Genomic DNA, 144179 nt, shown 5'->3' with positions numbered 1-144179 from the left:
TCCTAACACATACTGGATCTTTGTATGCAGCATGTGTTGGGAGTGTAATGCTATATGGTAGTGAGACCTGGGCAGTAAAGGAAGGGGATATTCACAGGCTCAAACATACAGAAATGGCAATGATTAGTCGGATGTGCAATGCGTCCTTGAGTGCGAGGCCTGGGGGAGCTAAGTTTACAACAGAAGAGTTAAGAGATAGGATGGTACTGGAATGTATTGATACTGTGATGAGGCGGGGTAGATTGAGGTGGTTTGGGCATGTGGAGAGGATGGGGGATGACAATTGGGTGCAGAAAGTGAGAATTAATAGTGTTAGGGGTAGGGTTGCAAGAGGCTGACCAAAAAAGACCTAGGATGAGGTCACTCACAGTGATCTCAGGGATAAGGGACTGGATAGGGAGGCTGCTAATGATCAAGCAGAATGGAGAGCCACCATTAGGTGACCAAGGCCTTTAAAAACAAAAAACAAAACAATTTCATATCAAAAGACTTCAACATGCTTGCATGCATCTACCTTGGTCACCTAATGGCAGCTATGCTGCTCGATCTCTAGCAGCCTCTCTATTCCGCAGCTGGAATAAATAAAAGGTAGAGACAGACTACAGGCCCTGCCAGCACAGCCCCTAGCCCAGACATGGAGTATTGGAACAGCCCCATCCCTGCCAAAAGCTGCGCTGAGGAAGCCTGCCCAACACCTCCCCTTATGTTTCAATAACACCATGGTTTGCATCAATAACATACATGAAGCAATGTGCAGAATAAATCACTAATAAAGAGATGCTACGAAATCTCCATAGCCACTTAGGGTACAACCCTCAGTCTTATCCAATTTCCAGTATGAGGTACAAGGAGCTTAAAACGGTTAAATCAAAGTTTGATGGATTGTTTATTATTTACAAAAGTGAACAAATATAAAAGAAAGAATTTTTTGGCGATGGATTCAGATGCTGCACAAATATTGCTTTCATCAGCAACAAAACTAGTTGCTAAGTCAACCAACCACTGTTTGAGAAATGCAGTCTGTCTTTCTCCATAAGATATATCCAGGAAAAAAAAAAAAAAATTATTCTACTGTCCATGAGGCAATTGAAATGCATTATGCAGTAGATGAAATATTGGAAATCGATAAAAAATTGTCTATTATAATATACAATATTTTACAATCTTATACTTCATAGCAGTACAGTAATTTAATATAGTAGTTTAGCCTCAACAAAAATAAGCTATAGTAATAATAAATAAATGACTAAAAAATAATAAACAATAATAATTATAAATAAATAATATAATGCAATAACATCAACACAGTAAGACTCCTTTATTCTGACACCAGTATTTCTGAATTCCATTACATCAGTCCTTCTAACCACAACCAATACCTGGTCATTACAAGTCATGTCCTGACTGCAGAGTCCTACCAATTCAGCCATCACCATCTTGACACTATTTCCCACTGTCACATGGGGGGGGTTGGGATATCCAACCCACATCTCTGATCTCACTAAGGACATGAATAAGAAGTTCAGAGAAACCCCACATACACCTTCTAATCTCTTCTCATTCCTGTCCCCCCCCCTCCCCATATAAAGTACACTGAAAAAAGGCATTGGTATACATTCCTCGCAAAGCCATCCAACATCACAAATGGCGGGTAGTGCAAAATGCTATGCTCTCGGACCTGCCCTCATGATGATGCAAAATACTGCTTGTTAATGACACTTTCTTGATTGTTAATGATACTTTCTATACACTTTCTTGCTTGCTAATGACACTTTCTACCTTATGCATAGTAAATATTATAACACTATACACACTCACATGAGAATCCATGAACCTGCCTTACACAACATGAGCTATACTGATCATTCAGGATATCAGCGTACCTCTCTGGCATGATACTTTTTTAAACTTGTCTACATGGCTGCCTGCATTGTAAAAGCTGAGAAGCGTGGTCAGAGTCACTACACACCAATACCCATATAATAAAGGAGTCTTACTATTAATAAACCGAGGAACTATGGAAGAGCGTACACTCCTGTCAAACACCTTAAAAAATTACCAAGTGAAAGATGGCATAAGGGACCAAATACCTTAATCACCGTCAGCTGGTACCAGTAGTCAAAATTCCAAGTTAAATCACTGAGGTGGCCACATTCATAAAGGATTCAACCCTGTTTCTGTGATGAAAAAGTTTCTATAACACTAATTACCCGGAATAATTTAGTCTTTTATTACTCTCTTTGATATTTACAAAGGAACTGAAGTGTTTGTTAGGTCAGAAGTGCGAGCAAATCAATCTCATACAGAACTTGAGTTGTAATGTTTATGAATGCAACCTCAGCTGTTAATGCAAATGACTACTATACCTCAGATCTGAAGTTCGGGTGGTTGCCACAAAATGAAGCATCTCCTTCTTTCTCAAACCTCAAGTTATTGGAGCCTTAATAAATGGACGAACAATCATAAACGAACATGTGATGGAACTTCCACCGGGTTTCTCTTTCCACTCCACAAAATATAATATAAAATCAAATAAAATATTCTAAATAAATTCAATATTAGTCTATATAAAAACCAATAATTAAAAAATAATATATAAAATCTCTTACTTTAACCTCATGAAAACCCTTAAAGGTAGCCTGTAGCATTATGCACAATGGCAATAAATGAAGAGAATTACTGTACAAATGATTGGTATCGCAGGTAGGTTACAGACAACTAACTGTTGCAAAGTACAAGGTGGCATATATCGCACAACTCAATTTCTGTATGTTGTAGAGATGGCTTAATCTGCTTTCCCAGTACAGTATCTACCTTGCATCATTTTCTACTTCCAATAACTTCTTCTGTACTTTATAGTATCTTCATTTTTTCTTTTCACTTTTTTTTTTTATCTCTTCCTTTTCTGTATTCATTGGGTGCATGGCTGACTAGTAATTTCATGAAACAGTCAAAATGCCTTCACTCCACACAAAAGCAGGCTGAACCATCCACATAACACACAAGGTTTGGGGGTGCAATATACAGACCACCCTTCATATCTACAGAGGAAAGCATTTACACGTCTTACAACAGTTCCTCAGACTCAGTACCGGGTACCTGGCATATAATTTTGAGCTAAGACTTAGTAAGGTCATGCTATAATTGTACTATCACATAAAAATACATCTGACATTGTGATATTGTACAGTATACATTATTTACAACTGGCACTAAGTTAGGATATATCCTGATTGTGTTGACAGCCTGAATAATTACTGTTTATGTACAGATTCTACACTCCTGAACACTGCAACAGGTTTCTTGGCGCCTCAGCTAAGACAATCCCGTTCTCGTAGATTGACCAGAGCGGCACAGACACGGATGATGCGGTACACACAGTCGAGCTGGTGCTCCTCATCAGTCCTCTCCTGTCCCAACTGCACTGATTTGACTGGAAGCACACCGGTCAGGATCCCAAACCGCTTCTTCATCAGACCCACCACTCCCTCCACTGGTGCCTGGGAGGCACAGGTCTCAGGGGAGTCCTCACACTCCTCAGCAGTGGTACCATCATCCTTGGCCCCTGCATGGTGAATAAGCTCAGCACTGCACTTCACAACAAAGTCCTCCTGCAGTGTACAGCCCTTGGCCACAATTATCTGGTCCCCTTGCTGAAAATGGTCTAATGCCACAAAATTATATTTGCCTTCCTGATTACCACTACTTTCAGGCATATTACAGCTCCATGGACGAGAGACAAAGTTTACAGAACCTAGGGGTGAGCATGCAATGAACACCTTGGCCTTTGAAGGTTTCTGATCACTTAAACTGTCTTTCTCAGTTTCATCAAAATTTCTTGGCTGCTCAATCAATAGGTCATAACAATCAATCATGGATTTAAGTCGGGGGTACTTCTGTCGAAACACTGGTGGTAAATTCTCTGTGAGCGCTTCCCTGTCTGGCCACCGGATCAAGCTTCCATAATGAGAGTAGGACACATCTACCCACTTCCAGAAGTAAGTTCTAACAGTTTGCTCATCACATTCTGTCAAGCTGGCAATCACTTGGAAACTCAAGTCCTGACAAAGTTTAACTAAAGTGATAAAATACTGATTGATTGATGGCATAGTGTCCTTGCCTCGGCCATCAGCATGGGTAACAAGGTACATGAATGAGGTCAGAAACTTGTTCCAATCTGGCAAACCCGTGTAGAACTGTGTCAACGCATCATCATTCATGATCAGCGACACATTTAGCCTCACTATATTCAGCTTTACTTTTTTATCATTGTATTTCCTGTGTCCCAGCTTATCCCTCCCATCCCTGAGATTACAGGTGTCTGCCAGAGCCATTTTCTGCAACCCACTACTCCCATTTTCTCTAGCAAAATCATCTGAATGTGCATATTCAGCCGGACTGCCAGGGTCCTCCTTGATCTCCACACTAAGGAAGCTTGAGGGGTCCACATCCTCCTCTTCGCAGTGTGGGGAAGATGAATTTATATGAGATATGTAATGGCAACTTCCCTGAGCTGCATCAGGAAAGTCACTAACATTAGAAACATCGTGCTCATTCTCTATATGTGACGTATCATAATCACTGAGTAAGCCAGACACATTGTGATACTCATTTTCAAAAGATGTATCATAATAGTCAGTTTCATGCGACTCATTAACATAATCATCGTAAGACTCATCATGATCGGTATTCATGTAAGATGCATCATCATACTCGCTGACCTGAAATATACCATGGAAGTTGTGTTCCTGAGAAGTATCGTGGTAGTTACTGACGTGCGAGTTCTTGGGGTAGTAGGTTCTAATCTGTGGTGGCTCCTCCCCCACCTTCAGCTCCCCCTCCAGCCGTATCCTCTTGGCCCTCAGTTCCTCCTCCTGGTTGAACTTCTTAAGTTTCTCCATGGCCTCTTTCATGCTGTTGGGTCGGTCTGGGAAGATGGACGGCACATAGTCTGGGTGCCGATAGTTGATCTTCACTGGTTTTCCTGCAATTCAACACACTACAGTATAGTAATTTCCCATTTAACATAGTAGATTTGTTCCTAAAAATTACCATGTTCACAAAAAAAAAAAAAAAAAAAAAATCACATCATGCAAGGGTTATGTTCCTTCAAGAAATATTATCTTCTCAAAATATACAATAATCACAGTCAAAGCTGCAACTAAATATCAAAGTTATCTGATGTCTTTGGGTGCATGTGTGCATTAAATGTTATTATGTAAGTAATTTAATAAAACGGCTAAGGGGCATACTGAGATACTGCCAGTTTGAGTTGTATCAACTCTGACCCTTCAGTGCACATTTTGACTACCGGTACTTAATAATGAACAATAGTGTATTATGTAAACTACTCTAACTTAGTCTACCTTAATCCAACCTAAATTAACCATAGTCCAAATGATATTATTTTTGCTATGGAAAGACTTCTTGTGCTGAAGGGGTTTACTGCGGCTATACCTAACCCCTCCAATTCAAAGACTGTCTCCTAAGCTGAAAAAAAATCACCTGGAGAAAGCAAGAATAAAATTTAAAAGATCCCCGGACTCAATGGGTTAATCTATGGATTCTATGTACACCAGAACAACTTGACAATGGATGAGTTTTGAGGGCTGGTTTGACTTGTTACCTTCAATCAAGCCTCACCGGTGACAAAATGGTCGGAGCAGATGGTAGCGCTCCTGACGGGACTCCAGCGCGAGCCGTCCCTGTTGCTGCGGTTGATGGCGCGCAGCCAGGCATCACGTCGCTCGGGGCTGCGGTGGCGTTTGGGTAGCTGGAAGAAGGAGCGCTTCCCCGGCAACATATTGTGCACCTTGCAACTGGTCACAGCACAGTTCTTGGGCATCTTGGTAGTGTGGTAAGGCTTCACTAAGGGCAACTAACCGGCTGCACACAACACTCACTTGTGTTTAACTTCTCCCTCTAGTATTTTCCCATAACTTAAACTGAGAAGACAGTCTTTCCTTCAATGCAAACATATTGTATCAAGGTACCATACTGATCATAAGTCTGTTATCCATGACCGTTCTATAGCACTGTACAAGCTTCAGACCTTTCTTCATGGAAGTTTCAGTGGCTAGCAAGTTGAAGCTATCTCAGTTTCAGCTGTTTCACCATACGTCACCTACCATAGCAACTGCAGACAATGGATAAGTCCCCTGAACGTCCAACTTGATCAGCAGATTTCACTATAAATCAGCCAGCAACTACTGACAATGGGTAGTGAAAAGTTTCCTTGTATTGCTCACCCTGTCCTGCCTAAATCTTCCAAACCACCAATGTTCAGGGAATATATTCTAGTTAATATGATATGCACTCACAAATACAAAGAACAAAGGTAGTAAGGAATATTCTCACCGGCAGTGTGTTTGCTCTCCTCACTTTTACATGACAACAGAGAGAAAATCGAGTCCTGATGAAGGATGCTGTTAGTTGTCTTTCTTCAACGCCCCTCCCTCTTCTCTCGAAAAACGCACTCTTTTCTACCTTTACATTTCTCTTGTATGGCCACCCACTGATATCCTCTCAGCTGCTCTGTAACACACCTTCCTCTCATATGTCTGTCACTGCTTTATCTTCTACCTTTGTCTTGTCAATCTTAATGTGTTTCTTGAAGGTAACTTACAGACTGAAGTGTCAAGCCTCAGACGACAACAAACCTCACCCTCGTTCTATGTCCTTTATCCCTTAATTTTCCAATTCATTTAGCAATCCACATGTTCTAGAAAGGTCACGTATATTTACACTGCATTTGACAAGTATAACTGTGGTCCTAAGGTAAATAATTGTTAAAAATCCCAGGGAGGCGTGAGAAATGGCTGTGTTATGCTAGTTAGGATTTCACGATCGCGCTGCGCTTTTTCAGTTTTGCAGATCCAGTGTTATATATGTATTTTTTGCAATTCACTTTCATGATAAATTACCTGGAAATGTGTGTAATTACTGATGTAGTCATCTTTACTAGGAAAGAGCCCCTTACCTTTGTGATTTACAAAATAAAAACAAAACTCGAATGCAAGGAGTAACGCTAACTTCGTATTGTTTTTTAGTTTGTACCATTTTGTCATGTAGCCTATTCCGAAAAATCATGAATATTTACTACAAAAATAAATAGAGGTAATACTTACCAATTTATACCAAGAGTAATAGCTTGGCGCCAACCCTACAACCCATGTTGGCGCAGCGCCTTTTAGGAATACCAGAAAGATTGTTTATCCTCGTAAATAATACTACTGCAGACAAGATAAAAAAAAAAAAAAAAAAAAAAAAAGAGAGAGAGAGAGGAAGAAGAAAGTTTGGCGCGGAATCATTCAGGTCAATTCTCGACCCACTTCATCTTTTTATATATATTCAGCTGCCTTCCTTCATATTCGTATAAAAAGTCTGTTGTCCTCGTCTCAACCGATAGGTTTAGTTAAGGCTTGAACTAATGAAGAAGTTAGGTTTAGTTAAGGCTTGAACTAATGAAGTAGCTAGGTTTAGGCTTGAACTGGTGAAGGAGCTAGGTTTAGGCCTGAACTAATGAAGGAGTTAGGGTAAGGCTTGAACTAATGAAGGAGTTAGGGTAAGGCTTGAACTAATGAAAGAGCTAAGTTTAGTTAAGGCTTGAACTAATGAAGGAGCTAACAATGCACAGCTCCACAAAGTAATAGTCGCTTCAAATAGTTTTTAAAGCCTAATTTTGGTTAATGAACGAAGCTACTGTGCGAGCTAACATATGATCCCAACATCAAGGATAATTATACTCTTATTAACTTTAACTAGGCGTAATATTGCCGCCTTTCCCATGGAATAAGGTAGTAATCACGAAGTTCTATGGAAAGGATGCTGAGCCAGGTACTGTATATCTTGCCACAGATCTAGGGGTAATAAGTTGCACTAAGGACGAAAATCTCCGCCTGATTAAATGAACTATGATAATTCTAGTTGTTGTTTTCTTATGCAAGGAAGAAGGAACCAAAGGCCAAAAGCCCGCAAGATTGTTCCCTCCAAGAAATAAGAAACAAGTTACCTGCCACTGTGTTACCACTCCTTTTAAAGCGGAATATATTATCCCTCACCACATAAAGGAATACCTTGCACTTGATATCGCATTTCCACACCACCCAATGAGGTAGCGACACAGGCGCGTTATGTCTCCATTTTTATCTCGGCGAGACATTCCCCAGTAGGCCTATTTAGCCGGAGACAGAGTGCACTTAACGCTGTGTAAGACAAATCAGACAACGAAGTAAGTCAAAACAGTCCTTAATAAAACAAAAATTCCTTATAACAAAAAGTAAAGCAGCTCCATAAGTCATACAAGAAGACAATCAAGTAAAAATAAAAAGTCCTTAATAGAACACAAAATCCTTATAACAAAAAGTAAAGCAGATCCGTAAGTCATACAAGATGAAAACTTTTAAAAAGGTCCTTAGTAAAACAAAAATTCCTTATAAGAAAAGGCAAAATAGTTCAGTGAATCACACAGAAATCAAATGTGCAATCATGTCGCTCAGATCGTAAGAATGGCGTTGGCGACCCTAGTGACGGCTTGTGTAAAGGGTGGGTTGGCGGTGAGGTGGTGGGTCAGGAACAAACACATCATTACCGCCACCATTTTGCCGCCAAACAAGCAGTACACCGCCACCCAATTGTCGGGCGTGGCGTACCAAAAGGCCCGGGACTCCATAGCGCCAAAATACTCGAGCGGGAGCGACACCTCTGCATAAAACTTGGCGCACAGGGCCAGACCCCAGGCCACCTGGCCCACACCAACGGCCAGAGTAATCAAAAGCATCGCCAGATGAAACCAGTAATTTTTGATAACCGTAAAACTTATCCCAGTTAGCAGTGACAAAACCTCGTATACAATGATATAACTAACACCATTAGTAAGCTGGTATTTCAGTTTAGCTAAATTGTTAACACCACTGATCTCAGCAAACGGTTTACTAAAAACTGTATTGAGATCCGGACTCCCGGGCAAATTTTTAAAGGTTTTTCTTAATGCCGAGAAAATTTGTTCCACCGTTTGTCCAGTGGGTTTGAATCCCAAAACATCCTGTGGAGGGACGTGGCCCTCATGGATGGCGTCAATGATGCCGTCGACAGGGTTGTTCGGAATATCGTGAGGAATGAGAGTGATTTGAAGAAACAGTGAGCAGATTAGGCTCATTAGCATACACGGGTAAATCACACAGCAAAATGCCAGAATGATACGTTTTTTGCAGTTGTTACATCTTGGCGCAGCGCTGGGGCACCGCACCCCCTTTTCAAGGTCAACAACCGGGTCCATTGCCACCCCGGATGGCCTTTGACCTACCCTGCCTTACAAATTAAAAGTTAACCAATAAACCACAAGAAAGAATACACGAGTCCAAGATTAACGAAGAGATCGAGAATAAACTTTTAAACTGAGTCGAATAGATTAACACTCTCAGAGCAAGAGAATTATACCACAGAGGATTGCGAAATTGATACAAGATTAATCCCTTATGTATTACTTATTCCCCTCCCCATTCCTCTCTTCTTTCCCCTTCCCTTTATTCCCTTCTTTTCCAAGCTCCCTACACCCGTTTATCCTTCTCACCCCACACATCACGCTTCCTTCCCACTCCCCCCTTTTTGTTGTCCTCCCTTCCCTTCTTCCTTCTCATCCCTTTAATATACTCTCCTCTCCCTCTTTTTTTCCCCTGTCGTCCCTTTTTTCTTCGATTTCTTTCATTTCTCCCCTTTTCACTCACTCCTATTTCTCTTCTCCCTTCTTCAGTTCATCATATTATCGTCTGGTCCATCCTGCATTGCCTCTCCCTCTTATTTCACATCACGTCCCCACCCCCTAACTCACTCCCTTGCAGAATTAATGTACCATGTGCAGTCAGAAACTTGAGCAACATCAAAATCGACTTAGATCACATCTCAGGAACGGAATTCTGACGTAACCCGGGACTTTACTGTATGTATATATATATATATATATATATATATATGGAAAATAACCACGGGAGAAATGAAAGGAGCGACAGTGAGTACTTTCGTATATTACATCTTCAGACAGAGTGAGACAGAAACGTAAAGGGTTGAGGTCTTTTATGCACTCCCGCAGCATGGAGGTGTAGTGTGGCATTCAGGCGTCGCTTTTATGCTGCGAGGCGTGAAGGCACCACCTGTCTGGAAAAAAACTGAGAGAGCAGAACACTTCAAACCTAAGTACTGCAGTTGTGGAGTGGAACACAATGCCCACTCGTCCTTGTCCCCTAAACCACGGACGACCCCGGCACCATAGGACACTGCAGCCCAAGTGGCACAACCACCACCGCCGGCACCGACCAATGTCTGGGAGGCGGAGAGGCCCATCTCAAGGCCTCGAATTTCTCACAGCTGGGGAAGACAACTACTGCTGCACCTGTGCACAGGCAGCCACCAGTACGAGCCGCTGAATCCTCAGCAAGTCAGCCTCCAGATGGCGATTCCAGCCAGCACGATATCAGTCTACAGTATGTCATTAGGGATTTCCACTCGGCAGTGCAGGACCTATCCCGGCGACTGTAGCGAGTCAAGCAGAGTTTGCAGCAACAGGAGGACTAGTTTGTCAAGTCTAACAGAAAGCGGGGATTCTGCGGCTACCTCCAACGCGTCTGAGGCTTCCGGTCATCCAGGTCATGGCAGCGAAGAGGAGCCTGAGGGTGGACAGCAGAACACAAGGGGAAGGGGGGGGGGGCTCGTGCAAGAGGAAAAAAAGGCAACTCCCCTTGCCCAGGCTGAAAAGCCTGTTCAAGAGAGGTGCGATGACATGCGCAAAGACCTGTGGTAGGAATGACAAAGAATTAAGCTGGATCAGTTAATGAAGAAATGAAGTCCAATGGTTGACTCCACTTCTACCTTTCTGACGTGGAATGTAAATGGCTTACGGACTCTACTGACATACTACTACGTTACAGTACATAGCCAGACTCGGTCGCCCTTTCAGGAGGTAGGCCGTCATGTGCCCTACCTGAGAGGTTAGTGTTCTGTAACTTATTACGCTGACTGAGCAACTCTCATGGTTAATCAATGAAAATCTGTGGCTTTCCATTCTCCGTAAACATCCTGAATTTGTAATGAAGTTCCAGAAAGCACTACACTTATTAGCTCAATGTAGAATTACACATACAAATAGTTGCTAGTCTTCAATCTCTTACATTTCTCGGCAACATTCACTGTTACTCAATACTTTACATATTTTGCTTGTATCTTCACATCATAGTCTCACAACCTACGTCTTCAAGTGTTTTTTTGTTAGCCATAGACGCTAACAAATAACCACTGAAGCCTATGTAAAAAGAAAACTAGTGTGTACCAATGAAGGACTTGTGTAATAAACAAATAACTAAAAGATGTGGAGCGAGAGAGAGAGAGAGAGAGAGAGAGAGAGAGAGAGAGAGAGAGAGAGAGGACTCACTGACCCCATACGACCCATTGACAAGGCTGTGCGATGTCATCTTAGGCTGTAGCAAATGCTGCCATGATGTATATTCTTCTATACTGCTTTGATATCCTACGAGGTCATTACCTTTCAGGCCGTATACTTTAGAAAATATTTGCTAAAGGGCGTGTCGCTACACTCATGAATTTATAACCACTATCTATTAAACTGTACTTCCTAAAGGTGTGTGGCAAGACCCACCACCTTTTATTGTATAAGTATTCTGTATACTTTTACAATAATAAATGTTCAATCAGTGACATTCCAGCGTCCCCTGACAGCATGCCCCGCCAAGCCACCTCACGTTATTTGATGGTCTATCTCCCCTGACAGCTGCCCCACCAAGCCGCCTCACGTTATTTTACAGGCTATCGTCCCCTACAGCATGCCCCGCCAAGCCGCCTCACGTTATTTGACGCCGTGGCCTTGAGACACAGAGTTACCAAATCAGCGTTGTTCTGCTAGAAACAGGGGTGCTTACTTCCATTCAGCGACAACTAACATCTGGCAACAAGAAACCTAAAGGTGTTTTAGTTCAACAAGACTAGTCACTAGTCAGTATTCAGTCGCCTCTGGGCCACTGTATGAATAGGGTGGTTGCGTCGACACTTCTAGCTGACGCATTGTCATCCAGCGACCTCTTAGCAGGTAACCATCCATCCATCGTCCAGTCTTATGTCAACCCATAAGGAGCATAGGAACCTGGGGCTAGGCAACTTAACACTCATCTTAAATGTCAGGACCAACTTGCCTAGCCCCGGAATCCTACACTCCTCATGAGGCAACGTAAGATTGGATGATGGATGATGAACACTCATACTGATATGTGTTCGAACTTGTAGACTGACATGCAGCGTACATCAATACAATATTTCAATCTTATTAGGCCTATTGGACGGTATAAGGCAGCGCGGCATAAGGATCATCTTACCCAAGGTCCAGTGCCTTGGTGCGTCATTTGTCACGAGACTGGAGGTACAATCTCTTCACTCCCATGACTGCCCTAAACTTACCATTTCTCTTTCTTGAACGCAGAGTTGTAACAGTGGATTAACACTAAAATATGATGCTAGTCATGAAGAAGTGCTATGGAAAGAATGTAGAGCCGTAGTATTCTCTTATTCTGCCACTCCGCTACGTGAAATAAACTGCAAAAGGACGAATATCTGGGCCAAGTTATGGTGAAAGAACTATAGTTATTATGAAACTATGGGTGAAAATGGCCTCCCTCGTCATATTCACACACACGGACACTGGTAACTGTAGCTCCATAACGGCTGGGAATTACATGAAATTCTGCATTGGCCATTATTCAGTAAACACACACACACGTTAGGTCAGCAAGATAATTTATTGGCCAAAAATCATTTGCTGTTGGATAAGTTTAAGTCAGCAGAAAATAATAGCCAAGTTCTCGTACATCCATCCTAACTCGGCGAGGTGTTTGTATTTCTCGTAGCTCTGAGGCAAGAAGAGACAATGCTACCGTTCTGCCCAATGAACTCTCCATAGCACATCTTTGTGGCTAGGATAATTTAGTGTTAATCTGTTCTTACAACTCAGCATTCAAGGTGGAGAGATGGGAATTTGTGGCCATGTTGGAGGGAAGGAGAAGTAAAACACCAGCTGACACACTCTATTATATCGTCAATGGAAAGCATTCAAGACTGAGGTGGCACTTTTACGTCGCTATGTTTTCCTCTGTCAAACTGGACCACTGCAACTTGAATGGAACTAGTGGCAGCATGAAATTTGAGACAAATCAATGAGGTAAGACTTGGTTGCTAGTCCAATCAACCCTCCACTCTGGCTGCAAATGACAATCAACTGAACTGAATGGGATTGGGGATCATGGAATCAGAGCTTAGTAATGAGGTGTCTCCTTGGTTGCATATCAAATCAACGCCCCATTCCGACTACACGACATCAACTGAGCTGGAAGAGGTTGGGATCTTTATCAGAATAAACATGCCAAACTGAACTGTGTATTAAAGTTCACCATACGATATAAGACAGGAGTATGAATAAGGAGGAGTAGAGCACCAACTGAGATAGGATTGGGATGTGCCCACAACCTGAACTAATATAGGAGCTTAAGAATCCCTCCCCCATCCGTGTTTACTATGTTAGACTGGCTGGTTAGCTCCCACAATTTGAAGTTGTGGTTACATAATTCGTTAAGCCATCGTCAGGAGATCGGAATGAGTCGCCTTGGTTACTAGTCAAATCGATCCCAGCCTAAATTTTGTCAAAGCACGGTGCTGTCCTGCTAAACGATGAAATCCGGATGAAAATCTTACCCCTCCCAATCGGGCCAACTCATGGAAAAGACATCCCCCCCTGCCTTCCCATTGTCAAAATACATAGAAAGTAATAAAAATAAGAGACCTACCTCGCACTGAAGTGAATATTGAAACAGTAATGAAATTTGTGTTGTTAGACTAACCCAGTTCGAAAAGCATCTCAGTTTGCGAAAACCAATGTTTGGGCCTTGCGATACCCAGAAAAGATGGTGTAAATTTCTAGATCCAGCCCATACTCAGATTCATTATTTCTACTTCTAACCCATATTCGGATCGATTATACTGCAGGCTGCAACTTGACGTATACTAGAGACTGGCGAGTTCTTACGTGATAATTGCCGACCCTCAAGAACACTGACACATCTCAGACCACGAGTCAGCGGACACTGAACTTCTGAAGTGGCAAGGGGGGGGGGGTCTTCGGCCAGGGCAGGATCACAAATTTGAAATTCACAAAATTAACTAAACTTCCATTCAGAAGACGCTTGAGTATCACTAAATACCAAAGGAACAACAATATTTGTTATGAATGTGACTAAAATCATTTGCATGTCATAAAAACTTCATAAAAGTTTTTGATATATAGCTATATTTCCTTTTGTCAGAAGTATATGGCAACTATAGGACAGGGAGGAAGAATGGTGAAGGGCATTTACTGAGAATGAAATGAAGTATCAGTGGCTCTTGGAAATAATCTTGGAAATAATCCCTTCCCCCCGTGGACTTTACCAGTACTTTTCAATTTTTTTCTGCAGTTGCCAGGCGAATTTACTTTCTTTTGCCCTTTCAGCTTTATCTTGCATATGGATGGAACAAGTGGTAACTGTGGTTGTAGGTTATAGTGGGTTTGTTTTCACCTGAGAGAACTGGGCCACACCTAACTTTGAATACCGAGCTGTGGCTACATACACTTCGATGAGCTTTAATTATAAGGTAGGAATGAGTCGCCGCCGCCATTGTAATATCTCGGCATTCAAGATGGAGATGGTAATTTTCGAGAAAGAGAGAGCGATAGATTTTGTTCGTTTTTCCTTCGGCGAGGGCCAGTGTTCCATAGCACTTTCTTCGTGACTTGTATCATTACAGCTCGGCATTCAGGACGGAGGAAGATAGTTTTAGACCAGGCTAGAGTACAAACAATAGTGTATAGTGTTCGTTTTTCCCTCTACAGGTGTGAAAAAAATGAACATAGAGAAGTTCAGGAACAGGGATCTGGAAGAGTATGTTAAGCAGCACTCAGTCAGGTGGGTGAGGGTGTATACGGTATGTCAGTTTATCTATTTGTCTATGTATCTATCGCCATGTATATGTAACGTATGCATTTGTTTGTGTGTATGTGTCCTGCCATCTCTGTCTGTCCATTCCTCTGTCTATCTATCTATCCAGCCAGACAGACACATATCTATCTGTCTGTTAGTGTACCTATGTTCGTCTATAAATCTGTCTGTCTGTCAGTCCATTCATGTCTGCTTACTGCACCTTAATCTCGGAAGGGGTGGTCATAAACGAGTCGACTCCATTCACCCTGTCTTCCACCATCAGGCTGCCCTTCCTCCAACTAATACCTCTTCCTCATGCCTCTGCACCGCATCCCTCCATCTCATCCTCGTTCTTGCCCTCCCCCTCCCCAGTGGCGGCTTACAATAAAATAAAATGGAGGGTTGCAAATTTCACAGTAAGGTACACAATCTGACTTATCTTAGAATGGCTGGATGCCCACGGATATCCACTATCGTAGGTGAGATGGGGGTATCCGAGACGGTGGGGATGGTAGAGATACAGGTGGCCTAGCCTATATGGGCTTGAAAATAAAATCCATACGTCAACTCTTCCAAAAATATTAATATGGATACAGTTTCCATTGGCAGGCAATTAAATAATACCATGCCATATAATGCAATAATCCAGAAAGGAAGAACTACTAGTCAGCCTCCAGAGCTATAGAGACTGCCTCTCCTAGAATCAGTGGGAAGGTTGTAAAACTATTGGTAAGGTTATTGAGATCGTTGGTTGGACTCTACAGTTATACAGCCCTACAGGGCGGGCCATAAGTAGCACTCCACTAGAAATTCGCTTGATGTTATTACATGTTGCAAGGATGGCTCAGTCTGTTGGTGTGGGCTTGAATGCGGCAGAGATAAAGAAATGAATAAATGATACATTAGACATTGATATTATTGTCTGAACCTCCCCCACAACACACGAGCATCTGGCGAGGTGAAGAGAAGCGTTATATTGTACAAGGGCCATCCTGTATTTGATTAAAATACTGTACACTGTCTGAAACTTCTAGAATGTACTAATCTTTGGTGGACAAGTTCAAAGTTTAATCGTACTTTCAGCACTTTACAAGACTTGACAAGAACTATGCAGTTTTTACTCTAACTTGGCCAAAAACTGCCATCTCTCCATCTTGATGGAAACGCTGCCACAATAGATTAATTCTCGAATGTGGTGCGGAGGGCACGGTGGATCAGTGATAAAAGCGCCTGACTCGAGACCAAAGGGGTCGAGAGTTCACATCCTGCCTAGGTAGCTGCCCTCCTGGGAGAGGTAGCGCTCTCCCGTCCTCTAACAGGGCTACATGATCCATCAGGGTCTAGCTCGGGGAATTCATTTCCCCATATAAAAAAATAAATAGGGTGTGGTGCTAGTTCCGAAAAAGTGCTACATAAAAGATGTAGAGCCATGGCATTGTCTTTTTCTGTCACTGACTTTCTTGAAATCAGCTAAAAAACAATGACAATTAGGGCCAAGTCAAAGTAAAAATGGTATACACAAAGTCTTGCAACCGCTTAAACTTCTGTTCTCCGTATGTCGTCTTGGCCGTTCCCATCCTATTTGCCATCACTAACTGTCAGAACTGTTGCAATTTGGTATGACCTTGTATATCATGCCCCAGTAATCTTTCTCATCATCGCCGTTGGTTAAAAAAAAGTCAGCTGCTCTATCTGGGGACCCAATGACAGAAGTGTGAAATACCTGTAGTCACATTGAACTAGTTGGCAACGTTTCTCTCTCTCTCTCTCTCTCTCTCTCTCTCTCTCTCTCTCTCTCTCTCTGAACGTGCAGTAGCCTACATGTGCCTGACGTACAAGGATTGGCAGTATCGCTCAAGGCTGATACAACCTGCTTCTCTCTCCAACAGACAGACAGAGGTGCAGAAAAAATTGATGGCCGAGACACTAAAGCACCCTGAAAGCAAAATGATGGCCGACCCAGTACAATACCAGCTCATGGCCAACCTCATCCAGGTCATCAATGCTAAGAAGGTCAGGGTAACATTGGTGGCAGCTTGTGAAAATTTAGGAACACACACACACACACACACACACACACACACACACACACACACACACACACACGGGCGCAGCCAGGAATATAATTGGGGGGGGGTGCACAATGACTAACCATGAGAAATATAAAAACACAGTGCATCATCCCCCATCCTCTCCACATGCCCAAACCATCTCAGTCTACCCCTCCTCATCACAACACCAATGCACTCCAATCCCGTCCTACCTCACAACTCTTCCATCATATACCTAGCTCCCCCCCCCCATGCCTCGCACTTAAAGACGCACTTCACTATACATATTCCGTAGTTAAGAGTTCCACTAAGTTGCCTGTAGCTGTTTATGCTGAAAAATTTCACTGAGAAATATGCTTTTTATAATCATGAAAGGCTTTGTCCACCTCTTGAATCGTAAAAGGTACAGTTCCTGCTAATAAGACTGGTCCACCAATGATATACTGCCGAAAATCATCATCAGTATACAGTATATCACCACAAACTGGCCAGTTGCATTTCTCAGTTCCTCTCCTTTCCAAAAATTTCGTTGTACAACTCTTTTCCCCTACTTTTAACACTATACCAATATATGCCTTTTTTGCCATAATTCACATCACAGTATTTTATCTTTTTAGGGCATGCATGGATACTGAAAATGAGAAATGTCTACTTGTTTACAACCAAAACCACCATAAATACAGCAAACTATACAACATAGTAGTACATAATACATGAAAAGTAGGCTTTCCTCGCGAAACTCACAAATAAAATCGTTGTCCCAACTCACCTTGGGTAAAAAGAAAAAAAAAATGGTAGGCAAGTCAGGACAATTGTCTATTAATCCTTCAGCACTGCTCTGTTGTAAAAATGTATTTTCTGGATAAATCACAGAACACTATAACAATTGAAGATTTTACCCGCCAAAAAGTAGACCTTTACCTCTAAAACTGACTGTGGGAGAGGAAAATTGGCAAAATATGTGTATCTTCAAAAATGAAGTTCTACAAAGGTCAAAATGCTACCCTTTCACATTTGCACATTTTTCATGCATTATTCGTGGTTCTATAGAAAACAAGTATGAACAACATTTGTAAAGTTGGGTCAGGGCTATTGAATGGGCACTACAAAATGGAAATGTCTTGGCATTTGGTACTGCAGTGCCCACTGTTTCAGCTCACCGTGTTCCGCACTGTCCCAGCTCACCACACTCAACGCCAGGGATGGATCCAGGGGGGGCGGGGGGATGCATCCCGCCCCACCGGCCATGCATCATTGAATAAAGAGGCAATTTCAACATTGAAATATCAGTATGTCGCGTCAAGTCTTTGGTTGAATCAGTGAATCAGACCCTCCCACCGAAAATTCCTGGATCCACCCCTGCTCAACGCTAATGTCAATGGAAATCCATCATCTGTTGAATACTTCACTTAGTTCAATGCTGATTAGTTTCCTTCAGTGATGGTTGCCACACAGGGCACAGGTAGCTAAAGCCTGAAATATATCACAAGGAGAATCTTAAGCAATCATTGCTTCATTGACTTCCATTTTCTGCCTGCACCTACAGTTATGTGGAGCTCATGGCATGACGTTATCATTTGTAAATGTAAAGTAAGTCTTAAAAAGTATATGTGTATACAAGACTTTTTACTCAGAATTGCATATTTTTTTAGTACTCCAAATATGTGACATAGCGATTATTACACCCTGGATGAAACAAGTATTCGACATTTAACATTCGCAATCTATTCTTGAACACACGTAGAAATTTCGGGGGTGGGGGCCTGGGCCCCCGTGCCCCCCCCCTGGCTGCGCCACTGTACACACACACACACACACACACACACACACACACACACAAATGAATTTTAACAAGCTTCTTCACTGTAATTACATCTTTTTCTTTATATTCTATCCCCAGACATATTAAATTAAGGCCAGCACTTGGTCACTCTCATCATAAAAGCATGCACCTAGCATCCTTTCCCCAGGCGTCTGTGCTCTTGACGGGACAAAAAGTAAACAATAAATAATAAAATCTATCTCTTTGGAAATAGTACGGGTGAGAAATGTACCCAGGGCTTCCTTCTTCCAATGCATTGTCCCCAAAGAGCCATTTTCTGTATTACTCCAACCCACCCAAGCAGGCAGTTATAGTAATGATGATACTTATGATGTGTGTTGGGGTTCAGGTGCTGGACGTGGGAGTCTTCACTGGTGCATCGGCCTTGTCTGCAGCACTGGCACTGCCTGAGGATGGCATCGTTCATGCCCTTGACATTAGTGAAGAGTACACAAACATTGGTAATAAAAGCTTTTTTCTCATGCGAATAACATTCTATACTGTGCTGTATGTTGATGGATACTGTGTTTTATACTGTGGTAGTAGCAGTACAATAGTAGTAGTAGTAGTAGTAGTAGCAGTTGAAACCCCATGTCTCATCTGAAACCTGAAGACAATGAACTGCAAGTTGAAGTTGTCTTCTTCCTGCAGTCCAACATCCTACTTTTAGGTGAATGGGAGGAAGCTGAGAGGCATTAGTATAACCAGACAGCTTCACTGCCCAGTTACATCTGTCTATAACACCCCTGGAAGGTGCCCCTTTTCTGCTCTGTTTGCTGGCAGTATTGTATATACCTTAAAATGAATCTGACGTTACTATAGCACATCCTCTTTTTTCTCCTTTACAGCAAAGAAGTTATGGTCTGAGGCAGCAGTAAACCACAAGATCACCCTACACCTAGCCCATGCAGAGGATACTCTCCAAAAGTTCATTGACAGTGGTGAGGCTGGGACATTTGACTTTGCCTTTATTGACGCAGACAAGGAGGGTTATGACCGCTACTATGAGCTGTGTCTGGTGCTCGTGCGACGTGGTGGCATCATCGCCTTTGATGACACCCTGTGGGATGGCAGAGTTATAGACCCAAGCAACCAGATGCCCTCCACTGTAGCCATCAGAAAGCTGAATGAGAAGCTGCGAGATGACCAGCGCATCAACCTCTCCCTCCTGAACATTGGTGATGGACTGAGCCTCTGTTTCATCAAGTAATAGTCCCTCAAGGAGATGACCTGAGGTTGATATGGACTTCTTTGCTGTCTCATGGCCTCTTGTGAACCCCATAACCTTCTGTGACCCCTCATAATCTCCAGTGACCCACCATGGTTTGTAACTGCTCATGGCTTCCTGTGACCCCTCTTGACCTCCTGTGATCCTCATTTCCTCTAACTTCTGACATTCAGTGACCCCACTTGACCTGTGACCTCTTTACAATGAATGATGGGTACTTAAAAAAAAAAAATGTGCATCTCAATAGCTCTACCTCCTCAAGTCATTGATGCATTCTTTAGTTTATTCTTACTATCGCCAAATGCTTTTAATGAACTTGTAAAGGACCTATAGTAGTGTTGTTATCTGTGAAGCTTACATTTAACCTTTCCAGTTTGAAAAGTCTCACCTAAGATGAATAAAATCATCTGGTGGCTGCAATAACTGAATGTGAAAGGATTCCTCTGCAAGGTCAGTCCTTTCCTGCCTCACTGCCTCTGCAGGAAGGATTCAACTGCATAGTACATGAAAGACTATAAGAACTAGGTATTACTATATTTGCTTCTGTCTCAAAGATATATATAAATATACAGTACATGGTATAGAGGGAATGAAGGAGTCCGATTGATTACGTGCTCGTAGAGAAATCGATGCTGGGAAGTGTTGCTGATACGAGGGCAGTGAGAGGACGATGTGGAGGTTTGTTAGATCATATGATTGTGGTATGCAAGATCAAGCTGAGAGGAGTGAGGTGGACCAACAGTGAGAGGAGCAGTCAGGGAGAGAGACTGAAAGTCGAGAAGCTGAGGATCAGAGAAATGGCAGATGAATTCAGGGCCAAAGTAGGGGAGGAGTAATAATCTGAATTGGAATGAAATGGATCTCGATGGCTTGTGGAATGCATATTGGGATTGCTTGGTCAGGAATGCTAGTGTGTGGTGTGGCAGAGTAACAAGAAGAAAGGTACAGCATGGTGAGATTAAGAGGTTAAGAGAACAGTGAAGGAAAAGAGGAAGAAGTGGCTAGAATGGATGTACTGTAGGATAGAGGTTCATTTGAAATAACTGAATATATTGAGAGCAAAAAGCACATAAAAAGACTGGTGAAGAGGAAAAAGATGGAGGTAAATGATGATCTAAGAAGAAAAATGAATGCGAATTACTCTGAAAATAGAAAGCTATTCTGGAGAGGTGTGGAAATGTAGAACTGACAGTGGAAAGAAATGTGAAAGTGTGAAGGATGTAAATGGTAGATTATTAACCCATGGGGATGAGGTAAGGACCAGGTGGAAAGAACATTTTGAAAGTCTGATGAATGGGTTAAGAGAGACCAAAGCAACTGTTAATATGATTGGTTTGGGGGATATACAGAAACGGAATGCAGTGAAGGGGAAATGTGGCACTCGCAGAGGTGAAGAATGCTGTGAAGTGGCTGAAAAATGGGAAAGCAGCTGGTGTTAATGAGGTGTATGCAGAGATGATTAAGTGACGTTGAGAGAGGAGAATGAAATGAAAAGGTAGCACCAGGTAACAAAGACCATATGGCACTAAGTCGCATCACAGAGTGAAAATATGGTAAAGGAGGAAAATAAGGGAAAACGGAAGATAAAATTAAATATACAAAATCCCTAAATGAGTTAAAAAGGACATTAAACGGGTAATAGAAAAATACCGAGACTCACTTAAAACATCGCTTAAATCTGGAGGTCGGCAAAGTGAGGATAAATACGGGACTAGTCGAAGGCGAACTACTGCATGTCGAGGGCAGGCAATGAGAATGTGGTTTACTGACAGGGGAACATTGCAAGCAGGGCAGAAAGGCGGCGAATCGCCAGACATCAAATACCCATGAGTAAGACGAGTATGGCCAATCTGTAAGCGAGCGAGGGCAGTCTCCCAACGGCGGTTACGATGACAAGGATTGGACCACGGAGAAACAGAAGATTTAACAGTCCGGAGTGTATTACCAGTCAACAAGGACCAGCAAGACTGCCACCGCTGTCGGAAGAACGTTCGGAGGACAGGAAAAAAATCAGAAACTGAAACAGATCGAAAGGGCACACAAGGGGACTGGAGGGCTTCGCGAGCCAAGGCATCCAGTTTCGTTACCAGGACTGCCGACATGACCTGGCACCCAGCAGAAAGACACTGATTCTTTCTTGACAGACAGACGAAACAGCCACTCTTGAATCTCTAAGATGAGAGGATGGAAGCGCGAAGTTGACTGCAACAGAAGGAGTGCACTAAGAGAGTCAGAGAATAGAACGAAGGACGATGAAGGATGGTTGTAACGTTTACGGGCCGCAAGTAATAAAGCATGAAGTTCAGCCGTCATAACAAGCTACTGAAGGAAGGCTGTACTGATATGAATGATCAGGGAACTGAACTGCAAACCCAGTACCGTGTGCCATTTTTGATCCATCTGTGTAGACATGGACTGCAGAAGTATGTTCGACAATATGTGCGTGAAAGGAAGATCTAAGAACTATAGAAGAGGTAGACGACTTTGAGGATGGCAATATGGAAGAACAAACAAAGGGACGTGGCAGCAGCCAAGGTGGAAACCGCCCAGGGCGAAATAAGAGAACTTTGTCAATGGAAACTGGGAAGGACTAAACACGGAGCATGAAAGGGGGTCGACGACGGGGATGGGTTAAATAATAACATACAACAGAGGACTGTATTCTGAGCACCGAAGAAAACTGAAACTGATGTTGTCTCAAGAAATAGCGAAGAGGAAATAATGCACGACGTCTATAAAGCGAAAGATAACCTGACTCTGCATAAAGTCTCTCTACTGGAGAGGAGCGGAAAGCACCAAGCGCTACACGAAGACCAAAATGGTGTACCGAATCAAGTTTTCGTAGCCTATGAGAGGGAGCAGAAGAGTAAACTTGGGACCCATAGTCTAATTTTGATAAAGTAAGGGCTCGATGAAGTAGGCATGTACGGGCAGCACCCCAAGACACATGGGATAAAATTTGCAGGAGACGTAGACATTGTAAAGTCGACACCTTCAAAGACGAAATATGAGCGCCCCATGTCAACTTAGAATCACAGATCAGACCCAAGTATCTAGTAGACGCCCGATAGGCTACTGGAGAGGATAATGATATAGAGGTGGGTGAAGTGACTGACGACTTCGAGAAAAGGTCATTGCACACGACTTACAAATGGAGAAACGAAAACCATGAGCAGTAGGTCTAACTCAAGTAGAAGCATTCGTTATAGCAGACTGAAGAAGACTCTGTAACGCTACGGAATTAGAGCCTGCAGCATAGACAGCGAAGTCGTCAACATACTGTATAAAGAAGAATGTACACCTACTGGGAGAGACGCAACAATATCATTAATTGCAATAAGGATATGTGTTGTGCTAAGAACCCCGCCCTGAGGAACTCCTTCGTATTGTGGGTAGGAATCAAACTATTGCAGACGCGAACAGAAAAAAAGACCTATTTGTCAAATAATTTTGAAAAACTCCCATATTGCCAACAATACCAAGTAATTGGACTGTACGGAAATATGATACTTCCATGCTGCATCATATGCCTTCTCAAGATCAAAAAATACAGCAAGGACTGATTCACTATTGGAAAACGCAGCCCTAACACACGTTTCTGACTTAATCAACGGGTCCAAAGTACTTCGCATCTTTCGGTAGCCGAACTGAGTTGGAGATAATAGACGGTTAGATTCTAACAACCACATTATCCTAGCATTAACCATACGTTCCAGGACTTTGCAAAGACAGCTTGTCAGAGCTATTGGACGATAGTCTTAAGGCAGATGGCCATCTTTAAAAGGCTTGAGGAAATGAATAATAAGCGCGATGTGCCAACTTGGGGGAAATTCGCCTGTGGTCCAAACACGATTATAAAGTGCTAATAAAAACCGATGCCCCGCCGATGAGAGGTGTTTAAGCATACTGTAATGAACACCATCTAAACCCTCACATGTATCTCTGCAAGAGCGAATGGCATCACGTAATTCCGCCGACGTAAAAGGAGCACACTGGGGTGATGGCGAACCACCATGACCCCAAACACTGGCCGAGATAATAGCTCAAGGGCACACCCAGTCATTCCTGTTACAACTTATGCGTGGTCAGTGATGAGAATTTTGATGAATGTGGAAAAGTCCACGCCATTTAAAGCCAAATGATAGCATAGAGAGACAGAAGGAAACGAAAGAAGAATTGATAGAAAAAGAAAAGTGCCTTGCAAAATTAGTTGAGGCAATGACTGGGGCCCAAGGAGGGGGAGGGGGGAGAGGGAAGAGCAGAATGGACTTGAAGGCCATCTTGCAACCAGGCCTCCACGTCTGTGGAGGGAATGAAGGTACCCTGCTAGAACTCCCCACACATCAAGCCCCAGTTGATGCCCCCAAAGCCCCCCACGATGGCAGCGAGCAAGGGAACGAGGGGAGAGGAGAATGAAGTACTGTACTTATTGAAGATATGGACAAAAATAAAGGTGAGCAAAGCGAGTGCAAGAATTATCATAGTATAAGTTCATATATGTGAAGCTACAAAATGTTGTGAAAGTTTTTTGGCATATCAGATAGAGCCAGGCAGGGGGTTTGAATGATGACTGAATGGAAGCATGGGCTATTGGATTGGGCAAGCTTGGGCTGTCTGGATGTTGCTACTCCTCACCCTGCCCTAAGGTGAGAAAGGAGGTCTGGATGATGATGATGATGAAGTTTATTGAGTGATGTAGGGAAGTTATATGGAAGAATTATTATACAAAAAGTAAGAGAAGCCCTAGTGAGTGGTGAATAGGGTGGCTTTAGGAGTGGAAAAGGATGTGTGGATCAAATATCTGCAGTGAGACACATAGTGGAGAAGGCTTGTGAGAAGGACTATAAGATGTTTATGGCATTTAAGGATCTGGAAATGGCATACGACAAAGTAGACAGAGAAGGATTGTGGAAGGTTTTGCACATGTACAGTGCCGTCAAGTTTTTACGATGGTAGTGAAGCATGTCCAAAGGTAAATGGGCATCTTAGTGAAAGGTTCACGATCAGTGTGGGCGTGCGACAAGGTTGTGTAAAGTCCCCATGGTTGTTCAATATCTATATGGATGGGGTGATGAGAGAAGTAAAAACACGAGTAATGGAGAGAGGGATGGAACTGGTAATGAATGGTGATGGATGGAATAGGTTAAATATGTTGTATGCTGATGATGCAGTGCCACTTACATATACCGGACAAGACCTTGGTAGACTAGTGCAGAGTTTTGTACATGTCTGTGAGCATCGTGCCTTGAGAGTAAATGTAGAAAAGAGTAATGTTATTGTTATTGAGAGAGATGGTGACTCCCAGTGTGATGTTACAGTGAATGGAGAGAGACTGGAACCGGTGAGAGAGTTCCGACACCTGGGTACGGCGATAGAAAAGAGAGGAAAATGTGCAAAAGTGGAAAGTAGAGAGACACAAGGAAGGAAAGTAACTGGTGCTATGAAGGCCTTGATAAGACACAGAGGCTTGAGTGCTGGAGCTGCACTAGGGTTACATGAAGGGGTGTTAATGCCTACTTTAACATAAGGATGTGAGACTATGGTGTGGCATGAAAATGAATAAGTCAAGAGTAAAAGCAGTGGAGATGGGACTGCTGAGGAAGGTATGTGCAGTGCAGACAGTGGACAGAAAATGGAATAATGTGGTTTGTGAAAGATGCGGAGTGAAGAAGACTGGACACCAGAATCGAAGAAAGTGTACTGGGATGGTATGGTAATGTGGAGAGAATGGATGACGATAGAGTGGTGGATAAGGTATATCTGAGCGAATTTGAAGGAAGGAGGAGGCAAGACAGTCCAAGAAGTAAGTGGAGGGATGTGGTGGATGAGTGTGTCAGGAAGGGAGGTATGGAAGTTCGTGAGGCTAAGAGACTGACAAGAGATCGAGCTGGCTGGATGAATTTTGTGCAAAGAAGTGCATGACCTGGGATCCAGCATCCCTTATTATTGTGACAGCATTTAGATTGGCTTTATCAGGTATATGTAAAGCTACCGAATTTGGTGAAAGTTTTTTGGCCCATCAGATGGAGCCAGGACTTCGAGGGCTTGAATGATGAGTGAATGGAAGTGTGACCTACTGAATAGGACAAACTTTGGCTGTATGGACATTGCTACCCCTCATCCTGCCCTAGGGTAGGAAAGGAGATCTGGATGATGATGATGATTCTGTCTCTTTTATCATCTGATATCAGTGCCCATTCAGGATGGAATTCAACTTTGGGAACAAAAAAAAAATAAGTCCATAGGGGCCAAATCCAGAGAGTAGGGTGCCTGGGGAACGATAGTTGTCTTGTGCTTCGCCAAAAAAGTCATGGATGAGTGACGCATGAGCAGGTGCACTGTCATGGTGCAGCATCCAGGTTTTGTTTGTCCATACCTCGGGTCACTTCCTTTGCGCCGCTCCCCTCAAATGCTTCATGGCTGTCTGACCATGAGAAACAAACATGATAAACAACGTCCTTCCAGTCAAATTTGACAATCAACATCACTTTCACAACTAAGCAATTCTGATGTGCTTTTTTCTTGGTCACAGAGACAATGTTGAAACCCACTGTGACAACTGCCTTTTTGTTTCAACATCACAGCTCTACATCACAAAAAAGTGTTACCCAATTTGAAACAGAATTTCATGCAAACATGTTGCTTTTCAAGATCCTTCATTGTTCAGCTTGCAACAAATCACCAAGTGCACTAAACACATGTTCACTCAAGCATGTGTGCCTCGGTGCATAAGTGACATGGCGTGATGGAGCTACACTGTGTTCCTATTGTGATCACGCTACGCCAGCTTGACGACAAGCCATTTAAAAAATTTTATTTCTTTTTGGGCAGACCTCTTACTGCATTATGGGGAGATTTTACAGTATTTTGCCAGTAGCTCAATATTAAACAACTATCATCACCCAGACCTCCTTTTCCACCCCATGGTGGGGTGAGATTGGGTCCAGAAAGCCAGAAAAAAACTGACAGTGACATACAGTACTAACCAAAGTTTGTCCAGTTGAAAGAACCACTCCCATATTCACTCACGATTCAAGCCCCAGAATACTGACTACCTCTATGGGTGATCTGCCATACAATAATGAATAACAGTTTGTAACAATACCTCAAGAATAACAAACTATCAGAGGTATAATTATAATGAAAGTAAGAGTTCAAAAATTACAATAACTGATAAAACGGTTCAGCTGTGATAACAATGCGAGTCCCACACTACGGTACGCAAAAGTAACCACATTCTTAGAGTACAAGGCTGATAAGTATTCCCCAAACTCCATAAAAGAGCTTGGTGATAGACTTAATAAAGAAACTCAGTAAGAGCTTGGTGACAGACTGAAAAAGTGATTACATAAAAACAACAGCCCTTTACTCAAATGTGACCTAAAACTGCCATCTTTCCATCTTGAATGTTGAGTTGTAATAATAAATTACATAACACTTGAATTTGATGTTAGTCATGAAGAAGAGCTATGGAAAGGACCTCAAACTGTAGTACAGTACAGTATTGTCATTTTCTGCTACTGAACTACATGAAGGAATCTGCAAAAGGAAAAAAATCTGGGCCAGTTTAAGGTGAAATTAATATAGCAAAGGGTAATCTAGTTTTGTACACAACTTAAACTCTCTTGATACTCAAAATTCAAATTATTATCTTTCAAAATATGACCATTAATTATATAAAAAACTTTATTCCAAAAAAGTTCAGTATGTTTACATTCTTCACTACATGCTTAAATTACAATTATCACTTCAGTACAAAATTAATGACCTTGGTATGACATTCTATATATTCCTCCTACTACTTCCAGATAATTTCATTCAACTTTGTAGAAACAAGAATTGGATGGTTTTAATATAACGTTTGAGAAACATGAATTTGACAGTTTTAATATAACTTTCAAGAAACATGAACTGAATGGTTTTAATATAGCTTGTATTGTCTATTCACAACATGGGGATCTGATAATGCCAAGTAAAGCTATCGGCACATAGCAAAAATTGTGAAAACAGATTAGCCCCTTCAGTCAAAGGGCATATTATAGTTCAAACTTCCAAATCTGAGAATTAAAATCTAAAAACCTCCACTTTCCACAATATTTTTCATGCATAAGGGGGGTCATGATATTCTCTCTCAAAATCAAAGCTTATTTGAAGACAATTTCCATTATGGACAACTACAGGAATATACAATAAATTACTAATATGAGCTACTTTTTAATTACAGTACACCCTCAATATAACAAACTAAATGATACCAGATCCATGATATTAAAGCCGAACACCATGCTGTTCCGTAATTCCCCAGACATCATGGCTTTTACTGAACAACGATCATTAAATGTAGAGTGTTGTTTGGTCGTACAGTTGTACACAATAACATACAGCTGGGTCTAAATGGCTCTTTTTCTCAATAAATGCTCTATTTATGGCTCCTCTCACTATGGTGGTCACCCAGACATTGATGCAGCAGTGTGTGTGTGTGTGTGTGTGTGTGTGTGTGTGTGTGTGTGTGTGTGTGTGTGTGTGTGTGTGTGTGTGTGTGTGTGTGTGTGTGTGTGTGTGTGTGTGTGTGTGTGTGTGTGTGTGTGTGTGTGTGTAGTGACACCATGCTGGTTGGTGTTTCCTGCACATCCCTTGTTATACTGAATAAAATTCATTAAATGAACATAATGTTTGGCCAGCTCAAGGTGGTCGTTACAATGGAAATTCATTAAAGGAGAGTTCGGTATATGGAGGGTTTACTGTACTGTTAATGATGCTGTTGACAATTTACTACATAATTTTTTTCATTAATGACCATTATGATTCTACTTCCCAAACCAATCCAGTTTCCATAAAGCCTTTGGACCAAAGCATTTTGGAGCTTGGAGGTTGTACTGTATTTGTATTAAACTGACCTAAGGATTCCTTGGGGTGAAAGAGTCAGAAACAATCTCCATTAAACCCTTCAGGCTGAGGACATATTTTATTCCAGCTATAGCACATGACAAAAATTTTCTTCAACTCAGGAGACATCCCTCAGGAAGGAGAGTTTAACAGGATCATGTCAGTCAACTCCCAAACTTCACTAAAGCCAACAGAACTTTGTTGCAGAAACGAAACTACTGTTTAACTCTTTGACCTGATGACGTTTTTTCATCTTATTTTTGTTACTCCAGAAAAGAAATGGACTAGGTCATGTCTGGCATGGAAAAAAGAAGACAAGATCTTGCATACACTAATGATGATAAAACAATGGAATACATGATAATTATTGGGGGGGGGGGGAAAAGACATAAAAAGACACAAAAAACAAAATTATAGTCTAATTTAAGTAAGTCTGCAGGTCCCTCAAGGCATCCAACAAAGATATTTACAGTCCAATATACTGATGCCCTTCACTGGAATGATATCAACTGTATTTTATTCTTGCTATTGTGAGATGATATTACAGTGTATATTCTCCCCGAAAAGACTCTCAAACTGAAGGTGGTTAAAGATTTTCTCTACCAAACCCTTTAAATAATGTTTATCTATCTCCAGCATCTACTGCCAGACAGTTTAATGCCGTGAGAGGTGGCCACAAACAAATCATCTCCACACTTCCCTGTCCTGTGCCACTTGCTGCCCTCTCTCCAACTCATACCCTCGTTTTTATTTTCATTTTTCAAGGCTCCAATATGCTTGCATGTGTTGACCTTGGTCACCTAATGGTAGCTCTCCATGCTGCTTAATCTCTGGCAGCTTCTCTATTTAGACTGACAAACGAGAAGTGAAGGAGCGTTGTGGTGTAGATGAGGATGTGACAGAACGCATTAGGAGAAATACATTGAGATGGTTTGGCCATATGGACAGGATGGAGTGAGAGACTAACGAGGAGAGTGTATCCAAGTGAGGTGGAGGCGGGGAGAGGGATAGGGAGGCTGAGGATGAGATGGAGAGATGGAGTGGAGAGGTATATGAGAGAGGGGTGTGTGACCTGGAAGCAGGGCAACGAAATGATATTGGACAGGGCGACATGGAGGCAATTTGTTAGTGGCCACCCCTTGCAGGATTGGGGGGTCTGGCAATAGATGGATAGATAGAACAAGCATGTCTTCCCAACAAACATGTGTCTCAGATTTGCAACTTATCTGGGAGGTAATATATTTACTAACATTCTGGAAGACATTTGCTTCCTAGACTGTGTACTAATTCAGCAACATATGAACATGGAAGCTTTAATTCTTATAAACAAGTAACAATTATTTCACTAAGATGACATTTTAAAATAAATTTTAGGTACCTTTGGACAATTATATTCAGCTTAGGAGATACTTTCTGGAGTTTGATACTGCCCTTATTAACTCCCTCACTACTGGAGATCATTCCTAAATTGAATATAATAATCTGATATCATCATCATCATCATTATCACCATCAGCATGAACTTTTTCCCACCTATGGATGGGGGTGAGATGAGGTCAAGAAATGATAAGAGAAAGTATGAAAGTGAGAGAACTACCAACAGTATGTCCAGTGAAATGGGCCACAAAGTTACATGCATCAGCCAATCCTCTGGAACCATGGGTCCACCTTACAAACAAATAAATAAACCATCATCAGTATTGTCATTCCCACCTAAGAATGGAGTGAAGTAAGATAATAAGAACAAAGAGAAAGCACAAAAGTTGAAAAATTATTAACAGCACTCAGGGATGAGTGAGGCTGGTCACTATCATTTTCAATGTCAGGACCAACTTGCCTAGCCCTGGGCTCCTACGCTCCTCATGGGGCAACGTAGGATTGGATGATGAATGAATGAATGAATGACAACCAATTAAATGGAATACCATACAAAACCATTCACACTGCATCTCAATCCATCCATCCATCATCTAATCCTACGTTGCCCCATGAGGAGCGTAGAAACCCGGGGCTATGAAAGTTGGTCCTGGCATTTAAGATGAGCAAACCCCAAAATTTCTCAGCTGCATCTCTTATGCTACACCACTTACAAAAATATAAATCACCATCACCATCATTCATTTACTCACAATTTTGGCTCCCTTAATTATCAGCTCCATCCCACAAGTTACATCTCCTGCAAAAACATAAATCATCCTCGTCCTCATCAACTCACTAAAACCATATTCCGCTCAAAACTGGGATATAAAAATATAAACATTATCTCCACTTGTCATCATGAATCCCTACAGAGGTGGGGTGAGCTAGGACACAGAAACAAAGAAAGAAAATGTATAAAAGTGGGAAAACTACCAACTGCACTCCCAGAGAAATAAGCCACACAGTCATTCACACATCGCTGACACCTTCAGAATCCTGGTTCCACCTTACAAAGATGAATATAAAAAGTGTAAATAATACAACTAAGCTGAGATGACTGTTTGTTCATGGACTGGCAATGCAGGTATGAGTGTGAGTTTAAGTGGTGGCAAAGAGGTAGAGGAGTCCCTTGGCGAACCCGATGATCTCCGAGCCCCCCAGTTTGCTCTCACCATACACTCGATCCACAAAACTGATGGGCACCTGGGGAAAGCACACTACAGTTAAGGACAAAGGCTGGCCCACTACTGTATGCCCCATTTACTCTGTTCATCATCGTCCCCATCACCCAATCCCAAACTGCCCCTTAGTATATGGAAATGTACCATTTTACTCTATCTTGGTCAAAAATTGTCATCTCTCCACCTATTATACTGAGTTACCACAAGAAATTAACACTAGAATACAGTGCTGCACTGCTAGTGATGAAGATGTGCTAAGGAGAGGATGTAGAGCCATGGTATTGTCTTCTGCCACTAAGTTACATGGAATAAGCTGCAAAAAAAAAAAAAAAAAGCAAAAATCCGGGGCAAGTCAAGGTAAACTGACTATAATCCACTGCATCTACTTCATATTTAAGGCATGTGCATCACCTTCCTCTCTAGTGCATCCTATCAAAGAAACATAATTTATATGTGGAGAAACATACCAAGTGTCTGCCACGTTAGGAATGCAGTACTTTAACCACTAGCAGAGGGAAGGGAGAAGCAGAACGAGTGAAATATTAGCTGACTGGTAATTATAAGTAAAATGATATATGCTAATTTCACATTAATCCCTTTGCGATGTGCTACTAAGGTATACATTTAAGGGTATATGAGCACTATGACAACATGAGGTACAGCATTACCTAGTGAATATTTCCCTCTCCAAAGAAAATAACAGATAAAAACAGCAACAGTCAATGCTACTGTATATGGTTCCCCCCTCAAGGTGTAAGGACTCGAGGATATGCTGCCACATCCCACCCTCCAACCTCACTAAACCTGGCCATCTTCTGAAGTGTAAAGGGTTACTGATCTCTGCTTGGCTGTCCTACAATAACAACTTACACTGACACTAACCTCACCAATGGTATATCCAAACTGTCGGGCCCGAATGATGATCTCCATCTGGAAGACATACCCCTTGCTAACACATGCCTCCACTATCTTCTGCAACACCTCCTTCCGGTAGAGTCTGCAAGCATGGGTATTCACCATTAAAGCCTTGAATCCAGAAGGTATGCTTTACTTTATTCTTTCTACCTTCAGGGAATGCTTATTCAAGTTATAATAATCACTCTTAGCGAGGAAACATACAGACATAAGTAAATGAGGTCAATGTCCAAACTTTGCAAATCTTATTACACACCTTAGATTTCTGTTTTCCCAACAGCTTCCAGCAACTGTTGGGATGTACCAGTGATTAGCTGGTTTTGGCACTTGGTTTAGCTTCCAGTCTACAGAAAACATCAGCTGTACCATAACCAACCCTAATACACAGATACCTTAAGAGAAAGCATGGCATCATTACATATATTACTAGCAGGGGTACCCGGCACTGCCAGGCCAAAAAGACGGACACTCTAATCCTATTTGTTCTAGTTCAATCTTTCTTTCTACTCCAGAAAGACCATATACCTCTTATGCTTCTGAAGAGGGATTATATGAGGTCCATGAACTTTCTATTTCATCTTTTGCAGACTAACGCACAGTATTTGTGTGCACTTGTTTACTATTACCAGTGACCTCAAATGACCTCAGAGGTCAACATCACAAAGCCTATATCCAAACTGGAGGTCATGTGAGTCTCCACGCCAAAAACTGGGCTGCTGGGTCCAGTCGTTTGAGCATGTGTTACCGTGACCTCAAATGTCCTCCGACCAGTGACCTCAAATGACCTCAGAATTAAGTCTATGTCCGAATTGGAGATCATGTGAACCTCCACGCCAAAAATTGGGCTACAAGGGTACCTGGCGATGCCCAGGCAAAAAAAGGAATCATTCTACCGGTGACCTCAGATGACCCAGATCTGAATTTTGACCTGCCTAAAAACCATCCTTGGGTCACCCTGATTCAGAATATATATGGGTCTGGGGGTCTCTGGCTCTTGGTTTGAATGTGACTGAAGGACAAACAAGCAAACAAACAAACAATGAGGCTCTTTTATATCTGTAGATGTTTGCATGTTTATGTGTAATTAAAAATCTCTCACATTAAAAGATTTAATGAAGGCTCTGTCTAGCCCTTCCAATGAGAAAAGTCTATCAAATTCTGGAAAAGAAAAAAACTGTCTGGAGATAGCAAGAATAAAATTTAAAAATGTAATACACCAATGGACTGAAAAGGCTAAAACTTTCTCAGTCACATCATCCTTTCCTGTTTATTCATGCTGCCCCAAGGAAACTTTTTCATATTCAGGGATGTGTCTATTTTTAGCTTACTTTTGTCACTGTCAAGCAACTTCATTGAATTTCATGACCACCTCTCACAATGAAGGGACATTATCTCCAGTAACTTCTTTAACATCAAGAAATTTTGCAATCAATATATATTTAACAGGCTCTTCTATTTTGGTGGCCTCCTCTTTTTCACCTGATTGTTTTCTACTGTGTTGGTTGCTTGATGCAGAGGGTTGTTAGAAAAATGTTTTTAGATATTTAACTAACTTTATGTAACCATACCAAGTGGGGATAGTAGCATATTCAGATGGTATTACTTTGCCATGCACAAACTCTTATCCTTTTCATTATGTGTTTTATGCAGGGACAGATGAGGCTAGATAATATCTTATGACATGTTTCTTAAAACATCAGTTGTAAATACAGTACATCCTCATTATCGACGGGGGTTAGGTACCTAAGATACCCGTCGATGCCTAAAACCGTCGATACCGATTTTCGTTTGGTCAGGTACCCTTTGTTTATATATTTTAGTATCCCTTCAATCACTCGTATGTAATATGCAGTTTAGTTTTAGTGTTTCTTAGAGATAAATTAGTTAAGCAATTGAAAAACTGAATATCATAATAAAACTACTTATATTAAGTAAAGAATTATGGAAAAAATAGCATAATCTCTGATGTTGATGCATAGTGGTCGTACACTGGACCTCAACTTGTAATGGCTGCTGTATCATCACTTCTCTCTCCACTTACACCTCACTCCATCTAAAAATAAAAGGCGAAACCAGCAGTTGTAGCCACCCATACGTTTACATAACCGAGTGTGTAAAAAAAAAAAAAAAAAAAAAAAAAAAAAAAACGAAAGCAGCAGTGGTGGTCATTCGTTTTCGTTTCGTTTTCGTTTTCGTTTTTAAAGGCTCCAACATGCTTGCATGTGTCGGCCTTGGTCACCTAATGGCGGCTCTCCACGCTGCATGATCCATTGCAGCCTCCCTGTTCAGTCCCTTAACCCTTAGGTCACACTTAATGACCTCGTCCCATGTCTTTCTCGGTCTACCCCTCATAACCCCACCCCCAATATTAACACTTCTCACCTTCCTCACCCAATTATCATCCCCCATCCTCTCCACATGTCCAAACCACCTCAATCTACCTCTCCTCATCACAACACCAATACACTCCAGTCCCATCCTAACTCTCAACTCTTCCATTGTAAACCCAGCCCCTCCAGGCCTTGGACGCAGGGACGCACTGCACATCCACCTAATCATTGTCATTTCTGTACGTCTGAGCCGGCGAATGTCTTCCTCCTTCACTGCCCAGGTCTCACTGCCATACAGCATTACACTCCTAACACACGCTGCATACAAAGACCCCTTAGCACGTAGTGAGTGCCCCCTCAATGTCAGGAGAGGCAAGAGCTCCCTGAACTTCTTCCAACCACTTCTCACCCTAGCCACAGAGCTAGCTCCAGCCCCACCTCCAGCACACAACATGTCTCCTAAATAACAAAACTCTTCCACACACTCAAGAGATTCACCAGCAAGTTCAATCCTTTCACGTCTGACGATCTCCACCTGCTCACCCCGGCACGCCGTACACATAAAATCAGCATTATCTCGCAGTCTACCTCTGATACCACTACATCTCTTATGCACCCATTTATCACACGCACCGCGCAAGATGGAATTACTTCCCACGCCCTTGTGGCAAACTGCACATGGCCACTCTCCCTCGTCTTTGACAGTACCGCCACCAACCCTAGATATCATCACTTTTGTTTTATCTGCATTTACCCTTAAACCCTTTTGCCCCATACCATCTCTCCACTTCCTAAACCTTTCCTCCGCCTCCTTTTCATTCTCTGCAATCAACACCAAATCATCAGCATACAACAACTCCCACGGGAGTCCGTTTCTAAAGTCACGTGAAAGGGCTTCAAGTACCATGATAAACAACATGGGACTCAAGACTGACCCCTGATGCACACCAACATTCACGGAAAACTCATCACTCAAATCTCCATTCACTCTCACCTGGGAGTGAGCACCCACATACATGGCCATAACCACCCTAACCAGCCACTCCTCCAAGCCAAGCTTTCTCATTGCCCACTTCACCACCTCTCTAGGGACTCTGTCAAAGGCCTTTTCCAAATCAACAAAAACGAAATAAAGATTCCTTCTCCTACCAATATATTTTTCCTGAAGCTGTCGAACAATGAATATGGCATCAGTGGTCCCCCCTACCTGGCATAAACCCAAACTGCATCTCATCAATATTCACTCTTTCTTTAATAATACCTTCTAAAACTCTCTCCATTACCTTCATTATCTGATCTAAAAGCTTTATATCTCTATACTTTCCTCTTTCCAGGGCATCACCCTTCCTTTTATACACATTTACAATTACACTCTTCAGCCAATCATCTGGGACAACACACTCATATATAATCCTATTTATCAGGTCAGTGACTAAACTCACCCTTATATCGCCTGAGGCCTTCAGCATTTCGGCAGTCAACCCAGACACACCTGCTGCCTTCCCCACCCTCATCCTGCCTATTGCTTCACTCACAGTAGCAGTATCAATCAAAGGCCAAGGGCCAGACACTGGATCTTCTGGCTCCAAACCTTCCCTGTACCAGTCAAACTCCTCATTCAACAACCTGTTATAATACTCTCTCCATGCATCTTTAATATCCTCACTGTTCACCACTACCCTTCCTTCATCATTCTTCACACACTGCTCACCTATGATATCCCGATTATCCCTCTTCACCTGACCTGCCACCCTAAATATATTTTTCCTTTCCCCATGATTTAGGTTATCAAGTAATTGTCTCTGTGACTCAGACTTTGCCCTGTATACCTCTCTCCTAGCCCTACGCTTGGCAGCCAAATATTCCTCTTTGCTACCACCCTTTTTCCATTCCCGGAAAAGCCTTCTTTTCTCCTTAATTGCGGCTTCTACACCCTCATCCCACCACCAAGTTACTTTATGTCTTGGTGGTCCTCTTGTCCAGCCGCATGTTACATCAGTAACTCTCAAGAAATTGTTCTTGAGGGCTCTGTACTGTTCATTAACGCCTCTGTCTACAGCTCCCTGTTCAGCCACCACTCTCCTCAACTCGCTATAGAAGGCATCCCTTACTACTTGGTTTTTCAGCTTCCATATTTTCCTCCTAGGTACATAAGTCCTCTTTTTCATCACTTGTTCTTTAAGCACCATATCACAAATCAATTGTTTGTGCTGCTGCACACACTCCTCACTTCCTATAACTTTAACATCCCTCACTAACCTCCTATCGGCCCTCCTAACCAGAAAATAATCTATCTGACTGCTATTTCCCCCAGACTCATACGTAATTAACCTACTGTCTCTTTTCCCAAAATATGTGTTGCACACAATCATGTCCGTTGCCTCCCCAAACTCGAGTATACTTTCCCCTTCTGCATTCCTTAGACCATATGCACATCCCCCATGCACTCCTTCATAACCTTGTGCTGCTTCACCTACATGACCATTTAAGTCCCCTCCCAAAATCACTATCTCATCATCCCGCATACCACCCGCTACACGTATTAAATCATCCCAAAATCTATCTTTCTCTGATTCATCCAATCCTGCCTGTGGAGCATATGCCGATATAATCACAGCTATCTTTCTTCCCAACAGAATTTTCACAACCAATTCATTCAATAACCAATTCATACGTTCTAATAACTGAGAATGTGAGGCAAGTGTTACGTTAGATCAGCTGTTCACACCGATCTTCACAACACATGCGTGGTGCTGCTAGCTCATACCAGAGAGACCACGCTCTCCTATTTACTTTCATTCTCAAGAGCTTCCTTTCATTCTTGATATTCCATTTCTCCCAGACCTAAATTTTCACGACTGTATGGCAGTTTATGCTATCAAAGATAAATCTTAGTCTAGCTTTCGCTAGGATCTTCTTTTAGGAAAATTCAACTCTCCTTATGCTCGTATATTTCATATTTAATCTCTGCTTAACTTTTGCAAGAAATATCCTTTACTGACAAAAAATCCAACTCGTCTTTAACATTATAACAAATGATACAGGAGCATGGGTTTTATCATATGTCCTGCTGCATTACCACACAACAGCACAGACACACGATCTTTTGCTGCTTTAAAGCCTGGCGCACTTTTCTCCTCCTTCAAAATGTACGTTCTTTTAGGCATTTTCTTCCACCACAGGCCTGTTTCGTCCGCATTAAACACTTGTTCAAGCCTGTACCCTTTCTCCCTTATAAGTTCAGCAAAGTCACGTGGGTACGATTCTCCTGCTATCTGATCTGCTGAAGCTGCTTCACCAGTCATCCTAATGTTATGTAGACCATACCTTTTCTTAAAATTCTCGAACCAGCCCTTGCTGGCTGCAAATTTCTTTTGCCTAGAAGCACCAACATTACTAGGCCTATCACCATTGTCATTACTTTCATCACCATCATCACTATTTTCACCTGCCTCACTTTCATCACCATTATCTTCACCAACACCACTGCTTTCACCAGCAAACCGAGCATAGAGTTGTTTTGCTTTGTTTCTGATGAACTGGGAGTCTAGCAGCACGTGTCGACAGTTTAAGTCCTCAATCCAAATATTCAGTGCCTTTTCCATTTTCACCAAGGCATCATCTCTCACATACATCGTTACTTTAGCCGATCCTGGTGTGCACGAAGCCAGAGCATCTTTAATGTCTTTTTCTCTCTGTTTTATGCCACGAACACTGGACTCATTCATGCCATACTCGCGACCAACCGCTGCATAGCTCATTCCACTTCTAAGTTTTTGTAATATTTCGTTCTTTACCTCCAAGGTAAGTATTTTCCTTGCTCTCTTAGCTGCCTTATTTCCAGTTGGAGTGTTACAAGGGCGCTTCGGAGCCATGATGATCGCGAAAGCACGATAGATGTGGCCGAACACGATATGAGAACAACAGACAAACGTGTACAGTAATCACTCCAATATCCGACGTAACAGAACCATAGGTAGGTCCGGATATTGGTTCTGTCCGGATATTGGGCCCCAGCTTATGGACTTGTACTTATGGACCCTAACTCAGAGAAACACCTATACAACTCCCTCTGGACATGCATAGCACCTATTTAAGACCCAAATCACACCAATAAGGCACATAAATGACTAAAATAAATGCAAAAGAAACATAAAATGAGGGTTTAGAAGTAGGTTCATACATTAATAAACATTCTGGTGACTGGCTCCTGGACTGGTACTTATGGACCCTAACCTAGCCTAACTCAAAAAACACCTTCCTACTGCACATGCATAGCTCCTAACACCCTATTCACACCAATAAAGGACATTAAAGAGTGAAATGAGGTAAGTATAGTATGGAAAAAAGTACAGTATGAAACATTCTTATGTCCGGATAGTGGGGATGTTCGGATATTGGGCGTCCGGATATTAGAGTGATTACTGTACTGATACTGTTGTTTGTTGGGTCGGCGGGAACATGCCGCGAGCAGCCAGAGACACCTGGCGGGATGGCGTGCAAACTTGCTAGGAGGTGCCAATACAATTCTTTATTTTTTTAATAATAATAATTTAACTCCCAGGAGAAAAAAACCCGTCGATAATCAAATCCGTCAATAAAAAAAACGTCGATAATGAGGGTGTACTGTAATCCCGAACAGGAAAAAAACAAGCTTGTGAGAATGACTGCTGAAAAAGAGGAGCCCATAAAATAAATACTGGCCATCATCAAAGCAAAAATGTTATTGGAAGATAAAAACCCTTGCTGACACAGGCCTCCAGTTTTTTCCACGTCACTGTTGCCTCATTCTCATCTGAATGTGAATCTTGTGGACAGCAGGCTGAAGCTGCCCTGTTCTTCTAGTCCACCATTCTCCATCTGGATGACAATGAGGGAGCTGAAAGGCATCTGGTCATACTAGAGTTCATTCACCTTAACTTGGCCCAGATTTCCATCCTCTTGCAACTTGTTTCATATATGCCTGTGGCAGAAATACACCATACTACGGCTCTAAATTCTCTCCATAACACTTCTTCACAACTGGCTCATATTCTAGTGTTAATGTGTTATTACTGCTCAGTAATGAAGATGGGAAGGTCACAATTTTAGGCCAAGTTAAAGTAAAAACACTGCATGAAAATGTCCCTCTCCAGCATCATATGGGCTTCGCAGTGCATCATGACATAATGGTAGACAAATAAGCACTAAAACACACCTTCAAGATGAACACAAAACCATAAAAACATCTGTTCACATTTCCAGTGTACAGGGACATGAGTGTCAAAGTGAAGACTGGAGGAAAAAATATAGATTTGAGGAAATATAAAGAAACTATGAAAATAAGCATGAACAAAAACAACTCTACCTAAATGATCCAGTCAAATCAGATGCCCCCGGCCGCAAGAAGATCTGTGTGATGTAGTTGGCTCCTCGACTGATGATCTTACGCCTAAGGTCCCAGCCGTACACACCTCCGTTCCCCCTGTACCGAGTGCCAGACACAACATCGTAGTTACCCTCACGCTGTTTCTTGATGAATTCTGGGATGAACTTGGGCTGTTGGGTGAGTTAGGAACAAGTCACAACATGGGATGTAAGGTAAGGTAAGGTAAGGAAAGGTGAGGTACGGTGAGTGTTGATATGGTTGAGATTGGTAATGTAAAGTCAGGGTCGGTTATGCTGGGTTAGGTTATGTTGGGTCAAGCTGGGCTAGGCTGGGGTAATAATTTTAGGATCAAGTTCAGTTATATTGGGTTTAATTAGCTTAGGGTTAGATGGAACAAATTAAGTCAGGGTTCGTTCATTCACTCACTTTTGAAGGCCCCAGCATGCTTGCATGTGTCGGCCTTGGTCACCTAGTGGCTGTTCGCCATGCGGCTCAGTCTTTGGCAGCTTCCCAATTCAGTCCTTTATCCCTGAGGTCACACTCAATGACCTCATCCCAAGTCTTTTTTGGTCTACCTCTTGAGGCCCTACCCCTGACAACAACACTTCTCACTTTCTGCACCCAATTATCATCCCCCATCCTCTACACATGCACAAACCAGGTCAATCTACCTCTCCTCATCACAAGACCAATACTCTACAGTACCATCCTACCCCTCAACTCTTCCATCGTAAACCTAGTCCCCCCAGGCCTCAAACTCAGGGATGCACAGCACATCCACCTAATCATCGCAATTTCTGTATGTTTGAGCCTGCAAACATCCTCTTTCTTTACTGCCCAGGTCTCACTAACATACAGCATTGCACTTTTAACATATGCTGCTTACAAAGATCCTTTAGCATGGAGGAAGAGACCTCTCAATGTCAGGAGAGGCAAGAGCTTCCTGAACTTTTTCCAACCACTCTCACTCCAGCCCCACCTCCAACACATAACATGTCTCCCAAATAAACAAACCCTTCCATACACTCAAGAGACTCACCAGCAAGTTCAATCCTTTCATGCCTGGCAATCTCCACCTGCTTTCCCTGACACACTGCATACATGAAATCAGCATTATTTTGCAGTCTATCTCTAATACCACTATATCCCTTATGCACCCACTTACCACAAACAATGAACAAGATGGGATTACTTTCTACACCCTTGTAGCAAATTGGACATGGCCACTCTCCCTCTTCTTTGACAGTACTGTCACCAGCACCAGATACCATCACTTTTGTTTCATCTGCATTTGCTCTTATGCCCTTGTGCCCCATACCATCTCTCCATTTCCTAAATCTTTACTCCATCTCCCTTTCATTCTCCGCAATCAACGTCATATCATCAGCATACAACATCTCCCATGGGAGTCCATTTCTGGAGTCATGTGAGAGAGTTTCAAGTACCATGATAAATGACAAGGGGGTCAAAACTGACCCCTGGTGCACACCAGCATTCTAGGAAAATCAACGCCAAATCATCAGCATACAACATCTCCCACGGGAGTCCATTTCTAGAATCATGTGAGAGAGCTTCTAGTACCATGATAAACAACAAGGGGGTCAAAACTGACCCCTGGTGCACACCAGCATTCTAGGAAAACTCATCACTCAAATCTCCACTCACCTTTACCTCAATGCATGAACCCAAATACATGGCCATAACCGCCATAACCAGCCACTCCTGATTCCAAGCTTTCCCATATCCCACTTCACCACCTCTCTAGGTACTCTGTCAAAGGCCTTCTTTCTTTCCTAAATATTTTTCCTGAAGCTGTCAAACAATGAATATGGCATCATGTTTTCTTTTTGATGTATTTTTCTTTCCTATATATTTTTCCTGAAGCTGTTGAACAATGAATATGGCATCCCTCTGCCAAGCATAAATCCAAATGGAATCTCATCAATACTCCCTCTTTCTCTAATCATACATTCTGGAACTCTCTCCATTACCCTTCATTATCTGGTCTAAAAGCTTTATGCCTCTATAATTCCTCTTTCCAGGTCATTACCCTTCCCCTTGTACACATTTACAATTATGCTCTTCAGCCAGTCATCTCAGACAACGCACTCATATATAATCGTGTCTATCAGGTCACCTGAGGCAGTCAACCCAGACTGCAGGAAGTCTGAATCAAGTTAGGCTATGTTAGGATGTTAGGCTGGTGTAAATTAGAATCAGGCTAGGACAGGTTGGGTTGGCTTGGGCTGGATTATGCAAGTTACCTCCAAACAATCATTTTTAACTTGGGAAATATCCCTCACATTCAAAGGGATAATGATGGCTATACAGTACATTATCTAATCCCTCCAGCTCAGAAAGTCTATAGTAACCAAAATGAAACTGTCTGGAAATGACAAAATATACCAATGAAATACATGATCTAAGTCAAGACTTAATAAGAACTGAACAAAATGGATAAAAAATGTAAATACTGAAGAACAGTACTGGCATGCAATAATCAGATGGTTCACATCTGTATCTTAGGCTAACCTCATCATTATGAAGGTACTTTTTAATTATGATTTTGCTATATCAGGGCAACTTTATTCAGCCCATGTAAGAAAACTGGAACTGAAGTTAGATACAACCTTCATTAAACCCTTCATAACTAGGTTGCTCTCCTATGCTGAATAAACTCATTTAACACTGGCAGCAACTAAAATAATAATCTGAGGATGGCAAGAACTGTAATCAAATCGATGTCCTCATGCTGAAGGTGTTACTGGGTGAAAACAAAACATATGAGACGCACATGATGGGAAAGGTCAGCATCCATGATGATAACAAAGTTGCCAGTGGCGTGTCTGATGCCGTGGATGTATGCTGTTCCCAGACCAAGCTTCTTTTCTCTAGGACGCAAAACCTACGGAGAAATAAATATACGGTACAGTATAGCTAGTAAATGGTCGATGCCAATTCTGTTTTGCTTACTTTGAGGAGAATGTAATAGATACATACAGTACAGTATATGGAAACAAGCTGGATGAAATATGTGCAGAAGAGCACAAGACGAGTTTGGCACCATATTGATAGTTGGCAAACTGAACCTATCTGGCAAGGGTTTCTAGTAAATGCTGAATAACAATTTTTTAAATTGTGGAGATAGTTAAGCTGGTGTGGTGGAGGCAGAATTTCAAAGTTGTGTGGCTCATATTATAATGTATGATGGCAATGGTTCAACCTTTAATGAAGAATGAGGCAATGGTCACTTAGTGCACAAATCATTTCATAGCAATGCCATAACAATGAAATGAAAGAACAACAATGTATATCCCACAGTACCGCATAAGGCTGGTTCTTTGAAAGCAATGATACGAAATAGGGAAGTGAGCATGGAAATTATGAAGGTGCTAAATGACAGTATTATGATACCAACTCTAATGCATGGGAAGGAAGCTTGGACTTTGTTGGAAGGACTCAAGTCAAGAGTGACAGCAATGGAAATGAGTTACGGTATCTGAGAGGAGCATGTGGAGTTACCTGGAGAGTAAGACTGACAAATAAGGAAGTGTGGGAGCATTGTGATGTGGATTTGAATGCGACAGAAAGCGTTACGACATACATTGTGGTGGTTTGGCCATGCGGAGATGATGGAGAGTGAGAGACTAATGAAGAGAGTTTATGTGAGTGAGGTGAAGGGGGGGAGGTGGAGTCCGAGGATGAGGTGGAGGGATGGAGTGGAGAGGTAAAAAGAGAGAGGGAGGTGTAAGCTAGTAGGGAGGACTGCGAAATGATGGAGGACAGGGTGATATGGAGGTGATTTGTTTGTGGCCACCCCTTACAGGATTAAGGCATCTGGCAACAGATACATAGATAGACAGACACTGCATAAGGCTGCAAATGCGTGGATGTTACCTTTGCATCTAGGGCTCATCAGAGGTGTATCTCAAAGTATAAATTTATTTGACATCACATTTTTCAAAGTAATACTGTAGTGCATAATATAGTTCGGCATAAAGTACAGTTAATAAAAGGTTAGTACAAGATCTGTCACACACACTTACAATGTGTTTGTCACCATAGATGTCCTGCAACTGCTTGGCCACTTCCAGTGTGCCATCTGGTGAGCCATCATCAATTACAATGATCTCATAGTCAATTTTGCTGTGAAACAAAGAAACTTAATATTACAAAACAGCAGGAATACACCTAATGGAAGCAAGATCTTTTTGTCATGGCAAATAAAGATAAATCTGGGATGAGGTATTTACCAACTGGCTTAGCTGAAGGAATTCTTCTTATGATCTACACGAATTAGACAATGACATAGACAATTGAATTCTGAAAGGACGACATACAGATAAACGAGAAAATATGTAAAAAGAAATAAACAGAAGCATATAACTTTAACCCTTTCAACCCCCTGATGTCTAGTATATTTCACTAAAAAAAATCTTGATAACATCAGACAACTATTTTTTGTGGTGAATGTTATAAACCAGCTCAACTAACATCCCCCATAAAAAAAATCTACAGCATATTCATGTTACCATCAATCATATTCAGCTTACAATAGATATCCTCTGGCAGAAGAAAATATGTTCAACCGATTACCTTTCATCGAAGTACTTGCAAAGCAGCCAGATAATTATGGGCAAGTTTTCCCTCTCATTGTAGGTCGGCAGCAACACTGAATATTTGTCTCTTGCCATATTTCCAAGTTACGAAATAAACAAAAGGTAATAATCACACAAAGGAAAAACTAACAGGTGGATGCTATTGTCCCTTCTTTATACAACTCTAATTCCTCTGAGAAAACATACAATAAGGATGCAACTCTTAATAACGTGATGAAAACTGTTAAGAAATTTGATGGGATTTCGGAAGCCTTATGTTCGCGTATCCAAAGCTGGCAGTTCCACGGTAGGTTGTCCTCACTGGGATCCACTTTGCATCTGTTCAAAAGCCGGGCCACCTGACTCCTGAGCCACGTAAAAAAGTCACAGGTGTTGAGAGCGTGGCTGTGTTGATTGGACCCCCTTCTGTCACGACCCCACGGCCACTGTTGTGTTGTGTTGTCATTTGACGTCACCTGGCTAAGGGATCATTAGACTTTCATCAGAGAAATAAGTATTTTGCTTATATTATTGTAAGCACTGTAATATTTCATTAATTATAATATGATCAATTAACTTTATCTCAATGTAGATGAATTTTTTATAGCTTATCTTAAGATGATCAATGTTATAATTTATTACCGGAGAAAAATTGAAATATGTATTAATAGGATATGGTATACTGCAAAATATAAAAGATCAGCAGAAGCGTTTAATAGAGCATATGTAGCACTTTGATTGCATGTTACTCAAGTAGCGCGATTTCGCTTCATGATGTGGTAACGCATTTAAAAGGTAAATATATTCTGGTGGTAGGTATTTCAAGCAACAAGCAATCGTCAAACATCCATCGGGTTTAAGCATAAACTGAGCAAAGTTATCTTTTAGATTATTATGACACGACAAGAGTTTCATGGTAGATCACACACGGACTCCGCAGCGCATGCCGTAGCGCATCATAGATGTATTAAATGTGCACGGGCCTGACACTTCTAGATTCTAAAAATATTGCAAAAATTGAATTTAATGATGTTTTGAAATGCAGTACAGATGGAATGAGTTATCCTATTTCCACACATTATAGCATTGATTTTTTTTTTTTTCACCCTAAAACTAAATGCATGGGGGAAGGAAAGAAAAATCATCCCCTCTGTCTCACATGTAAAACATCAGTTTGACATTATGTGAAAACAACTTTAATAACAGCCAACATAATTTTCAATAAGAAATCATAATTATATTATGTATGATCAGACACTACTTGTTTTTTCCCTTAAGTCTGACACAAAAAGTTCTGAAATTCGTGGTGTAGCGGAACCCTGACAATGATGGCGGAGGCTGAGAAGACGTAAAAGATTTCTGTGTGTTCACGTTATTTATAACATTTTTCTTGGAATCCTTTATTAAAAAATATTGGTAAGAATCCTGAGACACTGGTTAGTATCGTAGGTATCGTTTGGTGGTAAATAGTACTAAGATTTGTGGGATTTCCGTGAAAATCGGGCGAAGCAAACGGGCTGGATTTCCTGCGACTCTACTGTAGACCATATTTTCCACTTTATGTATTATCTGAGTTATATATTTCATTCAGTGATTATGGTACGAGTTTTAGCGAGACGTAGTTCATCAAAGACAATAAATTTTTCGAGCAGTGGGGTTAATCTGATGTAATCGTGGACTAATTTTAAGTAGTAACATTGTCACCTCGCATCGTTTCGATCAAGCAATAACAAAATTTATCCGTTCCCAGACGTCTTAATCCCCTAAGGGGTGGCCTCAACCAATTTGTGAAACGTCTTAGATCCCAATTGGTAATACTGTATATTCATTTTCAGTTTTTCTTTATTTTCACATGGGAATTTTATAAGGGAAAGTCTTGGAATGTTGAGCCAAGAAAGTTGTAGAACATCTTAAAATAATGATGGGGAATTTGTGTACAGGCAAAACCATTAACTTTGGTATATATCCTTCGGTCCAGTAACCTTGGCTAAAAAGAAATTAAGTACCGGTATTTGAATAAAAATTATGTGGATTTGATGGTTAGGTTAAGTTGGGAGTATTGTTTCGGAGTTACTCCCATCTAATGGAAATTGAATTAATATTACCATTTAAAACTGCTGTGCATGTCACAAATGCACTTTTTAGTAAGAGGTAAATAGGTAGTGGTGGGAGGATTGTCTAATCCCGAGCTTCGTCCATTATTGCTTCTATGTTATGTTAGGGTAGACTTATTTTAATGTAGATACAGTAAAAGATGCAGATAGAAGTTGGAGAACCTACCCCCACATCCCTGTCTAACAAGTACTGCATGTTGAAAAGCATTTGTGACTGGCTTATAAAAGAGAAAGTGTGTAGAGTTGCAGAAGTTCAGTATTGAGCATGTTCATTTCAGTGTCTGTTAATTGGGTGTAGCTCTGAACATTTACTAAGTTAAGGTTTATTAGGTTTGGTTTGTGTAAGATCCATAAAGAGAGCATTGCAACAAAATAATTAGCCTCTTTCGTACAGTAAAACCTCGATATAATGGACTTCAATAGACTGGAATTCTCTTTTATTGGACTCATGGAGCTACCAGACCAAATTCCTGTACAGTGTACGGGAAAAAGTCTGATAAAGCTAGAAGCAGTCTGGACTGCCTGACCACATCAGCTATGTTCACCACAATGAAGTATATAAAAGACATGTTTATCAGTGTACAGTACAGTATTATTATATATATTATACCATTTGATTAATGTAGTGAAGTTATAACACAGTACAGTACCGCAATGGTAGTCAAAACAGTTTAAAAGTTGTTCGTGTGATCCAGACTAATGTCTGATATGTCGGAAAAAGTTCGGATTATCAGGGGGAAGTCCAGATGTCACTTTTTATCAGAATTTCGCATTTTTTGGAATGGTTTGGACCCCAATTAGTTCATTATTTTGAGGTCTTACTGTATATGCAAAATGAAAGACAGTTTTACCATTATGTAGATTTAACAGTCAGTATTCTGTATTGGGTGATGTGAAACAAGTAAAATTTATTGAAGTAAGGTCTGTTTTGTCATTGTTTCCTTTAAGTACCCAGTCAGTGTAAGCTCATACCGGTACTAGTAAAGGTAAACAAGTCCTGTACCAGTTTGTTGCCACTTGTCACATCAAAGATGCTATTTTATTCTTGCTACCATGAGACTTTTTTTTTTGGGGGGGGGGACTGCTTTTTTTTTTTTTTTTTTTTTTTTTTTTTTTAAGAGGTAACTGCAGCTTTCATTAGTCCCCTTAGTGTGAGGTCTTTCTATATTTGAATAAAATTGCCTGAAGATGGAAAATGAAATAAAAAGACATTATTAGATGAATGGGATTAGTATTACCTTGATGTTACCGCTTCAGCCTGAGGATATCTGATTTATTGATGCCTCCTCATAATAGTTTTAATGAACCAAGGAAAGTCAAATAGAGAGGCAAAACCAAGTTCATCTTATTGCTTTTGAACAAAAATGAAGGTTGCAGTTGGGGGAAAGAGCGGCTGTTCATTTTTTATGTACAGTATTTATTTATTTAGTTATTTATTTTTTAAACATTTTTTATCCTTCTTTTGGGTAGAGAATTGGAATGATGATGATGATGGTAGTGATGATGATGATTATGATGATGCGTGTGTTCGTTGACAGGTATCAGGAGGCGCCATGATGCAGGTTGGTATGTTCAGCGTACCCCCACCCCCGATAACCCCGGGTCGACCCCCTCCTCCTCAGGGGACCGGGGTAGGGTCTGGAGGGGGCACACAGACGTTCCAGCCTCTCTCCTTCAAACCCTTCAAAGCCCCAGATGGAGAGTTTGATGGTAAGAGGCTGAGGAAGAGTGTGATGCGCAAGACAGTGGACTACAACTGCTCCGTGGTGAATCTGCTCGAGCGGCGAGTGTGGCAGCGTGATGAGCGTGACCGAAGGGTGTTGCAGCCAGATGTGTGCTATGCCTCGGAGATACTTCCCCCCATAGCTTACCCACAGAACCCCATCAATGCGGTTGTCACAAAGTTCGTTCGCACCTCTACAAACAAGGCCAAGGTAAGGCTGTGTACTGGTCTGCAACACTCATTCGTTCATTTTTAAAGGCTCCAACATGCTTGCATGCATCGGCCTTGGTCACCTAATGGCGTCTCCCCATGCTGCACAATCTGTTCCAATCTCCCTGTTCAGTCCCTTAACCCTGAGGTCACACTTAATGACCTCGTCCCATGTCTTTCTCGGTCTGCCCCTCATAACCCCACCCCCAATATTAACACTTCTCACCTTCCTCACCCAATTATCATCCCTCATCCTCTCCACATGCCCAAACCATCTCAATTTACTTCTCCTCATCACAGCACAAGTACACTCCAGTTCCATCCTACCTCTCAACTCTTCCATCGTAAACCCAGCCCCCCCAGACCTTGCACGCGGGGACGCACTACGCATCCACCTAATCATTGTCATTTCTGTACATCTGAGCCTGTGAATATCCTCCTCCTTTACTGCCCAGGTCTCACTGCCATACAGCATTACACTCCTAACACATGCTGCATACAAAGACCCCTTAGCACATAGGGAGAGTCCTCTCAATGACAAGAGCTCCCTGAACTTCTTCCAACCACTTCTCACCCTAGCCACAGAGCTAGCTCCAGCCCCACCTCCAGCACACAGCATGTCTCCCAAATAACAAAACTTCCACACACTCAAGAGATTCACCAGCAAGTTCAGTCCTTTCACACCTGACACTCTCCACCTGCACTCCCCGACACGCTGTACACATGAAATCAGCATTATCTCGCAGTCTACCTCTGATACCACTACATCTCTTGTGCTCCCATTTATCACAAACACCGCACAAGATGGAATTACTTCCCACGCCCATGTGGCAAATTGCACATGGCCGCTCTCCCTCGTCTTTTGACAGTATGACCACCAACCCAAGATATCATCACTTTTGTTTTATCTGCATTTACCTTTAAGCCCTTGTGTTCCATACCATCTCTCCACTTCCTAAATCTTTCCTCCGCCTCCCGTTCGTTCTCTGCAGGCAACACCAAATCATCAGCATACAACATCTCCCACGGGAGTCCGTTTCTGAAGTCACGTGAGAGGTCTTCAGGTATCGTGATAAACAACATGGGACTCAAAACTGACCCGTGATGCACACCAACATTCACAGAAAACTCATCACTCAAATCTCCATTCACTCTTACCTGGGTGTGAGCATCCACACACACAACCCTAACCACCCTAACCAGCCACTCCTCCAAGCCAAGCTTTCTCATTCCCCACTTCACCACCTCTGTAGGGACTCTGTCAAAGGCCTTTTCCAAATCAACAAAAACAAAATACAGATCCCTTCTCTTACCAATATATTTTTCCCGAAGCTTCCGAATAATGAATATGGCATCAGTGGTCCCACTACCTGGCATAAACCCAAACTGCATCTCAACAATATTCACTCTTTCTCTATTCATACCTTCTAAAACCCTCTCCATTACCTTCATTATCTGATCTAAGAGCTTTATACCTATATAATTTCCTCTTTCCAGGGCTTCACCCTTCCCTTTGTACACATTTACAATTACACTCTTCAGCCAGTCATCTGGGACAACACACTCATAAATAATCATATTTATCAGGTCGGTGACAAACCTCACCCCTATATCTCCTGAGGCCTTCAACATTTCGGCAGTCAATCGAGACACATCTGCTGCCTTCCCCACCTTCATCCTGCCTATTGCGTCACTCACAGTAGCAGCATCAATCAAAGGCCAAGGGCCAAACACTGGATCTGCTGGCTCCAAACCTTCCCTGTCCCAATCAAAATCCTCATTCAACAACCACCTGTAATGCTCTCTCAATGCATCTTAAAATCCTCACTGTTCACCACTATCCTTCCTTCATCATTCTTCACACACTGCTCACCTATAATATCCCGATTATCCCTCTTCATCTGATTTGCCACCTTAAATATCATATTTTTCCTTTCCCCATGATTTAGGTTATCAAGTAAAAGTCTCTGTGACTCAGACTTTGCCCTGTATACCTCTCTTCTAGCCCTACCTTGGCAGCCAAGTATTCCTCCTTGCTACCACCCTTCTTCCATTCTCGGAAAAGCCTTCTTTTCTCTCTAACTGCAGCTTCTACACCCTCATCCCACCACCAATTTATTTTATGTCCTGGTGGGCCTCTTATCCAACCACATATTCCATCAGTAACTCTCGAGAGATTGTTCTTGAGGACTCTGTACTGTTCTTTAACGTCTCTGTCTACGGCTTCCTGTTCAGCCACCAGGCTTCCTGTTCAGCCACCTCTCTCCTCATCTCGTTATAGAAGGCATCCCTTACTACTTGGTTTTCCAACTTCCATATTTTCCTCCTAGGTACATAAGTCCCCTTTTTCATCACTCATTCTTTAAGCACCATATCACAGATCAATAGTTTGTGCTGCTGCACACACTCTTCACTTCCCATAACTTTAACATCCCTCACTAACCTCCTATCAGCCCTCATACTCAGAAAATAATCTATCTGACTGCTAGTTTCCCCGAGACTCATACATAATTAACCTACTCTCTCTTTTCCTAAAATATGTGTTGCACACAATCATGTCCGTTGCCTCCCCAAACTTGAGTATCCTTTCCCCTTTCGCATTGCTTATACCAGACGCACATCCCCCATGTACTCATTAGATAAGGAAAAACATCTATCTATCTATCTATTGCCAGACGCCTCAATCCCGTTTGGGGTGGCCACAAACAAATCGCCTCCAAGTCGCCCTGTCCCCCGCCATTTCACTGCCCTGCTCCCAACTCACACCCCCCTCTCTCATATACCTCTCCACCCCATCCCTCCATCTCATCCTCGGCCTCCCCCTCCCTCTTCCCCCCTCCACCTCACTCACATACACTCTCTTCGTTGGAAAAACATACCCAGATAAAAAAAATTATTTATTTATATATTTATTGCCATGACTAGCTTAGATACAACAGTTACATGATGTTAATTCAAATGCAGTAACTTTAATCCATTTGATAGGGTAATGTCTTTTGGATTATACTGTGTTTATGCTGCCTGCAAGCAGTTTTACTTTGTTCAGGGGAAACCTCATACTGAAGACATCAGTGTAGGCATCTCCTTTTCCTAAGTTAGATGAAATCATGTGGTTAAAAGAGAAGGTAACTTTGTGTGAACTTTACCTCATCAGCCTAGTGGATTAATTTTTGTTTTGTTCTTAATTATTCGCTGTTAGTTTTATGCAATAGAGGTTAGAATTTTCAAACCAGGGAAGTTAAATGCAGTCATTGTTAACACCTGCACTTCTTTGGAGTTTTGCTGTGTTGAAGTGTCAGGCAGTAGCAAGAATAAACCTCAGATGGAGGTCATCATGCCTAATGAATTAATGATGTGTTCTTATTGCTAGCACCATACTGGCATATATGATACTGTTGTGCAATGATGATGATGATGATGATTTTGTCTGCAGTGCCCAATCTTCTGCCTGGCGTGGACTCCCGAGGGACGTCGGCTGGTGACCGGGGCATCGTCTGGGGAATTCACACTGTGGAATGGACTCACGTTTAATTTTGAAACCATCTTACAGGTACAGTGACACTTGTAGGTTAGATTCTAGAGTTGTGCTTGGATGGCTGATGGTCTAGTGGGTTCAGGCACCCCAACCAGGTGTCGCCTGTAAGGGTTCACATCTGAGAGAAGGTTGAGGTTGATTTCTAAGGACTGTGACTGATAAATCCTGCCTTAGGTATCTGAGTAGTTGTAGCCTGTGCCTCTTTGCTTCTGATAGGTCAATACAGGATTGGATAGTGGATGGATGAATGGGTAGGGAGACTTGAATGATAAGTAAACGGATGTAAAGGCCATGCTGTTGGACACCTCATAATTTATTTTACATGATTTATGGAAATTTGGCAAAGAGGGTTATCTCATGCTTTGTAAACCTGTTAATCAGCGTCTAAATTTTGTTGTTGTTGTCCCCATGGTTGTTCAATATATACCTGTAAGGAAGGGATGATGAGAGAAGTAAAAATGTGAGTAATGGGAGAGAGATGGCATTGGTATTGAATACCGGTATCCAAAATTTGTTTTATGCTGATGATGCAGTGTTATTTGCAAATACCAGGCAAGAGCTTGGTAGACTAGTGCAGAGTTTTGCTGATGTCTTTGAGCATCATGCCTTGAAAGTTAATGTAGAAATAAGTAAAGTGATGGTAATTGAGAGAGAAGATGTCTCCTAGTGTGATGTTTCAGTGAATGTAGAGAGACTGGAATTAGTGAGAGAGTTCAAGTACCTGGGTACAGTGATAGAAAAGAGCAGAAAATGTGCAAAAGAAGTGGAAAGTAGAGTGACATAAAGAAGGAAGGTAGCTGGTGCTATGAAGGCCTTGATAAGAAATGGAGGCTTGTGTGTTGCAGCTGCACGAGGCTTACATGGAGTGTTAATGCCAGCTTTAATGTATGGATGTGAGACTGTAGTGTGGCATGAAAATGGAAAGTCAAGGATGAGAGTAGTGGGGATGGGACTGCTGAGGAATGTATGTGGAGTACAGAGAGTGGATAGAATATGAAATAATGTGATTCGTGAAAGATGCGGAGTGGGGAAGTCTGTGGACACCAGAATCAGAGAGAGTGTTCTGAGATAGCATAGTCATGTGGCGGGAATGGAGGACAACAGAGTGGTGAAAAAGGTATATTTGAGCAAATTTGAAGGAGGGAGGTGGCGAGGTAGACCAAGGAGAAGGTGGAGGGATGTGGTGGATGAGTGTGTGAGGAAGAGTGGTATGGAAGTCAGTGAGGCTAGGGGACTGACAAGAGATCGAGCTGACTGGATGAATGTTGTGAGAAGTAATGCAAGATCAGGGATCTGGCACACCTTTTTTAATGTGACAGCGTCCAGATTGACTCTCGGATACGTTTATGTGAAACTACAGAGCATGGTGAATGTTTCTGGCGTAGCTGATAGAGCCAGGATTCTGGGGGCTTGAATGATGAGTGAATGGAAGCGTGGCCCATAGGAGTGGGCAGACTTGGGCTGTTTGGCCGTTTCTACTCCTCACCCTGCCCTAGGGTGGGCAAGGAGGTCTGGATGTCTGACAAAATTCTTTAACTTTGAAGTAGTCTCTTGTTATTTATGTGGCAGTCCCTCCCTGCCTGTTTTATCATTACTTCTCTAAATCTGTGTGAATGTGTGTGGTGTGACCTGTTACATGTAATAGAGCTTCTGGATCTCAGAGAAGGGACTGTATAGTCTAGTCACTACTCGTTACATGATGGGATTACATCAGGTCATAGCCTAATGTATAACGAGTTTATCGTAAATCAGGAGATTGAAATACATTATAAAAGGGGGGTGGGTTACTTCAACTCAGCTTCCTAGAGTCACCTACACAAGACTGAAACAAAAATGACAGCCCGCCTTAATCACTTCCTGTGTCGGTCCAAATCGTCTTCAAGTTGTCCCCCCTGAGGCTGGGGGACAGCTAGTGCTTACAGGCACTAGTTACAGGCAGCATTACTCATGTACAGTAAATTGTTGCAACAACACAATCATCACACTTGTATAACATTGGCCTGGTGCCACACAGTGTATACTGTAGTACGATGCCTGGCTGAGAGGTGATGATAGTAGAGGGGGCACACGTGAATGAGTGGAAAAGACAGGGCTTTGAAGGGGTGGTGGGACTGCGCAACTGAACCAAAATACTCGTAGTGCTCTGCACGCCGGGGCTGCCATCTTGCAAGAGACGAGCAACGGTCACCTTGCGTGCGCCTGGCACTTCGTACGAAATTTTTCTGATGGCCATATCATTTTAGCGGGAAGTTCATCGTATATTGGATTTTGGAGTGTAACTTTTTTGTTATCGTTGTAACAAATTATCATATACTGGTTAAACTTGTAACGAGTAGTGACTGTATACATAGAGTCAGACATATTAACCCATTAACTGCGCATGGCGGTTTTTTGGAGGTGTCCGTGGTGCGCAGACATCTATCTGTCTATCTATCTATCTATTGCCAGACACCTCAATCCCGTTCGGGATGGCCACAAACAAATTGCCTCCACATTGCCCTGTCCCTCGCCATTTCACTGCCCTGTAAAATGAAATTTCCCCAAGCTCAAATTTTGTCTTAGGAATTGAGAGAACACATGCCAAAATATATAGTCATGAATTATTAGCTCAGTATTTACCTTGGTAAAGCCATGGATGAACATTGTAGTGTCTGATTCCCTATTGGAAAGTATGGTTTTCATTTTCTTTTTCTTTTTCGGTTTTGGTTTTGGTTTTGAATTCTCAAACCTGCTTGCATGGGTCGGCCTTGGTCACCATGACACTATATTCGAAATTCACGTGTGCAACCAGGGCTGTATTGAGCTGTCGCACTCGGAACAGCCCAGGCTGTATAGAGCAATGAACGGGTTAAGTACAGTACTGATGTACTGTATATAGGTATATAAGGAAATACTGTGTGTGTATATATATATATATATACACAGCACACCGTATAAGATGAAGTTTAGTTTTTGTATACCGTATATTTTCAGGTCTGGTTAGTACTTGGATGGGTGACCGCCTGGGAACACCAGATGCTGTTGGCATCCCTACGTGTCAAGTGGGGTTGGTGGAGGATTAGTGCCCCTCCCTGTAAAACAATTAACTCTAAGCCCTTGACCACCCCGTTTGGGATACATGGCGTCTGGCAATGGATGGATGGTGTTTTTGAGTTGTAAAGGTTAATTGGTGAAAGAATTTGTTGCATTGATGATGATATTTAAAGCAATCAGAGTGAGTGGATGGTGAGCTCCCCCACTTACCACATCAATGTACTGTATATTTATATATATACAAAGTCCATAAGGGTAGATGAATTTGTAGGAAAATAGCATTTTCACTCACTGCAAGAACATGTTGGCCAGAGGAAGTCTAACAGGATAGAAAGATATTATTCTTCACGTCATCATTGAAATCTCACAGTACGCTGTATTGGTACTTGTGTTCTCTCACTTCTGAGAGCTTTGTTTTTGTGACCAACTTTGAATATTCGTTCACATTATAATGATGGTGGAGTTAATACAACTACCTGTTTTACAGGCCCATGACAGCAGTGTGCGAACAATGGTGTGGAGCCACAATGACCAGTGGATGGTTACTGGGGATACAGGCGGCTTTGTCAAGTACTGGCAGACCAACATGAACAACGTGAAGCTCTTCCAGGCCCACAAGGAGCCCGTGCGAGGCCTCAGGTACACACTCCATCATCATCATAACCCCCATATTCATTCATATTACCATTGCTCTTGTTTTTATCTCGCATATCAATACGTGCGTCACATATACCACCATAGTTACCATATTTACATGTATTATCGTGATTGTTGTTACTTTGATAATTGTCATCATTTATATTGCACTCACCAACATATAAATCATCGTCACTCGTATCACTGTCCTTATCGTTATCAGTTGTTGCTCTTACTTTCGTATTTTTATCATCACTGTGTGTTTCCTCTTCACCACCTTAACTGCCATCTTTACTCATGTCTCTCCTGTCATCAGTATCACTTCTGTCTTCTTTATTATTGCTGTTTATGTTACAACTGTTATCATAATATGCATTACAGTCACCATTATGAGCACTATTTTCCCTCCAGGGCGGTACACTACCATAATCATCATTATTTTTATTACAGCTATCATTGTCATGGCTACATATCCCATTCATTATTACCATTCATATCATTATTACAGCTACCATCATCACATTTATTACCAGCATCATTGTTTTTCTTATTTGTTTATTTATTTATTATTTTTTTCCACTTTTATCATCATACATATTCAGTTTGCCAGCACCATTTCAATCACATCTACCATCGTCATCACTTTTATCACCATCACAGGCAATCGTCACCTGTTACTGCTTTCATCATTATTTCTACAACCACCTTTAGTTTTGTCACCGTCCTTATAAGTATTATACTCTCACCATTACCATCATTATACTTTTTTCTTTTCTCCACCATAATCAGTCCAAGCACATTACTTTGTATTTTCTTATAATCCTTATTGCACCACTTTTTTCACATTTCCTGTTATTTTTTAATCATTGTGTAACTTCTTACCCACAGCCCTTCATGTTTTATCAACTTCTCCTTACTGTATTCTGTCTGTCTTATATTCTTTTATTATTTTCTTAACTAATATGTGTCACATCTTTTCACTTTCCTTATATTTTTTTTATATCATTCACGTCATGCCAGCACATCATATCTGTATGATGTGCCAGTGAATGGAGAGAGGCTTGAATTAGGCAGGGAGTTCAAGTACTGTACATAGGTACAGTAATAGAAAAGAGAGGTAGATGTGCAAAGTGAGTGGAAAGTAGAGTGGAACAGGAAAGGTTAGTAGCTGTTGCTTTGAAGGCCTTGGCGCTAAGCAGAGGTCTGAGTGTGAGGGTGTACAGGACTGTAATTTCTGGGGGAGCTAGGGGGCTATAGCCCCCCCAGTGTCTTATGTACATTAATTTGTCAGAACATCAACTGAGATTGAGGGTTCAGTAACCCGAATGCTACCGCAGGCGAGTAGGAACAACTTGATAAGGGTGCAGCATAATGCAACAAAAATGTTAAAAGACCAGATTGTTAGTCAAAGTCTGAATTGAAAATTCAGGCTGGCAGAAAGTGAAGCCTTTTATTTTAACACCCAGCTCCATCACTAAACATACATGCCTCATTAAACATGAACTTTAAGTTAGAATCAAACTGAAAAATATCAGATGGTCTGCAAACTTAAGTGTTTCAATTTAACTTTAAGTTTGTAGTACGGAGGTATATACATATTGTCTAGCCCCCCCCTTCCGTCCCCAAAATCTCTTGAAAATTATGGGCCTGTTGTAAGAGGATTGCGTGGAGGCATTTTGGTGCCCACATAATATATGGAAGTGAGTCTCGTGTGTGAGAGCAGTGGCAATGGAGTTCTGGAGGAATGTATGTGGTATGCTTAGAGTGGATATGATAAGAAATTGTGAAGTTCGTTAAGGATGTTAACTAAGGATGTTTGTTAACAGTAGGGTTGAGGAGGGTGTGAATGATTTGAGGATGATTGTGTTGCCTATTTCACCGGGCATGTTAAATAGTTGTCACTCCAATATGTTTTCTCATTCCTTCCGTTCTGGACCTTACCTTAACCCATCCTTGGGTTGAGAAGAAAAAAAAAAAAAAAAAAAAAGAGATGGATAATAATGGCTCATTATGTCACTCTTGTATTCCACATTCTTTCATATTTTCTTACTTTCGTTATGCCACTAGTATTCCACATTCCTTCGTATTTTATCAGCATTCTCGGTGTTTCAATTGGTTCCCACTGTCATTCGTATTTTGTTACTTCCATTAATATCTCTTTTCTTGCTTACATTCCTTTGTACTGTATTTTCTCATCATTATGCCATGCCTTTCCCACATTCTTCTTTCTCAACACAGGAGCCTTTATAGCCCTTCTTCCTAAGTGATTTGTTTTTGCATATTACAGTACATCCTTTTTTTTTTTTTTTTTTTTTTTTTTTTTTTTTTATAGTAAGTTCTTGTTATAAGTTACCATACATGGCCTCTGTTTTGCCATTGAATCCATAGTCACCTGGAAAAGTTACTTATTATAGTTCCATTGCTGTCTGTGTAACTGATTTACTAGTTCCCTCTAATTTACAGTACCAGTTGTAGGAGGGTAAATTATGATACTATAGAACTTAGTTCCTTGCCGTACAGAACTAATTATAGGGAAAAGGTTGTGATATTTTAGACATGTTCCTTGCTTACACAAGAGGACTACCGGTATTATTCTTGTATCAGTTTTGCATTAGTATCGTGGAGGAAGATACCAAGGTGTAATATGCAAGATAAAATACAGAGGAAGAAGCATTGTAAAATCACGTAGGCCAATGAAAATATTCCTCTTTTAGAATATTCCCACGCATGCCATTTTCACGCTGGTATTCGTGTAGAGGAAATGCACGAGACACAAGGAAGACATCAGGCTACTTTCGGTATAGTTTAGGCTTAGGAATAGTTCATTGACCATAAGGAGTTGACATTGGATTATAATCTGTTGGACTGAATAGTTTAGAAATTCAGCAAAGGAAACACTCTCTTGGACGGAAGAAGTTAGTCATAGTTTCTTTCAACCCCATGTTCATATTGATGTCATTTTTTACTTTACTTTTCTTATTGGTGCTTGTGAGGGATGCCTTCATGTGGTGGCACCATTATAGCTGGGCAACTCCACAGCCTAGTTATACGAACATCCCTTGACTCCCTCCCTATCCCCTGAACAGAGAATGTTGGGCTGCAGGAAAGGTAACTTCAGCCTGCAGTCCATCAGGTTCATGTCTAGATGAGCCTGGGGTTGCAACTACTGCTACTCCTACCACCAGATGATTTTATTCATCTGTGGGGAGAGCTGTTGTAATGAAGGGGTTAGTGAAGATTTTTTTTTTTTTTTTTCCCCCAAACCCTTCACAAAGAGAGTGATCTGTTAAATCCTTCATTAAGGGGGATTTTTACCAAGCTGATAGTAACAAGAATACTGAAGGGGATAGACGTGAGCAGGATCGAGTCATAGGAGTGGGGGCTTGGAGTGTTTAAGTGAGTACAGTAGTAGGGTAGCATACATTGTGTCTTGATTACATTCTGCTGAAAATTTGACGCATTTCCTGATATTGTATTTATCGTGAGGAACAAGTTTTGGCCTGACTTGAATCTTCCTCAGATCATAGGATGAGGTAGGGTCCAGAGAACAGGAAAAAAAACAACTAGACAAAATGAGAAGTAACCAGAGTTTTCCCCGGTAAATGGGCCACACCATTCAAACCCATGGAATCCTGGCCAAAACTCTTGTGTTGTCTGTAAATATAATATCAGTATGGGGGTATGATTCTTCCATCAGCTTTTGGGGGTTGACAGACAGTTGACGAGGTTTTGATAACAGCTTCCGTTTGATGATAAATAGGTGTATTTTATTTTATTCCTGTTGCCACCAGACCATTGAATTTATCTTAGGAGAGGCTAAAAGATGGAGGAGTTACATATCATCATCATCATTGTCAGTGCCCTTCTCCCTCCTGGAAACCCTCTGGCAGGGAATGATCATAACTTCATTAACCTCTTTCACCACAGGTCTCTCCTAAGGTGAATATAATGATCTCGTAGCAGCAGATGCAAAGGGCATACTGAGGCAAGAGTTAAAGGGATAAGTAGGAGGGAAGGTAGAGCTTGGGGATGTTTTCTTGTCTGCTTAACTGAGGTAGAAAGGGTCAAGGGACTGATTAGGAAGGAAGGTGGAATCTTGGGAGTATTTCTTGTCTATTTAACTGAGGGAGAAGGGATTAAAGGAGGGAAGGTAGGTCTTTTTTTTAGGGGGAGGGGGGTTAGATACTTAAGATGCTCACATGCACTGCCTCATTACCGGTACAGTATATTTCTGCATGTGGTTGGGTAACATTCTCACTTGCATTGTGGTATGTACAGATGGTCAGGCATTTGCAGTAGAGTTATGATTCTGGAGCATGACTTGTGAGTGAATGAGTGTATGGCCTACATCATTTGGCATATTACTGACTAGTTCTCCTTCAGTTGTGCATTTTCTTGCCTTTTAAATCGTGCCACACCGTATCCTTGAGTGGGGAAAAGAGGTCAGGATATAGATGATATGCTGTAATGATGTTGATGACTGAAGGAATATGGTACAAAAATATGACCTTTAGGCAGAAGGAGTTATGTGCCCTATGCAAAAGTACAATCCACTCACCAATAGTGCATCACCTCCCCCCCCCCCAACCTGGAACTCAAATTGTGACTGTTAGAACGAGAAAGAAAGTATTGCTTATGTTCATGCCCTTTTACATAAAGTCTGACACTGAAACCCATGAAATATAGCCTGCTAGGGTAGTAGGTACCCCTTCACCTCCCAAGAGGGTGAGATACTTCTCGCACTCTTTGACATTTACTTTGATGCAGACGGGTTGGGGAGTGAGGCAGGTAGTTTTGTTGGGAGGGAGACTGACGCTGTTTGGGAAGGGAAACTTTTCTGTTTAACCAGGCTGAAGGACTAGCATAGGCATTCTAGCATGTAACGTTGGTTTGGGGTAGCATTTTGATACCTGGAGGTTACTGAGGGAGTGATTCAGTGGACTGAAGGTTCAAAAGGGGGACTTCAAGCTTAAAGTAAGGATAGACTCAAATATTTTCATGAGGTCTATTAATTATGGTAGTTGAATGATGTCACAGTGTGATGCATGGTTGGAAGAGAAATTGTGACATGTGAGTGGTTTGGACTGTAACTTGATAAGGTAGAGATGCTGGAGAGCCTCGTAAACCCGCCAGATTATGAGCCAGAGATGTAGGAAGTTATTAGGCATTAGGTTTAGGATCCATGTGCAGTGAACTTATTTACAAGGGGGGAGGGGGACTGCTATTTGCAACCTAAATAAAGTACAGTACTAAGTAAATAAGTCTGTAAGTAAAAATTGTCATGTGGATTCATAAATCTTTTAAGTTCAGCATCCAACATTTTTCATTTGCCACACATCTCTCACTTTACATTCTAAGTGCCATGGGAAGAAGAAGAAAGAATAAAAGTCATCCCACCATTTTATATTTACGGTTTTCTAGACACTAGCCACAGGTTCAGTAGCAATTGTAACTGAGGCCGTATGTACTGGAGATGTAACGCTGCAGTGATAACCAATAAAGATCACCCTTTTAGAGAAAGACAATACAGGACAGTATAGCACTCCCAGGGGCCAGGTTCACCAATAAACTCCACCATAATTACCCTCTCGTATCTCAGATGTGTTTTTGTCAGAGGAACAAGAGATGAGAAGGTTCTGTGCTCTCCTTTCCTTGTGCTTCCTGTGGAAAAAAATCTTAAGTAATTATTTTCTCCAAGATTTAATTTGTAGGAAGGACATGGAAGAAGAATACTCAGCCTTCCATGTCTCTTATTCATTCTGCATAAACAAATTTGAGTCACAGGAGGGAATTTGTCACAAGTTTGTTGGTGAATCCAGTTCCACTTCTCTAAATAAATATTCTAATATCCCTCTTCTTACTTGACGATGAAATTTGATTACAAATACCTCTTTTTATGGTTGACTATGTCGGCGAGCATTTTATTCCATTGTTTTGTAATAACTACTTTGTATGATGAAATAAAATATACTTGATACAGTCCACCCTACCTAGACTACAGTATATGATGTAAGGAATGATGAGAGACATTTTTTTTGTAATGCATTCATGAATAAAGTTTGAATCCTTCCTCACTCAACACACAAGCCTTCAGTGAACCATGTCCGTTCTGTAAACTTCTCCAGCTGTAAATTCTCACTTTGTAAAACATTAATGATCAATAAAATAGGTGAAGGAGATTCATAGGCCTGACTGAGCTGTGGCAGTGTGATTCCAGAGTCACACTGCCACCCTTAGCAGCCTGTTTTATTCACCTATCATGTCACATTTTGCAAAATTTGAAACTGTGGATGAAGAGGAAAAATAAAATTGTGGTTTGATATAAGGAAGATCACTTGAGAATGAATAAAACTTTCATCGGATTAAAATGACTGCTCACAGTGCTCTGTATTGTACTGAAGAGGAAAACAAAGCATATGATTGTTGGAAATGTACGAATAAAGATGTGAAACCAGGGTAAAGTTCAAAATTGAAAATAAATAAAGTGGCGAAGTCTTCATATTCAGAGTTAATAAAAGTTGCTAGTTTTATGGATATTTTTCAGTAAAGCTGCACACCTCACATATTATCCTGGGCTTTTGAAGTAGTTGGTAGTGGGATAATTCTTCATGGTGTCCTTTTTTTATTTTTTATTTATTTATTTTTTCCCTTAAAGCTTGTACTAGTTACTAATAAAGTGCTTTGATTTATTGGGTCAGAAAAATAAAACTCTACATGGCCTTAGTAGATTTGAGAATGACTTTGTTTGTTAGGCTTAAAATTATTTTCTCATGTGTATTCTTCAGCTTAGATACAAATAAAATCATAGGCCTGGTTAGGATGTAGCCTAGATGGTTTAAAGCACAAATCCTGGTAAACACTGGATAAATGTTGCATGCTTTCTTGAAGGAACCTGCCACACACACACACACACACACACACACACACACACACACACACACTTGACTTCCCTTTGATTGCAGTTGCTGGGATCCATGCTTTTATACTTTTGGCTCTCTGGAAGATTTGAATTAATGGAAATTGGTATTATAGCATTCATCCATTATTCATTTAATTTACTGAGTATTAGTGATGTATTCACAGTTTATTTGTCTGTGGACAGCATCACTTTTGGATAGAGAAATGGTGACATTTTAAATGTAATGGCAAAATATTTTTATATGGTTGTTTAAATGCTTTTCATATAAGTTAATAAAGGGTATACTGTATATTACACCTCCTTCCAAGAGGATGTTAATTTAGGGGTCCTGGCAGCCTACTACTTTTTATTGTTTGAAGCTTTACCTTACACTACCCACTCTATCTCCCACAAGATAAAAGCTTCCCTTCAAGGATCTATCCTTATATACATTAGGACATGCTCTTAATCAGTTGAATTATAGTTTGAGGCCCCCCACAATTTTATTTATTTACATCTTTGTTTTCATGACCATCTAGCAGTGATGATAAAATCTGAGAATTGTTCTGGTGACACTAGTCACCATGGAATATTCGTAGACTGTCTTTGTCATCACTGCTGAATTATTCCTCAAACACAGTTTAAATACATACATAATTCATGTTTATGATGGTTAAGGTGTGGCACTGGAGTGTGGGAGACTCCTGACCTATTGTCCTGGGCTATTATTTTGTATTGTGTGCAAAATAAAGTTTTTTATCTAAACACATCTTCCAAATAAAGTTATCTTAACATGTCTTCAACAAACCCAGACCAGCCTCCTCCTTCCTCCTCTTGGCTCTGAGAATAAAGCTCGTGTTCCTCCACCAATGTCTGTTCGCAGTTTTTCCCCCAGTGACCAGAAGTTTGCCACGGGCTCCGATGATGGAACTGTTCGCATCTGGGACTTTTATCGCTGCTATGAGGAGAAGGTGCTCAGAGGTAAGGCATTGCACTGAGGCATAACTTAACACTGTTTTATTTACACAGGTTGGAAGTATACATGGCCTGGTGACCAATCTGCATCCCTGTGATATCCTACCCTCGAGTTCTTACACCTCACAAGATGTAATGTGGGAGTGGACGGTTTTGGCTTTTACATTTTTATCCATTTCACTGTCTGAATGAAAACACTGGTATTGCTTCTCTTTTGCCACAGGAAAAGGATGGTTTTGGGTTGCCTGATCTGTTCACTAGTTATATTTAATTATATGTTTTTTCGTACATGCGTCTTTATCACAGGATTGAATTTGCCTATAATTTATTTAAGTGAAATTCTGTGGAACTCACAGTGGATTGAGGTGTTTTGAAAGAATTTTGTATGGAGGAATGTATGACTAGAGTTTGGCAGCTGTTTTGTTGTTGGATTGACTCTTTGTTAGGTAGTCATGAAACACATATGCATGAAGAGTGTGTCTCTGAGATGGAAACAGGATTCTGGGAGCTGGAATGGTGAATGAAAGTGTGACCCATTTAATTGGACAGCCTTTGTATCAGTCCTCATTTTACCAATTTTTTCTTGCTCTCTGGTTCCTACTTTCCCTGTCCTCAAGTGGGAAAAGAGGTCTGGATGATGATATCAAGTGTAAAAAATCTGTAAGGAGTAGATGTAATAGTGATTTATCTACAGTAACTGACTCCCTCATTATTGTATTTGGCTTGTGTCAAGTGTGTACTAGAGAAAAGTACAAACGTGTGGATGGTTTTTGTTTGTGTAGTGAGGTTGAGAAGGGGAAGGCTGGGATGATTTTTGGTGGCTGTGTGCCTCATTTCACTGGTTATCCCTTCTCTTCTGTTGTTTCTGGATCTTGCTTCATTCCATCTCTTAAGAAGAATGATGTGTACAAGAGAGCTCCACAGTCCTTATAAATGTTGCTTCAAGGATTTTTAGACTTTTTAGTTTAGATGGTACAGGATCTCCCTTGTGCCCATGCTCTTGGGAACTTTTCTACTGAAACTAATGTAATGAAAGTTCCAGGCAGCTCTGTCTGTATTCACTGTTACTTCCTTCACAACCTGTCCTCATTACCTAGCGACATTCCATGCATCCATTATCCAGTCCATCATTACCCCATCAGGAGCATAGGGGTCTAGTGATAGGCTACTCAGTCCAGACATGTTAAGCATTAGGGAAGTAAGAGACCCCAACCTCTCCTAGGACTTGAACCCCTATGAGCCACATCCTGTTGGAGTGCCATAACCCACTAGACCACCAGGTGTCCCTCTTATCTCTTAAATTATTTGGATCTCTGTTAACGTATAGTTGGAGGTTTTCTGTGTACTGCATCATCAACCATTTAGCTTACTTTCAAGTTCCCCCCCCCCCCTAGTCCATAGTGTTCTCTTGCGATCTAGCCACATTTTCTGTGCATTCCTTGATCTTGTGGGAGAGTTACTGGGAGTCAAAATGTCCATTGTATGTCCTCTCTTCAGTGCTACCTTGGATGGAAATCAGTATGGCATTAATTATTTAGTAAATAATAGTTGAGAAGAAATTTATAATTAAGTTGAAGACAAGGACAAGAAGTTTGCCCTTAATTTGCTGTACCTCATATTACTCATTAGAAACCTGAAAAGTGTATTGTTGTTGTTGAATTTTATAATGAATAAGTGAATGCAGGTGTTACCCATTTTTGTTAAGGACTCTAATGATGGTTCTAGTTCATTGTATATGTTTTACCTTTTTCCTGTTTCTAAAACCCATCCTACCTGTTGGATAGTGATGGATTGAGGTTAGACGAGATTACTGATGCTAGATGAGCCAGTAAATTTAATAAATGCAACAGCAGCAAGTCATCTCCCACATAAACTCTCCAATTAGCCCATTTCCATAGATGTGTTGTAGTGTAGGGTGTACCAGTGTGTGGTGGTGTGTGAGGTGTGATGGTATGTTGTGTGACAGTGTGAGGCTTGGTAGTGTATGGTGTTGTAGTGTGTTGTGTGCTAATGTGTAGTGTGGTACATGATGTGGCTGTGTGAGGCATGATAAGTGTTTGTTATGGTAGTGTGAGGTGTTGTGTGATGTGGTAGTGTGAGGTGTGGTAATGTGTGATGTGGTAGTGTGAGGTGTGGTAATGTGTGATGTGATAGTGTGAGGTGTGATGATGTCAGTTGTGGTAGTGTGTGAGATATTGTAGTGTGCCCTGTAATTTTGTTAGTTATTGTGGAAAGAGTTGGTGTGGAATAATTGTGGGTGGGTTTTCAGCAAGCAGTAGTGGGTTTTTATGTATACTTTAGTACTGGCACTAGGTATATTCGAGGTTAGAAGACGAAGAGGAGAAAAAAATGACATAGCTGTATGTTGTTCATGTAAGTGAATTGTAAACATATGCCAGGGAGAAATTTTACATTGTAGAGGCAGTTTTTTTTTTTTTTTTTTTTTTTTTTAAATGGTAATATTACAGTGCTGGAAGGCTGGCATGGATAAAATATGTTTCCAAATTATGTAACAACTGAAGCTGATAATAAGCAAGGTTTCAGCAAGATTAGTAGTTCCAGTTAATTCTTAGGGGAAAAAAAAGATAAGTTGATTGTCCATATGTAGAGCAGTGTTTCTGTGTTGCCAATTTGTTATCTTCATTATTATATTGGCTTCAACAATGTATTGCAGATGATGATGAAATTCTGTACAGTGTGTTCAGTATAATTAGAGGGAGAGAGATCATTTAATCTCATACAATGTTTTCAGTGAAATTGAAGAACTGTGGTTGCATGTAAGTATGAGAGAGAGAATAGTTGCTACTGGTGACTAACAAGCTTGTAGCCACACGCCATTCTTATGCAGTAATAGCCATTGTAGTACAGTAGTTGTAACTCATGGCATATCTGAATGTGAACTTGGTGGACCGCAGGTTGGAGTTGCTTCCTCCAGCAATCCACTATTTAACGTTTAGGGGATAGGGAGGCAGATGAGGGATGTTGGTATAACAGGGCAGTGGAGCAGTTTGAATATATCACTGCCACCACATGAAAGCATTGCTTTCCTGCACCAATAGTCAGAGTAAAGGTGTTGAATATAAAGTTTCTTACTTGTTAGAATCACCATCAAAGAAACTAGTGATGTTGTAGTCTTATTAGGGTTGGTAATAAAATTTGTGGGCATACTGCAATTTTATTGCATTAATTTGCTGATTGTTTCTTAATTCACAAAAGTAGATATTTTTTTCCCTCGCAGTTTTGTTTTTTTAAGCACTCTGTTTGCAGGGTATTAAAACAAAAATGTGCAATAGGATGTGAGAGGTGTGGCAGTGACGTGCAGTTTCTGTAGTGTCATAGTATGTAGTGTGACAGTGTCTTGTGAGATGTGGAAGTGTGCATTGTGGCAGTGGGAAATGTAACTAGGTAGTGAGTTGTATGGTGTGATAGTGTGAGATGTATGTGAGGTGTGACAGTGAGAGGTATGGTATTGTGAGCCATGGTGAGATGTTGGGTATGGCAGTGTGATATGATTTAGTGTCTTTTAGTGCACAATGATTTTTTCTAATGTCTTCTGCTTCTCTTTGTGTTTTTTATATTATATGTGCACTCTCCGGCAGCTGTGCATGCAATGTATCAGTAAAGAAAAATATAAAAAAGCATAGTATGTACATATGGTTAAATTTCTGATGTGAAACCAGATTTCTGGGTACTTTGGTGCTGTGTGAATGAGTGTCTGGCACGTTTCATGGGGTATGGCGTTGATATTTCTCCCAGGTTCAGACCTTTCATTTTTTTGTAGATCCAACCTAACGTCTGCTCATCAGCCTCACGTGTCATGCCTAAATTCTTCTTAGTTGTTCCTCTTAGAGTCTGCTGTTATCAAGTCATACACACATATCACTTCCCACATACCCTCCACTCTCATGTTCTTGCTTAGAGTGTCTATCATGATCATGAACAAGATTGACCATAGTACCAATCTCTTGTGTAGTCCCACTTTCTCCAGAGTGCTTATTCTCACCTTATATTCTTCTTGAGCATTCCCCCTCCTCATATTATCTTAGAAAGTACTCTAGTTTATTTTTTATATATAAGCACTTTTTTTTTTTTTTAAGCAGTCCTTATAGTAAGTGAAGGAGAAATTCAGCTGAGATTGAATCATAGTTGCTTGAGAGTGTTAAAATGAAACAGAGGATCCAAATGAAGGTGTCAGTAGAAAAAAAAAAAAAAATTCAAAGAGAGCTCACTGCATTTACCCTGCCTCACTGACCCTAGTCCTTCTCCAACTGTTCCACCCCAACTTGGACCTTCTTCAGGGTAGCATTTATTTTCCTGTGCCTTAAGTTATTTCCTCCATCCCACTGACTCTGCAAGCCAGTGTTTATTTTCATCTTGCCTCTATTTTATCCTTTACCTCAGTAACCCTCTCCAGGTCAGTACAGTGCTGCATTCATATTTGCCTCAACCCTCAGCTGTTTCCTCCACCCCACTGTCTTTGTTGGTCAGTATAATACATGTCTTCCCCTTCCAGTGATTATTTCCTCTGCTCCACTGAACCACTTCTGGTCAGTATTTGTTTTCTGTCTTCCCTCATTTATTTACCCTGCCCCACTGACCCTATACCTCCCCCCACAGGCCATGGTGCAGATGTGAAATGTGTGGACTGGCATCCCTCCAAGAGTCTACTGGCATCGGGTAGCAAGGACAACCAACAGCCTATCAAACTGTGGGACCCTCGCAGTGGACAACCTCTGGCCAAGCTGTAAGGGCCACATCGCTCTGTTGGGGCACCTGGATTTGGGAGGGGAATAGTAAAGAAGGGACACCTGAATTTGGGAGGGGGATTAGTAAAGAAGGGACATCTGGATTTGGGAGGGGAATAGTAAAGAAGGGACACCTGGATTTGGGAGGGGATTTAGTAAAGAAGGGACACCTGAATTTGGGAGGGTGATTAGTAAAGAAGGGACACCTGAATTAGGGAGGAGGATTAGTAAAGAAGGAACACCTGAATTTGGGAGGGGGATTAGTAAAGAAGGAACACCTGGGTTTGGGAGGGGGATTTGTAAAGAAGAGACACCTGGATTTGAGAGAAGGATTTGTAAAGATGGGACACATGGATTTGGGAGGGGGATTTTTAAGAATAACATCCGAACCATTATTGACTACAAGCTTACATCAGAGGCTGAGAAAAGGAAATGTCTTAAGAAGCACAATCATTGACTAAAACAGTGCCTGAGAGGTTTAGTTATGGGCTAAAAACTGCATAGCTATTTTATAAAACTTTCATCAAAGGTGTAGCTGAGGACCAAAAAAAACTACTTCAGAGGCATATATATTAAACCTGACTTTAGAATCATAATGAACAGCTATAATAGTAGCATATTTTTTGGCCCTCCACAACAGGATATGGCGGATTTAATTTTGAGCCGAGAATTTTGAAGACATGTTTGATGAGTCAGGGACCTCTGGATTTGAGTTGGTGATGGGGAAGCTTTATTAAGACAGAATAGAGATGCAAAGGCTGGATTTAAAAAAGAATATCAGACATATTTTCAGGTTCTTCAGAAAAGGACAAGATGGATTTTATTGTGGTGATAGAAGCTCAAAGGTTTGATTGATGAGTGAATGAGCATTGACTGCGTCAGGACTTTTTAGTTGACTAAAGATTATATCGGTGGTGTAATTATTAGCTTCTTCATGAAGCAGCAAAACCCCTTCTGCACAAGGGCATCATTTGTATTGTTACTACCAAACAATTTTGATTCAGACTAGGAAGGACTTTTTAAACTGGAGAAGTTAGATAGAGCCATCATTGACTCCTTTGTTACTTGAGGTCCTTCCTAATTTGAGTAAATTTGTCTGGTGGTTACAAGAATAAAGTAGAAAATATGTCACTGAATTGTATGAGATTATATGCTGTGTGTGTGTGTGTGTGTGTGTGTGTTTATAGGTGCATAGATATATTAGAATCAGAAACTTGAAGACTTGAATGATGAGTAGGTAGATATGTGTACCATTTCACTGGACACTCCATATAGTTTTCCCTTTTTTTTTTTTTTTTTTTTTTTTTTTACCTACATTAGCATGAAAAGTATGAATTTAAACAGATTAGTGAGAAAGTACAGTATGTACTGAGTATTTAGCAGAATGATGGGAAAGTGATTGTAGAGAAGAGTAAAATTATCTTGAAAGAGGTTGGAAATCAGGTACATCATCAGACTGAGTGAGATATATTTGGGACAAGTACATCTTGTTAACCTCTACACTGTGAGAAGCTTTGTATTAGCTGAATGAAATCATCTGATAAGAAGAATTATGTAGGTGACATTGTAGTCCTGAGGGAGTTAAATTGTTTCTGACTTCTTGAGGTGAAGGCTAACTACCCACTTGAAGTTTTTTTTTTTTCCACTCATGACCTTCATATTTGACCTTGGCCTAGAAATAGTCATTGGTTGCCAGCCTATATTAAAATAATATAGGTCAAGGCTTCCAAAGTTTAAATCCAAACAGCAGACAGATATGACAAAAAACAGAGTAATAAAATGAAGCCAGTTGTACAGAAAGGATTAAATATCTTGGAAGTCACATATTCTGGTGGCAGCCAGTATATAATGAATTCTCATGTCGTCATTGTGGGTTGGAAAATAACAATGAGAACTGAAAGTATTGAAAAGAGTGCTAGAAATAGACTGAGTAGTTCACATTGTACAAAATCTGTAGAGTTTTTGAAACTGACAACCTTTGGAGCTTTCAGGTTCTGGTAGCTGTTGTTATACTTTATACACATACAGTGATTGTGATGGTGTGTGCTGTTGGATATCACCATATCAGTGAGGGCTGGCCTTAGAGTGTTAACAAAAAGAGTGTAGTGAGTGGTTGAGGTGAATGATGGGGGGTGGCCAAGTCAAGTGATGGTGTGTATGTTTGTGTGTCAGAGTGGATGTCTTGTATGAGCACTAGAAAGAGACAGGGGGATTCCAGCCCCACTCATGCCCCTTTGAGTCACCTTTTGCAACACAGGAAATATTTAAACCATATACTGTACTCTCATGTTCTCAGGAATAGAGCTTGGAATTAAATAAGAATATAAGTGGGATAGTGTACAAGCCATAAAGAGTATGTAACAAGGAAACACAACTGAAGCCCCAGGTTCACCTAAAATGTGAACCCAGTGGACTGCAGGCTAAAGTTGCTCTTCTGCAGTCCACTATCCTGCTCTCTGGGGACAGGGAGGGAGTTGAGGGATGTTTGTATAACTGAGCACTTTAAGCTGCTTGGTTATATCAGTGCCACCACATGAAGGTATCTCTCTCCTGCATCTAAATACAGCATATGAGTTTGGTAATTAGGGTGATTATGGGCTAGATTACTTAAAACAGATGTAAGGTAGGTAGTAGATAGCATCAAGATTATTTTTTGATATTATGGAGTTATATGGAGAGACAAACAAGACAAATGAAAAAGTGAAAGACCATTGTGGTGTTGATGTGGATTTGTTGGAAGGCATTAGAAGTACCTTGAGATGGTTTGGCCATGTGGTGAGAATGGAGAGAGAGAGACTTGGAGAGTCTATGTGAGTGATGTGGAGGGAGGGAAGGGAAGGAAGAGATTGAGGATGAGATGGAGGGATAGAGAGGTATATGAGGGGGGGGGGTGAATTGGAGAAGGGCAGCCTGATGGTGGACAACAAAATATTGTGCCTTCCAGTACTTTTTTTTTTTTTTTTTTTTTTTTAATGAGGGGAATGGCATTATATTTAACCTCTGTCTCTTTGCCGCACTGTTGCATCTTTATCTCTTTTCTATCAGTTTCAATGGTCACTGCTCCTCTGAACTGTCTGCTTGCATCTCTCCACCTCTACAATGGGCGCGTAGCACCTGTCTAGCAACAAACTATCATCCCTTTTCTGTCCAACTCTCTGATGCAAGAGTTAACTGTTACTCCCAGTCCTTCATTTATGCAACAGCTCAACTTTGGAACTGTCTCCCTCTGTCTGTATTTCCTACTTCCTATGATCTCCGGTCATTCAAACACAGTATGTCCAAGCATCTCAAAATGAACGGATCTTGAATTTGGCTCTCTTTTGTATTGTTTTTGTTTCTTTCTTGAGGGGAACAGTTGTGGGCTCCTGACCTTTGGTTCCTTCTTCCTTGCATTGAAAAAAAAGGTTATGTCTTAAAATATTATACTTTTTTTTTTTTTTACCATGTAATTAATGCCCATACTCTGTTCATCTTACCTGGATATAAAATTGCCATCTCTCCATCATGAATGCAGAGCTATAACAAAAGATTAACATAAGAGTACAGTGCTAGTCACAATAAAGTGCCGTGGAAAGGATGCAGGGCCATGTGTTATTTTATGGGAAGTAGTCTACAAAAGAATGAAAATCTCCACCATGTCTCATTCAGTATTTGTCCATTGAATATTCAAGTCTCTCAAGCTCTCATGTCCACCTCAGGCTGACAATTAGTAGTTTCCATTCCTTTTTAACCATTTCACAATGATTACTGTCTTTGGCTTATTCAGTTGGGCAGTCTTGGGTTAGTATGTAATTCCATCATTTTTTTGTTGTTGTCTGGATCCTACATCACTTCACCTCACCTTGGGATGGGAAAGAGGTCTCGATGATGATGATGATTTTTTTTCCTTGCTGCTGTCAGATGATTGTATTCAGCTTTGGAGATCTCCCTGGTGGTGAGAAGACAGTGAAGGCTTTATCTCATCCCACCAGTCTGAAAAGCCCTGGGCAAAATTAAATCATTAGGGGATAGTAAGAATAAAACAAACAATTATTGATTGGAAAGGGTTAACCCCGTAAGGTGGGAGACATATATTTCATTTGACTACAGCTGCTTCCTGATGACTTTACTCAACTTAGGATAGACTTTAAGACCTGGAGGGGTTAGAAAGTCTTCATAAACTTACAGTACGAGAGGCCTCTGTCTGGTAGTGGCAAGAGTAAAATAGGATAAATGTTACCTGGATTCAGAGCGTTAATATTCACAAAATATTTACAAATGTCAGTGAGATAGAACCATTACTTTTACTTCAGAGTTAAAAAGTGGTGCATCCCTTGTCATAAGAATCTCCATAAATGCTTTATCAATGGGTTATTGCCCATCAGTTTACAGAACAGCTTATAGCACTGGTAGTAATTTATGTTCAGAGTAGATCTGTTCCCAGTTGTGAAATGGTCCAGATGCACAGATGTGTGCCAGATTTATGGCAGCTTCATAACCAAATACTGTATTAGTATTAAAGATATCTATCAATCTATCTATAGCTGGACACCATAATCCCATAAGGGATGGTTTCTTGTCTTTGAATGAGTGGTTTTACAGGGAGGAGCACTAACCCTCCACCAACGCACTTGTTGATGTGTAAGGAACATATGTGGGTTGTTATATGGTTACTATCCAGCACTGTATATGGTTTCCTGGCTAACAGAAAACTATTAGGCTTGTCACTTAATGCAAAACCACCTGAAAAGTGACAGGAAATATGGGAGAAATTGGAAGAGAAGAGGGCAGACACAGAAAAAGTATGATAAAAGTAAAGGAATAAGTAGGCACCACTACATCAAGTGAGTGGATGATTGTCACCACCGCCTACGTAGTTTCAGTTAGATGATCCTTTTTTTTTTTTTTTTTTTTTTTTTCTTTTTTTTTTTAAGTACTTGATACCACAGCTGCTCATTACTGAAAAGAAATTTTTGTAATAAAAACTTAGTACTGAAGGGAAACATTTTGACCATCAAGTCTGCATATACAGCATATTTAAGGGTACCTCAAGAATTGGACTGATTGATCAATATATACAAGAGTTAAATTATTGTAGAATGGTAGAAACACATGATTTAAAGGTTATCCTGAACTTTTTTTTTTTTTTATACCTAAAGATGGTGAGGTAGGATCCAAAAACAATGAAGGAGAAAGTATGAATGTGTAAAGACTGCCAAGAGCATGCACAGTGAAGTTGCCCACACAGTCATTCACACATCAGTCAAGTCCCTGGAATTATTGCTCAAACTTACAAGCCTAATCATCCCCACATGTATTTTTGTATATTTCTCTATAGAAAGTATAACTTGTTAGGAAAAATGAAGAGAGGAATATCAAGATTTTGTCTATTGTTTCAAGACATTTTCAGGGTCTTGAAGCAGTAGACAAAAGCTCAGTATTCCACTTTACCATTTTCCTCGGAAGTTATGCTTATTATTATATATCACATGTATTGTGGTTTATATTTCTTTATAGATGCACTTCACATGCACCTGCCAAATTAATGAAGATATTAGGAGAAAATAGGATTAAGAAGATGATGATAATTGATGTGTGATGATTAAGGAAAGATAAAAATCAACCACTCTTAACTTTGCTGCAGACATGCCCACAAGAGCACAGTGATGGACCTCAAGTGGAACAGTAATGGGAACTGGCTGTGCTCCGCCTCCAGGGACCATCTCCTCAAGCTTTTTGACATACGCAACCTTTCCACAGAGTTCCAGGTGATTACTCAGCCAGTCAGTGTTACCTTTTTGACTGTATTTCATTCTAGCTCATGCCAGGTATATTCTTACAAGGAGAAACTCCATAGCTGAGAGAGTAAAAGAAGCTACAGTGTGTTGCTGCTTTTCATTTAATTGTTTTTGATGATGTATTTCTCTGCTGCAGGTGTTCCGAGGCCACAAGAAAGAGGCGTCATGCATCGCGTGGCACCCGCACCATGAGGGACTCTTTGCCAGTGGAGGGTCTGACGGCTCCATACTTTTCTGGCATGTCGGGTAAGGCAGCAGTGGGGGAGGACACTTGATAAATGATATTATTGTTGTGGTCATCTTCATTAATGACATTTCAGCAAAATGAGAGTCCATAATTGAATATTTTTAAAGGTGAAGTAATGCCTGCCAGAATAACAGACATTCAGAATAAGAGGACAGTGCAGGTGATTGCTGTAGCTGTCCAGTGCAAGTTTGAGATAAAGAGTAGTAAGAGAATGAGAGAATGAAAACCCTAGGAACATACTTTCTTATCCCCCCTTTAATGTAGTAGGTATCAGACAGGTTGTAACAGGGATCCTGAGGTTGCCAGTATTACTCAGATGACCTGATTTTACCAATGTCTTTACAGTAATGACAAAGAGGTGGGAGCCATTGAGTCAGCGCATGACGGTATAATCTGGGACCTGGCGTGGCATCCGCTGGGCCACATCCTCTGTTCCGGCTCCAACGATCACACCTCCAAGTTTTGGACCAGGAACCGACCTGGTGACAAGATGCGCGACAAGTACAATCTCAACACACTGCCAGCTGGAGTACTTGCTGATGATTCTATGGACATTGGTGAGCAGTTTTTTTTTTTTTTTTATGATGATGATATATGAGGTGGAGGAGGTATAGATTACTGTACTTCTATTATAACTGTTATTGGTTTTACTATGTTGTTATGATGGTGTGATGTTGATGGTAATAATGATAAGTGTTATAATGACCGGCAGAGTATTGTCTCTTCTAACTGACTTCTCCCCTGCAGATGACATCCCAGTAAACACAAGCCTGACCGGTGGTGTCATTCCTGGTATGGGCCCTGATGACCGTGTGGAGGAAGCTGAGTCCACTGGCCCAGAAACCATCCCTGGCCTTGACTTTGAGGTTGGCTATGACAGGTGAGTGTTCTGGGTGATGGAATAATATTGGGTAGTTTATTTATTTATTTATGTATTGTCATGTTAATACTGCCAGGGACATAGGGTAGTCACCAATGGCTTAACCCCTTCACTATGATGACATTTTAAATCTTATTCCTGCTACCATCAGATGATTTTATCCAGCCTAGGGAGAGAAATCAGGTGATGAGGAGGTTAATGGAGACATTCTAACTTCCCCTTTCTACAAATCACCTCTCCAGATTTGAATAAAGTTGTCTGTAGGTCGCAAGAATATAGGTAATAAAAAATATGTCATCATATTGTAGAGGTTAAGTAATTTAGAGTATTGCAGCCCAGCCCCAGGTCCTTCTCCCTCCTGGGCCCTCCTTATCCAGCCTTATTCATCCTTTCTCTCATCCTGATCCTTACCTTCACTTTCATAACCACATACCTTTACCCTCATCCTCTCATCCCTTACCTCCACTGTCACATCCACGCACTTTTTCCCACTTCCATCCTAACACTTAACTAACCTCTTCTGGTCATTCCAGGTTTTCCAAAAAGACTCCGTATGCAAAGCCAATACCCAAAACATTCCAGGCAGCCTGGAATGCCGCTGGGGGCCTAGAGGAGGAAATCGAGGAATGCAACAGTGCGGTGAGTAGTCTGTATTTAGAGAACAGAGTTATTCCTTTTTGTGTTTAGAGAATGGAGTCAGTCCTTTTTGTGTTTAGAGAGTGGAGTTAGCCTTTTTTGTGTCTAGACAATAGAGTTATTCCTTTCTGTGTTTAGAGAATGGAGTTAGTCTTTTTTGTTTTTAAGTGTCCCAGTTGAAGTGACAGTCTAACTAATGCATATGCTTAATTACGAAGAGGTATCTGGTAGTGTATCAGTCATGTAATGCTATCAGGGGAAGTATGTTGGTCATCTACCTTTAAATGTATTGGAGTACATTGACTTACTCTTGTACTCCTACACATCACAGGGGTTAGTATGAGATTAGCAGATACTGTTTTGTCAAATACTTGCACAGATACATTGCTTGGCCAGTTCCCTCTAGTTTACTGATTATATAGAAAAAGTATTGATAATTTTTGCCACATTTTTAACCATCTCTGCTGTAACATATCAACTGTTAATATTCCACATATATGCAATATTTATTTGGAGTGTTAAATACCATCCGGCATATGTAAAATATTAAAATCCTGCTTAAGTGCTGTCACGAGTTTGTGATGCATTAGGTTTCGTTTCTTTTCGTTTCGTTTAATTTTTAAAGGCTCCAACATGCTTGCATGTGTCTGCTTTGGTCACCTAATGGTGGCTCTCCATGCTGCACGATCTATTGCAGCCTCCCTGTTCAGTCCCTTAACCCTGAGGTCACACTTAATGACCTCGTTCCATGTCTTTCTCAGTCTGCCCCTCATAACCCCACGCTCAGTATTAACACTTCTCACCATCCTCACCCAGTTATCATCCCCCATCCTCTCCACATGCCCAAACCATCTCAATCTACCTCTCCTCATCACAACACCAATACAGTCCAGACCCATCCTACCTCTCAACTCTTCCATCGTAAACCCAGCCCCCCCAGACCTTGGATGCAGGGACACGCTATACATCCACCTAATCATTGTCATTTCTGTACATCTGAGCCTGCGAATATCCTCCTCCTTTACTGCTCAAGTCTCACTACCATACGGCATTACACTCCTAACACATGCTGCATACAAAGACCCCTTAGCATGTAGGGAGAATCCTCTCAATGTCAGGAGAGGCAAGATCTCCCTGAATTTCTTCCAACCACTTCTCATCCTAGCCACAGAGGTAGCTCCAGCTCCACCTCCAGCACACAACATGTCACCCAAATAACAAAACTCTTCCACACACTCTAGAGATTCACCACAAGTTCAATCCTTTCACACCTGACAATCTCCACCTGCTCTCCCCGACACGCCGCACACATAAAATCAGCATTATCTCGCAATCTACCTCTGATACCACTACATCTATTGTGCACCCATTTATCACAAACACCGCACAAGATGGAATTACTTCCCACGCCCTTGTGGCAAACTGCACATGGCCACTCTCTCTCGTCTTTGACAGTACTGCCACCAACCCTAGATATCATCACTTTTGTTGTATCTGCATTTACCCTTAAGCCCTTGTTTCCCATACCATGTCTCCACTTCCTAAGCCTTTCCTTCACCTCCCTTCCATTCTCTGCAATCAACACCAAGTCATCAGCATACAACATCTCCCACAGGAGCCCGTTTCTGAAGTCATGTGAGAGGGCTTCAAGTACCATGATAAACAACATGGGACTCAACACTGACCCCTGATGCACACCAGCTTTCATGGAAAACTCATCACTCAAATCTCCATTCACTCTTACCTGGGTGCGAGCATCCACATACATAGCCATAACCACCCTAACCAGCCACTCCTCCAAGCCAAGCTTTCTCATTGCCCACTTCATGACATCTCTAGGGACTCTGTCAAAGGCCTTTTCCAAATCAACAGAAACAAAATACAGATCCCTTTTCTTACCAATATATTTTTCCTGCAGCTGTCGAACAGTGAATATGGCATCAGTGGTCCCACTACCTGGCATAAACCCAAACTGCATCTCATCAATATTCACTCTTTCTCTAATCATACCTTCTAAAACTCTCTCCATTACCTTCATTATCTGATCTAAAAACTTTATACCTCTATAATTTCCTCTTTCCAGGGGATCACCCTTCCCTTTATACACATTTACAGTTACACTCTTCAGCCAATCATCTGGGACAACACACTCATAAATAATCATATTTATGAGGTCAGCGACTAACCTCACCCCTATATCTCCTGAGGCCTTCAACATTTCGGCAGTCAACCCAGACACATCTGCTACCTTCCCCACCTTCATCCTGCCTATTGCCTCACTCACAGTAGCAGCATCAATCAAAGGCCAAGGGCCAAACACTGGATCTGCTGGCTCCAAACCTTCCCTGTCCCAATCAAAATCCTCATTCAACAACCGCCTATAATGCTCTCTCCATGCATCTTAAAATCCTCACTGTTCACCACTACCCTTCCTTCATCATTCTTCACACACTGCTCACCTATAATATCCCAATTATCCCTCTTCATCTGATTTGCCACCTTAAATATCATATTTTTCCTTTCCCCATGATTTAGGCTATCATGTAAAAGTCTCTGTGACTCAGACTTTGCCCTGTATACCTCTCTTCTAGCCCTATGCTTGGCAGCCAAGTATTCCTCCTTGCTACCACCCTTCTTCCATTCTCGGAAAAGCCTTCTTTTCTCCTTAACTGCAGCGTCTACACCCTCATCCCACCACCAAGTTACTTTATGTCTTGGTGGGCCCCTTGTCCAACTGCATATTACATCAGTAACTCAAGAGATTGTTCTTGAGAGCTCTGTACTGTTCATTAACGCCTCTGTCTACGGTTTCCTGTTCAGCCACCACTCTCCTTATCTCGCTGTAGAAGGCATCCCTTACTACTTGGTTTTCCAGCTTCCAGATTTTCCTCCTAGGTACATAAGTCCTCTTTTTCACCACTCGTTTTTTAAGCACCATATCACAGATCAATAGTTTGTGCTGCTGCACACACTCCTCACTTCCTATAACTTTAACATCCCTCACTAACCTCCTATCAGCCCTCCCACTCAGAAAATAATCTCTCTAACTGCTATTTCCCCCAGACTCATTCGTAATTAACCTATCTATCTCTCTATATATCTATAGCCCGACACCCTAATCCCGCAAAGGGTGGCTGCAGACAAAACGCCTCCAGGTCGCTCTGTCACCCACCATTTGACTACCCTCCCCTAACTCATTCCCCCTTCCCTCATATACCTCTCAACTCCATCCCTCCACCTCATCCTCAGTCTACCCCTCCCTCTCCTTCCTGCCACCTCACCTACATACACCCTCTTAGTCAGTCTTTCATTCTCCATTCTCTCCACAAGTCCAAACCACCTCAGTGTATTTCTCCTAATGTTCTCAAGCACATCCACATCCACCCCACAACGTTCCTTCACTTCTTCATTCGTCAACCTGTCCCTTCATGTCACTCCACATGCTCCTCTTATGTAACTCATTTACCTACTCTCTCTTTTCCTAAAATATGTGTTACACACAATTATGTCCGTTGCCTCCCCAAACTCGAGTATCCTTTCCCCTTCTCTGTTCCTTATACCATACGCACATCCCCCATGTACTCCTTCATAACCTTGTGCTGCTTCACCTACATGACCATTTAAGTCCCCTCCCAAAACCACTATCTCATCATCCCGCATACCACCTACTACACGTATTAAATCATCCCAAAATCTATCATTCACTACTTCATTCAATCCTGTATGTGGAGCATATGCCGATATAATTGCAGTTATCTTTCTGCCGAACAGAATTTTCCCTACCAATATCCTATTGCTTATTCTCATAACATTCATAACATATTCCACCCATTTCTCTGCGACCATCACACCAACACCCCCATATCCATCTGTCCCCCCCTGCCAAAACAACTTAAAGTAACAGTCCTTCCCAATAATCTTCCTGGCTGATCCACCCCTGTACCGGACTTCCTGCAAACACACCACATCCATCCACCTCCTACTGAATGCCTCAGCGACTTCCCCCACTCTTCCCCTCAAACTTCCCACATTCCATGAACCCACCCTCATCCCTCTGGGTGATTTACTGTCCTCAGGCTTGCTTTGAAACTTATTCTTGTGTTTTGTCATAGTCAGCATTAATAAAGGGGAACAGACATACCACAGGCCCCACTCACTGCACAGTCCCAGGTCCAGGCAATGAATCTTGGGCCCTTAGCCCACCAGCTTATCAGTGGCTGTGGTAGTGGCCTCGAGGCACCCTGCCAGGACAACTGCAGGGACACCCTCCAAGCACGCCTTGGCACTGTAACTGTCCTGCCATTATACACCCACTGATAGGGCAGCCTCCTGGGGCGCTACTTCCAGGTTTGGGCCCCTCTCTTTTGGGCGGAAGCAGCAGCCTGGGAACCGCAATGCCCTGTACCCTCTATCACAGGACCGAGCCCCATCTTGCCCTGGACCCCTGATCTATGCTGGCGGAACCCTCGTCATGCCTTCCCCCAGGAGTCCGCCACTAGGTAGCGGGGGCAGAGTTTTCTGGCTGCATGCCCTTGCTGGCGCCAACCCCTGTAACATAGTGGGATACGTCGTGTAAAATGCTAAGTGCGTGTGGTGTAGTGCATAAGGTAGTTAGAGGAAATGTTTGGGAGAGTATGCTGGTCTATTCTCCATGTTACTGTCACACTGAAAAGATCAGCAAAAGGGGATGGTTAGATAACTGGTGAAACAGGAACTCCAGCTCTCCCTATCACTAGCATTCCCATTCCCCTCGGGAGTACCACCCTGTTCGGCCCGTGCTACAGCCTCCTTCTACAGGATTATGCATTAGGATTAGGATTATGCATTGGTATCATTTAGCATGTTTGAAATACTACAGTTATGAATAGGTATTGTGTGCCATGTTCGTAATGTTGAAGTTTAGTATATTCAGAGTGTTATTAAAATGTTCCATGATAGGAGTATTAAAATTTAGCACATTCATAGTAATATAAATTATGTAATGCATAACGGCATCTTCCTTCACAGACGAGCTGGGTGGTGACAGACAGTGCAGCACTCTTCAGCATGCCGGCTAATATCGAGGGAGAGATGGTGTACACGGATGATGGTGACGAATTACCTCCAGGATCTGTGCCTCTTGAAACCATTAAGGCCAATTCTATTCTCTATTATGGCTTCCTTATTCCCCTTAGTAAGTAGGGTTAGGTTGGCATTTTGTGTGTGTGTGTGTGTGTGTGTGTGTGTGTGTGTGTGTGTGTGTGTGTGTGTGTGTGTGTTCTTACCTTACCTAATTGATCTTACCTATTTGTATCTTTACAGGAATGAGTCAAGCTTGTACTGTCCCATGTCTTAAACCATATTTAACGTACATATCCTTAAATTTGTGAATTGTTTTGGCACACACTATTTCATTCGGTAGTGCATTCCATTGATCAATTGCTCTGTTTGGGAAACTGAATTTCCTTACGGCTTTATCACCTCTCTTCTTATGCAGTTTTTTGCAGTGTCCTCTTGCTGATGCTTCTCCATATGTTAAGTAATCATTTATGTCTATTTTCTCCTTTCTTGATATGCATTTATATAGCATTATCATGTCACCTCTTTTCCTTCTCTCCTGTAGTGTTGGTAGATTCAGTTTATTTAGTCTTTCTTCGTAGCTTAGGTCCCTTAAGCTTAGTATCCATCTTGTAGCGTCCCTTTGAACTTTTTCAATCTTGTCTATGTGCTTTTTGAGATGAGGACTCCAGACTACTGATGCATATTCCAGGGTTGGTCTAATGTATGATGTTATTATCCTTCTTAGCATGTCTTCATTTATGTATGTGAATGCTATTCTCATATTTGCAAGCAGTGTATACATGTTCCGTACCTTCTTGCTGATGTGGTCAGCCGGAGATAGTCTGTTATTGATAATCACACCTAGGTCTTTCTCTCTTTCTGATGTGTATAGGGTTTTATTTCCTAACTTATAATCCCAATCAGGTCTTTTTCCACTTTTACCAAACTTGATTACATGACACTTGTCCACATTGAATTCCATTTGCCATGTACTACTCCATTCATGAAGTTTATTTAATTCTTCTTGTAGCTCTTTACAAGAGTCTGTGTTAGTAATTCTCCTTTGTATTTTTGCATCATCTGCAAACATATTCAGATAGCTCTCATTTCCAGTGTTACTGTTTATATCATTTATATACACTAAAAACATGATTGGTGCCAGCACTGAACCCTGTGGTACTCCACTAGTCACTTCTTTCCATGATGAGTAGTTTCCTCTTAGTACTGTCCTCATTTCTCTTTTTATGAGAAAGTCTTGCATCCAACAAAACAGTTTGCCTTGAATTCCTCCTTGATGGTACAGTTTCCATAAAAGTCTTTGGTGTGGTACTGTGTCAAAAGCTTTCTTGAAATCTAAATAGATACTGTCCACCCATCCTTCCCTTTCCTGTGTTGTGTTTGTTACTCTGTCATAGTAGCTTAACAGATTAGTAACACATGATTTTCCTTTTCTGAAACCAAACTGTCTTTCTGTTATCATACTGTGTTCTTCTAGATGATTTACCCAAGCTTTTCTTATAAGTTTTTCTAATACCTTGCTTACAACACTGGTCAGTGATACTGGTCGGTAGTTGAGTGGATTTTGTCTATTTCCTTTCTTGAATAAGGGGACAATATTTGCTTTTTTCCAAATATCTGGTAGTTTACCTTGACTCAAGGATTTCTTGAAAATTAAAAATAATGGTTTACATAACTCCTTTGCACATTCTCGTAATACCCAACATGAAATTTCATCAGGACCACTTGCTTTTCCTCTGTCTAATCTACTTAACTCCTCCTGTATTACTTTTTCTGCTATTTGTATATCTGGTAGTATGTGTGGACATGCGTGTTCCACATAGTCCCTCTCAAAATTTTTTTCTTCTGTAAAAACTAACTGGAAATTCTTATTTAGTGCTTCACAAATATCTTTCTCTTGTGTATAAGTGATTCCCACGTCCGTAATGGATTGTATTATATCTTTTACTTTAGTTTTGCTTCTGATATAGCTGTAAAACAGCTTTGGTTGATCACTACTTTTATTTATTATATCCTCCTCAAACTGTTTTTGGGCTTCCCTCCTTATTCTTGTATAGTCATTTCTTGCCTGTTTGTAATTATTGTACGCCCTTTCACTATTGTGTCTTCTGTATCTATTCCACAACAAATCTCTTCTTTCTTTTGATTTTTTACATTCTGTATTGAACCATTTTTGTATTTTCTTATCTGCTTCTTTGTGCTGTGGGATGTACTTCTGGACTCCTATTTCATAAAATTCACAAAATTTTTTATATACAGCATTTAAATCTTGTCCTCTAAGCTCATTTTCCCAATCAACTTCTAAGAAATACTTCTTTAGGTCTTGATAATTTCCCTTTTTATAGTTTAGGCTCTTTTTGTAACTATCATTGCTGTTTACTATGTCATATGCTATCCTGAAGTTATAGTTTAGTACTGCATGATCGCTTTTGCCGAGTGGAGGGTGATATATTAAATTGTCAATATCATTTTCTTGCCTTGTAAATATTAGATCTAGCACTGAAGGTACATCAAGTCCTCTTTTTCTGGTGGTTTCCCTCACATGTTGCGTTAAGAAAAACTCTTGTACGAGATCCAGGAGCATTTGGTCCCAACAGCTTTCTTGGCTATTTATATCTAGAGTATTCCAATTTATATTTGTATTGAAGTCCCCAGTTAGTATAATTCTTTCCGATTTCTCTTCCGTTTTATGTAGCAATGACCTTACACTCTGAATTGTACTCTCTGCCAGGTCCTCATATTCGTCTCTTTCCCATGTGTTTGATCTGGGTGGCTTGTACAAATTTGCTACAATTACTTTACCTTCAGATGTGTCGATCTCTACTACAATCAGTTCTACTTGTGATGGTATATCTAGTTTTATTTCCTTGACTTTTAGATTTTTCTTAGTTAATATTATAATTCCTCCTCCTTTTTTTAAATATCTGTCTCTTCTCCATATATTGTATTCCTCTAAGTTTAGTATGTCATTTGATATCCTTGGTATTAATTTTGTTTCAGTTAGGCATATTATTTGTGGTTCATTTTTTCTGACATAATCATTCATCTCTAGTAATTTAGATACCATTCCATCCACATTTGAGTACATCAAGTTTATCATCTTGTTTATATACTTGTCCTGACATGGTTCTACTACCTTCCTCCTTTTTCTTCCATCCTGTTTGTGTACCACTTTCGTACCTGCAATCCTATTACTTTGTAAAAAAATTTCTTCCTGTCCTCTTCTGACCTTCCCTCATTTTTTGTTTTTGCTTCCTCCCTTTTCTGTTTCAGTAATTCCATTTCCTCTTGTGTTAGACATCTTTTTATCCATACATTTTTGAACTCCTCTTTTTCCTTAAGATTCTTTGCATATTTTAGTATCTCTTCCACAGTGTTTACACTCTGGAAAGTCACCTTTAGAGGTCTTGTCTTGCTTTTCTCGTATTTCCCTAACCTTTTGTGTTCCTCTATGTCTTTACTACAGATTTCCTCTGATACTTCTTTCAGTAAGCTCATTACATTTGCCATCTCCTTTTTGTCTCTTGTGATCTTGTTTTTAACTTCATCCTCTTCTATACCAGTGATTACTATTGATTTGTTTATCTCTACTGAATCTCTGACCAACTTTGGATTGTTTTGGATTATTCTTTTCACCTCCTTTTTAATGCTTTTTTCCTCCACCCTTGTTTCTAAGTCTTTCTTTACTTTCACCATTTCTGCATACGTGGTTTCTACATCATTTTTGTAGCTTTGCACAGCTTCATTTACTTGTGTTATCTTCTCCTCCATATCACTGCTTTGGTCAGTAAGACTGCTAACTTGCCTAATTGTCTCTGTGTCATTTTTGAACTCTTCCATAACGCTCTCGTGATTGACTACTGTACTTGCCATTTCACTAATTTTCTTCCTAAGTGTACTCAATTCCACGGTTAGTTCACTGATGGTTGTGTCTTATTGGCCTTCCTTCCTAGTTTTTCTATTTCTTCCTTTTGCAAGTGCATCTGCCTCTTTATTTCATCAATTTCATTTTTGAAAGCCATTTCTAGTTTGTTTACACGTTCAACCAGTCTATTGTGGGTCTCTGCTTCAACCAGTTCTTGGTAGAAATCATCATTTTGCTTTTTACTTTTATCCCTTTTCTTTTCCAAATTTGTTTTACTGAAGTATGTATCCATTTTGCAATACTTAAAGTGCAAAGCATATACTTACAATCTCCGTCTTGTTGTAAACAAACCTCAGAGATGACTCAGCGTATTCTTTCGTCTTGGTTCTATTTCCTGTTTTTACAAGTCTTGTTGAAACTTATTATTTTTTTCCTTTTTATAATGAACAATCATTTAGTCTAACCTGGTACTGAGCTTGACTCATACAAAGATACTATTTAGGTAATGCCACTGGCCGTGATTGGTACGGAGCGCCGGTGTCACACGTCCACCTAGCTTGGTTGATTATTAACACACACACACACACCATCTCAAGTGGTGTGTGTGTGTGTGTGTGTGTGTGTGTGCTTGTGTGTGTGCACATGCATGTATCACTGTCTGTCTGTGCTTTGGAAAAAGAGACTGGATGATGATGATGACCAAAATTTTCTACCTTCCACAGACAAAGTGCCGGGTGACGTGATCAAGAATGCCTTCCAGAACATGGAGGAGGAGGAGGCCATAGCGGAAGTCACCAAGGACTTTGAATTTGCCCGCAAACTGATCAAGGAGAAGAACCAGTTGCTCAACCCCAATGCCAAGTATGAAGGGTGCTGGCTGGCATTAACCCTTTGCCACCAGGATGTCATTTTGATTTTATTTGTACTGCCTCCAGATCATTTTATTCAGCTTATGGAAAACCTCTTTTGGGTAGAGGACTATAATTTTTTCAAACTAACTTAGCTCAGATTTTATGAATTATGGCTTGGATGACGATGATGACGATGATGATTATACAAGGATATAGCCATAGCCCACAATCTGTTCACCATCTCAAGTGGTACAATGCTTTAACCACCACATAAGGAATGCTTACACCAAAACATTATAATATCACTGGTTAGAATGTAACTCGATACAAAAATAGTACATAGACGGTAGTCTTCTGTCAAGGTTCTGTGGCAGATAATGAAGAACCTGCAAGTCAGTCAGTTAACTGATCACATGCAGCATACATTAGAAGTGCATTTTCGATGCCATGACTCAGACTTAATGTTACTTTGGATGGTACAACTTTATAGTAATTCTTCCCTATACCTTCCCTGCCACTTCCAATAAATTTATGCCACAATAATTCTTGCATTCACTTTGCTCACCTGTGTTTTTGTACAGGGATGCAATAACAGCCTTTTTCCACTCTGCCAGCACAGTATCACTCATCCATACCTTCCTACATATCTTCAACAAGCACTTTATTCCACTCTTTGCACTACATTTAATAATCTCTACATACATCTCATGAACCCCAGCTACTTTCCCATTTTTCAGCTGCATCACAGCGTTCTTCACCTGTGCGAGTGTCACATTTCCAGGCACTGTATTCCTTCTTTGTACACCCCCAAAACCAGTCATGTTTATAGTTGCTCTACTCTCACCATTCCCATTCATCAGGCTTTCAAAATATTCTTTCCATCTGGTCCTTACTTCATCCCCATGTGTTAATGATCAACCACTTACATCCTTCGCACTTTCACATTTTTTTCTGCTTTCACGTCTACATTTCTGCACCTCTTTCCAGAATAACTTCCTATTTTCAGAGTAATTTGCATTCATTTTTCCTCCTAGATTATCATTTACCTCCTTCGTTTTCCACTTCACTGGTCTCTTTTATGTGCTTCTTGCTCTCAATATATTTGTCATACACACAATACTGTGTGTGTGTGTATGAGTAAGAGAGAACGTAGATTGAAAGATACTGATGATGTCACTCTCTCCAACAGTCCGGAGGAGCAGCAGGATAAGAAGGCAGTGGTGGGGAACCAGCCCAACCAGATGAACGACAAGCCACCACAGACCTTCCCCAATACCAACAACAACAGCCCCAACCCTACTCCTGCTCCCACACCCAACCACAACCCAAATCCCAACCCTAACAGCAACATGAACCCAGCAAACTTTCCAGGACCTGGAGGCTTCCCATTGGGGCTTCCAGGTGGTCCTCCTCCAAATTTCCCTGGGGGCCTTCCACAGAATTTTGGCCCACTACGAGGGAACTTCGGGGGGCCTAATGATTCTATGTTTGCACGTGGGGCTATGCGTGGGGGTTGGCCAAATAGAGGGGTGCCCAGAGGGGGTATGGGCTTGGGGATAGGAGGCCCACGGTTCCCACAAAACGAGGCACAGCACCAACAGCCTCTGCAGGGCTTTGACAATAACTGGCAAAACAAGAACAACATGAACAATGGAACAGAGATGGATGAGCGTGGTGGCCCTGGCTGGATGATGCGTGGCGGTGGGGGAGGTCGAGGCAGCCGGGGAGGAGGGCGGGGTGGGTTCAACGAGTTCTTCAATGAGGGGCAGAACAACTGGGGCCGTAGCAACAATAACTGGCAGGGGAACCAAGAACAGGATGAGCACAACAAGAAAGTGGGTGGGGGTGACTGGCAGCAAGACGGAGGTGGTGGCAATATGTGGGGCAAGGGTGGGGGAAACTTTCTGGGTGGGAACCAGGAGGGTGGCTGGAATAAGGATGAGGAGTTTGGAGGGGGACGGGGTGGGGGAGGGGGCTGGAAAGGGAAGGGAAGGGGTTTCCGAGGAGGAGGTGGGGGTGATTTCCAGCAAGGCGGTAGGGGCGGAAAGGGTGATTTCCAAAGAGGGAGAGGGAGGGGGGACTTCCAGCGAGGTAGGGGTTGGGGGGGACCACAGCGGGGGAGGGGTCGAGGTGGAGAGGGAGGAGGGGGTGGAAGAGGAGGGGGAGGTGGGGGTTGGGATAACTTTCAGTAGGTGTATATGACCTTTGTACATATATATATTTTTCCTTAATATTTTTTTTTATCAGTGAGTTGGGTGTTTGATTCAACATGACGTTTTTATCTGAAGATGTTACTGTGTTTTCGCAGTTACTCTGCCGATCATTGACTCATTAATTTATGGTTGTTTTTGAAAAACGGGGAGTTTGGGTAAGGCACTTGAGAGTCATGACCATATTTTAAAATCAGTGCACCAAGGTGTAGGGAAGCTCCTAATGTTTGATAGTTTCGAAACTTCTGTGACGTTTAAGCATTGTTAGGCTGTAATCCACCTCACTGAACTCAGTCAGCAACAAGGTAGAGAGATAAAACTTTCTTTTCCCTTTCTTACATTTCAATAATGACATCAGAAACTGGAGATTTGCCTTCCCCTTGGTGATTCAGATTTGTCATATACTCATTGACAGAAGAGTCATAACTCTCCTTCCTCAGCAATCTGTCTTGCATATTACTTCATGATATCCGCTAGTATAATACTGATTTCAGCTATGGTGATATTAAAAAGATATAAATAATTACAGGAGAATATCAGGTATAATATGCAGAATATACTTCTTAAGAAGAGATGCTGTGAGGTTTCCTCTGCTAGTGAGAAGATGGCCATTAATAATACATCTGTGTATCTTGTCTGTGCTACTACTGGCTCACAAGACAAATGAGGAGTAAAGAGCCGACTGTTGTGGTTGGAAGAAATGACGGTTCAGGTCAGAGTAATGTTTGACAACATATTTTTTTAATGCTCCCCTAACTGTAATTCTACTTGATTCACTACAGTTTGGCCTGAAATTGCTCTCTCTCCATCTTGAATACTGGGCTGCAACAAGAGGTTAACACATAGTGCTAGTCACAAAGAAGTGCTGTGGGAAGGATGCAGAGCTATAGTACTGTGTTGTCTTATTCTGCCATTAAGCTACAGAAAATAAGTAGCCAAAGGACAAAAAACTTTGCCAGTTTAAGCTGTACAAACTAAAACTTGTCTATGAAACTGATATTGTCAAGTGCTATCATACGTTGTCACTGAAAACTGTGCATAGAAATTTCATCCCGATAGTAAGAAATAATGATAAAAACTTGTGTTGATATGGGTGAGGCAACATTGACTTCCACATTTTTTGGTGTTCAAAATATTGGCATTATTATTTGAGTACTTTGAGTGAATCCAAGAGGCCTAGCATTTTAACTGTTATGGTGTTTTATACAATTTTTTTTTTTTTTTTTCTAAGAAGCTGTTGCAGTTAACATGAATGGAATCACAATTTAACCCATTCAGCCTGAGGACATCATTTTAATTTCTCTCTTGCTACCTCCATGTAATTTTTTTCACCTTAGGAGAAGCTTCTGGTAGTGAATTGGTTAATGAAGGCTGCATGTAACTCTTTCAGTTTGTTGAGTCACTCCCAGGTTATATGAAATTTGTTGATAGCAAGAATAAAATTAAAAACAGTCCTAGGGATGAGGTGGTTAAGAAAACTGTATATGCATTGTCGGTCATGTTGTATTTTATGCAGTATCTAAGGATAGAGTCTGACCCTTTCACTGCAATGAAGTATTTTTATATTTTAGTCTTGCTATCTCTGGACAATACTGGTCAGCTTAAGAGAGACTTTTCACACTAGAGGACTCAGATAAAACCTCTGTTGTTGTTTTTGTTGTTGCTTAACTGCAGTCTGTCGGGCATATCAGACCCGATGACCACAGGTAAGCAACTGTTTCTGTGCGGCTTTCCTACAGGTACTGTATAGTACAACATCATGTAGGGAACCAGCATCCCCTTGTGGTAGACAGTGTCTCACCTGGGCTGAACCGAGGTCCATCTCCATGTCAGGTTGCAGATAATGTGAGATTTGGCTCTTGGGTGGATTCTGCAGCTGCCCTACCCAGGGTACACAGCATGGCCATGTGTGGGCTCCTCGTCGGCCCGAAAGTCTCAATAACTCTTGCACTATTTAGACTCCCTTGATCTGAATAAACTGATCTGGTTCTAGCAAGAATGATAAGAATGAATGAAAAACATCATTGTTGTGGAGAGGTTAGAGAACTTAATATATACACTGAGCCATCACCTAAACAGCTTAATTCATATAATGTTTGATGCCATTTTTTATTTTTTTTACTTGTTGAAAGTAATTTAAATGGGGCCACAATCTAATAAGGCCAGATCACATGATGTTTTTGTATCGTGTGTGTGTGTGTGTGTGTGTGTGTGTGTGTGTGTGTTGAGCATCAATGGAAGAGTCATACTGTTATTGTCCTTGGAGGATCTTTAGCACCTCTTCCATAACCCCGTCAGAGGATGTAATTTTTTGCTTTATTTTTGCCACTGGTAGACAAAATTACTTAGCATGGGGGGGGGGTTGCATTTTGAGCTGAAGAGGTCAGATAGTTTTTTCAATAACCCCTTCAGTACAGGAGATTCCTTAGCTGATGAAAATTTCTTGGAGGAAGCAATAATTAACCAATAAAAGGCATAATCTGATTCAAGGGTTTAATGGCTGGTTTGCATATTACACCTTTGTATTCTCTTGTATGGCATTTCTTTTTTCTCTATTATTAATCCATTATTTATTTATTTTTTATTGTCTTAGAATTTATGGGGTGGTTAAGAATTTACTGCTCATATAATGTCACTCAAAGGTAAGTCCTAATCATACTGAGCCTGGGAATGTCTTGTTCATTTTATTCTTGCTGTCTTCTGACTATTTTAGAATAGACCTTAAAAGCTAGGGGAGTTAGATACATCCTTAAATAAACATTTTCCCTGTGACAGTTGTTTGGTGAGTTGAATAAAATCGTCTGATGGCAGCGAGATTAAACTAAATGATATGTCCCAGATTGAAAGGGTTAAATGTGTGGAGTGAATAGCCTAGCCTTGGGCCCCAGCACTCTAGGTGCAATAGCACAGGATTGTGTGGTGGGTAGGTAGATGGACCATAACATAAATACAGTAATATACAAGAGAATATTAATGTGCTAGATACAGAAATAAATTTCCAAGGAAGAGGTGCTAGGGAGTTTAGTTGTACAGCCTTATATACAGTATGGATGTTACACAAATATGACCTAAAGTAACCCGGAAAACCACATACTTATCCCTGACCATGACATAGAAGGGGGGGAAAAGTATCATATATGGCTTTCATTGCCAGGTTCATTTTGTGTAGTGTCCATAAATAAGGGTGCATGACTGAACTGAATAATTACTGCCTCCATTACTAATTATAATATCAGCCAAGAGATAATGTGTATTGAGATCCCAATTCTGAGAGACTTTGTTCGTTGAATTTAATGTAAGACTGTCGTGTGTGGTATGTCACTAGCTGTACTGGATGTCACAAACCCAAACATTCCTCTCATAGCCAGACTTCACATGCACCCTTAACCACATGGCTACCATGGTGTCTTATATTTTTTTCTTGCTATGATCAGAAAATTTAACTCAAGTGAGGAGGGGCATTTTGAACATGGAAGACTAAAATATCCTAATGTATCCTGAATGAAATCGGTATCTAGGGCACACATTTAACACTAGATGTATGTGTGCCTTGAGTCTTGGGCTCAAAACTCAGGCTGTATTTGACACTAAAAGTGGGTATTGATACTGTAGTGCATCCATTCATAATTGTTTGCAGATAGTATGTTTGTACCTTACTGGTTCATACAGATGACACATAAAGACTTGAATGCTCTCAAACACAGCCATTACAATTTGCAGTAACTCCAGCTTTACAAGAGGTCTCCTCTAAGTTGAATAAAATCCCTGGTGGTAACAAGAATTAAAAAAGTAAAAAGTCACCAGATTCAAGGGGTTAAACTGCTCATCATCATTAAAACATGTACAAATCCACCCATTCATATCCATTACATTATTAGTTATTAGTATTACTATTTTCTTTTACCTCTCTCTCTCATGCATTAGAAAAATTGTACAGGCAGTAACTACTGTAGCTCAGAGCAATACTGGAATATTTTTGTTGGTGTAGCAGAGAGAGATCCACATTGGTGCAGGGAGTAAGGATGGACACAGGACTGAATTCTCAAGCATATTTACAACTAGTTCCCTGTTGCAACAATGATTAGTTATTTTTGTTGGAAGGACAAGGAGAGAAGTGTACAGAAGTTTCTCATAACCTTTGTTCTTCCAATAAACACAAGCCCTATGTTGTGATTGGAAGTTTTATTATTTGTTTCTGTAGGAAGGACAAGGAGAGGAGGGCACAGAAACCTCATATATCTTTTGTTCTTACAGGAAAAACAGATTCTAGTTGTGATAGGGAATTGACCTTAAGTTTGTTTGTGAATCTGAGTCCTGTTCTCTGCCATGGTACTGAAACACTGCTCTCAAAAATGGAATGAAGGAATGTCTTGGAAAACAGAAGTGAAATGAATGACTTTGTCTAAAGATGGATTGGGGTGGAATGATACACTGTACTCAGAAAATGGGGTAAAGGTGGAATGAGAAACTTTCCCTAGAAGATGGATTTTTGTGGAATGAAACACTGCTCTTGGAAAACGATTAGAAGCGAAAGGAAGTACTGTATAACTGAAAGGATTTTGCTCAAGAAGTAGCTGTTTTTTCAGAAGGTAAAGGCGAGAAAGACAGGCATATGTGAGGTGGAAGGTGATCAAAGTTTCAGTATATTCAAAACAGATCAGCCTTGAAGAATGTATGAAGAAAGTAGAAGATCTGAAGAGAAAAAAGAAGTACAGAACAGGTGGATTAGATAATGGAGCTTGCCAAGAAAATTTAAATTGTGGGACTGAAGTTGTCAAGAAAACTTAGTGTGGAACTGTGTAATAGCATACACATTGAATAATTTTTTAAAATGTATATATTGAAGATCAGGCTGAATTTTGTATATGATAGAAAAGAGCATTTGTTGATTGTTTATGTAAAGTAGATAAGACTTAATGGTAAATAAGTGGTAGGAAGACAGTGGAAGGTAAATGAAGTTCCAAAAATAACAAATGAAGTTTCAGATATTGCAACTGAACTACTGCATATGCAGCCATTAATTAGAATGACCTTATCAGACCCATACACATTTTTAAAGGCAACATTGAGCTGGCTTCTTTTATGTTGTTGATATAAGTACAGTATAATGGGCAGTCACTTACATCACAGAGTTATAGAAGGTCATGGTCTCAGATCAGAAATGCAGATCTAGAAATGAGGTTGGTAAGTGGAGTGTTTATAATAAATCCTCATTACCATATAAGTTTCCTTTATGTAAATGTATATTATGTCATAAATTACACTGGCATTGCTTATTAAAAATTCATTGTTTCCTGTAAAGTAGATTTGTTGGTTTGCCTAGTTTAGAGTGCCACTTGTATAGAAAAAGTTATGATATTCTGGAACACATGCCTGAATTGTTATAAGAACTGAGTGTATTATTGAAGGTGTCTTGTTGAACAGTGGTACCATGTTGATAAATAGGGTTGAAAGATGCATATCTGAGAATAACTTTTTAGCTAAATGCAAGCAGATTGTAATGAAAATTTAGTCTATCTATAGCCAGAGACCACACTACCATAAAGGGTGGCTGTTTGCCTTTGAGTTAGTTATTTTACAGGGAGGGGCACTAACCTTCTGCCAACCCACATGTTGACAAGTAGGAAACGTGTATGGGTTGGTTATATTGTTACCACCCAGCGTTGTAAATGGTATTCTGGCTTACAGGAAATCATTAGGCTTGTCATTCAGTTTAAAGCCACCTGAAAAGGAAAGAAGAGTAATAAAAAAATGACAGGAAAGATAAGAGCAATAGGAAGAGTGGAGGGCAGATATGGAAAAAGAATGACAAGTGAAGGAAGAAATAGACAGCACCACATCAGGTGAGTGGAGGAGGTGAGATATTGTAGTTGTTTACACAGAGATTTCCTGATGGTGTTTAACCCTTCACTATGATGATGGATTTTTTTTTTTTCCCAACTTTCCTTCTTGTTATATCCTGACAGTTTTATTTAGTTTAGAAGTGATGTTCTATATTGGAGGGCTTAGGCAGAATCCTTGTTAATCCTTCCACTGAAATTGATGGATGAAAGTGTTTTGCAGTGACAAGAGTGAAATGTAAATGTCAGTATTCCATCCATCCAATCATTGCCAGATTCCATAACCCCGTAAGGGGTGGCCATTTGACTTTGAGTTACAGTATTTGTTTTACGGGGAGGGGCACTAACCCTCCACCAACCCACTTGTTGACATGTAGGGAGCATGTATGGCTTGGTTATATGGTTACCACCCTGCGTTGTAAATGGTAGAGGCATATTACTTCAGCCTGAGGATGAAATTATTGTTCTATTTCCAGTGCTACCGTATGATCTTATTTCATTTAGGAGGCAGCCTAATAGTGAAGGAAGTACTTGGGTTAATGAAGGCTATATCTTACCCCTCCCACTTGAAACGTCTCCCCAAAGCTGAGTGAAATCATCGTGAGTAATACAGTAATAACCTAAAAAAGATGTCACAGGATTGAAGGGGTAAAGTAAGAGGTGTAAACTGATGTCGTAAAATAGGTGGCCAATGGGGAGGCAGTTGTTTCAGTACTGTGGCTTTTGTTAATATTTCTTGCAGTTAGGAAGATGTAGTAACTCAAATTATTTCTCTAATAAATACTTGACATGCTCACTTGTGTGTTTTTTTTTTAATTGTGTATTGATGTGTGAATGAGTGTCATTCATTTCACTGAGCAGGCTATTAATAGTTCTCCTTAATTCCTGCTTTCTCTTTCATTGTTTTCTTGACCCTTCCTCACTATCATAGGGGTAGTAAAAAGGTTTGATGATGAGGATGAGGGTGATGTTGATGTAAACTGTTCCCTTAAAAGTTGCTTTTTCTAATGAGAGTGTAGCAGAGAGTAATGTTTTGGTTTTAAAAGCAGTGAAGTTCTGGAGTGTGTAGTGAGGCTTAGTGGTCAGGAAATGGAGAATATGAGAGCCTTCAAGTTAGTAGCATAGATTTATTCTGATTCCTGAGGAGGATGACTTCTGAGACTAAAGAGTACCTAGATGTAGTGAGAAAAGAAGGCCAGTGCTGTGGGAAGTGGTCAGATACACTTTCTGATGTTACAATATATGCTGCATTTTCAGTTTTCTCGCATATTCACTGCAAAGAATCCTGAAAGTAACTCTATGCTTAACTTTGCATTTTTTTGGACTGTAGGAGGGATGATTATATGGAATATCCCCCTCCTGATCCACTTGCAGGGGAATGTAATCCCCCAACCCCTCCAGGATCTACCCCAATGCTTCGAGTACTGTATCTGGGCAGTTCTTTTCGTGGTCCCAGGCTTATGTGAAAGAACCCAGTGGACTGCAGGCTGAAGATGCACTCAGTCTGCAGTCCACCATACTCCTTTTGGAGGACAAGGGGAGTTGGGGGACATTTGTTCATCCAAACAGTGGAGGTGCCCAGTTATGTAAAAAGCACAGGAGGGAAGGAGGGTTGCAGGTACATTGAGAATGATGACAAGGAAGAGGGAGGAAAGCATGGAAGTAAATAAGTCTGTAAACAGTACAGCAGTATTGTGAAGTCCACACTAGCCTATGAAAAAGGTTTGACATTGCAGGAATGACATAAATCAAGCGCAAAAGGAGTGGAAATCAGTTATCTAAAGAAGCATGTTGAGTCACATGGAGAGACAGACAGATGAAGTTTGGGAGCACTGTGGGATTTGGTGTGGATGTGCATGAAAGTTTGGAGGAATACCCTGAGATGGTCTGGCCAGGTGGAGCAAATGCAGAGTGAGAGATTGACATTAAGAACGTATGTGAATGAGGTGAGGGGAGATATGATGAGAGAGGGTTGGATGATGGTTTGGAAGGACGGAGTGGAGAGGTAAACCGGTGAAAGTAGTGTGGGATGGAGAGAGGGACACCTCCCTGATGGTAAAGAAGAGCGACACAACTGACGCTCAGGAATTTTAATTTCTTTATGGCCACTCCCTCCAGGATTAAGGCGTCTGATTTTAAGCAGAGAGACAGACAGAGTTAAATGAGACATGCAGTAAGCATGTCTTGTTCAGTGGGTAGGGAAGAATAAGCTTAAATTCTATTGATGCATAGAGAATGCATTGTACTCGGTTGGTGAAAGTAAAGTAACAGTCAATCCCTATTATCCCCTTCGAGCTGAAGGCTAGGTTACCTTTGATGGTATTAAATGAACGTTTCCCTTGTAGAGCAACATCGGGCAAATAAAACCTGTCATGACCGCAAATTTTATTTATTAACATATTCGCCTCCAATAAATGTGCCAGTCAGACTGTACGCTGAGTACTTGCTGACTTGTATACTAGAGCGACAATTTGCGCGACAAAATTACTTAGAAGAATAGGGAGCTTACCTTGTCCTTTTTTTTTTTTTTTTTTTTTTTTTAGACAGCAAAAGAAAAACCTTCGAAGTTAACAGATATATTTCCAATTATCCTATAAGTTTATTGAAAAGAAAAATTAAATTCAGTAGGGAAAAATGTTTTACTTCCGTAGTTGGCGTGGTGATACACTGTTTACAGTCAAACTTAAGCAACGTGCTGTCAGTCCGGACCGTCTTCACCGCTCGTTAAGTCTGCAAGTATTCTGTTTTGTCCAGTGAGTTATTTAATTTAGTCTTGAACATTAGAAGAACTAGGATGAAGAACCTAACAGTTTTGGGAAGTCACAGACCTACTGTATATGTTTATCCTTGATATCATCACTGAAGCCGTTTTACCTTCACAGCTCAGATTAAAACTACAGCAGCCTTCCTTAGCCGTACACCGATAAGCGTGTTTGTTCATGGCCATCAGCTGAGTTGCCTGATTTCGCGTTTTGAAGTTGGGTAGTATCCTTTTTAATCAATCTGTGTAATAAAGCCACGCTGTGATCGGGTGATGGACAGACAACACGCAGTCCTTTTAATGGATCGGAGATTCTTGAGCGTAACGTAGCCAAAATAAGGTTTCAGTATGGCCTCTGACGAAATTGTAGCCATATTGAAAATTCCATTAACGTTAAGGCAGTTACAGGGCCTTTGCTTAAGTAAATTACATGAGGCTTCAAATACCTGGCCCTGACAGGGAGTACGTCCCGTGACCCCCCTTTTCCCCACCAAAGCATTCTTAGGCCGTACAACCTAAGTGGGGGCTCTGCACCCAAACCTTTCTCCCTACGGTAACAGAACAGTAAGCAGCCCACAGGTTTGTAATGGAGGAAGTTAATAGAAAATGCACACCAGCGACGTTGTCAGCAAACGTTGCACAGGTTTTGTTAACGGGTGACATGTCGGTGCCATATTGCCCGTTAGAAGTATCGGGATAAATGTTTCTGATGTTTTTGTAGTGGAAATTGACATCCACGTAGGCATCACAGAAGGCTTTCGTGTATTTTCAAGCTCATGGTTAACAGGAGAGTTCTTGCTTTGAAATAATTCCTCCCTTTTTTTTTTTTTTTTTTTTTTTTTTTTTTGCAGTACAGTAAGAATCTTTTTTTAATAAAAAAATTTCCTTGTTTTGTGGGAAGTGGCTCGAGTGGGGTGACATTTTCATTTGAGCACCGCGGCGAAGTTCCTCACGACCCCTAGCAAAGCTTAAGCTTTGATTCACAAGAACAGATATAACGTACCTTATATTTTTCGCTTGGTAACCATGTACAGCAAAACAACAACAACAACAACAACAAAAGTTAAGAGAGGGCTTGATCATAAGGTAGGGAGTTGGTCATGTATATGTGCATGTAATATATTACCGGTATGTATGTACAGTATGTATATATAATGTAAGGAGGGAGGCAGGTAGGCAGGGGACAGTGGCGTAGCTAGTGGTAGCAGATTGCCCCTCCTGAGATTTTTTTGTGACATTTGTTACATATTATAATTGAGAGAGAGAGAGAGAGAGAGAGAGAGAGAGAGAGAGTCATATATGCAATACTAAAAAAAAAAAAAAAAAATTATAGTTTGGTTTTTAAGTTTGGTTACATTTTTCAGAGTGCGAGGACGTCAAGTACAGCGTCACTGCATCAAGAGGTAAAGCCTCGCTCTTCCATTTTGACCCTCCATCCTTCCTTTACGTATGATTTTGTGTAGGCTAGTTATCTAGGAGTTGTAGATAATTACCTTGTTTATGTGATTCTCCTCTGAAATCTTTGTCGAGACTGCACCAGCAAAGGGAAAATGTTTATTTTTACTAAAGCAAAGGGTTTAGAAGGGATACGCAGTCAGGAAATACTTAGTAAACGTGTAAGAAAATAAAAAGACAAGGAAAGGGGATTCAAACTATAGCTAGATATTATGTAAGTTTAATGTCACTGAATCATATCAAGGCGCCGCGCCGGTGCGTTGGTACTCAAGGTCAAAGGGTTAACGCAACATCAGTTAGCTATATACTGTTCGTCAGCATAGACCCGTATACGGATGTCCTTTTTTTTTTTATTTCAAAGATCAAAAATTATCAGCGCCATCTTGAATTCTGAATTGTATAGGCTAGCACTAAGATAAACGCTGGTCACGTAGAGGTGCTGTGGAAGGGACGTAATACATACCAGAAGTATTGTCTCCTGCCTCTGATCTGTTTGAAATAAACTGGAAAAAGAGGAAAATTTGGGCCAAGTTAAGGTGAAAAAAGTATAGCACTCGGGCTGAAGAAGCAAGGGACAACCAAAACATTAAAGTATGGATGTAACTCGCCAGTAAACATGCCGGTCCTGGCAAATATTGGATAAATTGAGGGGGCCTTTGCATCGCCCACCCTCTGAAAATTCCTGTAATCGCCATTGACAAGAAAATAGGTAGAAAGGTAAAGTAGGTAGGCAGGTAGCCTACTTTGTGGGTAGGTAGTTAGGAAGAGAACCGTATATACTGTATGTGTATGTCTGTATATATGTATGTACATTATCTGCTGTCACTGTTATGATCAGAACAACAATATGCTTTTTATTTCACCCAGGCAAGTTTTATTCAGTTGAGGGAGGATATTAGAATCAAGGAGCGACTACTGCCGAAGTTATTGTTTGGCACAGTCTTGGCAGTAAATGTAGTCTCAACTAACTATAGACGGCCTTACCGTGCTGAGCGTGTTATATAAGAGCCCGAAACAGGATTTTAAATACGTAATAAAATGCAGACTGGACAGAGAGAGAGAGAATGCAGTGGAGCGTTTGTTGGTCAGTAAGGAAGGAGGATGTTAAGAGAGAGTAGTGCAGCGAGTCAGTAAGGAGATGAGGATGTCTCCTCGAGAGTATGGTCTGTTTGTTAGCAAGGAATATGGTGTCTGCTTGAGAAAGAGAGGGTTCTCAGACGGAGAGCGAGAGAGAGAGAGAATCTGAACTCCCTTATAAAATAAATCATATCACGCCAAGAGTTTGCCCTTGAATAACTACAGCATATGACCAAATTGTCCTGCGAAATGATTTGCAGTTTTATTGTTCATAAAATTTGTTAAACACGTACGGGAAAAAATGTAGAATCCAAATATCAATCTCGGTAAAGAGATAATAATAGGAATTACGCGCGCCCTGAATATTTTTAGGAGGCTTGTAGTTGAGTCAGTTAAACATCTCAGACTCAGTTGCCCGCTGGAGGTCGATGCGGCTGGTTGTTCCGTGTACTTTTTTAATGCCTGACGGAAAAATTGCTCCCTCTCTCTTGCAACCAACAGTTAACTGTGTGACTCTCGATGGGTTTTAGTAGATGATAAAGGTGCCACAGAGCCACAACTGCCCCCGAAGGTAAGGAAAATGTTGCTGCGTTTATCTATCGTGTGTGTGTGTGTGTGTGTGTGTGTGTGTGTGTGTGTTTAGGGGGTGCAAGGACCTTAGATAATTCTAAATATTTCTCCGATGTGTGTGAAGGTCCTAGTTCTTTTCGACCTCGAGTCCTGACAGTGTTCCTATACGCTTACTACAGGACGCTGAATGAAGCCTTTGATCTTGACTAGCACCCCTCATCTTGAGCAGTGGATGCCTTTAATTCTGTGAGCATTCCTCTCCCGTTTCTGCTCACATATTTAATGTTTTATGACCATATGAGAAAATAGCACCGTGCCGTAAAATCACGGGTGTTAAGCACGTCCATAGACTTTATACGGCCTCACGTAGAATATTTCAACACCGTTTGCGATCCACAGGTAGCTAAGAGGTCTCATGATGTAGATAGATAAACTTATAGATGGTAGATAGAGCTAACTTCAGTCCGGCGAGGTATTTTTAATTTTACTCTTGCTACCTTCAGGTGATTTGACCGTATGTATAGATAAATACAGGATCTCAGCTCCATTCGGATGAAGCATTTTAAATTTTACTTAGAACCTTTAGACATTTTATATAGCCAGGGAGAGACTTCGAACTAGAGGGGTTAGATATGGAAACAGAAGTAATCAAAATTTTCAAATATAACGAGGTGATCCATGTATAATATTTCACTTCCAGTCCGTTGGGCTGTTTTTCGTGTGTTTGGGGGCGTCTCAGTCAGCATCATGAGTAGTCTACCTGCCCTGCATCATTTATACATTTGCTACTCCCATCTTGAATGTTTAGGTTGTAACATTAGTTAAACACAAGAATATTATGCCGTCTAACTCGACCTAAAACTGTTCTTTCTCTCTCTCTCTCTCTCTCTCTCTCTCTCTCTCTCTCTCTCTGAATTGTAACATTAGATTAACACAAGAATAGGATGCTTGTCATGAAGAAGTGCCATGGAGAGAATGTAAAGCCGCAGCGTTGTTTTATCCCTGCCAACAAGCTCTGCTGCAAAGGGACGAAAATCAGGGCCAGGTTAAGGTGAAAGAACTATACACCCCTAGCATCCTCTGAATTACACACTCGTAACGTCCTCTAAACTACACACTTGTAACATCGTCTAAGCTACACACTCTTAACATCCTCTAAACTACTCGTACACACTCGTAACGTCCTACAAACGACACATTTGTAACATCCTCTGAACTACTCATACACATTCGTATCATCCTATAAACTACACCCTCAAATCATCCTCTAAACAGCATACTCGTAAGATTCTCTGAACTACACACTCGTAACATCCTCCAACCTACACACTCGTAACATCCTCAAAACTACACACTCGTAACATCCTCTAAACTGCACACTCGTAACATCCTCTAAGCTACACACTCGTAACATCCTCCAAACTACACACTCGTAACATCCTCTAAACTACACACTCGTAACATCCTTTAAACTACACATTCGTTAATATCCTCAGAACTAAGTACAGTGCACACTTTTAACATCTATAAATGTGGGTAACGAGCCACTGTAATATGCTATAATGGGTACGGCCATCGGATCCATGCTGCTGCTGCTACTTACTTATTTCAGTGGAGGGATAATTATTTACTTCCATACAGTGTTCCTATGTGGAGGGATGGCAGTTTACTTGTTTATTTCAAAGTGGAGTGGTGGCTATTTGTCAGAGTAGTGGAATGGCTATTATATTTGACTCATTTATTTCAGAGTGAAGGCAGCTGGGGAGCCATGGACAGCAACGGGTTGGATGAGGTGTTTGAGGCTATTGGTCTGGGATGCTGGCAGGTGCCTTACATTGCCCTTTGCCTCACTGGTCAGTACCCTACATAACTTGATCAACTGCAACTCATCTCAGCTAGACTCAGCCTGATTTAACTTTACTCATCTCAGCTAGATTCAACCTGATCTAACTCAACCCATCTCATCTAGACTCGATCTAACTCATCTCCACTAGACTCATATCTGCTCGACTTGACTCAGCTCATCCCACCCAGCTCACTTCAGTAGCTCAGCTTAACCCACACACTTGTACAGTCTTCAGCTGTAGCAAAACTGAAGCCATATATATAAACTGCGTATCTCAAGTGGTGTGTAAAAAAGCTAATCTTATGCAGCTGACAAACACTTCATGATCGATATGGAGTGAATGTAGTACAGAATGTCTCATAGTGGTATGTAATGCTCCAATACTGCTCCACTAGTTGATACTGACATCTTGTGTGTTGTCGGGATGGTGCAGTCAGTGTTACCAGTGTCTGCCCTGCATCATTTAATCATTTCTTACTCCCACTGCCACAACCACATCCACACTACCCAACTGAGCCATCCTTGCAACACAAAGTTATTGTCACTGAGTTTCTGTTTATGGGCTGCCCTGTATTAAAGTACAGGGACATGGGTAGGTTAGCTCACACAGTAGTTCATTCACCTTAACTTGAAGGTTATGGTTCCACATCCTTTCCATAGCATTTCTTTGTGACAATTGTCTAATTCAGCATGAAGAGACAACAGAGTCAAGTGAAATTGAACAAAGAATACGGTGTAAACTGGGGCAGCTAGCAGATTAGCATGTGAAGCTACTTGTCTTGTGATAATGGCCCGTAAAGCCATTTTGCCAGAATTAACAGCCTGTAAAGCTGACTTGCCAGTACTGTATCCTCAGTTTACCACTTGTGGTGGTAGATGGTGGCGACCATCATCCACACATTCATTGTAGAGCTGCCTATTTCTTCCTTCACCCTTATCTTTCATTTTCAATTTTCCTATCTCCTATGTCACTGTTATTACCATTCTTTCCATTTCAGGTGGCTCTACACTGGGTGACAAACCTAATAGTTTCCTGAAGCACAGGAAACCTGTAATGGTGGGTTGTTATCATATAAATAGATAACAGGGTGATGTGGAGCCTACTATGATTCCCCAGTTAACTGGTTGGAGAGACACAAATGTGGTGTCCATCCAGCAACCAAACCTCCACACACATCACCATGCTTTGTTGTGGTGGGACGTTGTCTGCCACAAGGGAACTTCAGTTCACTGCATAGGACAACCCTACAGGGGTGATTGCCTGCTTGCAGTTGATGGGTCTGCTCAACCAGACGAACTGGGGTTGCTGAACAGCAACAACAACACTACCAGCTGTGAGGAAAAAGATGTAATTTTTGGAACATATCCCAAGATTAGTGAGGACTGCCAGTATATAGATTCACATCTTTGTTATTTGAAAGGGGTTGATTGGGATTTTTCTCAGATTTTTTTTTTTTTCTGTACTTCTCACTGTTGTCTCCCACATCCAGCCCACATCGCTCTCCCGGTCCACCTCTTGGGTACCACATTGCTCAACGCACCAGTGGACTTCCGCTGTTTCCCCTCTGCCTCCGCCACCTTCACTTCCACCAATGCCACCTATTATGACAGCTGCTGCCTCCCTACACCTCTGGAATCCCCATCAGATGACCAAAGTAGAGCCTTCAATGAAGTAAATGCCATCTTGGAGTCCAGGTTGTCAGTTCAGGATATATAATTAATTACTAGAAGGAAATCACCACCTATATACTTGGAATCTTCCATAATTGCTTGAAGGTCACCTATTTTAGACTCAGAATTGCCAGAATTAATATCATATGCTGACAACCCTTCTTCAAAACAGGAACAGCCCATAACTCCATAACTAGTTCACTTCTGCCCTGTGGGGAAGCCTTGCCAGTTTATACCTTGATTCTTCTCTACTATCAAATCTCTTACACTCATTTCACCTCCCACCCAGCCACCCATTCACCCACCCATGCTGCCTAAACCCCCACCACCCACATTGACTGTTTCACCTCAATCCTACTCCATTCTGATTCATTCACATTCCACCCTTCAATATTCGTACCCACTCCAGCATGCACATCTACCTTGCTTTCTGGTCCAGTGTTGCCTGTTCCATTGCCTAACCATTTAGTACCCACAGCAAAAAATCTGAAACCCCTATCAGCCTTGATACCCCCATTAATGGACATAAAACCTGCATTAGCCAGTTCAGGAGACATCATGGAGATCGGCCAAAGTTCAGAAAGGCATATTTGGAACCCAAGATTATGGATTTAAAACCTACCATAGCCTATTCAAAATTCGCATCAGTTGATCTGAAGCCGACATTGCAGAGTTCAAAACCTACTTTACAAAACTTGGAAACCATCTTTCAAAACTCTGAATTCTCTGCATCTGATTCAAAACCCATGCCGACTAATGCAGAACCCATACCAGTACTGATCCCCTCGCCAAACTCTGTGCCCAGGCATGTGGAGTTACCTATTGTAATGGACACTGCACCTCCTGCTACTCCCTAGCGCCCTCGAAAAATTCTAGGGTTGATAACTTCCATACATCCTCTCACACCCTGCCCATTATCCCTTATGTGACACCTTTGCTCACCCACTCCTTACCCAGTACTGCTGCACCCACACCTACTGAAACATGTCCCATCACTGTACTCACACCTACACCGGCACACACGAAGAGCCAACCCCTTTCCAATCCCACTGGCTAAACATGTACAGTACCTGACACACCTGGCAACCCACCTATCTTATCCACTTCTCCCACAGTGCACCCATCAGCCAGCCCATTTGCAAGACGCCGCACCAACCTGCCTTCATGTCCCTATGTGGAATACGACCCCTCATTTCACACGGACACAGTCATGACTTCGGTGAGTGGGGAGGTGCATGTGTGTTATGTTAACTATTCATATCTTGTTGAGAGAATGGAGAATGGACAACTGACTAGAAGAGTGTATGTTAGTGAGATAAAGAGGAAGACCAAGGATAAGATGGTGAGGTGGAATGGAGAGATATGAGAGGGGAGGTGGAGTTGGAAGGTGGGCAGCTAAATGCCAGAGGACAGGGCAGTGTAGAGGCAGTTTGTTTGTGGCCACCCCTTGCAGGATTAAGGAGTCTGGCAATAGATAGATAGAATTATGTGATGTCTTCGTTCTTGCTTTCTCTCTCTCTTGATTTATTCCGCTTTGGAGAGATTTTTTTGAGCTGAAATAGTTAGTGATACTATAACTCTTAGTAACTATATTAATTGCCTGGGCATTATCTTAAGCTGAAGAAAGTTGTCAAGTTTTAGTAAGAACAAAATAAAGCTTTTTTTCTTGGGTCAAAGGAATTAATTGCTGTAACAGTGGTGGCAACAGTGCACAGATAAGCTAGTGATAAGCAGGACAGTACTTATGTATTGATTGAGCTAGTTATAAGCAGTGAAGTACCGTATATTGATTTTCTGTGGCGTTGATAGTTTTCCCCCTTTTCACGCTTTCTCTTGTTAATGAATCCTCCCTCCATTATTGGGAAAAATGGTTGTGATGATGATGATGATTGCATTTATATGAGGCGTTGAGAATGACAGAGGCGAATCCGTCATTCAAGCGAAAATTGATTTTTATACTAGCTTTTTCAGCAGACATCACTCTACAATATGGGAATGGATGGATGCAAGCGTGCCTCTGACTTTTTAAGGTAATCCCCATGAAAAGCTTAAGGTGTATTCAGCCAAGGTCACAACTGAGAGTTGGTGTCTTGCTCGGGCTGACAGAGGATGCTTAGGACAGTACCAGCGTAGATTTCTTGATGATGTCATTGCCAGCCAGTCAACTTCACTTGCTGCAGAGGAGGAGTTGTCATCAGATGATGACCTGCTCGACTACTAATTAGCTACCATACCCTCCTAACCACAAAAACATCTTTAACGGAACACTTATCATCTAGAGCGAGTGTTACCTTTGTTTAACATTTATTACTTACAGCGATTAAAAGTGTTGTGTGTAGAGCAAATCTTTATTATTCGAATAAATTCAGTAATGTTCATTTCATTATAATTTTGAACATCATTTTGCACCATGACCGTACATAACAGTTTATTTACCACAACAGCCATATTCTGTCGTTAGTGGGCCTTGAAATGAGACCTCATTCAGCAAAACTGATAAATGTACAGCAGAAATATGATGATTAGCATATTGGCAAACGTGTCATGTTGTGACAGGAGAGGTAAAGAATAGTATGGGACTTTTTATTTGTCTTGGAAATATTAACAAGTCTCTCACACGGACGAGTATAAGTCCCGGGTAGCTACCTCCCTGTCTCGCTATCTGTCTCTCTCTCTAATTGCCAAGCCCTTCTCCCGTCACCTGTCTCCTCTGAGGCTTGTCTACTTCTCTCTTGCCTCTTCTGTGGCTAATCTCCGTCTGAGCTCTCTTTCCTAAATTCTGGTGTAGCAGGGGTGTGTCACGTGTGTTCCTCGTGGATGGAAAGTTCCCGCAGCCTGTGTGTGAGCATGTGTGTATGTGTATATGGCCACTAGACGCTGTCGTGTGCCTATCAAGCATTCCTCGCGTCAGAGTGTGTAAGCATGTTTAGCGCTGCTCGATTCTCGCAGACACAACACCTCTCATCATCTGACTCCCTGCTTCTATCTGTCTCTCTATCTATCTATATAATATGTAGTTCTACATACTGCTCGGCCGCGCAAAAATGGCGTACCATCGACATTTAATAGGCATAACATATTAATACATATTATATATACATTATAATGAACTTATAAGCTAATAAAGTGAAATACATAATATTGTAAAAGTAACATAATCGTATGAATATTGTATACATATAATATTCATAGTAAATAGTGATTATTCAGTAATAATACATTTAAACAAGTTGTATACATATTTGAATAAATGCAATGGTTGTTGTATAACACTTGTAAGACGTGCATGTACAACAGACGTACGCATATAATTGTGCAATGGTAATACTGCTAGGTTATACATTACATATTTGAGTTATCACTTTAGTAATGTCTAATATTTCACCTAACTTGTATGATGATACTGGTAATACAGAATTGTGCTATAATTGTATGACTTATATTGTGTTAATGCATAATTGTGTTGGCCTTATAATTGTAGTTACATTTGTTAATGCAACTCTTACATAAGTGTCTTGGCCTTATAATTGTAGTTAAAGTTACATAAAAGTTACATCTTGTTAATGCAACTGTTTTGTCGTTACATAATTGTTACATATCGTTTGTAGGTACATAATTGTAGTTAAAGTTACATAAAAGTTACATCTTGTTAATGCAACTGTTACATAATTGGCAAAGTGTAACATAATGCAATCGTTTGTCGTTACATAATTGTTACATATCGTTTGTAGGTACATAATTGTAGTTAGTGTAACATAATGCAATCGTTTGTCGTTACATAATTGTTACATATCGTTTGTAAGTACATTATTGTAGTTAAAGTTACATAAAAGTTACATCTTGTTAATGCAACTGTTACATAAATTGGTACATATTGTTTGTAGTTACATAATTATAATATGGAGTAACATAATTGTAATAACTGCAGTCCTAACATATGCTGCGGTCGATGATAGTGATGATGTGTCATGCCACTTGTTTGTGGAGACAACAATTTGCTTTTTTGTTTGTAGTTTATGTGGTATTTTGGCATATGTAGTAACACATACATTTATTTTCATTTGTTTGTTATGTGATCTTACTCTATTTCTCTTTTTTCTTTCTTACTTTTCTTTCTTTCTTTCTTTTTTTTTTTTTTGTATGTATTGATTTTCTATAGTTTGTTTCTCTTTGCTTGTGTACGCTTTTTCCATGTTGTTCATGGTTGCATAATTACTGGCCAATTTCCTTGGGATACTTTTTTAAAGTTTAGTTTATATTGCACAGAGATTATAAAATGATATTATATAGTCCCATATTTTGTTATTTTATTTAAAAATATATACACTATATACAGTATTAACTATACACACTGACTTGTTGTTCACCTGTACCTATCGTGAGTAATAAGTGTGTCAGCACTGTGTGGAAATCATTGTCTTCACGATTGTGTTGAAGATGTTCACTCTTGCTAACGGCATTTGTGTTGGCCATTTTTTTTTATTTTTTTTCGTAAGTTAATTCATCTGTTTCCACTAGGTGGCTTTAATTAATAAATGTTTAATACAGTTCTTTTAATTGCTCACTGAGTAACTGTGATGGTATATTTTCTTTATTACTTTGTAGATGTAATAATGTATAGTTGTATATATGAAACACGTATTTTATGTAGGTATAAATGGTAACACTCGTTGGTAGTAAATAAATGTTATAATAAATGAATGAATATATACAGTGTAAAATATTTATTGTTGGTGCAAGTATTTAATGATTGAATTATGAAGATAATTGAAGTAGGTATATGAATTTAAGTTGTAACTATACAGTACGTTTTATATGTTTGTGCAGAAGCTTATTGTCTATCACTGTGTATTGTATGAGTGAAGTAACTATGTAACTCACTAATTTTTACCGTGGTGGGAAATGGTGTGTGGTGTTGCACGTGGTGATAGCGTTGTCCTTCGCGGGTTGATTGGCGTGCTGTCGTCTCAGCACATGGTGACGTCGGCTTCCCACACTGGTAGCTGTGGTGAGTGAATGAGTAGCGATGAGTAACTTGAGTGAAGACGGGTGAGTAAGACGAGTTGTGAATATGGACTTGGTATTTTGCTGCATGTCTTGACCTCTTCACACCTGCGTAAGCGGTGGGGGTTGGGTGGATGTAGCAGAGAGAGGAGGGTGAGGTCTGGTGGTTATGAGTTGTGAGTCGTCTCTCACTCTTCGTTTGTTTGTTTGTTTGTTTTCTTTCTTTCTTGATGTATTCTTGGTCCTTTTTTCTTGTGATTTACTCGTTGTAGGATGAAGACTGCCGCTTCTTGTAGGTGCGTGTAGAAGATTATACAGACGACGTAGAGTTGTTAATTGTAGTTGATTGTAGATGGTTGTAGTTCGCTGATTCGTCGTAGAAATTGCAATATTGTATCAATATTTTGTTAAACTACTTGCAAGGCGTCGTGTGATCTCTTGACCTCTGCATCAGCATGATGATCTGGGAGACGGAGGGGGCTGGATGGAGAGAAGCGTCAGGAGCTGGTTGTGTTGTTGGTTGAGAGAGAGATATTCTTGTTTTCAATCTTGATATTTTGTAGGAATTTAATGTTGATTCGTAGACGAGGTTCGTATACGTTCGCTGCTACCAAATGTCATGTAGTGACAGGAGAGGTAAAGAATAGTATGGGACTATTTTTATTTGTCTTGGAAATATTAACAAGTCTCTCACACGGACGAGTATACTCGTAAGTCCGGGTAGCTACCTCCCTGTCTCGCTATCTGTCTCTCTCAAATTGCCGAGCCCTTCTCCCGTCACCTGTCTCCTCTGAGGCCTGTCTATTTCTCTCTTGCCTCTTCTGTGGCTAATCTCCGTCTGCGCTCTCTTTCCTAAATTCTGGTGTAGCAGGGGTGTGTCACGTGTGTTCCTCGTGGATGGAAAGTTCCCGCAGCCTGTGTGTGAGCATGTGTGTACGTGTGTATATGGCCACTAGACGCTGTCGTGTGCCTATCAAGCATTCCTCGCGTCAGAGTGTGTAAGCATGTGTAGCACTGCTCGATTCTCGCAGACACAACACCTCTCATCATCTGACTCCCTGCTTCTATCTGTCTCTCTATCTATCTATATAATATGTAGTTCTACAAACGTAAACCCTCGTTTTCTCAAAACTATGTTTTGGTGAGTTTGCCCCTATCATTCTCAGCACCTCATATTACCTATTTGCTATCATCTTGTCATTGTGTGTGAGAAGAGTAGTAATGATGATGATGATAGTGATGATTGCTTCTATATTTTCTCTTTTGCCTCAGGATCGTGCTTCATCTCATTTTCGATTGGAATAGTAATGATGATGATGATTGCTTTTATTTTATCTCTCAGGTTCAGAATCCTACATTATTTCTTCATTTTGGGTGGCAGTAAAGGTTTGGATACTAATGATGATTTTGTTTCCAGTTTGACCTAATTTGTGAGCGGGCGGGACAGCACTCCCTTTACCAGTTCATCTATTCCATCAGCATCATGTTCAGTGGATCCGTCCTTGGTCCCATCACTAACAGGTGAGACTGTGTTCTGTGTTAGCCACATGTTTAGTGGATTAGTTCTTGTGTAGACAATATATACTGCCAGAGTTATGTTCAGTGGATCCCCAGACTTAACTGAAGCTATGGACTCGGTGGGCTGCAGGCTGAATTTGCCTTTCTCTGGCAGTGCTTCATCCACCTTTCAGGGGGTATAAGAGGAGTTTAGGGACACTTGTATAACCAAGGAACACATCTGTCCAGCTATGTAAGTGCCATTGCATGAAGGTGTCCTTCTCTAACTGCATCATTGAAGTGAAGTGGTTAAATCCCCAAATACATGGAGGCTTGTAAATAATGTTCCACAAGAAGCTCATGTGCTAGTATCTTTGTGAGTTGTGGGGATGGCTTAGTTGGTAGTTTGGGAATGGTTGTGGCAGTGGGAATAGGAAATGAAAATATGATACAGGGTAGGTACTGATAACACAAACTGAGCTGTCCCCATGTCACACAAGAAAATGCCTGGCGAGGTGGAAGTGGAGTGATATATACTGTACATGGCCCACCAACTGTTTCAAAAAATCTCTGCAGGGTGGGAGGTCGTGCGACGATCCTGTTTGCCAGTACGGCGGTGGCGGTCAGTGTGGTGGTGATCGCCTTCAGTCCCTGGTTCATCCCGGTGCTCATTGCTCGCTGTGTCATTGGTTTCTTGAATTTTGGCCTTATCCCGTCCTCTTTCTCCCTTGGTAGGTAGTACCAGTGTCCTGTCTTTTTACAGCACTTAACATTGTCGTCATTATGTTGATGTGGATGTGATTGAAAGTGTTAAGAGAAATGCTTTGAGATGGTTTGGCCATGTGAAGAGGATGGAGAATGAGATACTGATTAGAAGAGTGTCTTTGAGTAAGGGGGAGGGGGAGAAGAAGGGGATATGAAGGATGAGACGAAAGTATTGAGTGGGGAGATATGAGTGAGAGGTGTGTGAGTTGGAGGGAGAGCATCCAAACGGCAGAGGGCAGGGTAGTGTGGAGGTGATTTGTTTGTAGCCACTCATTATGAGATCAAGACATCTTGCAGTGGATAGACAGATTGATCATCATACCACTTTTTTTTTGTTTTATAATTTTTGCTGTCGAGTCCTCTTTGAGCCTTGGAGAAATTGCCCTTCATAAGTCTAACACTCCCTGTAATGCTGATTTTGTAGTTTCCCTGTTTTTTCACCACTAAATGCATTGTAATAGTACAAAGCTGTGGTACAGTATATTAAACCATATCCCTTCATTGTAACAAGGATTGCCCATGCAGTAGATGTGTGTGTGAGATGGAAGGAGACGGGAAAGGGAGACTGAGAGTGAGGATGAAGCAGAGGGACGGGATGGAGAGGGTTATTAGATTGATGTGCAATGGAGGGGGAGGAGCCTGATTGCAGATGGCAAGGTGTTGTTGAGGCAACTTATAATCATCTGTCCAGGATTCAGGCGTCTGGTTATAATGTAGACAGAGACTGTAGATATAGCACTTGCTTGCTCTGTCATCGGCTTTTTAATTTTCTGTCTCCTCCGTGCCTCCTCCTCTTTAAGTCAGTGTAGCTACATCTTTTTTTCTCGGACTTTTTTTTTTTTTTTTTTTTTTTTTTTTTAGATGTCCTCCTCCTTCTTTTCCTCAGACCTCCCCCCCTCCCCTTTTTTTTTTTTCTCAGACATCCTTTTTTCCTTTCTCAAACCTCTAACTCCCTCATCCTCCTTAACCAGTCGTTCCACATCCCAGCCTTCATTCCCCTCTTCATCACCCAGCCATGGAAGTTCTTCCACCCAAGTACCGCATCGTTTCTGGGATGTTGATGGGTGCCCCGTTTTCCATAGCCCTCATGGCATTTGGGGGAGTTGGGTATTTCGTGAGGGCGTGGCGGTCACTGCTGCTCATCGCTGCTTCACCTCTTCTGCTCATGATACCACTGGCATGGTGAGGCTTGTGGTTTTGTTTTCTGTTTTTATTGTTTAACCCTTTCAGGATGTTGTAAATGTTACCATCATCATCTTCACCATCATGATCATAACTACCATCACGATCTTCACCATCATCATCTTTATCGTCACCATTATCTTCACTAGCATCATCTTAACCATGATCCCCTTTTATCATCACCAACATCTTCACCATCATCACCTTTATCATCACCATCATCTTCACTGGCACCATCTTCACCATCATCACCTTTATCATCACCATCATCATCACTAACACCATCATCACTAGTATTATCATTGTAGCAGAGTGGGGATCGCTTGGCAAGGCCAGAACAATTCTAAGCCACCACCAGTGGGACTTGAATCCCCACCTCTGTCTTTCCGGGGCACTAACCAATTACACCACAGCAGTGCCTGGATCCCCTGTCTTGCCAGGCAGAAAAGCTAGTCCCTGAACACTGCCATACCTCTGCCACATCATCATCATTATGGTAGTAATCATGAAGACTGTATGTGGTGTAGAAGTATAATGGGGAGAGTGAAGGAAGGGGAAGTAGGATAACTGAGAAAGTGAGAGGCACATTCAATACTAAGATAACCATGAGATAAGGAAGGAATGAAGGAGTGTGAAGGGTAGGAAGTAAAGAGAGCTACATAGGAGGAAAATAAGTATGGTTGCAACCATATAATAGGCACTGTTCCCATTATAAATGAAATATGAAAGGATGGAAGGAAGAAGTATGAAAGAATGGAAGAAAGGGAGGAAGGAAGGAGAGATGCATAGGAGGGAAGGAAGTAAATGTGATTGTAGTCATGTACTAGACACTTTGTTCCTGGAGTGAGATATGGAAGGATAGATAGAAGGTATAAAAGGAAAGAAGGAATAAATGAAGTATGAAAAGATGAATGGAAGGTACGAAGGAAGAAAAGAATTACCGTACAAAGGAAACCATACAGCAACAGACCTAATGTCCTTTCAGGGCTGTTTGATGACTGTGATTATATATAATTCTCTTAGGTGAAGATAACTATAGCAAAGCAGTAAGCATGAAAGGATGGATGACAGGAGTGATACATAGGCAGGAAGGAAGGAAGTTTGGTGGTAGCCGTATATCAGGTATTGTTCTTGGTATACCAGGGTGTGCGGTGAGTCGCCCCGATGGCTGGTGCAGCGAGGGCGGGGCAGGGAGGGAGTGGCAGCCCTTACCCGAGCAGCTGCCGTCAACCGCATCTCGCTCACAGCACATCACGCCCTCATCCTCGCCAAGCTTGGAGAAAGTTGTAAGAACTTACAACCGTATGCTAACAATATGAATGAAGAAGGGCAGGCAAGCTCCTAATTCTTAAGACCTTTATGTATAGTCTTTGTATAATTATTGTATTTGCCATAGTCTCTGCACTTCCCTCAGACAACATCACACCCTCATTATGTACTTGGAAATCTTGGTGAATGTGGCAAGAACTTGCACCTGAACAGTATACTTAAGACTGAGAGTGTGGAAGTGCAGGCAAACCCCAGATTTTTAACAGACAGTTGTTTATAGCCTGTGGTTATTCTGTATTTGTATATTGCTTATAGTCATTGTATCTGACACACTTATTGCAGCTCACTCACACCAAATAACATTCTTGTATTCACCAGGTTTGGCAAGTATGGTAAAGACATATCTGTATTTGTCATCCATTCACAGCAGTGACGTCTACCATCTGTCCAGATGTCCTAATCTCATAAAGGGCCACGAAATGAATCTCCTTTGGCACCTTGTTCTGTGCCATCAGGCTGCCCTCTCATATATTTTTCTACTCCAAATCTCCACTTCATCCTGACTCTTACCTTACACCATATTTGCAGCTACCAGTCTAAAAAGTGTATCTTAATCTGAGTAAAACCACCTGGTGATGGAGAGTCATAGCAAATACATGCTGATAGCGAAGGGATTGAGAGTGGTTGAGGGGATGGGTTCAGAGTAATGATGAAGCACAGGTGTTCAGCAGATGGCCACACTATATAATTATGATTCCACATTAACCCAAGTAAAATGTAGTGGTTCAGCTTGTCTCCCTAATATACTCTACTCTGTTCCCTTTTACTAGGTGTATAACTGCCATCTCTTGATCTCTAATGTTAAACTAACAAGAGTTTAGCACAGAATGTGTACAGTAGTCATTAAGTTGTACAGTAGTCATTAAGTTGTACAGGAAAGATTTCGAGCTAACTACTGTATTTGTCACTCCATCCATCCATCATCCAATCCTATGTTGCCCCATGAGGAACGTAGGAGGCCGGGGTTAGGCAAGTTGGTCCTGACATTTAAGATGAGAATGACCGGTCTCACTCATCCCTGAGTGGCATTATGTGAACAATACACCCCAACCATCCCTTGGATATAAACCTACTGAGGCTCAGTCCGATTGGAGTGCCTTAATTACCCACTAAACCACCAGGCACCATAATTTGGTTGTATGGTTACCACACAGTGAAGTAAATGGTTTCCTGGTCGTGCAGGAAACCATTTGGCTTGTCATTTAGCATAGAGTCGCCCATAGGCAGAAGGAAGAGCATAGAATGAAGGAAAAAAAGACAGAAGAGGGAGGGTAAAGTTGCCCGTAAGCAGAAGGAAGAGAAAAGAATGAAGGAAAGAAACTCAGAAGAGGAAGGAAGGAAGAGAAGAAAGGGCAGACACCCAACGCAGCACTACATCGAGTGAGTAGATGGTGGGTGCCCCCAGTTTGTCACTCAACTATGAGATATAAGCTTCAAAATATTGATAATCTTTGCATAGTTAAAATGAATGAACTATAGATTAGTTTAACCCTTTGAATCCAATGACTTATTTTATTCATGTTATCTCCAAGTGGCTGTATTCAACTTAGGAGAGACTTTTTGACCTGGTGAGGTCAGATGTAGCCGTCATTTAGTCCTTCATTACAAGACTTCTGCCCAGATCTCAGTATAATCATCTGAAGGTAGCAGTGGTAGGTGGGGGCGCCCACCATTCACTCACTCGATGTGGTGGTGCTCTCGGGTGACCGCTCTTTCTTCCTTCCTTCTTTCCTTCTTTTCTGTCTTTCTTTCCTTCAATCTTTCCTCTTCCTTATGCTTACAGGTGACTCTACACTCCCTCTTCTTTTTTTTTTCCTTTATTCTTTCCTCTTCCTTCTGCCTATGGGTGACTCTACACTGAGTGACAAGCCAAATGGTTTCCTGTACACCAGGAAACCATTTACTTCACTGGGTGGTAACCATATAACCAAATTATGACACCTTGTGGTTTAGTGGACAATGAAGGTGCTCCAGTCGGATTGAGCCTGTGCAGGTTTATATCCAAGGGATGGTTGGAGATTATTGCTTACGTAATGCCACTCAGGGATGAGTGAAGCTTGTCACTCTCATCTCAAATGTTAGGACCAATTTGCCTAGCCCCGGGCTCTACGCTCCCCATGGGACAACACAGGATTAGATGATGATGATGATGATATCTTTCAGACAGTGATACATTGTGTTCTTCATTATTCCTGCCACATTTTCTTAGCACCTGGCTTTAGCAGGGCGAGGCGATATAGTTTGTGTGTGTGTGTGTGTTGCCAAAATATCTACAAAAGATATTGCTGTGGAAAGTATATAGAGCCGTTGCATTATCTTATTCTGCCATTGAGCTACGTGAAATAAGCTTCAGAAGGACGGAAATTTATGTCAGGTTAAGGCGAAAAAACTACAGTATACTGCTGAATTGTGGACTGTCTAAAGCGAAATGTTATTGTTCTAATGGTCTTCCATTTTCTTCTGCAGATACTGAAGATAAAGTCAGCATTGTGGAGGGGGGAGACGGGGATGAGGGCCAAGAGAAAGGAGATGGAGAGAATGTTGGAGAAAAGAGTAGTTTGATGGGGGAAAGAGGAGTGGGAGGTGTGGAGGAAAGAGAATATGGTTTAGAGGAGGGAGAGAAGGGTGAGGTGGAGGGAGAGGAGAGCAGGGACAAGGGAATAGAGGAAGGTGGTACGGTAAATGAGAAATTGGTTAATATAGAGGGAGGGGAGAAGGACAGGAGAGAGGGAGAAGAGAGGAGAGATGGGAGACAGGAGGAAAGGCATGAAGAAGAGGGAGAGATGAAAGAAGAAAGATTGGGAAGAGGGAAGGGAGAAGGAGAGAAGAGAGAAGACAGACAGGAAAAAAGTGAGGGAGAGATGAGAGAAGAGAAACTGGAGAGATTGAAGGAAGAAATGAGAGAAGAGAAACAGGAGGGAGGGGAGGAAGAAAAGGGATATGAAGTAGAGGTACAAGATGGAGGAAAGAGAAAAGGAAGACAGGAGGGAGGAGAGGGGGATGGAGAGAGGAAAGAAGGGAGGTTGCAGTCAGAGGAGGGAGAGATAAAGAAAGTGAGGAGAGAAGAGAGACTGGAGAAAAAGACTGCAAGTGAAGGAAGTGGAGAAAGTGAGGAGGAAAGACAGGGAGAGATGAACTTGGAGCTAGGAGAGGAAGGAAGGAGTGAAAAGAGAGTGGAGAGAAATAATGGAGGTGAAAGAGAGATGAGAGAAGCGAGACTGGAGAGAAAAAAGAGAGATGAAGGGGAGTCTAGAAAGGAGACAAGCTTAGAGCAACTACGAAGATACTGCTGTGACATTCCTGGCATGCGGAACATAATGATCGCCAATCCATTCCTCTGGCTTCTGGTGTCCACACTCTACCATGGAATCCTCCTCAACGCCAATAATTTTGCCAGGTGAGTGGGCGGTTATGTAGGAGGAAAGGTGACTTGAGGTGGGACAAAGAATGGATTCTGTATTTAGTTAACTTCTACAGACTTTTATTTTGTTCATGCACAATCCAGATGACAATTAAATTTAGGTCTGATCTCTACTTGTGGAAGGGTTGCATATATACATACATACATACATACATGTTCTGTCTTTATCTTCCTGTCTGTTTCAGTGACAATCCATTCCTGTATGTGGTATCGAGTGGTGGGATGGACTTATTGGCAGTTTTATTGGCTGCAGGTTTGAGTATGGTGGTTGGACGCAAAGTGCTGATGTATATAGCCGTCATTCTTGGTGGCAGCCTCCTCCTCCTTAACCTGCTTGTTCCTCATGGTGAGTAATGGTGGTGGTGGTACTGATGATGATGATGTTGTTGTGATGATAGAAATAGACTTTATGGTGGTGGTGATGATAATGAAGGTACAGGTAATAGTATTTTGATGATGATGATGGATTGTGGGTGTGGTGGACTGGTGGTGGTGGTGATGATAACCAGGCAGCACCATTTCCCAGTTATATCAGTGCTGCCACATGAAGACATCCCTCTCCATCACCACAGTTGTTGGTAATTGCTGGAGCCACACTTGCATCTCGTAAATAGAATTGACATATTGGTACATAAATTTTAAAGATATTTTAATTGTGGGGACTAATTAATCTGAGTGATAATTTGTTGTTTACATTTTTGTCATTCTCTACGGTAAATTGAATAAAAATTCACTCGCAGAATTCCATTCCTACCAATAAAACTGATTTACAAGATTTACCCAGTTTATATGGTGGTAAGTGGTGGCGACCATCATCCACTCACTTGATGTAGTGCAGCTGCCTGCTTCTTTCATCACCATTATCAGTCATTTCCTCTGTTTGTTCTCCCCTCTTCCCATTTTTGTCATTCCTCCTATTAATTTTTATTACTCTTCCTTCCACTTCAGGTGGAATGACAAGCCTAATGGTTTCCCATAACTCAGGAAATCTTTTATTGTGCTGGCTGGTAACCATACAACCAAATTACAGAGTGAAGTGGAGCATACTTTGGTGCCCCTGTTAGCTTGGTGGAGACGCAATTGCGGCATCCACCCAGGAACCAAACACTAATCTCTGCGCTTTGTGATGGTGAGGCTCTATGAGCCACATGAGAACATCACTCCATTGCAGGGATGGTTGCTTGCCCGCAGTTGGTGGGTCTGCTCAGTCAGATAGACTAGGGTAGCACAATGACGACCCAGTTTATATTATCAGGTTTATGGTTGTTGTGGGATTTTAAAAGCTCTTGATTAGTAATTAGGATTCCTTGTGTGTCCTGAGGATAACTTGTGTAGCAGACACTGATGGTTATTTTTTTGTTAGTATTGTTTCAGTAATATGTTGAATTAGTTCATGATTGTTATAGTTACTTATGGTAGTTTAGTTATTTTATTGTTTTAGCTCGAATTTCTTCTGTTTGAAGACCTAGAAGCACTTTAGATGGATTTAACCCACTTGTGGTTGGACATCTGTTATTGCATTCTGTTCCAGCTAATGCCAGATATTACCGGTATGTAGCTGACAGATGTTGTTTTTGTTATTGTTTTGAATAACTCCAGTCTGTCTGGATGAGCAGACCCATCAGCTGCAGGCATGCAGTTGTTGCCTCTGCAGGGCTGTCCCATGCAGTGAACCAATGTTCCCGTGGGGTGGAAGGCACCTCATCACAGCCTGAGAGAGTTAACAAATACAGTATAGTCATTTCTCTCCATTCCAAGTAAGGTGTGTCACTGGACTGAAGAGGTTAAATGATAATTGTATTAGCCTAAGGTAGCCTAACCTTGAGCCCATACACTTCCATTGGGGTAATATGGGTTTGGCTGTTACTCTTGACCTTCCTCTTTGCACAGGGTATGGGTGGTTGGAGTGGATGTTGGTCATGGTGGCATTATTCCTTGTTGCCGTCGCTTTCCAGGTACGCCAACACTCTACTCTTTCACTCTGACGACCTAAAGTTGCCAGTTTTAGAAGAGAGTGAGATAGAAATGGTTTGAAGGGAGTGGGATGGAAATGGTTAGAAGGGAGTGGGATGGAAATGGTTAGAAGGGAGTGGTTTGGAAATGGTTAGAAGGGAGTGGGATGGAAATGGTTAGAAGGGAGTGGGATGGAAATGGTTAGAAGGGAGTGGGATGGAAATGGTTAGAAGGGAGTGGGATGGAAATAGTTAGAAGGGAGTGGGATGGAATTGGTTAGAAGGAAATGGGAATGAAATGGTTAGAAGGGAGTGGGATGGAAATGGTTAGAAGGGAGTGGGAATGAAATGGTTGGAAGGGAGTGGGAATGAAATGGTTGGAAGGGAGTGGGATGGATTAACTAATATGGTACTGGTACTTCATTAATCCTTGTCTTACCTGTCTTAATACCTATTCATTATCAACATTTTTTACTGTCATGGATATAATTGTATGTGATACATGATCGGCGTCATCCATCTCGACCTTATTTGTGATCAGCTTCTTCTCAGTTTGGTCTTGCTCTGTGATAACTTACTATTTTTACTTAGCGGTATTCTTTGTTATGTATTTTTAATTTGTTGCCCTCTTTTTGCTTCTTAAGTTTATGATCCTTTTTTCAGTTTATCTTTAATTATGATCTTTTCTTCCTGTTTTAAAATTTGATTTTTTTTCTGTTTTAGTCATTAGTTTTACTATAATGATACCAGGTGAACTACGTGTATGTGGTTGAGCTGTACCCGACTGAGGTGAGGTCTGTGGGTGTTGGTGTGGCCGTTTTCATGAACAGCCTTGGGTTCTTCCTCTCAACGTTTATTACAGATTTACTGGTGAGTAGCTGTGGAGAGGGACAGCCCATGTCTTTAGCTATAGGTGGGCAAAAGAAGTTGGGATGCTAATGATGATGCACTTTATCTACAGATTATACTTATTATTTAATCCAAATTTGCATTTTTACCTTAAAATTACAGCAGACTCTAAACTTGCCCTACTCTGATCCAGCTCTAACCTTGTGTACCCTGTCATTTGCACTGCATAGTCTGACACTACTCATCTATCTATCTATCTGTCTATTGCCAGACGCCTTAATTCCGTACGGGGTGGCCACAAACAAATCGCCTCCACGTCGCCCTGTCTCCCGCCATTTCACTGCCCTGCTCCCAATTCACACACCCCTGTCTCATATACCTCTCCACTCCATCCCTCCATCTCATCCTTGGCCTCCCCCTCCCTCTTCCCCCCCTCCACCTCACTCACATACACTCTTCTCGTCAGTCTCTCACCCTCCATCCTCTCCATATGGCCAAATCACCTCGGTGTGTTCCTCCTAACGCTTCCTATCACATCCACACCACAGCGCTCCTTTATATCCTTATTTGTCAGCCTGTCTCTCCATGTGACTCCACAGGCTCCTCTTAGATAACTCATTTCCACTGCTCTCACTCTTGACTTGTGTCCTTCCAACAACGTCCAAGCTTCACTTCCATACGTTAGAGTTGGTATCACAATACTGTCATGTAGTAACTTTTTCACTTCCATGCTCACTTCCCTGTTTCTTATCACTGCTTTCAAGGAACCAGCAACCTTTCTTCCTTATTGTACCCTTTCAAGCACTTCACCCTCCAAACTTCCATCCTTACTCATCACACTCCCCAAGTACATAAACGTACTCACATTTTCCATTTCCTCACCATCTGACCTCACTGTACATTCACTGACTTCACCTCTCTCAAAGACCATCACTTTACTCTTCCCTACATTCACTTTTAGATTCCGTTTCTTACACACTCATCCAAACTCATCCACCAAGCTTTGCACCTAACCTTCGTCTTCACTCAACAACACAGTATCATCTGCAAACAACAGTACAGGGAGTTTCCAAACACTACCCTCTCTCACTGGGGCCACTCCAACATCCACTGCCCTACCTTGTATCTCTTATTACCCCATCCATGTACAGATTGAACAACCATGGAGACATGACACATCCCTGTTTCAACTCAACCTTCAAAGAGAAAAATTCACTCAGTTCACCATCCACAGGCACTGCAGCCTTGGCACCCTCATACATACTCTTCACAGCATTCAACACCTCTTTACTCCATATTTTCTTAACACTTTCCACAATCCTTGTCAATCCACCCTGTCATATCCTTTCTCCAAATCCATGAAAGCCGCATACAACTTCTTTCCCTTCTCTAGAAACTTTTCCACTAAAGATCGAAGAATAAATATATGATCTACCCAACCTCTTCCCTTCCTAAACCCTCCCTATTCTTCTCCAGCTAACTCCTTTGTTATTTCCCCAACTTTGTCAATAAGTATCCTGCCATACACTTTTCCTAGTACACTAAGAAGACAAATGCCCCTATGATTACCACACACTTCTTTTTCCCCTTTTCCTTTGTACAAGGGAATAATTATACCCGACTTCTAATCCTCCGGGACTCTACCTTCTTCCCAGGCCAATCTGCACATCTTCCACATCCATTCTACTACTGTCTCTCCCCCATTCTTCAGCATTTCACCACACACTTCATCAGTACCTGAGGCTTTCCCCAATTTGACTTTCTTCATTGCTTCCACAACTTCTATCCTCCTGATTTCTTCCTGTCTTCTCACCTCCTTCCTTCTCCCAGCCATTCCCCAGCCACTTATACTCGCATTACTTTCATTCTCTGTGTTCAGCAATTCCTTAAAGTGTTCTCTCCATCTGCTCACTTTTTCTCCCTTCTTTCACTCCCCTACTAACTTCACTGCCACTCTGTCTTACTCGCTTCACCTCTTTCCAGAACATTTTCTTACAGTCCCTCCGCTTTACACTAAAATTCCTTCCAAATTCCTCATCCACTCTCTTCTTACTCTCTCTTACTAATCTTTTCGCCTCTCTCTTCCTTTCTACATATAACTCTCTCTTCCGCCTCTCAACTTCCACGTCTCTGTTTCTCATCCATTCATTGTATGCTTTCTTCTTTTGTGCCACAGCCTGTCTCACCTCTTCATTCCACCATGCTGTTCCCTGCACCCCTTTCCGTTCCAAAGTTTTGACCTTTTGCAGTTTATTTCATATAGCTCAAAGGCAGAAAGACAGTGCCACAGCTCTACATCTTCTCCATATCACTTCTTCATGACTAGCATTATATTTTAGTGTTAACGTATTACTAAACAGCATTGAAGATGGAGAGGTGGCCTTTTTTTAGGCCAAGTTAGAGTTTTACTGGATGTTGTGCCCCTAATCTTTTTTATGACAGTCTGACCCTAATATCTATTTTATGATCAGAGTAGCCTGAATCACACCCACTAGGCTAATCCAGCCTCAAACCAACCGGCACAGCTAGGTTTGTGGGTGACTAAATGTTCAGGCTGTTTGGTAAATTCTTAACCTCGGTTATACTGCATAATCTAACTCCGAAGTACTCTGTTATACTCTAATGTGGTTCTAATCTCCATTTTACTCTATAATCCATATAGTGAATCCAGATCCAATCCTAGTCTGCTGTACTGCATAATTTGGCCATAATATCCCTTTTTTTATTATTCAAGTAGTCCACATCATACTAATCCATGTTTAACCCTACAGGCACAGCTGGGTTTGTGGGTGACTAATTTGACATTAGGGCTGTGTGGACTGACAGCATGCGTCCTCCTGCCTCTCCACCCAGAGACTAGGAAGCATCCCCTGCCGGATACTGCGTGGGATGTGGAGGAAAGGAGGAGGAGACAGCATAAGAGGAGGGAGGAAGAAGAGCTGGTACAGATGCAGAGATTGGTGTGACAGAGAGAGACAGAGAGAGAGAACTTTAATAAGTGGGTAGTGTGAATACCTGTAATGTAATATGAAAGTCGGAGCAGTTGTGCACTACCCAGTAATTTGCACGTACAGATAATAGTTATGTGCAGAAATGTATATTTGTGCATACTTGAGTATTCATGCACGTTTTTTAGAATTTTTAGGTGGTGTTATAATTTGTGATCTATTTTGCTTGTATTTTTTCTGAATAAATTTTGTCATACATGAATTGATTCTGATAATTTGTAATTTGATTTTGCATTTTGATGTGTGTTTTAAGCCTAATCCTTTTATTTTGTATTTAAGCATTTTTCCTTTTGAATACAGTATGTTCACTTAATTAGGTGCAGAAAAGAAGTCAGTGTTTTTATATTTCCATGTGTACCAGGTTTGGACTTTTTTGCTCCCTGTTTTTAAATATTTTGTTTAAATTTTGATGTTTTCTCAGATATTTAGATCTCCAGTTTTATGTACCAGTAATTCCGATATTGCATTTAAAGCAGTTTTTCACTCTTATTCACATATATTCAGCAGATTTTCTATACGGCAGTTCTCTCTCCATCAGGTGTTTCAAGCACTGTGGACCGTACCTCGCTCCATCCTTACGTGGGAAAAGAGATTTGTATGTGTGTGGTGGTTGATTGCTTATTTGGAGGTGCCCATCAGGAAGAGGCTTTATTTAGCTATTAACAGCATTTATTTTGGTAAGGAAGAAAGGATCAAAAGTCAGGAGCCCCCACAAGTTGTTCCCTCCAAGATAAAAATAGAGGAACCATATTCAAGATCTTTTCATTTTGAAATTGTTGGTGAGTTCTACTATATTTTGCTTTGGTATAGTAGAAGGGAAGGTTAGTAGCCACTTTGCAGTCTGGCTAGGTGTATGCTTGTCTCTCTGAGTAGAGTAGTTTCTGAAAGGTGTATGTCTGGTGGTGGTTCTTGAAGGATGCTGTTTAAATGTTGATAGAGGCTGTATAGCATGTAGCTACCTCAGCTCGTATGGTACCACAAGAGGGGGCAAACCTGTCACCTGTTCCTTAAAATTTATGGACTACAGTAGCCTAGCTTCAGGCCCGTACATCTAACAAAGGGTAAGGGCTGGCTTTGTATCTCCCAGTTTTCCTTACTTCACTCCTCTTAATATTCGTTCTCAATTTTCGTACATTTTTCTCGATATTCTCTCACAGGTTTTACCATTTCCTTTCCCTCTTTACCTTCATTTTCTCCCATTTCCTTCATTTTTGTTGTGTCTGCAGGTTAGGATATTAAAAACTGAGCCATAAGCAGTTTATTGGTTATCTAGTGTTAGTATTTAGTCATGAGCAAAAATCAAACACAGCTATTTGTGTTAATTATTTTGGTGGTTTTGTTTCTAACTTTACTACTTTACATAACATTTCTTTGTGACTAATATCATGATCTAGTGTCATTCTTTCCTTAAAATTAAGCATTCAAGATAGCGAGATGGGAATTTTGACCAAGTTAGAGTAAAAAGAGTATGGTAGCAAAAAACTAATGCCTTTAGAAGTTTAGATACTTCACTGTCTGCACAGATTTTGATGTTATGGTTTTCAGATCCAAGCTTCATGACGATCTCTTGCTGATGTGCATCCTGTAGAAGAGAGTCGGAAAGACCGAGATTAGAAAACTGTGATAGTGGCTTCTATATTTTGTTTGTGCTACCATCTGACTGTTTTATTTAGCTTAGGAGAGATGTTATTGAAATGTAGAGAAGAGAGGTCCCCCCTAAATTGCATCAGTTTATTTAATAGCCAGAAGAGAAGGCCGTAGGATTAGTCTCTCTCTCTCTCTCTCTCTCTCTCTCTCTCTCTCTCTCTCTCTCTCTCTCTCTCTCTCACACACACACACACAAACTAGAAATGTGTGAAAGAAGACTTACTATTGACAGGGTGGTATGATGTCTTGAGTAAAGAAGGCCCAGGCATGTCCTGAAACACAACAGTTACATGAATACAATGTGTCTGACTTAGTTAAAAATTGCCATGTACCCCTTCGTAAGGCTGAGCTGTATATAACAAGAGAATTTACCTTGAAATTGCCATGTCACCTCGTTAATGCTGAGTTGGGAAAATTAACCTTAAAATTAACATGTCTCCCTCTTGAATGCTGAGCTGTAGAAAGTAAATTTACCGTCACAAATGCATGCGAAGTATTTAAAGAAAAACATACTGTATGGTGAATATACGTAACAAGTATTATGGCTGTGGTTGTGAGCCAGAGGATGTATATGTCATGAAAAGAACTGACGGTGTTAATAGGTAGCCACATGAGAGAACACACTACTGTACCGGCAGTCACGTTAATTTACCAACACCCTCGTTAACCCTTTTCATTCTGAGGGGTCTCACCTGAGTAAAATAATTTGGTTTCAAGCAAAAAAAAAAAAAAAAAGACTGATTCTTCCTCTTTCTTCTCCTCCTCCTCTTCCTCCTGATTTTCCTTACCTACACACTTGTAGATGTAAACAACTACCATGGACACAAACAGGAAGAAAACAGGTCGCATGTATATCCTTCCTTTTTCTGTCTCACCACCTCCTCTTTGTGCTTCTCTTCCTCTTCCCCATCCGTCTCCTCCTTCATGCTTATTCTTTGTCTTTTCGGTAATGGTTTCATTCACCCTTATCACCATGGTGCTGCAGTTCACTTTCTTTTTTGTCTGTATTTGCTAGCGATAGTTGCAGCTTTCTTGTTTTTAGTTGTTCTTCACTTTCCTTCCCTTTTTTCCCCGACAGTCTGTTTCACTTGCCCGTTTTATCCTTTTGTGTCTTCTTGGTTTAATGATTGATTGATTTCTTTTTCTCCTGTCACCCTCGCATTTCTTCACTGCCCCTTTCTGTCGTCGTCTTTCTCTGTATTCTCTTTATATTCAGTTTCGTTCTTGTCTCTTGATTCTTTTCTGTTTGTGTTGTCCTCGAACTTATTGTCTATTCTTTGCCTCTTGTCCTCATTTATCTTGTGCCTTCCTCCTTTTGGTTATCTTCCTTGTTCTCTCGTTCTTCCTCCTTCTCTTCGCTCACTTCTCACTACGCTTCCCTTTCTCTGTATTCTCTCCATTACAAACTAGATTAGCCAGTGTAGCAAATAGGATGTGCTGATTAAGCAGAGGGAAAAAAGTTTTATATCTTGTATCGTGTATGCTTCCTCTCTCTCTCTCTCTCTCTCTCTCTCTCTCTCTCTCTCTCTCTCTCTCTCTCGTGATCCATCCATCCAAAATAATATTGGAGTTATATCTAATCCTTTTGCCTCCAGCAGCGTAGGAGTCCGGGGTTAGGCTACTCAGTCCCAACGTCTAAGGCGATGGGGACCAGCCTGCATGTCTCTGAGTGGCATTATGCGAACAAACCCCATCATTCCTCAGACCCTATATCCGTTTGGTTTGTAAACCGATTTGATCATGATAAGGAGTTTTTATCGATTTATGTGGTGATTTAACAGCCCCCCCCAAAAAAAAAAAAAATAAATGCATTATAATTCAATAGCTAGCCATTCATGCGAATTCAAAAGCTGTCCTACACAGATTGAGAGGCTAATCAAGTGTTAGACGTAAAAACCACATTTAGGTGATATTTTCAGTTAGTTTACTTCAGACCTTTATTCATAATAGTATACCTCAGATACTTCGTTCTTTCACTAACGTAGCATATAGAAAATGAAAATATATTAAAACTAAGGTCAGCTGTTGTAAGCAACTTCGGGTACGTCCTTAACCAGGATTGGGGGTTTTATATGTTCATCATTCGTTTGGGGCAAACTCTGCGGGGCACATGGCCTCACTCACCCACCGACTCCACCCACAAGGGTCACTTGTAGCCCCCTAGGCAGCTCTCGACAGGAACGATCAACTTAGCTGTTCCAGCCTTGACCTATGGTCTTCTCCACGCGGTGTTGTATGTAAAGATAAGTTAACGTAGATGGATTAAAAGGAGTGACTCCTCATGTTTACGGTCAACCCCCGAAGGACTCTAAAATGATAAACCATTGGTGTTTGGGCAAATTTAGCCAGTCAAACCCCGCAGCGTGGTGGAAGCTGTAAAGTAATACTGAGTACCAGTAGTAGTAGGTGAAGCAGAAACAGCTATAGCAGTAGTAATTAAAAAACAAACGTTTCAAGCACTTCTATGCTCCAAGGAGGCCAGATTATCTCTGTGGTAGCGCTCGAGCTTTACGACCGTACTAGGGTTGGCAGTTCGAACCCGCACCAAGGTAGTATATTATTGGTGAGTGGTGAAGCGGTCTTGAAGGAACTCGCCTTACCCTTCAGGGGGCAGGGTGGCTCAGTGATAGAGCGTCGGCCTCAGGACCGGGGGGTCGTGAGTTCGAGGCACACCCGATAGCTGCCATGCCGGGAGGGGTAGCGCCCTCCTGTCACCTAGCAGTGCAATGTGATCTAATTAGGTCTAGCTAAGAGGAATATTTCTCCTTCTCTGCCCTGCAGAACTACATGGTCCAGTGTTCTTAACTCGGAGGATTCACCCCACTCTGTCCTCCAGAAGAATATTGGATTCTTGTGGAAAAGCAACTTCGTCCTGTCCACGTACGGCAGTGAAAGGCATAAGGGAAAAGGACTTTAGAAAATAAAGCGCTGAATAAACCAAATATCTGAAATCGGCAGCCCTCCATTTTGAAAGCAGTGTATTACTGCAACTTCAGTAGTCTTGCACGTTATTAACATCGACATAGGCCTACTTGTAACAGTATGATAGAAATGAAGGGGTATTAAAATAAACTGCTTAGGAAGAGATGTTCTAGAAATATCTACTTTTGTTGTATTAGCTCTCTGTACCTTTTACAACAATAAATATTTCGATTCAATCTCTGAACTAACAACGCCGTCATGTTCGATTCTGAGTGTATTTTAATAAATCTACAGTTTGCTTGAAAAATTACACTTAATGGTTGATTTAATTTATAATTTCTTATGAACTGGAATATTCTAGTATTACTTCAGCAGGTGAATGCTCAAAATAATTCTAATTGTTTAGGCGCCAAGAGAGCCACTTCGCAGAATCGGAGTTTGTTTACCTTGGCCTTGGCGTAAAGTGGACGCATGAGTTTTTTCGTCTTCAATTTTCATCATTTTCTTCCATAAAACTCTAGTGCCGAGACATTGTGAAGTGATGCAGTGAAGCCTGGTGATATAAAAACGTAGTGGCATGCGTTGAAGATGTTGGCAGCAGTGAAATATGGCGCTAAGGTGTATTTGAAATTCAGCATGGAGAGATGGTGAGTGCAGAAAGCGCCATTTCAAATTTTAAAACCTCGACAATGACGTCTTAGTATATTATTGTTGCTCTCAGACAGTTACGGTTAACTTAAGGACTCCTAGTACTGATTGGTTTAATGCAGGACTAGGGAATGACGTCGGAGTCCTAGAAACGAATATGACCGTTCCCTAAGCCTTCGGTAATGTCTGACAAAAAGTAGTGTATAATGTCTTCCGGTACTATCTTCACCTCTGTCATTAACCTTAACCATATATACCCATCCTTACGTCAGAAAGTATGATATGATTTTAATACATGCATTTTTTGTATAATTGAGGAAATAAACTTGGTTTTCCGGGTCTCCCCCCTCTCCCCAGCCCAGTGTTGGAGACTAATTCCTCCAGTGTCGAAAAATATATAAGTTAATTCAAGATAAAGTCGTTAGGAGAGCAAGAATAAAGTGAAATTTACGTCCAGTTGCTAATAGGTATATCCAAAGCTGAATACAATGGTCTGAAATTAACGTGGATAAAAAAATAATAAACGCATCATCGTGTTTTTAGCCATCCCATTATAACCCATCAGTTTTTTCCCAAATTTATCCTCATCTGACGCAGCGTTATCCCATCAAATGGTAATTGATAAAAGTTAGAATGGGTATGATTTGTTAGGATTGGTTGGGGCGGGTTAAGGTTCAGATAGAGTTGGTTGGTTAGGTTAACTTGGTTAAATTAGTCAGTGTGGGTTAGCCGTATGTTTGGAAAGTCATGTTTTGGTTAGGTTAGTTTTGGTCATGTATATTTTTGAAGGATTAGTGCCCCTCCCTGTAAAACAATTAACTCTAAGCCCTTGACCACCCCGTTTGGGATACATGGCGTCTGGCAATGGATGGATGGATGGATTTGTACTAGCAGGTATCGTACAGATTACATATTTTACTGTAACTTGCCTTGAAATTACCATCTCTATCTTCAGTGCTGAGTTGTAACAGTAGATTAACGCCAGAATATCATACGTCATGAGTGCTGTGGGAAGGATGTTCCTTCATTCATTCATTGCCAGATGCCATGTATCCCAAACGGGGTGGCCAACGGCTTAGAGTTAATTGTTTTACAGGGAGGGGCACTAATCCTCCACCAACCCCACTTGACATGTAGAACCTTAATATTGTATTTTTCTGCTACTAAACGAAATGAAATAACTAAAGTTACAATAGGACGAAACAAGTAAAGGTGAAAAGAGGAGAATTTCCTCTAATAAAGGTGTAAATTGGACTGTGATAGTCTCTCTCTCTCTCTCTCTCTCTCTCTCTCTCGTCCACACACGAACTCGGTTAAATTGGGATCATCCAAGTTTTCGTAGGCCTTAAAGTTGTCGGAGCCAGATTGCCTTCTTCCTTCCTCCATTTCTTCGTTTTTCTCTACTGTCCTCTGCCTTATCCTGTTGCCCCATTCTTTCCCTCCATTTCTCTCTCTCTCTCTCTCTCTCTCTCTCTCTCTCTCTCTCTCTTTCCTTTCCTTCCTACTTCCTTTTTCTTGCTCTCCTCCTTCCGTTCTTTCCTACCCACCTTTTTTCCCCTCTGTTCCTTTTCTTTTCCGCCAACTGTCATTCCACTTCCATCTTTTCTCCTTTCTCTGCTTCTTATTCCATACCAGTATCTAACCATCCATCCTTTTTTACCTCAATATTCCTTCACCACCAGACGATTTTCTTCAGTTTTGGAATGACTTCTTGAATTGGAAGGGTTAGAAGCAGTATCTATTGACCCTTTCCCTACGAATCACCCTTGATATAACTAAAAACAATGGTCAGTATATAGCACTTCCACTCCATGCGGTGATCTTTGTTGTATTTGGGAGGTGGCTCAGTTTGCTTTATCAAGGTCTGTCGTGCATCATTTATTCCTTTTCTCCTGCTCTTATACTCCCTCCCACACCACCAGACTGAAGCATTACCGGGAGAGCTGTTTATCTAACTACTTTGCATAATCGCTGGAGGAAATAAATGTAGATATTAGATGTCATCGTACTATAATGTTAAGCCCAGACAGACCTCCCTCTCCCCATCCTCTCTCTCTCTTTCTCTCTCTCTCTCTCTCTCTCTCTCTCTCTCCTGCTAGACGGTAACCGAACAGCCTATTTAGAGGCCTACCTGTTGTCTACATTTACCACTCTTTCTATATACGGATACATTATTTATAATACATACATATATATAAATATATATACATATACCTGTACATAGATGTACTGTATATACATACCAGTATAGAGAGAGAGAGAGAGAGAGAGAGAGAGAGAGAGACGTTTTGTTTGACAGAAATCCGAACAATTAACATTGTCGCTGCTAAGGAGAAGAGAGAGAGAGAGAGAGAGAGAGAGAGAGAATGAACTAGCTGGCCTAAGGTTTCAGTATATTAATAGTCACAAGACCTCACCTAACATGGCTTCAGTCTGACCTAGGTTTTTTCTTTTATATGTTTCTCTCTCTCTCTCTCTCTCTCTCTCTCTCACTCGATTAAAGTGCAGTGCTATTGATCATTCTGGCAGTTGTTCCGAGCGAGGTTGTCTTTCAGTTTTTTTTTTCCTTTATCGTTCTCGTCACCTTAATTTTCTCTTTTCCACATCTTGTTAGTTTTTTAATGTGTTCGTTAATCATGTAATTACTGATACGTCTGCAGCTTGTATTTAAAAGAAACTGTATAGTTTTAATTTTTTCTCAAATGCATTTTGTAGTACTGGAAGCAGACTTATGTCGGAGTGAGACGAAATAGCAGGAAGATCAGATGGAGTCATTATCATCATCATCATCTGAACCCTGTTAATCACCAGCTCACGGAGTACGGTAGTGGGATAATCCGAAAATATATATAAGAGAGATGAAAAATGCTGACAACCAGTAGGGCAGAATGGAGAAAGGGATGAAATATCTTTTGTCCTTAATAAATCTATACAGCCATGATGATGATGTGATGATTATGATGATGATAATGATGTCTATAGTGGCATATTTTACGTATGTAGAAGTGTGACGTGTATGATGTATATAATGAAGAAATGGTACTGGCAATGAACATAATCAGTAGGTCACCGTTTTTTTTATTACGGATTAATGTTCAGGACATACCGTAGTAAATATAGTGTGTTCATGTCATAAGAGTATTCCAGCTGCAGTACTTCCTGACGATTTGATTTTACCTAAAGGGAGAGCTTCCGTTGTTTGGTGAGAATGTCGATCACCAAGGTTTCCAGTGTTTATATATATATATATATATATATATATATATATATATATATATATATATATATATATATATATATATATATATACACCCGGTATATATTGCATACAGGGTGGTGCAAAAGTAGGTTGACATTCTGCCTCAACTGCATGAGTTCATTACAGAGGACCGCCAGGAAATCAACACCAACCTGGACCTGTGCATTACTGTGTGTCGAAGTGTGGCTGACAGACTCCAGGAATGTGTCATTGGTGAGGGCGGACACTTGGACACTTACGAGACTAAAAGTGTGTCTTTTGTGTTGGAATAAATGGTAAATGTCAACCTACTTTTGCACCACCCTGTATATATATATATATATATATATATATATATATATATATATATATATATATATATATACATATATATATATATATATATATACATATATATATATATATATATATATACATATATATATATATATATATATATATATATATATATATATTTTGCTCTATTTACTGTCGGTTGTTGATACTGAACTAAGGAAAGACCCTCAAATTTATAGGAATTACAGGGACGAAACGTACGGTAATGTACCGTATAGTTTTAGATGACGGTAACTTACGCATAAAAAACACCAGTGTAGGCCTAGATAAATTCATTAGCGGCAGCGGTTACAAGTGACTAAACTGAGCTGTATACTGGTAAATATTTTGATTAGCGTACAGTATCAATTAAGTTTATGCAAATATCGGTATAATTAGTGTGCCGTTTTGTTCAGTGTTGCTGGTAGGCCTTTTGTCATGGTAAAACGTTAATTCAGAATTGAAATACTTTGAAGTTACCAGACCGTCACAGTTTCTTACGGTACTGCAGTATAACAACAACAACAACTACTATACCCTTTCTCAGGAAACATGAATGAGAGAATTTTACAAAGCCTTTGCCAAAATCGGAACACGAGTGACCGTGTGAAGGATTAAGAGGTCCCCTCGGGATTCTTAACCTTCCTCCTTCCCTCTTCCGTTTTCTTTCCTCTACACACACACACACACACACACACACACACACACACACACACACACACACACACACACACACACACACACACACACGACGCTTAAATAATAAAACAATGTGTAGCCTCTATTTATCTGTCAGTGTCCTGATATCGGTCCATATGAGGAGGGATGGAGGATGAGAGTGGCCCGGGTCGGAATGTGGGGAGGGGTTGGGAAGCCATGAAAGATGAAGAAAAATTATTTTATTTTATTTTATTGTTTTATTACTATTCTTTATGAAAAAACATAAACTGATTTACAATAATATTACTGATCGAAGGATCAACAGTAATATTTCCTTTATAAATATTCATTATATTCTAAAATTTACATTGAAAATACAATCTCTCTCCCTCTATCACTCGATATTCATGTCTCCCTCATCTAAACCTTCTTCACTGGTGGAATCCCCCTGCCCCCATCCCGTCACTATGAAAAACACACACACACACACACACACACACACACACACACACACACACACACACACACACACGACGCTTAAGTAATAAAACAATGTGAAGCCTCTGTTTATCTATCAGTGTCCAGCAGGGGCGCACCAAGGAATTTTCTAAGGGGAGGTCCTCATTTGCCAGTTTCCTGAAGTTTACATATAAGTTTTATAGTTCTAAGTTGTGTGTGTGTACATATATATATATATATATATATATATATATATATACATATTATATATATATATATATATATATATATACATATATATATACATATATATATACATATATATATATATATATATATATATATATATATAAATATATATATATATATATATATATATATATATATATATATTCTGATAGAATGATAGATTTTTTGGTAGGTCGTCAGTTATTTAAAAAAACGTGTGTGTGTGTGTGTGTGTGTGTGTGTGTGTGTGTGTGTGTGTGTGTGTGCAAATGTTGTGTATGTGGGCAAAAAGCTAGGTGAAGAGAGGGGATGGGGATGGATAGGAAGGCAGGAAGGATGATGTTTTGAGTTCAGGGGGGGTGGGTCTGCATGCTAGAGAGAGAGAGAGAGAGGTGAGGAGTGACCACTTGTCCCCTGGGAATGACCAGCCCCCCCCCCTCTCTCTCTCTCTCTCTCTCTCTCTCTCTCTCTCTTTCAAGGTTCTGTAGTAGTGAATAATAATGTCAATGCAAAGTATAACTTAACTGTGATATAAGTATTATAAAATAAATAAAACATTGGAATATATTTATTGAGAACAAGTACAAGAAGTCCCCTCGAGACGTCAGCATGTGGAACTGTCATTAATTCCCTGTGGGCCAATTAACGTTCACCTTCATACATGTCTACACCCTTCTGCCACAATATTCGCCATAGATTCCACAATATTACTCCTCATCTTTACTTTCCAATACAAAGCATACCATTAGTCATGATAATGATTGCACACACACACACACACACACACACACACACACACACACACACACACACACACACACACACGAGAGAGAGAGAGAGAGAGAGAGAGAGAGAGAGAGAGAGAGAGGGTAGATGGGGGAGGGAGGAGGGAGACAAGAAAGGACGGAAGCAGAGGTTTAGAGAGAGAGTCAGTCAGGTGCTGTGACCTGAAATGGCAACTTACAAATTCTTGATGACAGGCGAATCAAGCTCAAAAAAAAATAAAATAAAATAAAATAAAAGGAATAATATGCTATTAAATCTAAATATACAACGAATAACTTGTCCAATATTTTTCGTTTATTTTTAGCGCTTTGTAACAAAAAAAAAAAAAAAGTTGCATCCAAAAACAGGAACCACAGTTCATATTGACCTGTGAGCATAGCGGGTCACTTATACCCATTCATTGATTGTGTGTGTGTGTGTGTGTGTGTGTGTGTGTGTGTGTGTGTGTGTGTGTGTGTGTGTGTGTGTGTGTGTGCGTGCGCGCGCCTCTTGCCCTCAGGGTTGTCCCTGGCCAGCTTGTATTCCCACAGGTCGTTAAATCAGATGCCTTCGGCCTTTGACAGTGACTTTGGAGTAAAACAGACGATATTCTACATTCGTTTTTCCTGAGACAGACTATACTACTACTACTACCATACTTTTGATTTAGAAAGAGAACCAGTCTCCCCCCAAGGCCAACCCTTTAAGCTACTCTCCCAGCGACAAATTAATGTTACCAGGTCATTGTATGTTTTCACTTCTCCCCCTTCCCCCCTTCCTCTTTTTTTTTTCTTTTTCTGCTTAGAGTAGCCACGCCGCTAGTCAGTGGTACTACTACTACTAATACTACTGCTACTACTACTGCTGCTGCTGCTGATACTACTACTACTATTGCACTGCTATATACTACCACCACTACTACTACTACTACTGCTACTACTACTACTACTACTGCTACTAGGCAAAAACTACCGTACGTATCACCGAATTAAAAAAAAAAAAAAAAAAAAAGTAAAACTTTCGCGACTGAAAAGCGTAAGGGAAGTTTATTGAGGTCGAGTTGTGCGTCAAAATATGCACAAGTGTTCCTTGAATGCCATATTTACAAGCGCACCTGTATCATGACGTCAATGCATAATCAACACTTATTAACCCAAGGACCAAGTAACGTCATGATCCTCGCCTCTCATTGGTCGAGTTATTGTGACGTCATAGTACTTGCCATTGGTTAAGGATTATCGTGGCGTCATAGTACTAGCTTGTCATTTGGTAAGGGTTATCATGACGTTATAGAGGTGTCTCGTGATACGTTGAGGACTGTCACCATAGTCGACTGTGATTGAGGGACTCCGTGACGTCATTGCTACTTATGACGTAGGAGCTCTTGATAATGTTTGGTTTAAGGATTTTGTGATATACTGCTTGACGAGGGTTGATTGAGGGATTCTGTGACGTTACATCAGGCTTGCATTAATGTGTACCATATATATATATATATATATATATATATATATATATATATATATATATATATATATATATATATATATATATATATATACACTCGTGCTGAAGAGGTGAAGGAATTGGTTTAACACAATCAGCGGGTGGACTTTTTTGCTTTGTATCTCGCCACGATTGTATCCAGCTCTTTAGAGACCTATAATCGTGCTGACGGGGGTACAAAATCACCTTTAGCTCATTGAATACCGTGTCGCCCTCTTTATTTTCTTACTGCTCACAACTTGCCTTTTCATATTAGGAAAGGCATTCTCGGGGTGAAGGGGTTAGCTTTGACTTGAAAGATTTCCCTCGGATGAATAAAACTTGTCTTGGCATCAACCTGAAGAAAGTGAAAGGATTAGTAGGGTACAAGAACCTTTTAATAATTTGTCGTTTGAATTTCTCTCAGCAAAGCAAAACTCTCCTGGTGTTAGCATGGATAAATTACCTAAATGTGATCTTACCTCCTAGAATATTAACCCTCCCTCAATCCGGTGACGTGTTGAATTTAGCTCTTCTACATCCAGACGATTTATTCAATTTGGGAGACGTAATGGAGGGATTTATGAAGGCTATGCAAAACGTCTTGTGTGCAGAGTCTTCTAAGCTGAGTCAGGTCGTCTGGAGATAAAATGAGAACACACACACACACACACACACACACACACACACACACACACACACACACACACACACACACACACACACATACACACACACACACACCATTGGAGTGGAGTGGAGGACTGAGGAAGTTTGAATCTCACATTTACACACACACACACACACACACACACACACACACACACACACACACACACACACACACACACACACACCATTGGAGTGGAGTGGAGGATTGAGGAAGTTTGATTCTCATTACAACACACACACACACACACACACACACACACACACACACACACACACACACACACACACACACACACAAGGTCATTGAAGTGAAGGGTTGGGAAAATTTGATATCTCACGATTCATGGATAGTGACTGGGAATATTTAACATTTTTACCTGTTGGTGATTGGCCAAGGGATTTAATGACGTAATATTGCTCGTTCCTGATTGGCTGAGAAATTGTTTACGTCATCTAAGTTGCTGTTATTGGCTGTCTTGATCTGTGACGTCATAGGATATATACATTTTCATTTTGCTTGGGTACCCGTATTTTGTATCTTCTAAAGTTACTGATACTCTTCTTCATTTTTGTCGTTTTCTTCTTGATTTTTTCTTAGTCAAGACTACCCTACCACAACATCAGTTATTACCACAACTACATTCACCACCATAGCAATGCCCTTACCACTGCCACCACCATTGCTACCACTACTACCATCACTTACATCACTCACAACTACCACATAGATTACCGATATGCAGAGCCGCTTTCTGAATAGTACTGCCACAATCACCACCACTACTACAGCTACCACCAACATCACCACTACAGCTGTTGCCACCACCATCACCACTACAGCTACCGCCACAACCACTACTACCACCTCTACTACTATCACCATTACCACATAGGCTGTAGAACCACAACCTCTACTACCGTAACTACAGATACCACCACCACCACTACAACTACCACCACCACTAACAACCACCACCACCACCACCACCATAACGATTACTAGCACTGCATCCACGATAACCACCACAATTACAGCTGCCACCATCACCACCTCAGTGATCACTACAAGCAGTACCACAACTACCACCTACCATTCTGAAGGAAGATAGAGGGAGTGGAAGGGGAGAAGAGGTGAGGAGTAGGAGGACAGAAAGGAGAGAAGAGGAGGGGGAGAAAATCAATAATTTAAAGACCCCGTTACACATGACATCTCTCTTACCCCACGAGAGAGAGAGAGAGAGAGAGAGAGGAGAGAAAAAATTGGGGGAAAAAAGGGAGGCTGGAAAAACAGAAGGGAAAGAAAAATAAGCAGGGAGGGGGGAAGGGGGAATGGAGGGAAGGTAGGAGAGAGAAGAAGGAAGAACTATGAAATGGAAAAACAAGGAAAAAGGAAAGATGGAAGAAGGAAAAGAGTGAAGAAAGGGTGAGAGGAAGAATACCCGGTACAAAGAAATGGGAAAAGGAGAGGAGAGTGAAAGGAATTTAGGACGGAAAAAAGGAATGAGGGAAGGAAGAGCTGAAGAAGGAGTAAGTGCGAGGAAGAAAGGGGAGGGGAATGATGAAATAACATAAATTGACAAGAGAATGAAAGAGAGCAACTATATACTGTAAGAAAAAATGGATACGAAGGAAAGAGGAAATGAAGACAGACATCATGGAAATTAAGATAACGGGAGGGAAGGAAGGAAGGAGGGGTGATAAGAAAGTGAAACAGACTTTTGACGTTAAAATATGATGCGTGGATGCAAAAATGACATTAACATCACTACTGCGGTATATCTTTTAATTTTTCTTTTTACTGCAAGATGGTATTATTTAGCTTGTACTGGAACTCTTTTCACCTTGACCCGGATTTTCGTTCTTTTGCTTTTTTTTTTATTCATGTAGCACAGTGGAAGAAAAAGAGTACTTCGGCTTTGTATCCTTTCCATAGCACTGCCTCGTGATTAACATTATATTCTAGCGTTGATCTGTTGTTACAGTTCAGCATGCAGGATGGAGAGATGGCAATTTGGCCTGCTTAAAAAAAAAAAAAAAAAAAAAAAAAAAAAAAAAAGCACAGCACCATACCGGTAGTCTGAGTAGTATTGGTATAGTTTTTTTTTTTTTTTTTCCTGACGAAAATTCCAAGCCCAAACTATAAGTCTGTTTCTTCTTTTTGTGGCTCTGAGGGAAATCAGCTCAGTCGATGGCCAAGTGTAGTCTGATTGTAGGGTTGATTTGAGTAGTAATGAAGGAGACTCTTTCCTTTCTCATAACTAAGGCTTATTGAATTCCATGCTTCCACGACACAGTATTCAGTTCACGGTGTGGTTGTGTTCCAGTTCCATTTGGTAAACATAATACGAACTGGTGTACATTGACCCAGAACATTTTAAGTAAATAAGTAGCCACTCGGTAAATAAAGAACTTAAATGCTTGACAACTAACAAATTGACCTTGAACTTTACACGTGAATTTTGCGTTGCAGGTATTTAGACAGTCCGTAAGTCAACTGCTTCAACACGATGACTGCCTTTGTGTCATGCTTCCTACCACCACACACATGCCCCTTTTCTCTTCGACTGTATTTTGCAAGAGTTAGCCCTCCCAATGCTATGACGTAATTTTGTAGCTGGTTTATCACTGTTTGATAATATATTCAGCAGTGTACGGTACTGTAGATCCCCAGGTGTTGATATACTTGTACAATCTCTTCAGTCCGATGGCATGTCCACGTTTTTCCCTCTATGTTTTCACGAGACTTTTTCAGGGTAGGAAGGATATCGTGAGCTGAAGGCGTTAATTAAGACCCGTATTCACGTCTTGTAAGGAAGCTCCCTAACACCTCTTCTTTAGCGATGTATTCGTGGATATGGCTGGTTAATATATTTTTGTACGTTGTTTATGCAAAGTATGGCAATAGTGGATGGATTTATGTAACACAGAATAGGACAGTATGGTTTAATAAGCACAATAAATCGCTTAGGAAGAGGCGCTAGGGAGCCTTCTTACCCGCGAGAATACAGGTCTTTATCTAACCCGTTCACGTCGAAGTATTTCTCCCAAGCTGAATAAAATCGTCAGTCAGCAGGCGGAAAGGCGGAAGAGATTTTCATATGATTTAGTGCCATATGGTCTTTGTTGACGGATGCATGGAGTTTATTTTTCAGTTCAGGTCACTCTTTCACTTGGCCTATGACATTTAGTATTTTGACCCATTCCATCTGAAGAATCATGAGCGCGAAAGAAGGAAAGAAAGATATGCTTGACTTCAGCCCCCTGCCACCCACCCCTACCCCCCAAAAAAAAGGAAGAAAATGACGTTAGGTAGATGAAAATTCGTTTGACATTAGCCAGAAGGGGTTAAGCGCATTGTGTCCATGCATGTCGAAATAAACTGGCCTTCGTTAGCGACATTATTTGTTCTGCCTTCTTTGGTTGGGTCATTTCCTGCATAGCTACTTATAGCCTTTGATTTTCTCTTAATATACAATATGTCGACCCACATTTATGGATACCCGGTATATATATAGGTACGTATATGTACGTTTGGGCTAAAATGCATAGCCCAGGGTATCTAGCCTAAATTAGCTAGCAGATGTACACATCTGTTGAGATATAATACATACATACCCTACATACGTACATACATACGTACATGGAATAATTAGTATTTACGTATATACACCTAAGGACAAAAAATTTGGTTGGGTTCTTTACACTGATAAATACCTGCACCTGTGGAACTGAAATGCACATGCCTACACACATGCACAAATGAACAGATAACAGGCGCGAATCTATAATAAAGGTGAGGTACGTAGGTGGCTAATACTGAAATTCATTAGGAAGTTCAGGTAAATGTCAAGAGGCATGTGTGGGTGACGTTGGGGAAAATTATAGAGGAAATGGTAGGGTAAATGGAAAGCCTCAGTGTAATTATATGGGGGGAAATGAGTTGCAGGGTGGGAGTAAATATATGAGAGAGAGAGAGAGAGAGAGAGAGAGAGATCCAGCCTCAGCATTAGCAGGCTTTTGCTCAGGCAAGTGGACCGTATCTCTATCAGTTTATCTTTCTGTGTCTGTATCTGTCTGTCATTTTATATGTATATATATGTACCTATGTGTATCTATTTGTTGCCTAACACTGTATCTTGTAAGGAGTAGTATCGGCATAATGGCTGCCAAATACTGATGTCCCTTTTCAGTAACGACTTCATCCTCCTGCGACGCACCACCTTTCCTTCTCCACACTTTCCATCCACCTTGTTGGGGTTCCGCCTCTCCTTCCAACACTACATTCCTACACACTTCCTCTTAAACTGGACCATTCTGCGAATCGGTAGAGATGTCTGCCGTTCCAGTGGACGTAGGTTCGAATCCCGACCAGGGCAGGAAACAGTTTAAGGATTTCAGTTTCGTTAAAAGCAGAGTTTCCTGTTCTGCCAGTAGACCCGCTGACATGTACAAACGCCCCCGCTAGTACCAGTGCACCAGGCCTGATTGAGACAGCCCTAATATGTATTCAGTATGGATGGTGGGACCGAAATGGTGACATGTGGAGGTGTATGGCTCATGGGAGTGCTGCAAGACCAAAGGGAACGGACTGTTAAACCTATACCCAGAGTCGAACACATAAAAAGAAAAAAATCCTGGTCTGACTTTCTTCCAGCCACTACAGTTTTATATACACCCGCCTGCATATACTCCTCCATTCAGTCCATCCACCTTATTCTTGGTCTAATTCTTCCTCCAGCTAATCCTTATTCATACATCCTCACTAAAACACCACCTTGCTCTCAGTTCACCTCGTCCTCCAACCACTCCACTCTCCTACACTCCTCGTCGTCTGCTCCTCCATACTCTTGTTCCACGTGTCTTGCATCCAACCACTTCAGTGTCCTACGCTTCAGTCTTTGGGGTTGCAGTCACTTCGTATTGCCAGTCTCTCTCTCTCTCTCTCTCTCTCTCTCTCTCTCAAAAATTTCCTCCAACCTGTTTTTCTCCTATGATTCTCTTCCCTTTAAGTCAGATCCGGGAGGGACATTCTTAACGAGAGAGAGAGAGAGAGAGAGAGAGAGAGAGAGAAATTAATAAACCTTGCATTTTTTCCCATTACATACATTTTTTTTTTCCATTTTTGTCTTATCTCGCTATCAGTCGACACGGGAGAACTCCATGTTTTGAAGAGAGAGAGAGGGGGGGGAGGGAGCGAGAGAAGCATACTCATGGTTAGTAGATTGGTTGGTATTAGCTATATGGGAAAAGAGATGTGTGTGTGTGTGTGTGTGTGTGTGTGTGTGTGTGTGTGCGCATCAGACGTGGGGGGGGTGCTTGAAAAGGGTGAGTGGTTGCCTGAAAGAACCATTGAATACAGTATGTATGTATGAATATGTGTGTGTACGAGAGAGAGAGAGAGAGAGAGAGTGCACATACCTGTACATGATTTTAAAGATTTTGCCAGAGAGAAAGAGAGAGAGTGGGGGATAGGGAAGGAGGGAGAGCAAGACATGAAAGGGGGTGAGAAATGGAAGCCCGAGATGAGAAATGAAAGAATCCCAGGAGAGAAAGAGAGAGAGGAGGGGGATGGGGCGTGAGGTGAGGAGATAGACTGAGAGATGAATGGATGCTATAGATAGATCGATAGGTCCATGATAGATAAATAAATAGATGAAGGGTAGGAGGAGCTATGTTAAGTGTGTCTGTATATGCCTTTTAGATAGATAAATAGATAGAAGATAGGAAAATAGATCTCTCTCTCTCTCTCTCTCTTTCTCATTTTTTCTTGTCTCTCACTTTGATCACTTCTACTGAGAGAGCGAGAGGGAGAGAGAAGGGACCTCCATGAGAGTGAGTGAGAGATAGTTAGGGGGAGGAAACATCTGCTTTATCTCTCTCGTTAAAGATTCACTACTCATCTGCCTCTCTCTCTCTCTCTCTCTCTCTCTCTCTCTCTCCCCAATACACCACATCCTTATACTTTTAGAATATGTGCAAATTTAAGCTTATTTGAATTCATTAGGTCATTGGAGGTTACATTGGGTTAGATTAGTTTCAGTAAAAATGAACAGATGAACTTTGAGGTGAGCTGAGTAGAGTTCGATGAGATATTATTATGGTAGATTAACGCATATTAGGTGAACTAAGTAAGAAAAGGGAGGATAATATTACAGCAGAGTAACTCAGATTAGGTGAGGTAAGTAAAATTATGAAAGGTAATATTATAGTAGATTAACTCAGATTGGGTGAGCTAAATAAGGGTAAGGACGATAATATTACGGTAGATTAACGCAGATTAGGTGAACTGTGGGGAAATAGAAGAGATAAGATTACAGTAACTTAACTCAGGTGGGCTTAGGTTTGGTTGGGTTGTAAGTTTTTTTATTATCTGAATTTGTATGACTAAGCATAGATTTGACCGTTGGTTCCCTGAGGCCTAGCAGGATTAGGCCATTACGGGTTGTTAGGTTAGACTATGTGGTATAAAGTTAGGGTTGTTAGACGGGCTTAAATGAGGTGTGCAAAAAAAGAAAAAGATATGTTAGTTTGGTGTAGGTTATGTTTGGTTAGACTGGCTTTATGGGGTTAGGTTATCAGTGTAATGTAGGCTTAGTCAGATTAAGCTTGGTTAGTTGAACTGGCATACTTTGGAGTAGCGTAGATTAAGTTAGGGTTAGCCTAAATACGCTATGTTATATATAAAAATAAGTTGCATTAGGTTTGGTGAGGTTAGGTTAGGTTGTTAGGTTAGATCGATCCTGTTTAGGTTAGGTTTGAGTAGGTTAGATTAGGTTTGATTAGGTAAGGTGTTGATGGGTAGAGTAGTGTAAATCTGATTCTGTTTAATGGGTGTTGGTTAGATTAGGTTCTGATTAGGTTCGGTTAGGTCCATTTTGATTAGGTTAGATTAGCTTGAGTTAGATGATAGACAGCTGTGTGGGGTATAACTTGGGGGTATCGGTACTGGTTTAAAGGGAAAGTAGTGTTCATAATGGGAGCACCAGCAATAACAATATGATTAAAACTACACGTGTGGTTTTGTTCACGTGGGCCACCTGTGTGTGTGTGTGTGTGTGTGTGTGTGTGTAGTGAGTTTACGCTTGTTATTTTACACACACACACACACACACACAGCAGACAAATGACAGGAGCTTAACAGACAGAGTGACGGTGAGTGAGAGTGAGTGGGTGGGTGTTGGTTAAATCAGAGCTGGCCTTTTTTTTTTTTTTTTTTTAATGTGTCCGACTCTGGGCATAGGCTTCACAGCCTGCTATCAAGGCCCAGCAGTCCTCCTACATACCATGCACCTCTACATGTCACCACTTCGGCGCTAACACCCACCGTCCATATTGAATACATGCTAGGGCTGTCTCATACAGGACTGGTGTATTGGTATTAGCGGGGGTATTTTTACGACATGTCGGGGGGGCTTCTGGTAGATCAGTAAAGCCTGATTTAATGTAATTCAAATCCTTAAACTGTTCCCTGCCCCAGCGGGGATTTGAACCTGGGTCCCTTGGGACTGTAGCCCACCTCTCCACCGACTGAGCCACCGCCTACCCCAATATGGCGATAGTTGACCACATTAATGCCAGACCCGAGGTAGTGTTTTCATTTGGGTTTTGCTGCCACCAGACGATTTTATTTTGCTTAGGAAAGAAGAAATGAATTAGGGTTATACATATGCAGTAGAGTTAAAACCTCTTCAGTGAAAGAAATCTCTTTTAGGCCTATGCTGAATGCAGTAATATGGAGTTAATGAGTAAACTAAGGAAGGTAGTTTAATTTTACCTGATCCTTAGCCCTTTTCAGCTCAGCTGATGATCAGATGTAGTTAGACTGGAGCGTGGATTTGACTAGTAACCAAGGAGACTCATTCCTACCTCGTAGCTCTAAGGCTAGTTGAATTTCATGTTACCACAGCTTAATATTCAAGTTGTGAAAGTAGCACAGTTCCGTCACATGAAAACAAACCAGTTATAGTGAAGGTATGAATTCGTGCTATACTCATGCGGTATATAATTCTCATACTTTAAAAAATCCTAGCCAATAATCGTCTGGAGATAACACGAAAAAATAAAAAATCCTCGGGCTGAAGAAGTTAAAGGGGAGATATGGGCCAACTCACCTCGGGTTGGCGTTTTTTTTTTTTTTCTTTTTCTTTCTTTTCTTTTTTTTTAAGGACTTGGTTAGGAGTAGCACACTTAGCCTTGAAGATGGTACGGCGCGTGAAGGGTTAGATTTGCCAAGATTAGCTAAAGTTACACACACACACACACACACACACACACACACACACACACACACACACACACACACTTTCCGGCATGAAAGGAATTATTTTAGTTATTAAGAGTATGATGATATTGGAAATGGAACTGTCAGATTTGATTAGAATGATGAATAAGATTACTAGAATTTTTGTATCCATGATGTGTGACGAAATTTATGTAAAATGTAAAATGTAGATATGTATTGTTTACGTCTGTGTAGCCCATGAGTTATTTAAGTATATGTGTTTTGCCTGCATAGTGTTTTTTCTGAGAGAGAGAGAGAGAGAGAGAGAGAGAGAGAGAGAGAGGGAGGGGGGAGAGTGAGTGACAGTGAGTGAGAGTGAATGGCAGAGTGAGAGAGTGACAGTCCATCAACCTTGGGTGAGAGGTGACCTCTCTCTCTCTCTCTCTCTCTCTCTGAATGTCTCTTCATCTGT

General features: G+C 41.1%; 3 protein-coding genes across 3 annotated transcripts; 2 read left to right on the top strand and 1 right to left on the bottom strand.

Annotated features, from left to right (window-relative positions):
* The first annotated feature begins 10217 nt into the window (after window positions 1-10217).
* On the top strand, window positions 10218-20091 carry LOC145416745 (putative caffeoyl-CoA O-methyltransferase 2). The gene is made up of 5 exons (XM_080285670.1): window positions 10218-10407; window positions 14921-14993; window positions 16898-17021; window positions 19231-19342; window positions 19730-20091. Exons 1-5 carry the CDS (start codon window positions 10218-10220, stop codon window positions 20089-20091), a joined length of 861 nt encoding a protein of 286 aa, XP_080141796.1.
* Window positions 20092-31115: 11024 nt separating this feature from the next.
* On the bottom strand, window positions 31116-45041 carry Dpm1 (Dolichyl-phosphate mannosyltransferase subunit 1). The gene is made up of 6 exons (XM_080285586.1): window positions 44805-45041; window positions 44255-44354; window positions 43003-43113; window positions 40188-40378; window positions 32478-32592; window positions 31116-31617 (listed from the first exon to the last, which is right to left on the bottom strand). The coding sequence occupies exons 1-6, from the start codon at window positions 44900-44902 to the stop codon at window positions 31513-31515; spliced, it is 720 nt and encodes a 239-aa protein (XP_080141712.1). The 5' UTR covers window positions 44903-45041; the 3' UTR covers window positions 31116-31512.
* A 1107-nt stretch (window positions 45042-46148) lies between these two features.
* On the top strand, window positions 46149-113569 carry Wdr33 (WD repeat domain 33). The gene is made up of 24 exons (XM_080285669.1): window positions 46149-46222; window positions 48459-48854; window positions 52287-52403; window positions 55909-56060; window positions 63839-63936; window positions 68548-68674; window positions 74299-74422; window positions 74589-74698; window positions 75045-75256; window positions 75447-75579; window positions 76113-76218; window positions 81223-81388; window positions 85861-85999; window positions 87179-87276; window positions 87391-88177; window positions 89939-90089; window positions 101650-101755; window positions 103239-103403; window positions 104535-104638; window positions 109841-109944; window positions 110497-110651; window positions 111699-111867; window positions 113011-113169; window positions 113515-113569. Exons 2-24 carry the CDS (start codon window positions 48474-48476, stop codon window positions 113567-113569), a joined length of 3918 nt encoding a protein of 1305 aa, XP_080141795.1. The 5' UTR covers window positions 46149-46222; window positions 48459-48473.
* Window positions 113570-144179: the final 30610 nt, after the last annotated feature.

Source organism: Coenobita brevimanus, chromosome 107, assembly GCF_032717465.1.
Source record: "Coenobita brevimanus isolate Jiangsu-jjx chromosome 107, ASM3271746v2, whole genome shotgun sequence".
Classification (NCBI taxonomy): Eukaryota; Metazoa; Arthropoda; class Malacostraca; order Decapoda; family Coenobitidae; genus Coenobita; species Coenobita brevimanus.
Note: the sequence above shows the minus strand (reverse complement) of the source record. Positions and strands in the feature narration are given on the sequence as shown.

Coding starts and splice junctions, on each gene's coding strand:
- Wdr33 (XM_080285669.1), top strand. CDS start 48,474: ATGATGCAGGTTGGTATGTTCAGCGTACCCCCACCCCCGATAACCCCG. Junction 88,178..89,938: donor GGGGGTTGGGATAACTTTCA/GTAGGTGTATAT, acceptor GCTTTCCTACAG/GTACTGTATAGTACAACATC. Junction 101,756..103,238: donor CATTGCCCTTTGCCTCACTG/GTCAGTACCCTA, acceptor TCCCACATCCAG/CCCACATCGCTCTCCCGGTC.
- Dpm1 (XM_080285586.1), bottom strand. CDS start 44,902: ATGGCAAGAGACAAATATTCAGTGTTGCTGCCGACCTACAATGAGAGG. Junction 43,114..44,254: donor TCTATGGTGACAAACACATT/GTAAGTGTGTGT, acceptor ATTTCTCCGTAG/GTTTTGCGTCCTAGAGAAAA. Junction 31,618..32,477: donor TTGGATATACCATTGGTGAG/GTTAGTGTCAGT, acceptor TGCTTTCCCCAG/GTGCCCATCAGTTTTGTGGA.
- LOC145416745 (XM_080285670.1), top strand. CDS start 10,218: ATGCCCACTCGTCCTTGTCCCCTAAACCACGGACGACCCCGGCACCAT. Junction 14,994..16,897: donor GTTAAGCAGCACTCAGTCAG/GTGGGTGAGGGT, acceptor TCTCTCCAACAG/ACAGACAGAGGTGCAGAAAA. Junction 19,343..19,729: donor TGAAGAGTACACAAACATTG/GTAATAAAAGCT, acceptor TCTCCTTTACAG/CAAAGAAGTTATGGTCTGAG.